Source organism: Pteronotus mesoamericanus, unplaced genomic scaffold (genome assembly GCF_021234165.1).
Source record: "Pteronotus mesoamericanus isolate MK-2021 breed Mesoamerican mustached bat unplaced genomic scaffold, CSHL_Meso_final contig_78, whole genome shotgun sequence".
In the NCBI taxonomy this organism is placed as follows: Eukaryota; Metazoa; Chordata; class Mammalia; order Chiroptera; family Mormoopidae; genus Pteronotus; species Pteronotus mesoamericanus.
The window spans coordinates 22228432-22372610 of record NW_026555258.1 but is presented as its reverse complement, the minus strand read 5'-3'; positions in this window follow the sequence as shown (position 1 = coordinate 22372610).

The following is a 144179-nucleotide window of genomic DNA, read 5'->3' as shown; positions in this document are numbered from 1 at the left end:
AATGGCTTAGACTAGAAGTGTTAGTGGCAGTGGAGGAAAGTGATGACATTAAGGCAAAGTTGACAAATTTTGCTGATGAGTTAGATGTAGGAAATCAAAGGGAAAGGGAAATCAAAAATGATTTCTAGATTTTGAAAAAAGATTTAAAAGGATCAGAGTACTTCAAGGGGGGAAGAGAGAATCAAGTATTCTGTTTTGGCCACATTTTACAAAGTACATAATAATAGACACTCTAGATATTTGATAGGTAGTTTGGTAACTCATATCTCATGGAAGAGGTTAGGACAAGAGGTGGAAATTTGGAAGTTATCAGACTATATGAGATTATCCAGAAGTAAATACAGGTGGAGAAGAAAAGATAACAGAGAACCATGCCTTGGGTTAGAGCAGGGATAGAGAAGAAAACAAAAATACTGAGAAGGAGAAGAAAATCCAGAACATGCTATTCCAGAAGCCAAGGAAACAGAGTGTTTAAAGAAAAAAGAAGTGAACACTTTTGTCACAGTTCCTAAGAGCTTAAAAGTAGTACCAAGAATTCATCACTGATTTGATAATATGTCATTTTTTTGGTGACATTGACAAGTATGATTTTCAAAAATTGTTTTTGAAGGAATGCGCACGAAAGCCTGATTAGCACAGTTTAAAAGGAGAGTTAGAGGTGAGAAAGGAGATAGTAAGACTGTAAGGACAATTCATTTTGGGAGTTCCGTTTTAAAAGAGAGAAAAATCATGGTAAGAACTGGGAGGGAAAGTGGGTTGAAGGCAAGTCCTGTTTTTGAAGACGGGAGATAGAGCATGTTTGTCTGCTGATGGCAATGGTCAGTAGAGAGAGGGAAAATAATGGTGAAGGCCGAGGGAAGGCACGTGCAGAAGAACAAAGTCCTAGAGAGGGAGAGGGGTGAGCACCAGTGCACCAGTAGAGGTGTTGGCCTTCAAAGAAGCATGAACCATTCTTCTAAATAAATATATAAATTGGGAGGCTGAGTCTCCAAATCGAGAGCAGAGCGGTTCATAACTATGGTCATGAGAATAGGTGTATTTATCTTCCGATTGTGACCATTGTCTTCAGCTCAATAAGAAATATACACTTCATCAGAAGGAGAATGGGACAGGGTAGGAAATTAGAGAAATGAGAATGCTGGACCGTGGTTGTCTTGAATAATGAAAGACTTGAGAGACTAAAAAAGTCAGATAAGGTTGCCCGTCAAGGCAGAAGGTCCCCCTGAGATTTGTGATAACAAATTTAAGGTGATGCGAGTGAGTGTGGCTGAGTGTCTTCTCCAGCTCACCATCAGTGACTCTGGTACAGGAATGAAGTGGGCAGAGCTGGGATCAAGGGTAGAATTTTGCTGGTGGAGACTGATGGAAGGAGCGAGGGGCTCGGAAGGTGTGGGTTTGCAAGACGATGATTTGAGCTGCAGAGTCTGGAATCTATGCTGCGTGCAGAGAGAAAGGAAGGCATAGAGGGCATGAGAACATGAGCAAAAATGGGATCAATGGACCAGAGGTATGGATGTGATCAGATAACGTATACAGTGGGGATTAGAAGAGTTCTGCCACTTCCTACTTTGATAACTTGGGCAAGATTCTTTGTTTCTCACTCTCATTTTCTTCATTTATGACACAAGGAAAATAAAATAGGACTGATGCCATAAAAATATGTTATTAAATAGCTAATATTTATAAAGAGATGTCATACCGGCACACAGTATTTGCCCCAAATCTTCTTTTATAGGTTTTACCCTTTCAACAGCCAAGGCACTGATATGACTAATTACATCTATGCAATGCCAAATATCTTTATAAACAGAGAAAATTCGGGTAATACCTAGATTGCCCCTATACCCAGTTTGGAAGAAATGTGGATTATGCCAATTCTTAAAGATTTACCTAAATATCTGGCATTGGATTAACATATTCTAAGTCATTAGGGATTACTCTCTTTGTCTCTGAGACTCTAAAGGGGAAGGAGCCCTGGAAGTGGCAGATCAGGTCATGCCCATTTCTTTGGTGAAAACAAAGAAAACTTTAGCAAAAACAATTATTTTTATGTGTTTGAAGTACAGATCTCAAAGCGGCATGTTCTCCCTCCTTTGTCTGGTGGGTCAAAGAGTTAAATTACACCTCCTGATATATGTTCTAAGCTTCATAAATAAAATAATAATACCATAATCACATTCCAAAGAGCACTCAGTATCAATACCAGTACTGAATTTATCCACAACCCCTACCCCAGTCCCAAGCTTATAGCCTCTCCTGGCAAGTTAACCCGTTTCCTAAGCTACAAAATCAAGAAACGTTGAAACTTCATCTTCCCTCTCTCTGACCTTCCACATCTGGTATACTGTCAATTTCAGTTATCATTCCTAGACTTTTTAAAAGCAGATAATGTGCTTCCCAGATAAGGTAAAGTTAAAGGAGTTCATCATCACCAAACCCTGATATATAAAATGTTAAAGGGACTTATCTAAGAAAAAGAAGACCAAAACTATGAACAGTAAAATGACAACAAACTTACAACTATCAACAGCTGAACCTAAAAACAGAAACAAAAGCACATTAAGCAAACGACTAGAACAGGAACAGGATTAAAGAAATGGAGATCACAAGGAAGGTTATCAGTGGGGGATGCGGGGTAGGGGGGTTGGGGCGGGGTGAGAATGGGGAAAAAAGTACAGGGAATAAGAAGCATAATTGGTAGGCACAAAATAGACAGGGGGAGGTTAAGAATAGGATAGGAAATTGAGAAGTCAAAGAATGTGTATGTGCAACTCATGGACATGAACTAAGGGGGGTGTAATGCTGGAGGAAAAGGGGTACAGGGCGGAGGGGGACAAAGGAGAGAAAAAAAATGGGAAAACTGTAATAGCATAATCATTAAAATATACTTAAACAATAAAAAAAGAATTTTAAAAAGAGTCTTTACATTTGCCCCATCCCCTCAGCCATTATTTCAGCTCACTCTCCTCTCTCAGTTGTGTTCTTCATTAACCTTCACCTATTCGCCTCTAATTTTTCTTCCTTTTGAGTCACCTCTAATGAATGATATTTGATCTTAACCATTTTGTGTCACTGACTCTCTGAGAATAAAGTATGGATACTAGTCAGAAAACAAACTCATATGCCCATAGGACATCACTTTTCACCTGTAAGTTTAGGGTGTTCATCTCACCATGTCTATGAACCTCTTGGTGGGTGACAAATTTGAGCATCATGAAATTGCAGTGTTTATAGCATCCCCCAAACTCCCAAATCATGACATATGTCAAGACATTGCTGAAGTCAGGACTCCTCAATGTAGTCTCAAAGCTCATCCAAATATTTACCCTGATTTTTACTCTAGACTTAGTTGTTGCACCTATAATTCAAACATGTTTATAAAATTTTGCCCCATGGTCCATATCTCTGTACTCTTCGTGCCTAGTGTGGTGCCCGGTGCTGAAAAATATTTAATAAGTGTTTCAGGAGAGAAGGAAGGAAAAAAAGATGTTTTCTGAGATCTTGTTTTCCAGAGATATATTCAGAAAGCAAAATTCCCAAGAACATGGGAGATGGCAAACATCTTTGGCAAATACTAATAACAACTTTACAAATCCTACTAATCTCCTTCTCCTCAGCTCTGCTCACCAGATCAATATTGGAATGTATTATTTTAGTGCATTTCCACCTCCACTCTCCAACCTCTATTTCCCCAGGGATTCTGCAGTTCACGGTTTTTTAGCTTATTAAAGTCATACCACTGACTTCTCATTCCACAATGCCCTTACAACAGAGTGGCAGAGAGAGTGGGCTCTGGTGTGAGGAAGTCCAAGATGTGAATCTTGGAGTTTCTCAGTGATTACTAGCATCATGTAAGGGAAGTTATTTAATCCCTCTAAACCTCACTTTCCTTATCTGAAAAATGAGTATAGTATTTGTATCTAGAGAAATAAAATACTACTATTCATTTGCTTAGCACATTACCTGGCACATAGTGACTCAAACTATGTTTCCATAGCTAGGCATCTTATCACCCCTCAGCGGGCATGTTTATTGAGCACTTACTATGTAGTAGGTTTTTACAATCCACTATCTCACTTCAATCTTCATAGCAACCCCAAATTAGTTTATTAGTAATCCCTTTTGAACATAAGCCTATCGTGGACCACAAGATTTATGTCTTATGCCTCAGCTATAGAGGGAGTGACTTGCAGAATTGGGACAAGCAACCTTTCTGTGCCAGAGTCTGAGTTCCACATAAGCCTTGGACTGTCCTTACTCAGTCTCCACATTGTTTATGAATGAAGTCTAGCATTATGCTTTTTGTTGAAGATATCACTTCTCTGTTGCTTTTCCTATTGCCAACATGGGGTTTCATATGGCTGCTCAAACCAGGACTGCAGACTGAATGTCTGTACAGAGCCCACAGAAGCCTGAACAAAAATACAGTTTGAAGGCCCATCTTTCCTTAGTGCTTTATAATTTTTCAGTTTCTAATAATCGATAGGGAAATGTTTCTAGAAAAATGGAAATATTGTACTGCGTCCTAGACTAATGATTTGGCTTTAATTATAGACTTACGAGATGAAATGATACAGGCCAAGTATTTGGAAAAACTTGGGTTTATAGAAGGTTTCATTAATTAGAGGATAGAAGACTGATGTGGGAACAACTGCTCACCACAAAACAAAAATTGTTTGATGAAGTTGAAATAGCCAGAACCCTAGAAGGAAGATGTCACCTCTTATAATAAGCAGGGAAGGAAAAGCTAGTCTGAACTTATGGGAGGCAGACTCCAAACATTCAAAGCATAGATCTGGAAGGAAAGAGCATACAAGAAGGCTTGGGTGCCTTCCAAAATGTTGTGATTTTTTTTTCCAATAATCAATGGTTCCAAGGAGGATCATGAAAGGGAGAACGCTGAGGTGAACAGTGAGAATGCATGGAAAGCTCTCTGATGTGCTCAGCTTGAAGGTGAGGTGGCAAGAAGGACATGTAACCACAGAATCAAATGGGAGAATGCTACAGAGCAGCCAAGAGAATCAACAGAGCAAAGATGTAAGGGGATCACTCTTGCCTGGTGTATTTCTTCACCCAATTGTTCAGCAACATCTACAGGGCATCTGGCCTTGCCAGTAACTGAACAGACTCCCTCAAGTCTGAGCTTGAGCATTAGGTGCTTCAACCCTTTCTGATTCCTTCTGATCCAGCTCATGCTACTGTCTTATTTTTGTGTCACACAACTACGGTCTCCTTTTCTCTCTGATAGCAAGGCCACTTGAGTCGTTCTTTCCTGAATGAAGTAAATGTCTGTGCCAGTCAATGCACAATTGTTGTTTGTGACCTTCCTGAGGTTTCCTGTTTCCTCCTAATGCATTAGAAGAACAAATCAATAAAGTCTGTGTCCCAGTACCTTGGGTAACTGCCATCTTCATGGTTACATCACTATTCAGGGAGACTGTGGAACATGGCGGGGTGCTGAACCTCTGGAGCAGTGGGAGAGTGGGATGGGACTTATCACAGCCTTACAGAGACAGTGGAATTGCTCCTGGCTCCCGTGGAGGCACAAAGCTTCCCCTACCACGTGGTGATTTGTATTCAGCAGCAGCCCCCTCCCTTGGCACAGTGGGTGGATGGGGCCTCAGGAGAGAACTAAGGAAGAAGGAAGGGGCTGTTGTCCTTGACAAGGAAACGATTGATGTCTCTGCTTTCTCACCCTCTTTAAATTGAGATGGGGACAAGATTAAAAGTTCAGGCAGGAAGCCAACTGGTGACTTACAACACTGATCAACCAGCCTAGTGCATGAACAAACTTGTGGCCTATCTCTTAAGCTCTCCGAATATTTAAAATTTTCTCTAGTCTTGCCAGAATTTAGGTATTAGAAGATTTTAATGGCAATGATGATGATGGTGATGATGATAATAATACTAATAATAATAATGACCCCTAGTTATGGAATACCATATGCAATATTCTGCATTTAATGTTCTTTATCTTGGTTAATTCTCACAATGACAATATAAAGTAGATATAATCATCCCCATTTTGGAGAGGAAGAAACTGAAGCTCAGAGAAGTTAAGAAGTTTGATTGAGATGACATAGGTACAAGGATTAGAATCAGGATTCAGATCCAAATATGTCTGATTCCAAAGCATTTGATGTTTCATTGCATCACATTGGCTGATGCACAAAGACATGATTGGCTTCTCTCAAGACACAGATACAGTTGAGATATAGTCTGAAATGAGTACAACTACCTCTTTAGCTAAGAGTTCTCTGGGGCGTATGGTACTGTGCTACCCCTCTTGTGACTTACTTGCCAAGGTGGTGGAATATTTTCCCTCTTGGCTATAGCCCTCTCCACTTCATTGGTGGGAGCCGTTTTAGTCCCCTGTCCTGCCTTTGGCTTTGTGTCATGGAATGGGACCTCTTAGAGTTATTAATGTTTCCACAGAAATAGCAAAGCCAAAAATGGGGCAGAGGATGGAATCAAGAATAGGCGTTGACCAACGTGACACCCACCTCTAGCACAAGCAGGGAAAGTAGAGTCAGTGTAAGTCAAAGTCAGGTTTCAAATCAGTAAGACTAGACATCATATTTAAGTTGAAAGAGTGCCTGTAATAAAAATAAATTGAAGATAGATCTGAGATCAGAGTTGTCAGGGAAATGAGGCAGGTGGTGATGAGACAAGTTAAGGAAACTTGAAAGTAGGTAGTTCTAGAAACATGATCAGTTCCATGAATAGTTTATGACCACGCAGGACTTCTCTTTAGAAGGTCCCACACCCAGCTTTGAAAGTAAACCTTAACTTGTCTTAAAGATACAGTCCTTGAAATCTGATCTCTGACAATCCCACCTTCCCTTTGTTAGACTGGCCAGACTTATTTGTAGGGAAGGCACACTCGCCCAGATAACTCAAATGCTTAGAACACTGGTGAAAGCTCTGGTCATGTGATCAATCCCCACGAGAGCCAGTTAGGTTAGCTCTGTCTCAGTGTCATAGCTCTGCCTTTAGCCTCGGGCAGCTCTCTGGGGAAATAAATGCCATTAATCAGAAGGGGTACCGGACAAGTTCATGTGGACTGAGCAACAAAAACCTATTCTTTCTCTTGGAAAAGATCTCAAAGTTCATAGTAAATCAGCAGCATGCTTTGTTGAGTATAGCACAGACTTTGGGAGTTTATCAAAGATTACCATCTTGTTTCTCTCCAAAGAGATAACAGCCTTAAGATATTATATGATTATTTGAGTCATGTTTATTCAATTCATGATATAATTATTTAATGATGTTGGTTTGATCTTCGAACTCCTCTAATTTAATAACTTTGAGTTGCTTCTTTTACCCTCAAGGACAAATCACTAGACATAAATACTTCCTAAACAGGGAGCGCATTTCCCATTCAATATCATAATATTTTATTAAATTTTTAAAAAGGCCTAACTTTCTGTGCTACCACAAAACATGCTTCCTGGGTCTTTTAGGCAAAGATGTGACATTTAGAATGTCAAATGAACTTGGCTTGATTTAACCTGGAGAGATTACATCTTGGGCATTTTTGGTGTCACCATGCCTTTCTTCTCATTTTGCTCATCCCTGTTTGGTGATGTGAGCTTCACCTGGTATTTTATGATTTGGGTGGTTAACTCTTCCGACTCTGAACAAAGGACCATACTTCATCTTGACAACTTGTACCCTCCAGGCTTTCCTCACGAGTGGTTCCTTCCCAGCCTCTTTGGAAAATGAGGGCGAAAGTCTATTTATTCAGACTCCTATTGGGTGAAGGCTCTTCCAATCTATAAATAAAGCAGATTTAACTTTTACATGGCTACTAAGGCCATGAAGAGATAAGCAAGTGGCCTGGCTGCCTGCTGGCAGCAGGGATGGCCCAAGCATTTTCATAATATACCCCAAGGCTCTTTAACGTAAGAGTCTTTTATTACAATACCAACTTAACCTAATAATACAAATAATTATAATTCCTTCTTTGTTGCAGACTTCCTTACTAAAGAAGAAGGAAAACTGAAATGGACCATACCCTTAGAATATGATGGTTGAAGGACTAATGGTAACTTAACACATTTGAAAAAGGGGCAAATTCTCCCAAGAATAAGGACTCTAGTGCAAGTTTTATTTATGCATTGATGCCATTTAACTGAAGTTTTATCATGTCCCCACTGGTATGTTTTAATTGCCATGCTAGGACTTTTAAGGTGATTGATACATACATACATACATATATACATAAATAAGTAAATACTATCCCTATCTTTTAATATAATTCATTAAGGGGCCAATCACAGTTCTTAATTGTCTTGACCTTTCATAAATGTAAGGATGTAATTATTACTATTATAGTGTCGATTATGGAAAGGAAGGCAGTATGAAATGAAAAAGGCATTTGGAATCAGATGGACCTGGGTTCCATTTTTTTTTTTTTCTTGTCTTTACTAGCTGAGCAAGCTTGGGAAAGTTCTGCTGAAAAATGAAGATAATAATTACTTCATACTGGGAAAAGTATATGTGACACAGGTATTGACACTCAACAAAGTGTGCTCAAAAATGCAGTTCCCTTTCCCCTTCCTACAGATAAAGTCTTGTAATAATGTAGTAGAAGTGACAGTATTAATTTGGGGGATTTGGAAGGGTTATGGGCAGAGGTGACATTTTATCTGGGGAATGGGTAGATCCAAGAAGTCAGATACATTTCTTACAAATAAGAATATTAATAATTCATGGAGAAGAGTTTCCATGATCAAAGAACCAGAGTCAGAAATAGAGACGAGTCTCAATAGTAAATTCAGAATTAGAGAGGAAACAACTTTAGGAGGAAGGATGACTTCAGCAAAGGCTAGGATGGTAGATAAAAATTTCATGTATTTGTGAAGATTTCCAAATAAAGGTAAAGTAGATAGAGTAGGAGAAATAAGGAAGATAAGGGGATAAAATAACATTTATTAAGTTCCTCTTATGTTCCAGGCATTGTGCTACCTGCTTTATACATCTTATTTCAATTAATGCTTACAACAATCCTGAGGTATAGATATTCATTCCTCAACAGACTTACAGAGTTTCATTTATGTGCTCAAAGTAGTACAGGTAGTAAAGGACAAACACAAAATTCAAATCTAAGCCTATGTTGCTCTACATCCTATTCATTCACTAGGCCTTTCAGGAAAATCAATTTACTGGATCTTGTAGTCATTTAAGCATGAGCTGATAGAGGGCTGAAATAGGGTAGTAGTATAAAATAAAATAAAATAAAATAAAATAAAATAAATAAAATAAGGATGGGTAAATAAATGGAAAGATGAATGGAAGGATGAACATATAGGTAGAGAATGGATGAATGGGTGGTTGCAAGAGATATTGTGGAGGCACTATCAATACAATGAAAGAATTAAAAAGAAAAAGGCATTAAATATAACATAAGTTATGTTTAACAAAATCTGACAGCATCAATGGAGACAAAACACAGGAAGAAAGAACAAGTTACTGCAAAAAGGGGAAACATTTGTTGCTGTGACTCAGAATAAAATTTTATGGGAATTTCTGCTAAAACATTACTCAAGGTGAATATGCTCATAGGACGTCCAGAACTATGTGGAGGGAGCAGCCGCCTTGTCCCAGGGGTGAGAGTTCACCTGCGGGGGTTGGACGGGCAGACTGAAGCTCAAACTTGACCTGAGTCTGTCGAAGCATTCAACGCCCTGCTCACATCTGGATTCTGATGAAAGTAGTTAATTAGTGAAAACATAGGAAAATAAATTCTTCAAATGTTTGGCAGGCAAAAGAACACATTGTTTCTTTTTTCCTTTTGAACCCTGTATGGGAATCACAAAGCAAACTGTCTGAGGATTCCGGGGATGCCCTCCAACTGGAAAATCTTCACCCAGCCCTAAGGTCCAGCTCCAATGGAACCTTCTCTCTGAAACTTTCTCGTCTGTGTGTACTCAATTGAATCACTTAGTTAGGAATGATATCTCTCAGGATTTCTTTCCCTACATTGGTCCAGGTTAGAGTGGGTCATAAGAGACATTTTGCATGAGCTTTAGATGGTTGAGTTGAAACAGACCCCATATTTATTCTACACTCAGAAGGTTAATGCAAGAACACTAGGCACCCTTGCTTGTCTATTTTCACTTATCTGCTATCTGCTGACTTACTGTGTTGCAATGGGTGGCAGCCAAACCAGCAGTAACTCCAGCTCCCACTGGATCCTCCTTCAGTTTTTCCAGTTCCTGGGTCATGTAATAGGATTAACTCCATGATGAAAGGCATCACTTCTCCTGCAGAACTCACATATTATTGAGTTGAGGCCTTGAAGGCAATGAGATTTTGACATGGGTTCAGACCTTCTCACGGGCAGCAGTTTGTCCCTGGTTTCCTCTACTTCACATCCATCGTCCTACTCAATGTCCATCCTACTGACTGCAGGCTCCACAACCAGTTGCAAAGACTACGGGTCACAACCTATGTATGGCCCACAGGACAAATCCAGCCCATTTCCTTTTTCTTTTCTTTCCTTTTTTTTTTTTTTTTTTTTTGGTAAATGAAATTTTATCATAACACAGCTGTGCCTATCTGTTTGTGAATGGTTTAGGGCTTCTGTGGTGCTAAATAAATACACATATGAGTATGTGTTACAGAGGCCATATATCTTGCAAAGCCTAAAATATTTATTATCTGGCCCTTTACAGAAAATGTTTGCCAAACTCGGGCAAAGACAATAACCATACATAGACTGTTAAACCAACTCCTACAACCATGTAAGGTCAAATCCCTAAATATATATATGTATGTATGTATATGTGTATATGGTATGGTATGTATATGTTATGTATGTATATATACAGACATTGATTTATCAGTTATTTTAGTTCTTTGCTCAAACCCTGTTTATTACACAATCTCTTCTTCATCTAATACTTGTAAAACAGGAAAATTGAATGCCTCCCTCTCTGGTGTTGCTACAGTATTTTGCTATTATAGCACTTGCCATATTGTATTGTAATTGGTTTGTATCTCTGTCCATGTAGTCTCTTTCTAAATAATGAAACCTTAGAGGCCCTATTTCCCCAAACACAGTGATCAGTAAAGAATAAGGAAATGAATGCATAAGTGAATGAGTAAGCAAGGAGCGAGTGAATAAATGTAGAAAAGAACAAATGTGTGTTTCCCTTCCCCTTGTTTGGCCCCTCTCGCTCCTGTAAATTCCCGTGGTCACGTACCAGCATGTGGAGCCAGGGCCTGGCAGACTGCGTTTGACTCTCAGTGCTGTGCTGGCCCAGCCTGGCCTGCATGATGGACCACGGGGCTCTTTCCCAGGACTGTGTTGTCCTCCATGCCCTAGAACTTGACAGGGACCAGGTCCAGTTCTGAGCAGGCAATGCTCTGCTTGGACAATGTTGCCACTGGTGGCAGACGGCCCTGCCATCGTGGCAGTGATGGCGGCCGTCTGCCACGGCTGCTGTAGGAGAGCTGGCAGGTGCAGAGGGAGGGGGTGCGGGCGTGTGGAAGGCACCTGGCCTTGGCCAAGCATTTTCATTTTCATGGCCTCCATTGAGTCTTATAACTAAGGACACAGGGGAGGACTTGATGAGAACTGGGGTTCCTCCATGACCTTGGTCAAGTCACTTAACCTCTATGTATTTCCATTGCTCACCTGCCAAGTTCTGAAGTGCTGTGATTTTATGATTAAGAACGAAGCATTAAATCAATGGCTTTTGACTCCTACCTATATAGGTTTTCTCTGGCCCATGTTGTCTCTAAAAAAAGGAGAGGAGTATGGGAAAAGAGCGATTGATAACTTGGGAATTCATGATCCTGAAAGATATTATTGTAAATAAAAATAATTGTAACTTGCACTTATTGAGCACTTGTGTGCCAAAATCTCACTAAGTATTTTAAATGAATACTGGTTACTACTGTCTTTCAAAATTGAATTCATGTATGTATGTATTCTTAAAAGATTCTTTATATGGAGCGAAAAAAGTCAGTTTAAATAGTGTTAATGTTTTTTTCACTGCCCTAGATCATAGGTGATAGTTCTGCATATATACATGCAGAAATAAATATAAGTATGTATTTCTAGACATAATATAGATATTTATATATAAATATATAATATAAATATAAGTATATAAACATGTATTAACATATTAACATAGATAAATATAAATATATAAAAATATGTAAGTACATAAAATACATAAATATATAAATATGTAAATATATTAATATATATCTCCATTGTTAACTTTTGATAGCAATAATAAAAATCATACTAATATTTGCTGATTCTCTACCATGTGTCAGGCACATATATTTTATATATTTCATTTAGTCTTGTAACATCTTTTTCTAATGGTTACTATCCCACTTTTACTATGGAAGAAGCTCAGGATCAGAGAGCCTAAGTGAGTTGTCTGAGGTCACACAGCCAGGAAGTGACAGAGCTTAAATTTAAACTCAAGTCCATCTGACTCCAAAGCCAATGCTATTTCTCCTGTGCTGAGCTGCCCCACTGCAGTTTACCTGGAAGGAATCAGACTGTCCTTCTGCTACAAGAACATGCCCAGGCCCTTTGATGTTAACCCTGTGAGCAAGGTCTTTGCTAGCATCTTAGTAGGTAGATCTGTGACTACAACCCACAGCCAGATGTTTCCAGATGATGTCTATTGCCTATAACACATGAGAAAGGCTATTTATTGAGTCAGTGTCAAAGCTGTGAGGGACTCGAGGATCAGCACCCACATTTTTTCAGGTGAGGATATAAAATATAGAGAATAGAGTTGCTTATTCAAGTTCACACAGAAGTGGAGCTTAAACTACATCTCTTTATCAGGTCATCTACTCTCCTCAGAAATTTTATGAGTTGTGTGTGTGTGTGTGTGTGTGTGTGTGTGTGTGTGTCACACACCACAATAAGAAGAGCACAGGAGAGTGCCGGCAGAGAATAGAACAAGTTGGGGAAGAAAGGCAGGAAAACTAGCACCATTTTAAGCCAGAGAAGCATTTTAAATGGCAGGACAAGACAGGCAGCATCCCATGAGGCTTTCCCACCCTGGACTGGAGCAGAAGCAGGCTTTGGAGTGCTTTTCTGAGGCTTTCTGCCACGAGCTTTGCAAACCCTAGAATGGAGAAAAACAGTAACTGAAGGCCCCAGTGCCTTGGAGGTAGCAAAACAAAGCAATCCTGTCATGGTGAGCTGGAGCTGGGGCTGCCACTTCGTTTCCTTCCCCATGGGAAATGAGAGTGTCACCAGCGTTGAGAAGTCCCTGCGATCCTCCATGTCTGTCTCTGGGCCCCTCTCTTCGAAATGCATTTAGAATCTAATGGTTCTTCTCCTCTACACACCCCCACCCCAGTCAGCAAGAATTTGTCAGTGTGAAACCCACAAAGGGTAGGCAGCGAGAGCAGAGGAAAAAGAAGGATACCAGGGTGCTCCGGACTCTTACCCTCCAATATAATAAATAACATGAGATGGGGCTGGGGATGGGCAAGGAAAAAAATGCATCATTCACTTTCATTGAGGTCACCCTGCCCTTCTCTTCTCTTTTCAGAGAAACGCTACCTTTTTTATTTGTTTTAATACATGCACCACCACACTCACACATGCATGCTGCCTGCAACAAATCAACAAAGCATTTTGGTCATCCAAAGGCCGCTCAGCTTCTTCAAAGTTGACTAAGATTTTTAAAAGCCCGACATCACCGAGATTCTTATAGACAGATGAACAGGAGGTTGGGGCAGGAATTAAAAACCATGTATGGATATATGATGGATAAGAGAGACAGCAAGGCTATGATTCAGACTCATGCCTCTCCCCGAATTTTCAGAATCTTTTGTTTCAGGCCAGAGTGGTGGTGCATTGGAAGGGTTCTGGAATTTCAGAACACAAAGTAGCAGTTTTAAATAATGAGAGAAGATTCCACATGGAACGCTCATCTGGCTGTGGCAGCCTGTGACTGAATGAGAGAAAAGTGCCCTAGAAGCTATTCATTACGAATTCACTGGAAGCTCTCAAACGAGGCTGGCAGAAGCTGAAATTGAAGTGGTCTCTGACCTAATTTTCTTCTGCATGAAACATCTGCATCAAGGCTCTCTTTGATGTATTCCACTTGGCTCTGTCTACGGGATTGTATCACATGGCCTCCGTGTTGCCTCCTTATTGAAAGACATTTCCAGCCTGTGCAAGGTAATGCGATGTTACTGTTACCCAAGCTAATCACTCAATGTGCTCCTAAAATAGAAACAATAGCAGTTCAGAGACAATGTTGTCTGCTGGCTGTTCTGCAGCCTGGGCTCCTGGTTTTCCAACTTAGATCTGTGGTATTTGCCGCCTGTAATTCCAAAACAAAGGAGAGGGAAAAGACAGGCAAAGACATGCAAGATAATGTTGAAGGGCCAGCAGCTTTACCTGTGAGAAGCTCCATCTTATCTGGTCCCTCAAACCATAGGCTGGGATTTGGGCATCTTTTAAAACCACACAGAGAATTACTGAAAGCCGCCTACCTTAAGAAAGGAAGGCTCTCTTGATGTGGGTGTTGCATTTACTCTAAATTCAGATTGACACCTTCAACTCAGAGAGAGAGGTGTACTGAATGTTGAGTGTTTTGTGATTCTTTAGTGATCTATGAACTGCTTTTCAAAATTGTCTTTCCCTTCTTAAACTCTCCCCACCTAGGTAGAATGCAGGAGTGAATTTTAAAAAGCAATAATGATAATAATCTTTTTTTCAAGCCACTGTAATGAGGCATCTTCTTTATCCTGGCAGAATAGCTCTTGCCGTTCTCCATAAAGGTTTGCTGCACAGATTTGTTAATGGTGTGCCGCTGTCCCCCACCATCCCAGAATTATGTGACTAACAGTGGTGCCGTTTGTGTCCCACCCCCTGAAGAAGAAACCTTTGAAATTCTAAATGACTGTGCTGCAGGTTTTAATGTCTGTTTCTGAAAAAGAATTGAGAAATGCATACTCACTGAGCAAGATGCAGCACACCTTTGAAAAGCCTTTCTGCCTGACTCCTCTGTCCCATGAATTTAGATGAATATACATTCTTGTAGGCGCTCTCTAGTTCTCCTTATGCCAGGAAGGAATTAACAGATGTGATCAACGGCCTCCTTTTGCCCAAATATTGATATTACTGCAGACAAATATGTAGTCGCTCCCTCCTCTTCTAGTGCTTCCTAATCCAACAAAGCAATCAGACGTGAAGCATTTGGAAGCCAAAAGACTCTCTGAGGTCAGGTGGTAATCTGATGGGGAGGACGTAATGAGAATAAATGGGACAGGTGGGTGTAAGTGGTCAACCTACCTGTTATGAAATTGCTGCAGAGAGCCCAGAGAAAGCATTAGAGTCGGGGTCTCAGGGTAGATATCTTCCATCATCTTCAAGAATCAAAGCAGATATCTTCCTCTACCAGGAAGCCTTCCTTCATTGCCTTCACTGCATTGAGGCCTTGCAGGTGTGCAATTTGCCAAAGCAACTGTGTTTTCTAACTGAGCATTAGAAGTCTATATTGTCTGTGTTCTTTCCCAGGTTGTGATGTCTTGAAGGCAAGCAACATATCTTATCTTTGTAGTCACATGGCCCCCAGTGTACAGGCTGACCAAATTTCCCTAATTTGTCTGGGACTTTCTTGGTCTTAGCATGGAAAGGCCAATGCCCTCATTCCTGGGCAAACTACTACGTACACAGTAAGTACTCAATGAACATGTTAAGTGAATTAATAAGAAGAATGTTATATCACTTTTACTTTGTGCATAATAAACTGTAGGAATAGTATTCATTATCCACAGCAATGATTAGTGCTCATTACATACAGCATCTCTCAGCCAGAAAGTGAAAAACGTCAGACAAGCCTAACTCTCCCATGTCCTGCCCACTTAACCAGCAGCACACCTGCCAGATCCTGTAGTCACAGAATCAGAGTTCTAAGGTAAGATGAGGACTTGACGCTGTCTGCAAAATGTCACTGTATGCTCTAGGTCCTCAAGAGCATTATCAGCAAATAGGAGACATCTATTTACAAAGACATGAGCCTGTTGCAAACACAGAGGTGTGGAGATAGGTAAAGGATGATAGATAGATAGATAGATAGATAGGTAGATAGATAGATAGATAGATAGATAGATATTGGAGAAGCAGAAAGAGGAGGGAAGGACAAAACTCCAAATTGCTGGTGCTCAGCTCTCATGTCAATACAAGATTTATCAAGACTGCAAGGGCTTGTATAGTCTGGCCCAGCCTCCCTTTCTAATTGCATCCCCAAATTACTGCCTCCTCTTTCACCCCATTCCAGCCAGAGAAGCCCCTCTGCTATTCTTCAAACACATGAACATGCTATCTTTTGGCCCCTACACTAAATGCTTCCCTCCTTGGGGCATCCTTCTCCCAGATATCCATGGGGCCTGCTCCCCTCTTGATTGAGGCTCCTGTTTAGAGACCTTACCTTACCACTCAATACGAATGAGCACTTCCCTGTCTGTCTCCTCTTGTCACCTAACCTGCCTTGATGGTCTTTACACCTTTACCTCCACCAGACACACTAGGTATGTGTTTACTGTCTGTCGAGAGCAACACTGACTAATTGAACTTCCTGCAATAATGGCGACAGTCTGTAATTGCGCTGTCTATATGTTAGCCACCAATCACATGTAGCAACTGAAGGGTTTGAAACTCAAATATTTGAGTACTTGAAATTCATGACCTAAAATTTTTAATTTTTTAAATTTTTATTAATTTAAATTAAATTCAGATAGCCACATGTAGCTAGTGGCTACCATCTTGGACAGAGGTTCTAGAAAAGTCCTTGAAAGCAGAATTTTTTTTATTTTGTTTCCCACCATGCTCCCTAGTTCCCAGAGCAATGCCAGGCACATAAGAAACCCTGAATAAATATTTTTAAAATAAATTAATAAATCTGGGCACGAAACAGGCATCTGTGATCAGAGAACAACCTAACGAACCAGAGTAATTCTAAATTGAATTCTAAGTTATTCTAAATGAGAATTATTCTAAATAGTTCTAAATTACCCCAAGTCGGGATTCAAAATGACAACACGCCTGAGAAGATCCTTCAGATGCAGATGTTATCTAAGGAACTTTCCCTGGCCAAATTATGTCACCTCCCTGAACCTCATTTTCCTTATCTGTTAAGTGGGAGTATTTATTTCTTAGTACTTAAGGGATCTGTCACTGAATAGGTAGGTGCTCAACATACCGAATTTCCATTGATGCAAAAAGCCTATGTATGAGCATATGGCTATACATGTGAAAAAACACTTTGAAGAATGCAAACTTGTGATGTTCTTTCCAGTTATTACTATTTTGGAGGAAGGTGATGGTTCATTTTCATTACAAAATGAGTCTTTGCTTAACAAAAGAATCCACAACAGAATTCTCTTAAAATAACTAACTCCCTGATGCTTTTTAAATAAGACTCCATAATGAAAAATCCAAGAACAATGCAATGTTTTGCACAAAGCAGGGCTCACCTTATTTTCAAACATGCTTTAAGTTGTCCCTTTGACTTGGTTGCTTTCTCCTAACATCCACTTTTCTAGGACTTTGCTTTGTTGCTGCAACCTTGGAAGGGCCTACCATTTACTCCTTCTATTGGTTCAACAAATACCTATTAAATTCCAGATGTGCCAACCATTCTCCTTGACACTGGGAATATAGTTTCACAAAATGAAAAATTAAATGAGATAATAACACCTGTGAAACTTTTAAAATACTACCTGACAAACATCAAACACTCCATAAATATTAGTTGTTGTTATAGGGAACTTAGAGGCTAATAAGGGAGAGAGACAAGAGAGAATTAAACCTATATCTAATCAGAATGATATCCAATGCAAAGTGCTATGACAAATATAAAACAGGATATAGCCTGTATGTAACCTTAAGGGACAGCACCTGAAGCTTGACCTCAAAAGTGGTCCAGTGTCCCATTAGGTAGTAGGATTTCTGATCTCAATTATAGAATAAGATCCTGCTTCTGGAATGTTTTTGGGTCTGCCTTGAGTGTATCATGAAGAGGGTGGTCAGACCACTTAAAAGGACAGAGAGCTATGATTTCATCTTCTGGATGAACTTTTTCTTTTGCCTACTGGTCAATAAATGTTGTTTAGTAAATATCTGTAGACATGACCAAAAAAAAATTTATAACAAGTCCAGCCCGATAAAATGTTAAAGAGTTTCTGGGGCCACTCTACATTAATCAGTCAAGCAAGGCTGCTTCTGGGAGGACACACTCTGAATGACAAGGAGGAACCAGACCCTAAGATCTAGGGGCACAGAATTAATTGCATTTACTTGACATTCACTGAGAACTGCTAGGGGCAAATATAATTCCAGGAGCAAAGGGAAGACAAGGAGGAGGGTAACACGAGGACTTTACAGTTTGTAGGAGAGTTGAAATGTATCCACTGAAACTGAGGGTAGTAAAGGTAGTTGGAGAAAACCTGAAAGGACTGAGCTGGAATGGAGAGAGGATCTCACTTCATCTCACTCCGCTGCCTCCTCTTGCTGCTGCTTCTCCCTTCCCCCTCCTGCACCACCAGCATTCACCAGCCCTGAGCCCTCCTGGAAGACAATAGGGAAGCAGCCCTGGGTAAGGCTGGGGCGGTTCTCCTGCCTGCCTCCCAGCCCACATTTCCCTTGCTTTGACTTTGCTGGATGGAAAATGAATGGCAGCCACTCCATTCCCAGTCTCCATCCCGAGGGAGCTGAGATCTCACCTCCTCCCTGGAACCTGTCTGTAACATGGGGCTCTTAGGTACAAAGAGAAAATCTTTAGAGACCCACATCCCATTTAGAGAGTGGAGAGGGTCAACAGGAATAATTGCTAGCAGTTGAATGCGAGCGGCTGTAGAGGGATTGGAAGGAAGGGGTTTCAGGAAGAAAAGAAAGAAAAGGAGTAAAAAAGCCCTGGCCTCCTCTGCCCCCCCCCTCCCCAACCTCCATAGTCTGTGCACAGAGAACCGCATGGTGGTCTGGGTCCTTGTAGAACATTTGTGTGCTGGACAATAGCACAGCCTGGCTTCAGATCATCAGCTGCTGTTTTCTGGTTAGCTCTCTCTTTATGTCACTGCACAATGCAGGCCTTCAGTCACAGTGACTCTTGAGGAATACATCTGGTTTTTTCTTTCAGACACTCTGAAAAGGTCATCCTGTTCGTTTCTTAGACGCAAGACACCACATATTTTTTTCTTCCTCTGAACTGGAAAGACAGACCTACACCTTTTCTTGCCTCCTGGTACATAATTAGACATGGTGCGGCTCTAGAAGACAGCCAGCCAGCCAGCCTGCCCATCCTCTGCGCTCCTTCTGAGACACACAGCCCAGCTGCCAAAACTCCTGGTCTGCTCGCAAAGCTATGAATGGTCCTTCTTTCCCAGCCCCAGCCCCAGCCCCAGCTCCTGCCCCTGGGGTTCTCTGCTTCCTGTTTTGTTAATTATGACAGTGATCGTCCCCATCCTGCTCCCCCAACACTGTCTATGACCAGTGCCATCTCTGGCAGATGGAAGGTTTGAAAATTTATCAAAAAAAAGAGAAAACTCCGAAAACCAACATTTTAATCATTTTCACTCCAGTGATGGTAAAGATTCTTCATGCGTATTGTAACATAATAATAAATGTGCCCATGAGGAAAGGATGATCAGCAGCTGGTGTCTGACAAATTATCTCATTCCAGACAGGCAAACAGTCCACAGTGGGGAGAGACTGGAGCCCGAAGAGGCAATTTGGCACACGATTGGGGTTTCACCTCTCAGATGATGGAGGTCCAAATGGCCCACCGCGTCTGGGTCTGGGCCTCGGAGGTTTTCTCTGGCTTTCCTATTCTCTCCTCGCCCCCCAGAGCTCCTGAGCTATGGAAAAGGGGATTACTCTCCGGGCTCGGCCGCCTCATCTCTTGCCCCTCCTCCGGGGCACTCATATTCCAACTATAAGAAGCAATTATAGTCCACTCCCCCGCCACGAGCCACGCTCTTTCATGCGAGGCACATGCTATTTCCTTGCGCCGTAATAGCTGTGCCCTGCCTCACAGTCCTATTTCGTGTTCGAAACCTGTCTAGCTCCCTTTTCTCTGCTGAAGAGTGTTAGTCATTCTCTTCTGGAAGCCTCTAGCACCTTTTCCTAGTATTTTAATTACACTATTATGCGGTTCTTTTCTGTGAACGTTCAGGCAGCAGTTCCCATGTGTTTTTAATAAACCCTGAGTGTAAGGTACCATTCTAAGTGCCTTTCTTCTGTCGCTTGTTTAATCCTCCTGACCCTAAGAGGCAGGAATTTCTCCCCTTTTCACAAAAAGCAAACTGAAGATTTATTTACTCTGTACCCGCGGCCCCAGCCTGCTCCCTCAGCTCCTGTCTCCCAGGGGCCTCCAGGGGCTCGCGGGCCTCTCAGGCCTCCTCTCCGCATAACTCGGTATGATCTGTCCTGCCTTGGTGGGTTGTCAAGATGAGGTTCCAAGTATGCGTTGCCTGTGTTGTTCTTATCGTAGATCCCGTCTGGGAGCTGATTTATTAAATGCCACTTTGCTTCCAGAGTGGCCACTGCCTTGAGGGCCAGGGCACACTGCCCACCTTTCTCACACCTTCGTTCCCAGGAACTATCACAGCACTGCACCCGTTAGGAGCACAATACATGTTTGATGAAGAGATGACTTGAGCAATACCAAGTTATGAAAACCTTATCTGTGTTTAACCCCAGGGTATGGTTGCAGCCTACGTCCTGTGAACTAAATCAGTACCTGATGATAACTGGGAACTTCCTAACAATTATTCCTTGGATTATGCAGTTAGATAGGTCAGCCCAAAGTCCTCTTCAGCATTGGCTCCCTCGCTCAAAGTGTTTACATCCCTTCCTGGTGGCATGACTGGCAATATCAGAATAGCACAGTGGATAACCTCTCTTCACCAACGGGGAAAGTTGAGGTTGCTCTCTCCCAGCTGTCTCTTAAAATAGCCTTTGAGAACTAAGTTTAAGAAGCAACTTTTCAGCAACTACAATTTTCCTCCCTACTGTGTGCTGAGCAGTTACAGACACAGAGAAAATTATCCCATGTGCGTGGAGAGCTGTCTCATTCACTCTCCATGGGAGATAATGCAGATAATGTCTCAGTCACTCTCCATGGGAGACAGCATCATGATCCCCCTTTTATAGATGAGGAAAACCAAGCCCCAATCTGATTTTATATAAGCTGCCCAAGATCTTAAAACTTTTAAGGAACAGAACACAAGCCTGACTGTCCATTATATAATTTGAAAACTAATGTGGAGATCAGAACATGGTATTAGTTCTGTGAAAAGCCATCAAATGGAAAAGTTGATAAGATTCAGCAATCCGTTCATGAGAGTAATTAAGAAACTGTATATTGGTATCTGTACCCTTGAAAACAGAAGAGAAACGATAGGTGCAGACATCATTAGTGGTCAAACATTGAACACTGGGTTGCTCATCAGCATGAAGCAGGAAGCTGGATACATGGGCTTATGGTAAATGTTTAGAGATGGGGACTAGCCTCTGCCTTGATTATCCGTCCTGTTACACCAAGAAGCAAAGGAGAGGACCTCTTGGATGGGATATCTCTAAAAGGAATCCGAAAGAGTTCAGTCTAGTATGTTGTACTTGAGGATTAGAGTCTGGCTTTTGGGTTTCATTCTGTAGCTGCTTTCTTTCAGTTTGTGTTTATATTGGGTTGAGCGAAATGTCCATTTAGTTTTTTTCCCATAAAATGAAAGACATAATTTTCATTTTCACCAATAACTTTATTGATTTGGATATTTGAGTGCGTCGGCTCTTCCACGTGGTATAATGTTGATTGTTCTCAATTAATTTCTCAGTTTGATTGACACCAACTTCAACTGGTCTACCTGACCATGGAGCATTGTCTAGTGAGAAATCTCCAGCACGAAACTTTACAAACGACTTGTGACACATTCGATCAGTCATAGCACTTTCTCCATACTTTGCATAAATCTTTTTTGTGATTCAGTTGTGTTTCTACCTTTTTAGAAATAATAAAACATAATATGCCAAAATGTTTTGTATCTTCTTCTATCTTCAATATTAAAACAGCTACACAAAAAATCACCAATTTTGATAAGTTTTTTTTATATGCATGCTGATATGACAGCTGTCACAATACAATTTAAAAACTCATTTCAAATGAAGTTAAAGACATCTAAGTGCTCCTAGAGCCATCTTACGGAAAAAAAAAAGCCAAACAAACTTTTTTGGCCAACCCAATATTAGATACATAAAAGACTCTCAGTCATTTATAACCTCTAAGATTTAAAAATAGTCACATCTCTTATTCTGTGTTGCCACTGAGAACCAAAAAAGACTAAAGACAAAGTTTCTGGTATTAGATTTCTGGATTGGTTTAAAAACCAATATTATATTTTTAACAGGAAACCCAAAAGGATTTGGTTCACAGCCACTGTCTCTGTGAATAGTAGCTCTAGGACACAGAAGGAACATTGAAATGTTCATTAAATACCCTCTGTGGGAGTAACCCACCCATACATGGTTAAGCTGATGGCTTACTATGTGCATTTCTTTTTGGAACTCTGGGTTGGCAAAGATCTAAACTTCTAGGACTCTTTTTTTTTAACACCAAGTTTTGAAAAACTGGAACTTAAGTGGACAGGAATGTTACCAGGCCTTGAAGCACCTCTTGCTTGGATGGACTTGGTTGAAGTCACATTCTGTAAGAGGGACAGCTTACCTTTTCCAGGCACTCTCATAACTGTAGTTGTGTCTAAGGTAGTTCAAAGTTGACATGGAGAACCACGAGAATACCTGAAGGGGTTCCTTAAATTGGGGCTTAATGAAATCTGCAAAAGGATTCACTGTGCATTATAAAATACAAATCTGTGCAGAACTAACTGCCACTTATTATTAAGTCTAACCAGTTGCATGCGAATATATGCCATGTCTTATATACTGATATATAGGTGACAATAGGTTTCTACTAAGAACTTTCCATTTCTCCTCACAAAACCAAAAACATCTTAGGCAAATATGTCAAAAAATAAAAATAAAAAAATAAAAATCTGCAGATCCAGTCTGGCTTCCCTGCCTTGAGTTATTCTAACTCCACTGGGCTCCATGAGTTACTGTCTTCTCCAAGAGGTAGTTTCTTCAACTACGTGCTGCTAACATTGGCCTGTTTTTCTCTAGTTCCATGCACAATTGTTCAACATTCACTTGGACTATCTAGATTTTATCAACAACAATACAAAGATAATTTTCTGCCTCAAATACTGTCCAGTGTTGCCTATACTGGGCATAGTGATTATTATTCTGGAAGGGATTTCCCTTTATGCTTGCTCCTAATCACAACTCTGAAACTCTAACCCAGAGTTTTCTATAGATATATAGTGAGAACTACAGATATGAGCCACATACATAATCACAAATTTTGTATTAGCCACATAAAAAAAAGTAAAATTAATTTTATACAAATCAAACATTTTTACAGAATGTTATTAATTTTTTAAATTTTATTTATTGATTTTAGAGAGAAAAAGAAAGGGGGACAGAGAGAGAGAGGGAGGAAGAGAAAAAGAGAGAAAGGCATCAATTTGTTGTTCCACTTACTTATTTATTCATTGGTTGGTTCTCATATGTGCCCTGACTGGGGAATTGAACCTACAACTTTGGTGTATCAGGACAATGCTCTAACAAAGTAAGCTACCCTGCCAGAGCAGTATGTTATCAATTTTTAAAAAATCATTAATGAGATTTTCTACATTTTTTATTTTTTCTGTCCTACTATGTTTCCAACATCCAGTGTGTATTTTACGCTTATAGCTCATCTGAACCTGGACCAGTCACATTGCTTGTGCTCAAAAGCCACATGTGACTAGTGGCTACCATATTGGGTAACACAGCACAAATCTAATCTAGGGGTTTTGTGTTCTGAGCGGCTGAGTATGATAACAGAAATTTTCATCCTGTTCACATTTTGGTGGGATATACAACTTCCTGATTCAGATCAACATGAAAATAACTTTCCATTCTCACACCAAAGAGCTACATCATGACAATTCTTGTGTATTAAAATCCAAGTCCTGATTCACTCCAACTATGTTGTACTATTATTGTTTAATCTCTGCATTCATAATTATCATGTTGAACACACAAAAAATTATTCCATTTCATAGCTTTCACTTAATAATGTTTCATTGTTTTTGGTAGTGTTTGTTTTCACGTAGGTAGAATAAGACTATCAGGGTAAGAAGTTCTTTTGCCTTACTCTTTCACTTGCTTGTTTTCTCTTCCTCCTTCTTTGTCTTTTGTGCATTGGGGATGCTGTCAATTTCCTGCTTCAGTGGTTGATGGAGCTTTATGCCTTCTCTCTTCCTGGAGATCCCCATGTACAGGACATCTAATAGGTCATTTCTTAAGTCTCTTCTAACTCTACACAAGCCTGCAGCATGTCTACAAGTACAGTAGGAGGAGAGAGCATACAGGGACTTAAAACTGAAGGCACTGGGTGTGAGGAATGACAGGAAGTAGAAAGCAGGGAAAGGAAACATAATAGGGATAAAGTAGGAAGAGAAGACAAACAACTGAGAGTGAAGGAGCGGTTGAGTATGTGAAAAGCATAGAAAATGGCTGGCAGTTACAGAGGGAACGGTACCCTAAAGCTGGTGAAACAATCAAAATATACGAATTGTAAAGGTTAAGTGAAATGTTTATTTTATTCTTTTTCTTCTTCCGTCAGCCCAACTGAATACGATTAGCAGGAACACTGCACTAGCTGCATGCTAAAATTAGATGTTGGTTCGACTTCTCACTCACTGCATTAATGCACAGATGCCTCTTACACATAAATGTCTTTCTTACCAGGCTTAGCCTCCTTACACATTCTCCCCAAAGCTGGGTGTTAGAAATGAGAAGTGGAGCCTGTGCAAGGCAGCACCTCCTGGTGGAGTGGAAAACACTTGATTTTCATCAGTGTTTTCCACTCGGGCCATCGGACCCAAGGTCAAGTCCTGGCTCTATACCATCCTAGCTTTGCAACTTTGGGCAAGTCCATCTATTTCACTTGGGCACAGTTTTCTTGCATACCAAACGGATATATGCATATCTTTCTTACCTACCATACAGGGATTTGAGAGAAAATAATAAAATAATGAACGGGGAAGCACTCAACATGTTTCAAGTCTTCGGTACAAGGATTAATGTAATTATGTCTATATTGGTCATCCATCTAAACATTTTGACAAGTTACTCCCAGTTTACATATAGGGAAAGCGAGGCCTAGACAAGGAACACTGGCCTACCTAGTATATCCCAGAGACCAATGATATGAGACGAAAACCTAGTCTACTGCCTCCCAGCCCCAGTCTCCACCCTACCAATCATTGTCTTTCTAGAAAAAAAATTCCTCATCTAACCTCAACTCCAGCATAATGGCTCTTCAGCCATCAAGAGAGAAAAGACCAGAGGTATTTTTCAGAATTAAAAAAAAGAATCTGTCTTTAAATAATAACTCTTTGAAAGATCAATATTAAAATGATTTTCTTCTCAAGTTTCTTTTCCTTCTCTATTACTTATGTATATGACTTTGTTACCACTTGTAAAAGCTGAGATACTTGGAATTTTTGTCTAAAAAAAAATGACTGAAACATGTGTCCTTGGGTTTTTTTCTTTATCAAGTATACTCATAACAAGGCTATGTGGATTCTTTACTTGTTGAATAGTCCCACAAATAAATTCTTATTTAATAAATTGGTTTTCAGTGAAATAATACACTAAATGAAATAATTCAGTTTCAGTTATGACTTACATATACAAAACCAATGACCAAGTTTATTTGCTAATTCACTGTGTACTAATGCTACTTAAGTATGTGTTCCTCAGACTTGACCCCACTTGATGATAAGCAATAATGCTAACAACATTGCAGAACCTCAGAGCTGGTTCAAGTTGCAGAAATTGCTTCAAGCTCTGAGACTGTGGACATACTCTCTTCCCACCCATGAACATTACTTTCATCAGCTGTAGAGACAAAATAATACCATCTGTGTTATATAATTCTTAGGAAAATTAAAATAAACAATTTTTATGTAATAGTTTTATAAAATTCAAAGTCTTATAGAAAATTATTTTTTATTATAATTCTTTGAGCCTATAGCTATACAAGGCAAGAATATTCAAGGATCATTTTTCCATTGTGTTGATCACTGATAAGGAAGGAGAAAACCTATGACACTAAAAAGGGTGGGAAACTGAAACAGTGCAAGAGTCATACTAAGAAATAAGAACTATAATTCTTAGAATTAAAGGACCGTGGGGATGCTCTTGTCTGTCTTTTCATTTCTCAGTTAAGGAAGCAGGGCAAGTGGTGTGGGAAGGAAGGTCTTACTTCAGCAGTGCAAGAATAAAACACCAAATCAAAACCAGAAACAATGCCTCATTTTCTTCCTCTAGGTGTTTCACTGCGCTGCCTCATTTTATGAGGGTCAAATACCAGATGGTGACAGCAGGGCACCTGTGGATGCTACAACCTCAGAGAGGTGACTCAGGAACTCTTTAGAGTTGGGAAGTTCACAGTAGGCTCTCCCGTGTTGACTATCCTCTCCAAAATTCCCACCGAGTGTCAACTATCCTCTTCACAGACCTCTGGTGATGGTCTACTCAGTGTGCATCGGAGCCATCCTGACAAAATGCTTTAAACATATTTTGTTCTGAGTAGAATGTGTCTCTGCTGTAAGCCTCTGTCTACCCTCTCTCCTTTGTGGCGAGGTCCCAGTGCCAGGGGAGAGCCATCCTGTCAACCTGTTCACAAACTTCAAACCAGTCATAGTGAAATTAGTTACGTCATTCAAGTTGTAATAAGAATTCTGGAAGAAAAGCAGCAGATGCCATGAATGAGTATAGCAGGGGACTGAACACGGGTTGGTGGCCAGGACAGATTTCCCCAAGGCTGCGGTGACTGACTGTGACCCAGAGGATGAGTAGACCTTGGACCAGTGAAGCTAGATGAATGTGAGAAGGAGGGTCCTGAAGAAAAAGGAGTACTGGAAAAGAAAGGAAGGACAGTGTGGGTGAAGCAAAGGATGGAAGAGTGAGAGGGAAAGAGATCAGGAAGGCTACCTCACACGTAGTGCAAATACTTCACAAGGCCTTGCTCCTTTGTCTTTCAAGTTTATCTAGAACTGCCTTGAAGTGGGCTGCCCAAGGAGAGCTCAAGAGTTATAAACTTTAATTCTATACCAGACTGCCTGAGTACAAAATTTTAGATATGAGATCTGAGAGTATTTATGTATTTTTCTTTAAACCATCTAAAACTGGTAATAATAGTAGTGCTCACTCATAGTGTCTTGAGGATTAAAATAATTAATGTACATATAGCTTCTAGAATAGCGTCTGCCATATAACATAAAATCTGGTCCCTATTATAATGGTCTGAGTCCTAGTTTGCCTTGACTTTTAGATTCTATGTTAATTCAGGTCTTCTAAGAAGGAGCTAGAATGAGCTGGCAGAACTTCAGACTGCAATGTCCATCTGACAAAGACTTGAGAAGTCACTGAGAAGCTCCAGAGCAAAGGTTGCCTGTTAAAGGAATCCTACCTTGGGCAAAAGTGGTCAGGCCGCAGTACTGCTATTGTGCTGGGTCACTGGCCAAGGAAGAGTGCCTAGGAAGAGTGCAGCATCAGTTCCAACACTGTACACCTCACAGCTGATTGGCAACTCTTTCCTTTAAAGGTTGTCTGAGGAGTTGCACATATGGCTGCCACAGCTTCTGGCTCATTGAATAGGCTCCCCTGCTCTTTGACTCCCCTTTGCATCTTCCAGATTCTCTGTTGCATTCCTCTGCTGACCCCTATTTGCATGATCTGACCTTCTTTTTGATGGGACTCCTAACTCCACTGTTTCCATGGGCACCACTTCAACTTAACCCTTTCTGCTCTCACGTGCACATGCTGCTGCCTTTACTCCTCTGGTTATGGGTACCTATAGGCCTTGTCTTTCCAACACTTGGCAATAGCCCTTTGGAGATCTTAAAAAAAGTCTATGATAGAAGGGCACCCACATCAAATAGAATTAGGTTTGAAAGCTGGTTCTACCAATTAATAATTGTGCAAATTACTAAACCTCACTCAACATCAATTCATCCATCTGCAAAATGAAACTAATACCTATCTTTCAGGGTTGTGTAAGGGCTAGATGAGATAATGTACAATATGTGATAGTTCCCAGCCCAGTGACTACCACATAATACATGCTCAATTAATATCTTTTTCTTTCCTTCCTTCTTCTGGCATTTTGTCTTCTCCAAATTAATCACCACCAGTTTCCTCCTGGACTTCAGGTGCTCTTTTCATCCTGCAATACTGCTTTTAAAAAGTTCTAATCTGTTTATAATAATCTTAAAGAGGTTACTTTCAAAATACAATGAAATATTCCATATCGTTGTGGTATGACCACCATGAAATAGATGTCTATCCACTAAAACCCCTCTTCAATGATTGCCCATTAAACCTGAAATAATATTCAAGCTCCTTAACATGGCCTTTGTTGTGCAGTTCCTCCTGCCTGGAATTCATTTCTTGACACACATCCCCTGGCTCTGCCCTTCAGTTCTCAATCACTTTCTCAGAGACGCCACCTCGCTCCTCCTAATCTAAATGAGCTCTCCATTATACTCCTTCCCTAAACGCTGTTTCTTTTCCCGTATGGAATTTATCACAACTTATAATTTATACTTATTTCTATGGCTACAATTGTTTAATATTCATTTTCTCTATAGACATTAAACTTCAAAAAGGCAGAGACTGTATCATGTCTGGAACGTCCAGCACAGACAATCGATAATACTGTTGAACGAATGCATGATTTACCTCCCTGCATTCAAACCAAGTTTGCAGTTGCTTTATTTGGCAAGCTCATCTCACTGGTGATTCATGTTCTGCTTCTTGTTCACCATAACTCCCAAGGCTTTTATACACCTGTTGCAACCAAGACATCATGATCTATATTGCCATGTATGTGTGTGCATAGACATGTGCATGCACATTTAACATGATCAGAGGCATATATTTGGGTAAAAAATGAGTTTTCAAAACAATTGAAAGGGATAATATGGGTATAAGAGTGTGTGTGTATAAGGACAAATAACGTATGAACAAAGGCACCTGGTTCCAGCCTTCAAATGCTTGAATAGCACGGTGAGGCAGTCACACTGTTAGTGTCATTCTAAAGAACCGGAAAGTGAAACGAGGCCTTAGAGTCAGGCTTCACCTTGTGAACAATGAGGAGTCCCTGAAGGTATTAAAGAGTGATGGTCATGTCTCTGAGGGAGAAAGATGTCACTGAGAACATACCTAGAGGAAATGGGGAAGGGAGGAGCTGTGTCTGAAACCAGCTTGACATTTATAGCAACAATGTATGCCAGAGGAGGATGATAATCTTTGAGAAAAGTAATGAGTTCATTATCGGACAAAATGTATGAGACTCTTAGAGTGTGAGTGAACTGTATGGCGTGCTGAAATCCTGAATTCAATGAATTGGTAGATGGAAACAGAGAAGGAGCAATCAGGGAGACAGGAGGAGAGCAAAGTGCCTAGCGAGGAGAGAATGTCAAAAAGGAAGAGTTGGTCGAACTCTTCAATACTATAGAGAAGATGAACAGAAGATGAAGCACACCATAAAAAGCCTACACGATTTAGAGTTTAATCAGCCCCTGGTCATCTTGGATATGGCAGTTTGAGACAAGGCAGAGTGGCCAGAACCACATGGTTTGTGGATGATGCGTAAGTGGGAGGTAAAGAAGTAAAAGGAGACATATGAAACATGATACGAAACATGCCTGGGCTTTGATTTCCTCTAGCTCTGTGTGTTTAGACTTTTCTGATCTGCTTCACACTTTGCAACAGTTTCAATGCAGTCTGGGGTTTCTCTACAATGCTTTCTCCTATTGTCCCGTGTTGCATGCTCCTTTTTCTATCTGTTATATACCTGTATATTCCTGGACTTTCCCCCAAGCAAGCTGCTCCATAGATTTATAGCTATACCTGCCTAGTTGAGAGTTTTTACATCTTCTTGCCACTTTCCCTGCTCAGAGAGGCAAGTTGTTGAATCCTAGCTGGTCTTCCTTTGAAATCAGCTCTTCCAAAGATCAGCAGTGCTATGTGTGTATCTTAAGCTCTTGTCAGTCACACGTACAACCTCCTGACTTTCAGAAGTCTGCCTCCAGCACTCCTGGGAATGTCTGTTATGCAGAACAGGTGGGGTCTTGCCCATGCCTCCTTGATAGTTAGTCTTCAGACAAGAGTATAGAAAGATAATTAATTAACAAAGATATGCTTGTTGTAATCATCATGTTGAATAAACATGTAAAACAGCATTAAATCTGGGAACTACATATGGATGCTAGGCCATCTGAGATTGTAAATGCCTATCTTGTTCAACCATGGATACTGAGGGAGGGAGAGGTATCCTCCTTTCTTGAGTCCTTATCATGTCTGAAATGTATACTGATCCCAGATTTGATATATATCCCCCCCACACAAAAAAACCCCCAAAACTTAAGCATTCTTTTTCATCAGAAATGTCAGCTCTGTATGATACTATCTGATCTCTCTAAGGTTTTTGCTGATTGCCAACCAGCCTGGAAAACACACTTAGTTTTAGAGAAGGGTGGAAAAAAATTAATTGGACCCATGCACAAAGGACTGCCATATATACATTGTTTATTACTTCTGGCTTAGTATTCTTCCTTCAAACTTACGACAACACAAAATTATCAGAGTTGTCCGAATGCCTAGACTCCTCTTATTCCCCTGCCTAGGATGACATTGTAGTTTTCTCTCAAGTCTCTGCTTGTGCTTATCTTGTGTTGATCAAGAAGTACAGTGAAGTTTTGACAAGGGTGGAAAGACTATTCAATGGAGAAAGAATAGTCTTTTCAACAGATGGTGTTGGCATAATCAAATATCTACAGGTAAAAAAAAAAAATGAAGTTGCACTTCTAACTCATACCACATGCAAAAATTAACTCAGAATGAATCAAAGACTTATATGTAAAAACTAAAACTATAAAATTCATAGGAGAAAACATCAGAGTAAATCTTAGTGAACTTGGGTTACACAAGTCTTTTTAGATCTGCCACTGAAAATACAACTAAAAAAAATTAGACAAATTGGACTTCATTGAAAGTAAAAACATTTATGCTTCAAAAGACATCATTAAAAGAGTGAAAAGACAACACAAGGAATTAAAGAAAATATTTGCAAATGATATACCTGAAAAGTGTATCTAGAATATATAAAGAACTCTTATGACTCAATAATACAATAAAAAGACACTTAACCCAATTTAAAAATGGGCAAAGGATACTTCTGCAAAGAAGATATACAAGTGGCTAAATGGCTCATGAAAGATTATTCAACATCATTAGTCATTAGGAAAATGCAAATCAATTAGCACAATGACTGCTGGCTGATGGCTCAGTTGGTTTGAGTGTCGTCCCATGCATGGAAATGTTGTGGGGCTGATTCTTGGTCAGGGCACATACTTAGGTTGCAGGTTCAGTCTCTGGTCATGGCATGTACAGGAGGCAACCGATCGATGTTTCTCTCTCACATTGGTGTTTCTCTTTCTCTCCCTTCTTCTCTTTCTCTAAAATCAATAAAAACATATCCTTGGGTGAGTATTGAAAAACTCACAACGAAATATTACTTTATACACACCAGAGTGGACGTAATCTAAATGACAGACAAGAACAAGTATTGACCAGGATGAAGAGAATTTAGAATACTCATATGTTGCTGAAAGGAATGAAAAATGGTGTAGCTGCTTTGAAAAAAATCTGGCAGCTCCTCAAAATATTAAACATCAAGTTATTACATGACCCAGTAATTCTGTTCCTATGTATACAATGAGAAAAAAACACATATCCACACACACACAAAATTGTATACAAATTTTATAGCCCCAAAGTGGAAACAACTATAAAATCTATAAGTTGGTGAATGGAACACTAAAATGTGGTATATTCATACAATGGAATATTATTCACCCACATGAAGAATACATGCTACAATGTGAATGAACCTTGAAAACATTATGCTAAAGATACAAGAAGGCAGATACAAAAGGTCATGTGTTGTATGATTCTATGGTATATGAAATATCTGGAATAGGCAAATCCACAGAGACAAAGCTGACTAGGGTTACCTAGCACTGGTGAAGGAGGGGGATGGAATGTGGAGTTTGTGGGAGGCAGGGCGTCGTGGCTGAAAGGTATGGGCTTCCTAATAAGAGTAATAAAATGCTCTAGACTTAGATAGTGGTGGTGGTTGCACAGCTTCATGAATGTACAAAAGTCACTGGATTTTACACTTTAAATGGTGAACTTTCCGATGTTTAATTTGTATCTAAATTCAAAAATGTGGAGGAAGAAAAGAGGCAGGAAGAAAAAATAGGAGGAGGAAGAATTAAAGGAGGAGGAGGAAGAGGAGGATTAAAAGGAAGAAGAGCAAGAGAGGGGAAAAAAAGTAGCAAATGTCAAACATACAGTGACCATACAGTAGTAAAGAAGGACACTAATTTCCAAGAATGCAGAAAAGTGACCAAAATGTAAGTTGATTACATTGTCAGTGAAGATTAGGTTCATTAAAAATCTAGATTTCACATACCTATTCGATCCATCACCTGGTGGTAGGGGCCATTTTAAGTTGCACTCACCAGCTATGGCATCATTCCTAATACACTCAACATTGAGTTTTTTAACCACAGATATTATGAATTTGGGTAGATTCTTGACATGCCCTAGACTAGGGGAAGTGTGCTGCACAATTATAAAAAGTGATAACATAATTTAAATCTAAAAAGAATTTTAAAGATAATAATAATAATAATGACTAGTTTTGATATGGTACAAAATAAACATTCAGCTGGGACAACCGCTCTCTCCTCTGAATTTCTCTAACCTTGAATTTCCTCTCTCTTTGTGGCCTTTATGGCACCCGGTCTTGTACTGGTATGTCACTTTCACATCTGCAATATCTCACTTGTAGGTTATAAATCTTTTAGGGCAGAATCACCGCTGTATCCCAGGGGCCTAGCACCGGGCCTCCCAGCAGTATCCTGGGCTCAGCTGATCTTTATGGGTGAACAAAATAATGAACTTCCAATTCCACTTGAAGCCAGACAGAATACATATATAAGGAATTTTTAAAAACAATAGAAGAATGTTACTGATCTTAGGAGAAAAGGAAGTTTGTAGCCTATGCTGACTCTGGTCTTTCCCAAACTAGCCTGTTTCCCCAGGGGCACAGCCCCAGCCCTACAGTCTATGTTGAAGCAGCTTCTACTTATGCTTTTGAACAGCCACAGCATGATTTACAGCTAGAACACAGTTCCCCTTACAACACTAGGTAGATTTTTGAAATTGCAGAAAATCCTGGTTGGGCTTAATGTTTATCTGGAAGCAGTTGCCTTCCTCGATATGTGTTCTTTGAAATATAGATCATTCCAGAATTCAGAATACAGATCAGTAATTTTTTTTCGGGATCTCCTGTGGCCTTCTCAAGAGCACTTCTTACAAGGCCACTACAAATCCCCGGGCAAAGCTCTTCATGGCTCCTGCAGGGCAGGCACATTCAAAGGGAGTCTTGTGAGGGGTGAGTTGTTCAAGGAGAAAGCAAAGCTTTGTGCAGGATTTAAATGGCCCCAGAGGTCTATGTAGACCTTTTGCTATTGTTGCTTATATTCATAGATTTTGGTATTCTTGGCCTTCTCATTCCATAGCAGATAGAATATATTTTCAGAAATTTTGTTTCAATACAAAAATTGTATTTAGATTTTGTTTGGGGGGAGGGGAAATCAGAATTCCCTGAAGGAATTAAAATGCATTCAATTCATTTTTAGGTATCTTTAGAAATCTAATGTCTATTAGGTTACAGCAAGATGCGTGGCTCTTCCAGGATTTTGTTTGTCCAGACCTTATCACATTTGATATTTTTCTTTATTACAATAACATATGTAACCACTTTCAGGTTTATAAAGTGCTTTTGTGGGCTGCCCTCATCTGTTGCTCACAAGATGACTATGAACTTCGTTTTAAAGATGAAGAAATTGAAGCTGAGAGAGGTGGAGTGACCTCACGATCAGCCACAGGTAACAGCAGAACCAGGATCCCAAAGTCTGTAGTCAGGCTCTGGATTTGATCCCGTCCTATTTAGACATATGAAGACCAGACCCCAGAAGGACACAAACATACAAGAGTCTGAGGGCGTATTTCCAAAATCAATATTGACAGGAAAAAATTAGCCTCAAGATGTGGAGAAGACGCACATTCTGGATTTTATTCTCTCTCTTTTTGGTTCATAGTCACATCTCCCTTGTTACCCCAAAATGCAGATGCTTCCTTTGCCCCAGGCTGAATTTACAGATAATAAGAACCTCAGCTCTTGGGCCTTGGATTCGGACAAACATTCTCCCAAGACAAAATTTCACTGCTTCACGTGCTGGCATCAAATGGAAATGCTATAACATCCCCATATGCAAACAACTTGCCAAAATAGTGTAGTGTTTCAAAAGCCATGTACTATATGGAGACAAGATCTCAATACAAGCTGAGGGAACAGGGTGAATTTATGAAGCAGAAAGTATGGGCTGAGGAAGAGATCGGCCCAGTAGCAGTTTACTGGCCTTGCTATTCTCTTAAGAGGCACTAATGGTAGTGGACTGGTGCAATGGAAGTAAACCTAGCTTCATTTAAGGCAGCAGCATGAAATTGGTTGCAATAAAATTATGCATTAAGTGTGCATTATGTTTAATAAGACTGGATTGCACTTCCCATGTTTACTCTGTGACTATTGAGGCTGATCCAATTTTCTAAAGTTCTCCAATTGGCTCACGATCGAGTTTCCGGCCAGAAGGTCAAATTTCCCTTGCTGTTATTATATGTCTCTATTACTTTACTATGGCATTTACACTTTATATTCATTACTTTTTTCCCCTATCTCTTGAACCTTCCTTATTCCAAAATGTTCCCTGTAGATAGCCCGTTTGACACAAATTAGAACAACCTTGATGGCTGTCAACTGGAGACTATCTGAGAACAAAAGGACATTATTGCACACCAGCACTGGAGGTAATTTCTTGTGCTTTCTCTGAAGGCTTCTTAATGGCCTTTGAGAAATAATACAATTCAGATTTGTGACCAGGAGACAAAGGAGTGGAGGACAGCATGGGAAACATGTGGCTTGGTCTTTAGATCCTACTGTCCTGGGGTTAGGAGTATTATCATTACAAAGTAGAGGTATCTATTTTCATTTCACCACGTATATATTTATTAATTCATCTAATTAGCAAATACTCATCGGGAACCTACTAAGTGCCAGATACGTGGATGTGATGGGAATACACCATTTAATAAGACATGATTCTGCTATAATTTTATAGTCTAATGGGGATGGGATGTAGAGAGACAGCTGCATAAAAAGGTAATTTCAATACACTGAGATAAGTGAAATATTAAAGGAAAGAATGCAATGTTGTAGTAGCATTAGGGAAAATAATTAGTTTTTCTGGTGGAGACTAGACAGCCTTTGCAGAAACGGCAAAGCACTCTTTTTTTAGAATGAAGAAGGAGAAGAAGAAGGAAGGAGAGGGAGGAGAAGAAAAAAAGGACATTCCAATAGAGAGAATGGCATATGCAAGGCAGGGAGATATGAAAGTGTATACTGTATTAGGGAAATCCCAAGTAGATTTCTAGGGGCCTTGAAGGGTACAGGGGCTGGGGTTGGGTATGAAATGACAGGGAATCATGCAAAGTGTGAGGAGGGCTCAGGTGCAGTGCCATTTGGGCTTTAGATATCATCCCATAGTCACGGAGGCATCACTGACAAACTCTCCCAAACTGGGACGTTTGGTCTTCTATTTCTACAAATTGGTTAAAATTGGGTGAAAAATAAACAGGAAATTTTAAAACATCTTTCTAAAAAATACATTGAGGGAAATGTGAAATAACACAAGGTATACACATATATTACTACATATATCTATATATTGATATGCAGTGATATACCTACAGTTGTGAGTATGCAAAACAGTTTATTTTTGTATTATTATTATATTATTTTCCATACAAACAACTGTAAACCTACTTTTGCCCCACTCTGTATAATATGTATGTGTATGCAATATGTACATGTAATATAACTTCTGTTACTTTATAACATGGGCTTGGCAATACTCCCCTGTGACCTTTTTATATTTATTTTTTATTTTTTTAAATCTACAAAAAAATTTATTTATTTTTTTAATTTTAAGTCATGTTGATTCTATTACAGTTGTCTCAATTTTTTCCCCTTTACCCCCCTCTACCCATCCCACCCCAACCCCCGCTCCCACAGTCAATTCCCACTCTGCTGTCCATGTCCATGGCACGTTCATACATGTTCTTTGTCTAGTCCCTTCCCCTTCTTTCCACCATTGTCCTCTTTCTCCATTCCCTCTGGTCACTTTCAGTTTGCTCCATGTTTCCATGCCCATGGTTTATTTTGTTCTTTAGTTTATTTTGCTGTATCGATTCCACTTATAGGTGAGATCATATGGTATTTGTCTTTCACCAACTGGCTTATTTCACTTAGCCTAATATTCTCCAGTTCCATCCATGTTGTCGCAGAAGGTACAAGTTCCATCTTCCTTCCTTCTTTCCTTCCTTCCTTCCTTCCTTCCTTCCTTTCCTTTCTTTCTTTCTTTCTTTCTTTCTTTCTTTCTTTCTTTCTTTCTTTCTTTCTTCCTTCCTTCCTTCCTTCCTTCCTTCCTTCCTTCCTTCCTTCCTTTCTTTCTTTCTTTCTTTCTTTCTTTCTTTCTTTCTTTCTTTCTTTCTTTCTTTCTTTCTTTCTTTCTTTCTTTCTTTCTGTCTTTCTTTCAATGCACATTGATTTTATTTACTTTTTTAAAATGTCAAAGTCAATTATAAAATATTTAAATTTTAAATCCATTATGAAGTCTCAGCAATTAAAACAACATGACACCAGCACAGAAATAATCAAGTAGATCAATGAAATATAATGAGCATTCTAGAAACAAATGTATATATCTGTCTAACAATATAATATATGATTAAATTGATTTTTCAAATCAATGGGGAAAATGAGGCTTATTCAACAAATAAGCTGCATGGATCACTATTACTTGAAATAAAACATATATAGAGCCCTATTTCACCCATTATACGAGAAATATTCAGGTGAGTTAAAAACCAATATGTAGAATCTAAGGAGTTTTAGGAAAAAACACAAACTAATGTTTTTCTTACCCTGAAGTAACATATTCAAACCCAGAAACTATAAAGTAAAATATTGACAATATGACTATATTAAAGACTTAAGACTATATAGTAATATACGTATAAAAAAATTAAAGGACAAGTAATAGAATGGGAAGGTATGTGCCACACATCTAAAAAAGGTTTAATAGTTGGTTTTTAAAAAAATTTTTTTAGGGAAAAAAATTCTACAAACCTTTAATCAATAAATGGATAAAGAATACCAAAAAGTCATTTCAAGCTTTTTAAAAATAATAGAAATAGGCAAGAAATATACAAAAACAGATTTGATTTTAACAAATAATAAAGGAACAATTAAAATAGCACATCATTGTCACAATTGCATTAATACATATTAAAAATATTGGTAATAGCAAGTATTGGTGACTGTGAAAGGAACTGGGTATTCACAGACTCTTTTTCTTCATCTTAAAGCAGTCCCTTTAGCATATTTTGCAGTACTGGTTTGGTGGAGATGTATTCTTTTAGTCTTCTTTTGTCTGGGAAACTCCTTATTTCGCATTCCATTTTAATTGAGAGCCTTGCTGGTTAGAGCAGTCTCGATTGCAGACCTTTGCTTTTCATGACTTGGAATATTTCTTGCCATTCCCTTCTGGCTTGCAGTGTTTCTGTTGAAAAGTCAGATGCTAGCCATTATCAGGGCTCCCTTATATGTTACTACTTTTTCCTCCCTTGCTTCCTTTAGGATTCTCCATTTGTCTTTGATATTTGCCATTTTCATGATGATGTGTCTTGGAGGGGGCCTCATTGGGTTCTTCTTGAATGGGATGCTCTGTGCTTCCTGGACTTGTGTGACTTTTTCTCTCCTTAAATTAGGGAAGTTTTCCATCATTACTTTCTCAAACAGGTTCTCTATCCCTTCCTCCTCCTCTTCTCCTTCTGGTATGCCTATTACACAGATATTATTACGTTTCAGGTTGTCCCACATCTCCCTGAATGCCTCTTAATTGTTTTTTTTTAGTCTTTTTTCATTTTCTTGCTCTTTCTGGGAGCTTTATTCTACCTTGTCTTCCAGCTCTCTGATTTGATACTCTGCTTCATCTAGCCTGCTTTAGATTCCTTCTACTGTGTTCTTCAATTCAGAAATTGTATTCTTCATTTCTTCTTGTCTCTTATTGATAGTTTCTATGTCCTTTTTCATGCTGATATAGTTTTCAGTAAGTTCCTCATAGTTTCCCTGTAGTATTTGGTAATTATCTTTGAGCTCACTGAGCTCATTGAGTTTCCTTAGAACCGTTGTTTGGAACTCAGTATCTGATAGTTTACTTGCCTCTATTTCATTTAGTTCTCTTTCTGGGGATTCCTCCTTTCCCTTCGAGTAGGGGATATTTCTTTGTCTTCCCATTGTTTGTGAGACTTTTTTTTTTTTTTTTTTTTTTTTGCTTCTGCTTCTTAAATTGATCTGTCTTGATTTCCTGACTTTGTGGTGTGAACCTCTATGGTAGGAGACTGCTGTTTTTACTTTCTGGATCTGACTCTGATGATGGCAGATGTTGACCCTATGTGACCTTAGGCAATCTCTTCGAGACTTCCAGGAATCTACTCTCCGTGGCTGTCTCCTTCAGCTGTTAATCTAGTCACTCTGGACTCAGCAAGCTGGCTTAGACAGCTCAGGGTGGGGTGGAGTCCCTCCTGGGGGTGGGGTTATTGGGTCCTCTGACGCTGCTGCCGCTCAGGGAAGTTGTCTTTGCATGAGCAAGATGGCGGCTACTGTATGGGGGAGGAGTCAGCACTGGGATCACGCCGGCCACTTTCTCCGTTCTCTCTCCAAAGCCTCCATCCTCAGTCTCTCCTCAAGTGTCTCCAGACCACTCTGCATCCCCTTTAGCCAGGGATCTACTATCTGTGGCTTCCACTCTGCACTCAGCAGGTGGCTTAGACAGCACAGGGTGGGATGGAATCCCCTCTAGGGACCAGGCTATTGGGTCCTCTGTTGCTGCTGCTGCTCAGGGGGAGTAGTCTCTGCCTGAGCAAGATGGCTGCTGCCGCATGGGGAATGAGTCAGCACCGAGATCCCACTGGCTACTCTCTTAGTTCTCTCTTCAAAGCCTCCTTCTCCAGCCTCTCCTCAGGAATCTCTAGCACGCTCTGCCCCCACCTTTGCCGAAGACCAGGGTAAGTGGCTGCAAATAAGAATTTATGCGTTGTCCCTTTAAATGGCTCTTTGAGTCTCCAGCCGCCGGTCTCTGGCAGAGAGCAACCTTGCCGCTTTTTATAGCTGGTTGTTATCTGTGTACATTTTGGGCTCTGGTGCTATAGGCTGGAGATTCCCACTATGGTTTAGACCCTACTCTTTCCAGGGGGATCCAACTGGCCATTTCAATATCCTTCTGGTGCTGCCGCCCATGGGCACCCCGCCCGTCTTCTTGAGTCTCTACTGCACTCCTTACCAGTTAGATTGTGATAAATCTGATTCTTCTGTCTCTGAGGTTAAAAGGCTCCTCTCTCGCTATTATACAGTTGTTTGTTCCAGGTGATTGCTCCACAGTTTAGGTGTAATTCCAGGTTGGTCCTTGGAGGAGGTCAGTGTGACTTCCACTCACTTTGCCATCTTGATTCTTCAACCCCTGTGACCTTTTAAATAGTCATGAAGTTCAACCAGGATGAATTAATGGGTATCATTCTTACTGTCCCATTATAAACAACTCTGACAGGACAAAATTAGTGAAGCAACTGTTTTTAGGCATTGGACAATAAAGAGTTCAGAACTCTAATCTTGAGAGCTGGGAAACCCATAAGGTGAGTTCCACATTCATCCTAGGTTTCTGCATAGAAATATTTTTTAAATTTCTACCCACAGAAGTATAACCTATATCAGAACTCAGGGATACTAGAGCAGCTAGAATTTGCAAGGCAAGGACTGGGAAGAGGGGAACCATATGGAGAAGACCTCCAGAAATTGCCACTGAATCTTAAGTTTTTTGTGAATGGGTACAACAAAAAATATCTAAAATAGGTATAAATAAAAAAGCAGTAGATAAATTCAAATGTAGTTCTATTTTTAGAAAAGCATTAGTTTTCCAATTTAACTTGCTCAAACTTTCCTAGCCAGAGTTGGATATTCCCATTTTTACTATCCCAAAACACTTTTCATGGCCCTTCCTCTTTCCTATAGGGTTGCGTTGTGGTCATTCATACAAATGTTTGTTTCCGCATTAGGCTGTAGGTGCCTCCATTTGGTATCCCAGAGCTCAGTGGTTAGAGTGAATGAATGATGCATAAATGGGTGAATGGATAAAAAATTTCTACCCACTCTTGCTACTATGGTCAGAACCATAAAGAGGAAAAAAAGATAAAAGGGAGACAGATCTACATTCCTCTCCGAAAGAGGGAGCAGTAGAGTTATTACCTAGTTAGTTCTCAATATTAGCAAATTCAGGAAATTCAAGTTATTGCCAGATAAATTGATGGCTAGCAGAATGCATTTTTATTTAAATCATTTATGAAAGTGCTCATATTATATAATAGACTCGTTTTCTTTATACACATTTTATTTTTATCATTCCACATTCATATAAATATCTGCAAAAACTTTCTTTTTGTGCTATGGATATTGTGCTGAGATTCTGTTGCTAAATTTGTGCTATTTAATTAAATCAGTTTGGCTGTCATCATCTTACTAAGCAATTTCTTTTTCATTTTTCTTCCAAACGTTCAGTATTAAATTTTCAAGCATACAGAAAATTTGAAAGAGTTGTACAATAAGCACAAATATACCCATCTTCTAGATTTAATAATTAATAATATCTTATCAGATTTATTTTATATCTCCATTACATATATATGCATTTATATTTTTGAGGAAACTAAATAATGGACATTATGACACTTCACCCCTAAATATTTCAAGCTTCATCCCCTAAAAATAAAAGCATTAGTCTATATAACTTCAATATGATTATTCTATCCAGAAAATTAATAACCATCATCTAATAATTGGTTCATATTCAAAATTTTCCCAACTGATCTCAAATTACATTTTATGGATTTTTTCAGAGTAAGATCCATTAAGGCTCATACATTTTGTTTGATTTTATGCCTCTTTTTGACTCTTTCACTCCACAATAGTCTCCCCACACAAACTTTCTTCATGACACACATTTTTTGGAGAGATCAGATCAGCTGCCTGCTGAACTATGTGCATTCTGGATTTGTCTCATGGTTTCTTGTTTCCTCTAATCTAGTGTAGTTAAGACTAGGAGCTTGATTAGATTCAAGTTAAGTATGGTTTTTGCAAGATGACTTTAATGGTGATGCTGAGTATTCCACATTTCTTCAGAAAGAACTCAGTGTCAGGCTGCACTATGATAAGTGATGCTAAATTTGATCACTGCATTATAAAGCTAAGATTTTCCCTTTACAATGAGTAATTAATCTCAATACCAGCATTCCACAGAACTACCATTTGTAAAATGCTTATGTGCTGGGCTCTGTTCTAATCTTCTCTCATGAAAATCCTGTAAGGTAAAGATAATTCCCTCCATTTAAAGAGGAAGAAACCAAGGCTCTGATAGGTGAACGCTTTGCACAAGGAGAGAATCTGCTTCCTAAGTTATATCTTCTACAACACTGATGGATATATAGGGATCGTGTCAGGAAGGGTAATTGTTTCTGGTGCCTAATCTGTTTTTTGGGTTATCCAAAGAAAATCATATAAAAATAATAACAACATTTTTCTAAAACCAGGAGTTGAAGCTTTCTGATTAAATAATCTTTAAGAGTAACTGAATTTCTAACTCATTTTATAACTCTCTACAGTTTTTTACTTCTAATCCTATATGCAATTGTTTGGTGATAGAAGTAAAACTTAACTTTTTATTTTACACAGTTATGAGAATTAAGTTGTAATTTTGGAAACTTGTTTTCCCAATGGAATTTGGTGGACATGAGAGCAGGAACACAGGTGATAATATGTTCCTTGCATACCTTTGAGAATTGCAGGAATGACAAGTCAATCTACTTCAGGTTTTAATAACAAATGCATTAATTGTTACTATTCTATAAGCAAGCTTCTCTTTCTTCTATTTTGGAAAGGAAAGAAAACACTCAACCTTTTAGGGACAACCTTTCTTTTACTTTCCCTCACATAGACTCTTCATCAAAAGACCAGTCCCATGAGTTGTAGCCTGTGAGTCAGGAATATATGGGGTTTGACAGAATACACAGTGAAGACAGAGGAGATGCAAGGATCAACTGTTGGCTAAAAAATAAAGGGATAATTACTATCATGTGGGAATTTACATACTTATTTTAAATTTAATAAAGATTCTTACACTCAGATAGGTTGGAAAATACCAGAATAGCCTACACTCCCTGTCTGCACCTCATACTTAACTCCCTACAGTCTGGCTTCTATCCCTATTCACTTCACTTAACATTGTTTAGTCCTTATATTACTTGTCTTCTCTGTAACATTTAATAATGTTGCACACTCCTTCTTTGGCTCTCTCTCTTCCTTGATATTCTATTATACTCCACTCCTCTGGCCTTTCTCCTATTTCTCTGATGATTTCTTTTTCTCTCTTCTGCCAAAATTCCCTTTCTCTGCTCACACTGCGCACACTGGTATTCCCCAGTATCATGTCCTTGGTCATCTTCTCAATTTGATTGCTCTTTCTGAATGATCTTACTGCTCTTGGGAGTTCAACCATGGCTTGTGCTTGGATGAATCCCAACTCTGTCCTGGGGATACAAATCCACACCTATCTCATGGGCAACAGACTCAAATGCATGACTTCCTATGATACATCTCCACTGGATGTCCCTGGGGAAGCTTAGCACACCCCAATCTAAACTTATCACATTTCCTTCCTTTATCCCCCAACCTGCTCCTTCTCCTTTATTCCTCATTTGCTTGAATGGACCACCTATCTCCTTCCCAAAGGCAGAATTGTAGGATTCATTCTTGACTCTTCTATTCCCTTCCCACCCCACATCCAGTAAATCAACAAGTCCTATGAGGCTATATATTATTTTTGTCCTTCTTTTTCTCTTTGTACACATAGCCCTTTGCTTACTCAATTTAGGGGGCTGGATTTCTGAAAGTTTCCTAACTGTTTTCCCTCTACCAATCTGTGTCCTCTCCCCACTTCCAACAATCTGTCTTCCATGGCCAGGGTGTCTACCTAAACTACAAATATAATTATGTTAGTCTTTTATTTAAAATATTCCATTGACCTCTTCTTGTCCTTGGATAAAGTTAGAATTCTTTAGCATAAAAGATCCTTCATGATATGGCTCCTTTTCTAGAATCAGATCTCAGCATGACCTTCTTTAGTCATACTGAACTACATATTTTTGAAATGGGGAGTGCCTTCTCTTTGTTTCTATACTTTTGCACATACATGTCACTTTTATAAAAGTGTCCTTTCCAAACTTGCATGACTTACTCACCCATGTTTTTCTAGATGCTCTTCTAGATTAAGCTCAAACATCACCATATACAAGAAGTTTAGCAGGTAATTCTGTCCAGGTGCCCATCTCATCCAGACACCTATTACACTCAGAGCACAAAAGAGTAAAAATGATATTGATTCAAAATTCTCTGGTTATATACCCTGGGTTTAAAGAAGAGCAGCTTCAGTTAAAATCATTGCCATTTATATTTCTTGGTTTTGCTGAGATCTACTCTTACTAGTGTTTACCTGTTTATTTACTATTTTTCTTGTGTGAATTCTTAAAAAATATTGTATTTCTCTTTTTTAATTGCCACTGTTTCTTTCACTGCAAATTCTGCTAAGAACAGTGGGATTAATGTATTGGAGAAATGAGGGACTCTAGGACTTTTCTGTCTGCAGTACTTCAAATTATTTGAATAAAAAAAATCACAAAGCAGCAGAGGGTGGAGATTCTTGAAGACACAGTGTCCACAGGACCAAAGATAGCATTTGGGAACAATGAGGAACAATGTTTTTCTGGGATTACCTCTCCTTACTCATCCCCCCATAATTTTATGTATTTGCATATTTATGTACTTTATGTATGTACATATGTATGTATGTATGCATGTATGTATTGAAAAGGCTGGTGGTGGAGATGGAAACATGTTTCAGTGATAAATGGAATCTTTTTCCCCTGTGGAGGGAAGAGCAGCTAGCATTCCTTTGGATTTTTGTTCTGGGATTAAGTTATGGGAAATTCCATAGACTTGTACTTGGGAAGATACAACAAGGCTTATAATTAGTTAAACTTTCTTAGAGAAACCTAGTACAATGTCTCCCAACCAGACCACACTATCATATAAGAAAGGGAAACAGAAACCAATAGACAAAGCTGAGAAGCAAGGAAGCAAGGTCGAATTTTTCCAGCAAGCTAAACTGCTTATGTCAACTTCAGTCTTGATTCCATGCTCAGCATGAGAGGCAATGTACTCAGTGGAAAGGGCTTGGATTTGCTGGGACAGAGGAAATGAATAGAAATCTCACCCTTAGCACTTTGGCAGTCACTAGGACTGTTTACAAATAGTCCAGTTCTTTTTCCTGGGCACATGGTTGGATTGAATTTTCCATCCACTTGAAGTTAGCTGTGGTTTAAGTTTGGTCAATGAAATATGAGCACAAGTCAGGTGCATCGCTTCCGAATGGCAGATTTAGGAGTTGTTGAATTCTCTTTACCCTTTGCCATGGTGATGGGCAATACACCAATCTAGCTGCCTTGTCATCTTGGGTCCCAGAGTGTGGACCATAATGATGCATAGCAAGACACCCAGTGGACCCTCAATTCCACACTTAGCATGAGAGAAAATTAAACTTTTATTACTTGATGTCCCAGAGATTTAGGGGTTGGTATGTAACCCCCTCTATCCTTACTGATACAAGTTTTTTCCATAGATTATTGAACAAAAATATTGCTTCTTTGGACACCAGGTTTCTCATCTCTAAAGTGGAGATAACTATAATAATAGCTATTCTCATCACATTTTCCAAAGATCTAAAATTAGCACATAAACAGTAAATGCTCTTAGTAATGGCAAATATTATCCTTGCCAGGTATTCGTTACTAAGGAGAGAGGAATTTACCTTCCCAAAAATGACTTCAGAAACATTTCTTTCAGGGTTTGGCCTTGGGTTTACCAGGGCACTCTCAGGGATAACAAAAATCTACAATGAACTTTATCACCGGATTTTCATTACGAAGCAGAATCCACTGCTTAAACATTACCTCATAAAATCAGTGGCTTAAAACTGAAATATTTCATAGTTGAAAGGTTCCAGATCCAAGAGATTTGCACACCACTGACTACCTGATGAGAAACAAACAGGGAAACAGAATGCCCATCAGACTGTTTTTCTGTTTCCAAACCTGAAAGGGTATCCTTTACTGCCAGAGCTCTGAGACGGCATGTTGAATAATGAAGTACATGCCACTGGTGATTCAGGGTACAACCAGGAAGCCTGAGCTTCCTGTGTTGCACAACTAACCATCCCATTCACCTCTCCCACTCTTGGGTCTACTTCCTTGCATTATGTCTGTATATCTGTGCCCCTTAATATACTCCAAATTTGCAGCTCACCTTCTGTCCCTTTGTGCAGCTCCTACTACAGTATCTATATTGGATGGACACCAGATCAAATTTCACACATTTCTTATGAAAGAGGACCTTACTGTATCCCAAAATTCTTCTACCATTAAAGCAACTCTCTTATTTTTTTTACCCAAACAGTCCTCTTCAGAACTCTTATGGCCTGCTTCAACTACCACCTCCTGAAATAAAACAGAACACGCCTGCACTTTCTCCTACAGAGATTAGAAAGGCAATCGCCATGTTGACCTTTAATCTTCAACTCTCTTCATGGTCTCTGATGTCTAGATTCTTCGTGATTTTTGGCAGGCCTAGGCTCAAGTTTTCATTGTTCCTCTTAAAATGCAGTACATAGACCTATTCAGCCAAGTAGAATGTAAGTCCCTTGGTGGCAGAAATAGCCTCTATTGTGGTAATGGTTGATTCTTCACTGCCTATCAAGGTTTTTGGATCATTACAGGAGCTCAATAAATGTGATTGAATAAATGCATAAATATAAACAGTACCCCCAGGCATGGTCTACACCAGTTCATCTGAGACCACATCTTTTTATCGTGACCACAGACCTCCTGTGTCCCACCAGCTCTTGCTGCCACTTCCTTTCCTCTGTGTGACCACACAGGAAGACATCTGACTGTTCTCCGTGTCTTATCAGAGCAGTAGATACTGTATGTGAGCCTACCCTCAGGCTCATCTTCCTGAGCCCTCTGTGCAGCTGCTTTGCAGGACTCTGCCACACAGCAGTACCCAGGGGCTATTTCAGGGTGTGCCACCTCCCAAAGCAACTGAGTGGGAAGTAGGGCCTTACCTCAGTCTAACAACTTTTATGAGGTCTGTTCCTTGCTTCCTCCAGACTTATCTCATGTCACCCATCCCCCACCTCCACTCTGCGCACCTGTGCTCCAACCTCCTGGTTCTTTCAGAATGTCATGTTTCTTCCTGCCTGAAGGCCTTTGCACATGCTGTCCCTTCTGCCCTTAAGGTTCTCTCTTATCCTTCCTATCTCCTTCATCAATGAATGCTTCACACATGTGCACTCAAACATCATTTCCTCAGAGGAGTCATTCCTGTCCCCCAGATTAGAATGGGTGTTATCTGGTTTTCCTAGTACTGAACACTTTTTCTTCAGAGAACAAATCGTAGTTTGCAATTAAGCATTTATTGATATGTGTCTCTAAGTTCCATAAGGGGATGGACTTAATTTATTTTGATCACTGTGGTGTCTCACCATCTAAAATAGTGCCAAACACATAATAGGCACCCAAGAACTATTTGTTGAAAGAATGAGTTGGTATCTTTCTACTTCACTAAACTTGAAAGCTCCATGAGGACATGGAGTGTTATTTTTGCAGATCATTGTATGGCTAGGGACCTCCACAGTGGCTGGCACAAAGTAGGTACTCAACAATAATGTGAATAAAAATGGAAGGAAAGCAAGATGAAGAGGAGGAAGCATGGGAAGAACAGACATATCTAGCAGTATCACTCCCCTTTACTATCCAAAATGTTGCAGTGTGGACAAAAATTCCATGGTCACCATAACTATGCCTCATTGATGTTTCAAAGATACTTTTAGGTCAAAAAGCACAGGATATGTGAGATTAGGACTTGGAAATTTGCCATGTCTTTAAAGAAGTCACAAGGCAGTCAAAATGCCAGATTGAACAATTTAATTTCTTAGAGTTTCAGATGAGTCTTAAGGAGTCTCTGGAGTGTTAAGTCTCTGATGGCCTGCATCTACTCAGTTGCTAGTAGGAGGCTCAGATCTGGACTTTGTTTCCTTACTATATTAGTAGGAAATCAAAATATTGCCTAAACATTTCCCTACCTCACTATACACTGCATGCACACACACACACACGCTCACACACTCACAGTTAGCTGGTGAGAGGGATCGCAGAGAAGAGAGCTATGTGGCTTTTTACATTTTCTCAAATCTCCAAAAGTCAAGCTTTCTGACTTCAAACTTCCCTTGCAGCTTATATTTCCCGGGCTGAACCTGATGGAAATCTTGAAGGAGAGGCTTGTGTAAGCCCAGATCTAAAGGAGTAAAAACAGTTCTGCTTCATCCTATCTCACCTTAGAGCAGTTTCCAAAGTTAAATTCTGTGTTAGTTTGTTATTAAGTTTAGTAGAAAACAGCATTAACTCCTGACTTTTAGGTTCTGGGGACCAACATAGTTCTTGGAGTCCAAAATCTATCTCCCAGTGTCCAATAAGTTTGTTTTCTAGAACTTCTTGTCACCCTGAACTTACCTTTCTATGGACTGTAATGATAGGTTCCTGTGGTTGGGGTATAAGAGAGTCACTGAGACCCAACTCCTTCCACATCCTAATGTAAATTGCTGAGCACATCAGCAAGAGCAAATACTTTCAGCACGCGCGCACGCGCGCGCACACACACACACACACACACACACACACTTTTACCAATGTGTCTCAGTTTCTTTGAATATTTGTATGTTTTCAGAGAGGTAAATAGGTAGATAGATCTGTAGATGATAGATGGGTAGATAGATAGATGATAGATAGATAGATAGATTGATTCAGATTACACCAAGATGAATGTTTATAGGATGGATGTTGTCATTCTTGGTAGGTGAATATGTTCCAGCCAATATAATGGATATGTACTTATTTATATATATCTGTTCATTATTTCATTCATTCAAAAATATATACCAAATATCTTCTCTGAGTCAGGCTCTGTTTTAGATGCTTGGAACATATCTGTGAACATACAAGACAAATATTCCTGCCCTCGCTAGAGATTACATTCCAGTTGAGGAGTATGATGATAAAAAGTAAACATAATCAATAAGTTAATTATATATCTTAGAAGGTGATAAGCACTACAATGAATTAGGACAGATCAGAAATATGGCTGGAGTGGGTGGGTTGCAATTTTAAACAGAATGATAGAGTGGCTGTGGAGATTTCATTGAGAAGCTGATCTAATGATGTCTGGACCAAGACTTGGAGGGAGTAAGAGAATAATCGATGTGACATTTCCTGGGAAGGGTTTCCCAGTAACAGGGAACAACCAGTGCAAAAATCCTGACGTGAAAACATACCTGGCTATTATGGATCATCAAGGTAGCCTGGGATATAATGATGGAGGGAGAAAGTATTAAAGGAAATATAGTCAGAGAAGTGATGGGGACCAGATCATGATGTCTATGGATATTATACATATGTGCTATGCATATATGTAGAGTATACACATGGACATGTCCATATTTTTTGTCTTAAATGCCATTTTAATCTTACATGTATTTTATTGTCTGAATATCTGTTATATGCATATAGAGATATAAATATTATGTATATGTTTGTGTGATGCAGTTTATTTAATTATGCCTTTATATAGTCTACTTATGGCAATAGATGTTCATTCATGTATCCATTGTGCAACTGAATGCACATGTGACTAGATAAAATATGTGTGCCATCCCATATGCATGTGTGCATGTGTACTTATATACTACATTAATGCTCATGTTGACAATAGCCATGCATCACTTCAAATGACAGGAAAATCTCACAGGTGTGTAATTATGTGAACCATCCTCAAACTTATGGGGTTCCTCTGCCTGACCATTTCTCATCACGGGAGAACCCCACCCCAAGGCAGAAAGCATTGGTGTTGAAGGGTCAGGCAAATACAGACAAGTTTCCAAGACTGTGAGTCTTAAGTTATAAAACTGAAGAAGACACCAATGTTACAACCATCTCAGGAAAATGCCAGGGCTCTCGGACAGCAATTAATTATTGACCTGATGCTGGTACTCAGCATTTACCATGGGAATTAGAAGTGCCAGCCTGTTCTGTTAGATCATAACAGAGAATTTCCTTCTTTTCCTTTCTTATTCTTTTTCTTCAACTTGCTACGGGCAAATAAATTGCTGATACATAAGGATTTTAATTTGAGATTTTATTCTTTAAAAACTTAGTGGGCTGGGTGAGATATAATGTTGGTTTTTTTGTTTTTGTCATTTTCCATTCTTGCCAGAGTTGTAAACCTAAGGCCAAGTTAATTAAAGTCAATGTAGAATGTATTTTTTTATTAAACTTTCTCTTTCTATTGATTTTCCCCTCTCATACAAATAGTATGGACTTAGTCCTCAAAATCAAAAATGTTGTAGAGCAAAGAAAATGAATAATCAGGCTCCCAAGATGACTTATAAACTCCAACAAAGGATTTCAGATGTGGCTAGTATTTCAGAGGTGGCTAAACTGGCAATATGCTGAGAATCTAGGTCAGCTAAGGACAGAGAGACCCAGCTGTGTGCCAGCTAAAATATGTGAGGCCAAACTCCCAGGTACACTTGGCTCAGAAAAGAAATGCTGGTTTCCTCATGGTAGGAACATCTGGATCATTGCAACAACCTACTAATTTTTATTCCCACTTTAAGTCTAGTCCCTCTAATGATTGAATCCATTCTCTACCCAGGAACTGGGTACATCTTCCCAAGGCACAATTTTGATCATATCATTTTCTACACTCAGAAATTTCAATGGCTTTCTCTAACCAAGGACCTGTGAACTATAGCCCACAAACCAGATCCACACCATCACCTATTTTTGTAGATAAAGTTTTATTGGCACACAGCCATGCTATTTTAGTGATGTATTGTCTAAGGCTACTTTCACACTACAGTAGCAGAGTTGAGTAGTAGTGATAGAGATCGTATGATCTGTGCAGCCTAAAACATTTACTGTCTGGTCTTCCATAGAAAGAGTTTGCTGATCCCTGCCCCAGTACATCAAATAAGAACTATGGTCTCAGGCCAGCATTTAAGATCTTCCAAACAATTACCTCAAGTCAATTTCCCACTTTAATTCCTATTCTCTTCCCTAGCATTGCCCATGTTAAAATCATTTTGGACTACTTGGTGTTTCCCAAATGCTCACTGGCAGAAGTAGATCACTCTATGTCCATTTCTTCTCTTTCTGGCACTCAAATTTCCCTTGGCACACTGCCCCCCTCCCATCAACCTCAGTCTTTCTGGTTCTCAGGGTGGCTAATCCCACCCTAGCCCCAGTAAACAATCCATGACAAGTCCTGGCAATTGGAGCATTTCACTTTCTTTATCACAATTGATTCTGAAATAGGCATGTAACTGAAGCTACATCCATGGGGGGTAAGCTGGACTTCTGTTGGAACTGTTGGGAATGAGAAATTCCTTTTTTGCCACCAGAGTTCTTCAGCCTGTCAAATGTAACTGGCCCTGGGGAGAGATGACCTGAGAACTCAATACAAAGGAAAGCAGAGCAAAGAGATGGAGACTCTGGTCCTAATGGCATATTTAGGCACCTGGTTTTTACTCTATCTGAAGCTAGACCACTCATATGCTTTTCACTTGTAGGAACCAATAAAGTCTATTTTTGTTGTTGAAATATTTGAATGGGTTTCTGTCACTTGTAATCTAAGCAGTACTGCAGTAAATACTCCCCCTGTTTCCCTACCTATATGTCATTGCTCTGTCTCTGTCTCCTCCCTCTACCTTCAATTCCTTCTTCCCACTTCTCCCTGACCATGTTTTATCCTGCTTTAAAGACACATGTCAAACCTCACCTTCTCTATCAAATCTCTGCTGACCTCCCAGTGAAATACAGTCTCTCACTTTTGAGCTTCATGGTTTAATTCTACCTTTCTTTTCATATAGTACCATGCTTTGGAACTTGATTGATTCTTTTTATCATTGTATTTGGTTTAGAATCTGGGGGGATGGGAAAATGCTTCAGACTGGAGCATACTTTCATGTGACATCATAAAATTAGCTTTGATTTCTTAAATAGTAAAAAATTTCAGGAAAGTTGCAAGAGTGATACAAAGAGCTCCTGTATCTTTTCACCCACATTTGGCTATATTTATGCCACTCCATACACACTAATAATTCCTGTTCATTTTTTAGTCTCTTGAGAAATGTGTGTGTGTGTTTGTGTATCCCCCAAACAGACACAAACCCTTTCAAAAATAAGCCAGTGTGCCCATCCAACTCAGGTAATCCACATCAGTACAACACCTCCATTTTTAGTTCTCATTCAATTGTTGCTCTCTCAACAATATCTCTGTTTTACTACATGGTCTAGGGTCCAATTCATTGCCAATCTTTGTACTTAGTTGCCATGTCTCTTGAGTTCCTCCATCCTTTCCAGTCTTTATTGAAACTGACAGTAAGGAATGACAAGCATTTCATTCCATCAGATGTCCCCTAACCTGGGTCCAACCAATGCTTCCCAATGACCAGGCCCAGGGCATCTATTCTTGGCAGAAATATCATAGATTTGATGTACCATTCCTCTTAGCACATTCTGTGGGGCGGAACCTAAAATCACTCCATGAGACCCCTAGAGATGCCAAACCTTGGAACCAGGATGAACACCTGGTCAAATTGCCCTCTGCCGGCTTTCTCCACTCTGGAGTCCCCACTTTTACCTTTGTGACTGATAAAATATTTTATAGCACATCCTGTACTTTAACAAACCTCCACACACCTACGTTAGCATCCATCAATAATTCCTGTCTGAAACAGCCACCACCATGATGGTTGTCAAATGATGGCTTTCTTTCCTGCCCTTTCTTTCTTGCTGTCACAATTTCTCTCCCTCTTTCTTCACTGCATACCTAAAAATTGCTATTTTATGCCATGGGTGGTCTTCTGTTACAATCATTTATTTTAGTGCTTAAATTGTCCTAGATTTGATCAGAAGGAGTCCCTGTCTCTGATTTCCTTTTGACTTATTGCCATATTCTTTGAGCACTTGCCTATCTTCTGTTCTCAAATATTTGGCAGTGGGGCTCATCTCACCTTTTTCCTGCTCCAGCCCTGGAGTCAACCCTTTTCCCAAGGGAACTTGGTTCTTTTTAGTGGAAAATTCTGTTTGGAAAACAAGATATAAGAGCCAGGTGTGCCCATTGCTGTTGGAATGACATCACTTCTAAGCACTCGTAGGCCCTTTCAGGAGACAGAGGTGAGAAATACGTGCATGTAGATACATACACTAACACACATTCACATACATAGATATATGCATCTGCATCTATTTCTATATCTATGTAGATAGATATTTTAAAATGAAGCTATGTGCTTACTCTTGTATCTCCAACTTCAATCTAACACCTCAAATGGCTCTCTAGACTTCCCTTTTCCATATTTATAAATCTTCGCAGAGAAATGCTCCGTATTGACTCTGATATTTTTTAAAAACTTGAGAGCAAGAACTTTTCTTGCCTTTGCATTTCACCAGAGAGTCGCTGTGGTCAAGATACAGGGATTCAATAAACCAGCACTGTCCTTCGGTGCTGGGGTCATGTACAACCTTGGCTTTAGTAATGAAAGGATTGGCTGGAGAACTTTTCAGGAAATCAGTGGGTTGGTTGTATGCCTCACTGTCTAACTCTTTGCCTGGCAGTAGACTGTCTTTAACCAGCCTCACAGGCTTCTGAAAAGTAAGAAATGAAAGAATATTCTCAAAGTCTCTCTGAGCTCTCCAGAGACAGCTGCTATATAAATACAATGTGTAATCATTGCTGCTGTGTGGAAATTTTTTTTCCATCCATCTTGTTCTACAATAGATAGCAAATGTTTTCTAAGATCACTGCCCTTCTTGGGCTTCCAAACAGAAGCCATTAAAGATTGCATTAGGTGCCATGGCATAGGTCAAAATGAACTACAGATGCCCATATTTTTTTAAACTTTATTTTTACTTAAAAAACACAGTGCAATACAGTAAATGCACATGGACCTATCTTTTTACTTAAAGGGGGTAAAGCTTTCAACTCTGGGGTCAGGTAGGGCATGCTGTTTGGGGTGAAACAATAGACAAGCCAAAAATGTCCAGGTGGCCTCATCCCAATGTTCTGCTCTCTCTTGTATTCAGCTTTCATAGCAAATAGTGATCTCTTGCTAAGGTCCTTCTTTTGGAAGGAAGAAAACAATTAATTAGGTCCTGGAGCTTTCCATAAATGGATCAAGTGATTTTCTCAGCATCAAGTGAAGGCAGTCAGTGAAGAATCGGGACTCAAAAGAAAAATGCTGTTCCCTACATCTATCAAACACCTCTCCTGTTGCCCCGAGATGTGGGTTTCTCAGATCACACTTCTCCATTGCTGGTTATATTTCAATCCATCAAACCTTGAAATATACACAGACACAACCTCTGTTTCTGGCCCTATCTAGGAATATACAGAATAGCCAAGATGGAAAAACCTTTAGAGATTTCTCCTTGTCAAATTCCTCCATTTTATAGAATAAAAAACAAAGATGAGCAGATTTGTCCAAAATGAGTTGTACTCTGCTATGTTTTACTTCCTCTCCCCTGTATTTGTTCTCTTGCATTTAAAAGCTATATCTTGGGGGGCGAAAGACAAATATCATATGATCTCACCTATAAGTGGAACCTAAGCAACAAAACAAACAAGCAAGGAAAATATAACCAGCAACATTGAAAGAAAAAAGAAACCAACAGAATCAAGAAGGAAGGGAGGGGGGAGAGAAGGGAAGGATCCAGTCAAGGAACATGTATAAAGGACCCATGGACAAAGCCAAAATGGGAAAGGTTTGAGGGAGAGAGGTGGGGGAGGGGGGCAGGGGAAAGTGGTGGTGGGAATGTGGAGACAAATGTATTTGAACAATAAAAAAATAAAATAAAATAAAATAAAATAAAATAATGAAAATAAATAAATAAATAAATAAAAGCTGTATCTTGGTTAGGCATCAGCTCCTACCTGGCTTTCAGGACCCGGTCCAAACACCCTCCCAGAAAGCCCTCTAACTATTTCCCTGAAGCACTCACCCACAGTACTGCGACATCACAGCCTCTTTTGAATACCATGTGCACTATCTTTCCCTCTAGTCTCCCTAAGGGCAGGGTTTCTATCTGATTCATCTTTGAACCCAAATGTCTAGCACAGCCTAGCAACTTGTAGGGAATTTGTAAATATTTCTTGAATGGATGAAGTAAAAAATTGCTTAAATACAGATCTACATTTGTTGTATAAACAGTGGTGCTGATTTTACAGTAATACAACCAAGAGAGATTTTTTTTCTTAAGTGTTGTTAAATCTGCATTAGTGATACCAATTGCATTACTAATCGGTTCAATCCAGATTATCTTTGGAGTTCTTTAAATTTAGGAAAGCTGGTTGCCGCATCTCCTAAACATTCTGACTCAGGACATCTTGGTGGAAGTACAGGAAACCCCAAAATCTTTCTTTTTAAAAGGCTTCACAAGTGTTAAGAATGTACATCCAAACTAGGGATGCTCAAATGCATATTATGTCTTAACAAGTTTCTCAAGGTTTCTTCCCCAAACGACTGTTCAACTTAAATACACAGCCATATAGCCTGAAAGTTATTTTGCTCTTTTCATGTTCATTACAATCAATATTTTCTTACCACACTGAGGATCCTCAATGAATGATACTGGCTATTAAGAGGGAGCATATTGGAAAGAGCAATGTTCTAAATGTCAAGAAACATAGATTCTAGAATATACTTGGCCAAATATGCGTGAACTTGAATAACCTACTTTGCCTTTCTGGGTTTTAATTTTCCCATTTTAAAAATGGGAGCCATTATAACAACAGCATGAAACTAGTTTGAAGATCTTGGGGTCAGCTTGGCTACTTAGACTTGTTTTTTGACATAACTGAATGTCTTTTCTTTTTCTTTTTTTTTCTTTTTCCTTTTTCAATTAAAGTTTACTTTCAATATTATTCTTTATTGGTTTCATTGCAATAACTATGTATGGTGTTGGCTGGGTGCTGGCAAAATTGGGGGGAACACTTTGTAAAGTAGAAGACTGTCTAACACACTACGTTGTACACTTGGCTGCTCAGCATTCCCAGCTGCTTAATTTTGCTAGATACAGCTCTGTCACAATGAAGACATCTTGAAGGGATCTTAGAAGCAGGCTGGGAAACACTGGTTTTGGCAGTGCCTTAAAAGGGCAGGAGATTTCTGCATTGCTTGGAGGCAGAATCAACAGCTTTGTGTCCACTGTGTCCTAAACCATGGGATTAAAGCCCACTCTGGCATCTCTTTATGGTTTAGGGCAGTGATTTTCAACCTGTGCTGCTAGAATTTTTAAAACAGGCAATACCTGACTATTTAGTTAGGGGCACTGACCTCTTTTCCCTTAGACTGTCAAATTAAAAAATGACAATAGCCAACACAATAGCTGTCTGGTGTGAATGAATCAAAATTATATTCATTTTTTGTCAGTGTGTCAAAAAATAATATATTTTTTGGTGTACCACAGAATTTTAGTAATTAGTTTATGTGTGCCATGAGATGAAAAATGTTGAAAATCACTGGTTTAGGTGTTGAGAAAATGCTAACGATCATTCAGCTCAAACCATCTCCATGAGCTGCAACCCTTTTGGTTGCTAGTGACAGAAACACAGCTCAAATTATTTCAGGGTAAAATGATTAAGCAGACTTGCAGGTGAGCTTTGAGAATCACTGAAATGATAAACTCAAATGTGGCAAGAGCTTTCTCATCTCTCTTCTCTGTTGCTCTCCGCACATTACCTTTGTGTGCTCAGTCAGGCTTCCCCCACACAGCAGGTAATATGGCTGATACTTATAATTTCATCTTGTCCCCAAAAAGGGACTGCCTTTTTCTTTGTTCCAATTTGGAATTTCTTGAGGAAGGACTCTGGCCTGGTTTGGGCCACGTGTCCACACGCTGAAACAATCATCCAAGACCACGGAGAACAAGTACTCTGATTGGCAACTACCATTAATATCACAAAGGTTAAGTAAGGGGGAGCAATTTCCCTTACTTAAGCTAGTGCTCCACCTAGAAAAAAAGACAGATGCTGAGAAGGCCACACAACCAGGCCCACTACAGTGTCCCATAGACATTTAGGTAGGTATGTGTAAGAAAATGGTGGCCAGCTGGCCAACTGCATGGGAGATGATGCAATAAAATACATCTTAGTTCTGCCACCAGCGAGCTCCGTGACCTTGGGCCACATTCATCATTCATCTCCCTGCATTGTGATTACTTATATAAATGACTATCTCCTGCACCTGACTACGGTTTTTTGAGATCAGACAGCAGGTATGATTCATATTAACATCCACAGGACCTACTACAAAATCTGGCCTTCAATAATTACATAATGTGCTGTGTCTTTTAAAAAATCATATCTAAGCAAAGTTTTCGATTTGGCCTACTGAGATACTTAAAACCATTTGATTTTTTAATTAAAAAAGAAGGTGATGGGAATATAAATGAACAGGAAAGATAAAGCTAAGTATGTACCACAAAGTTGTATTAGAAAGCAATAATTATAATTGGCTTTCAAGCTTCTGAGCAGAGTAAGGATGGAAGATGGAAAGACATTCCATAATTATGGTTGCTTTTTTTCCCTTTTTATTGAATTTATTGGGAGGACACTGGTTAACAAAATTATACAGGTTTCAGGTGCACAATTCTACAACATATCATCTCTACACTGTATTGTATGATCACCACCCTCAAGTCAAGTCTCTGTCCATCACCATTTATCCCCCCATACTCTCCTTTACCTCCTTCCACCCCCTTCCTCTCGCAACTCAGCCCCTGCTCCAGCAGTTGTCAGCCTGCTCTTTATCCATGAATCTGTCGCTATTTTGCTTGTTAGTTCATTAGATACCACATATAAGGGAAATCATATGATACTTGTCTTTCTCTGACTGGCTTATTTCATTCAGCATAATGTCCTCCATGTCTATTCATGCTGTTGCAAAGGGTAAGATTTCCTTCTTTTTAATGGCCAAATAGCATTCCATTGTGTAAATAAATGTACCATAGCTTTTTTATAAACTCATCTACTGATGGACACTTGGACTGCTTCCAAATCTTAGTTATTGTAAAGAATGCTGCAATGAGCATAGGGGTTGCTAGATTTAGGAAGGAGAAAGAAAAGGAGAAGGAGAAGAAGGGGGGAGGGGAGGAGGAAGAGGAAGAGGAAGAAGAGGAGAAGAACTGAGTTAAATTTGAATTTCTGTTTTAACAAAATACATAATTTTATTATCAGTTGTCCTGTGAAATATTTGGGACATACCTATACTAAAAAGAAATAATTATTGTTTACTGAATATACCTGAGCTTTACCTGGGTTTCCTTTATCTTACCTGGCACTACTATATATAATTAGCTTTCCCATGCCCAAAAGAGAAGGACCAAACCTTTTGCTCAGTGAAGAAGGTTTTTTTTTCTAATACCAGGTTTCCCATACTGAAGTTCCTAATAAAGGGGATTAATGAGGTGCTTAAGGATGCTTGATCAGCTGAGCTCCCCTGGGCATTCCAGGTCTCAGTTTCCCCCTCTGTACCATAGAGTATGACTCAATGATCTCCAAGTTTCCTCCTTGCACGAAGGTCCCATGATTCTTCCAGCCTGCGATTTTCCATGCCTGGGACTGTGCCTGTTGACTAGAATGGCCCTGTTGCAGCCAGTCTATAGACTGGAGCACTTTGATTTTGGTGACTTCTCACTTCACCCAAGAAGCTGACTAGGCATGCTCTGATTCCCCTAAATCTTTCATTGCAACTCTGGCTGTTTGCTCTGGCACCCACCCCTGAGGGGACCGAAGAGAGTCAACTTCTCTGCTTCTCATTGCTCGTGTGCATTTCACTGTGGAACCGCTGGGTCCAGCAGCAGCAGTGGTTACAGCTTTCCAGAAGGAAGTTTTATTTTTTTAGGAAGTTAAAGAAGGCTCAGGGAAACTGAGCAACTTATGCCAGGTGACAGTGCTGGGGGTCACTGAACAGTCAGTCATATCCAAATTCTACAGCCTTTTACCATATAATGCTGTCTTATAAGAAAAGTAATACTCAATGAGTCTTGAAGAATTCTGCTCAGTTTTCCACAGTGAGACCCCCAAAATTTAAACACTGTGATTAGAACATGTTGCCCTAGTAAAGTTTTCTGAGTTTACATTCATTTCTTAACCCACAGTCTTATTGGGATGTTTTTCAAGACCGAATGATTGAGAAACGAGAGTTTGGAAAATCCTTTCTCTTCCTTGGAATCAAAAGTTTTCTGGTGTCATTTAAAAAAAATGGTGATTTTAGTGACAAAATGTCAGACTTGCAAGATTAAACCAGACTTGCAAGGCTTTTTCCAACCTCCTCACTTGACTTCTCTCTGCCCTGAAATGGCCGAACTTAGCAGTCACACAATTGTTTACATTTCTCCAAAGAAGTTACCACACTCCAGGACTTTGAGTCCTTCCATATCTCCTTCAAGAATCTAGCTCAAGAGTCACAGCTTCTGGGAAGTCTTACCTAATTCCTTCAATCAGAGCAGGCATTGCTGATCAGCTTGGAGTGTCTGTAGCTTTTACTACATTAAATTATGATAATCGATTTATACATCTTTCCTCCAGAAAATCATAAGCTCCTTATACAAAGGTTTATTTATTTGTTTGTTTTCTATGTACCCCCAGCATTTAGTGTAGCACTAAGCATGAAGTTGGACTCAGTAATTATTTATTGAAGAGAGGAAAGAAGAGAAGGAGAAAGGATGGATGGAGAAAGGGAAAAAGAATGTTCTTTGCTGTCTCTAAAAGGAAGGAGTCCACTGACTTTAAAAAAAAAATTCTTGCTCTTAATAACTTCTTTTAAGAAGTTAGGCTTTATACATAACCAATTTTAATAAGTTCCCATTGTTCTTTAATACTGAGACATTGAAAGTATGACTTCTCATTGTCTGGACTATGCCATGATGTCTGAATCAGGGCTAGAGACACTTTGGGAGGAAATCTATTACTGTCTGGACCAGCTTCTTCTTTGGTTTCTCTCTTCTCTCTCTGTGCTTTTAGTCAGAGGCTCAGTTAGTCACACACCATATAAAGATAAATGCAATTTAAGCAATTAGGCATTGTAACTCACTCACACATTCAGCCAAGTCTCCAAGTCCTGCCAATTTTTCTTTCTAGATATTTTTAATCTTTGGTTCATATTCTCCAACCGCCCTCCCATTTGAACTGTTGCTATCAGGGCTTTTACGTAGTCAGTCATTTCTCCATCTCTGACCCATCCTCTACTTAGCCCCCCAAAATGAGCTTTCTAAAACTCAGTCCTAAATTGCTTAATTGTCTTTGCTGCTTCCCATCACCTATAAAATTAATTTTAAAACTTTAATCAGAAAAGGAAACCTCGGTATACTGTGTAAGACTTCCTGTAATTTGTTCAACTCTGGCCATTCTTATCATCTTCAAACACAAACAAATTACTATCTGTACCAGTTGCCTAAGGCCTCTGTAACAAAGTACCACAGATTGGATGGCATAAACAGTGGACATTTATTGTCTCACAAATTCTTGAGGCTAATCTGAGATCAAGGTGTCAATATCTTCTGAGGGCTGTGGGGGCAGAATCTCTTTCAGGTCTTTTTCCTTGGCTTTTAGATGGTTGTCTTCCCCTATGTCTATAGGGGTATCCCTCTCTACCTGTCTGTGTCCAAATTTCCTCATCTTAGAGGGGCACTGATCAATATGGATTAGAGTCCACTCTAATGACCTCAGTTTAACTTGATTATCATATTTTGCCATGTATAATGTGCAATTTTTTGCCCAAAATTTTGAGGGAAAAAATAAGGATGTGCATAATACATGGGTAGTGTTAAGTCTGTATCTATTTAAATGCTTTTAATTATTTTATTTATGCTTCTGCATTAAAAGTATAACTCTAGAAAGCAATAATGATATATGGATGTAAAATAATACCCTGGTATATAAAAATTGGTTTTGTTTCTAAATATAAATAAATAAATAATTGAATTAAAAAATTAAATCAAGATTTTTTTTCCTGAAAGTCTGGACCAAAAATGTGAGCGTGTATTATACACAGGAGCACATAATACACAGCAAAATATGGTACCTCTATAAAGACCTTGTTTCCAAATAACTTCACATTCTGAAGTACTGGGGATTAGGACCTCAACCTATAATTTGGGGGGACACAATTCAACCCACAACATCATCCTCCCAGTCCCTTTCATATTTCCATGTCTTTGTAAATGTTGGTCCATTTGCTTGCAATATTTTGTCACCAATTCTTTAACTTCAGTAAGTAGACTTGATGATCTAAACTTTGTACTTCTTTTGCTTCCTGTTTTCTTGCATTCCTCCTACTCCTTTTTTCAGTGAATGAATGCTATTTATTTGTTTCCATGTCTCTTTCCCCACATGTCTGTTACCTCCTCTTGAAGGCAGGGAGTCTAACTTGCCATTTTGTTCCCAGCACCTAATGCAGTTCCTGGTCCATAGTAGGATAATTACGTGCTTGAGGAAAACTGAATTAGAAATGATGAGCCAGAGGAAATGACACATAAGATGAGTCCTGAGGGAAGTCTAAAACTTATCCAAATGAAGAAAATAAGGAAGAGTTTTCTAGGCCTGTCCAGAGAAGTGAGGCAATATGGTATATTTGTGGAACTATTAGTGTGTACAGTAATGGGTTAGAAATTACAGGAAGTATGGCTAGACATATAGGCAGAAGCAGTTTGTGAAGGGTCTTGTGAGTTAAGGAGTTCTGTCAGTATCTAATACTTGTTCAATAAACACACAGATATATGTGTATCGTTTATTGACTTTTTAGCATATCATGTTAAATCCCTGAGAAGTTTTAAAGTGACATGTCACATTTACTTATTAGAATATTAATTTTGGCAGCAAAGTAAAGGTATATTGAAGACAGTCAACACTGGTAACAGTGAAGCCATTGAAGAAACTGCTGCCCTGGCCCAGGCCAGGGATGCTAAAGAAATGAACCAAGACAGACATCACAGACATTGAGAAGAGGCGGTGAGTCCCAGTAAACTTAGAAAGTAAAGGTGGATAAATCTGATTATTGTTTAAACAGGGACATAAGAGGGAGGAAGGACAGAAAATAAATTCCTGGTCTGAGTGGGTCACCGTGTGGATGACAGAATGGTTCGCAGAAACTTCAAGTACAGAGGAGAAGCACGTTGGAATGCAATATGGGGTTTGGTGAGGCTGGGATAAGACATGGGGGAGGATAAAAGGTTTAGGTGAAGTACCAGTGCTCAAAGTATATCCAGTTAGAGATAGCAGGCAGATAGCCATCTCTACCAGTCTGGGACTGGAGGAAGATCTTAGTGGGAAATGTGGATTCTGGAGTCACTTATATAGAGAGCATAGCTGAGGTCATGGGAATAGATCCCATAATCCAAGAAAAGTGCACTGGGTGAGGAGAGGCAGGAACTAGGGAAGGAACCCTGGGCCTGGTAGCAGCAGTTCAGCAGCTTTGGTTCTGTCCTATTTCTTGGTAACCACATATTTGGAAGACTACAGACTCTCCATGTTCACATTGAATACCGCCACCTAGGAACACTTGCATTTATGAAAGCAAATACAGTCAAATCCACAGCTGTAAGGGGTGAAGGCAAAAAACCAGACTTGGATGACCTGATTTTACTCTTTTCCTTTATTCTGCTAATTTTATTCTGTTTATTATTTGCCATTCCATTACATTAAAAGTGTAGTCATTATTCATACACCAAATATTCCCTAGGAGCTCATTCAATATTATAATTGCAATAATTAAGTTAAACAAAATCCAGCAGGTAAAGTTTAAAATCTGCTCCCTCTCTCTGCCTCCATGAAAGAAAAAAATGGAAGTTATATCTGTACCTGGCAGGGATCCCATCTAACCGTCACATGAAATGGAAACCCTGGGTTCCTTCACTTTTAGAGATAAAAACCTGGGGATCATTAACAGATTATGTCACAGTGGCCTTCATTATGAGTCAGCCAGTTACAGATTCTATTCCACCAAACGACATAACAGTGTTCACTCCTCTCTCACATCTTTGTCCCTCCTCCACTGTTATGTTCAGCCATCCAGCCCAGAACATGCAAGAATATTGTTGACAAGCCTACTTTTCCTACATCTACAGCAGGCAAAGGCCATTAGTCTATTTCTTAAGTGTTCTTGTGTCTATTCTTATATATCCTCTCTAAATTTTAAGTTTTTCGCCTATAAATTAGAAACTGTACCAATTTTTCTACTTAACACTCTTACATTACGAACTAACTCTGGCTTTGACTGTTATTCCTCTAGGTCATTCGTACGGTTTCCCTGCCAGGTTACTCCAGGCACTTCCGGTGCCTATGATCTCACAATACCTTTGACCCTGCTCATCGCAACCAGGCTTCACATTATATTGAAAAGATAATGCAAAAGAAAGAATAATTTGTGTGCCGGAAACATTCATTGAAGTATTATCTATCATAGAAAGATATCTCACAACAGGAGAATTTTATGCAGCTCTTACAATGGCATATTCATGAAGAAAGAACTAGAGGAAAAAAGTAGAAGAAATATCAAATGATATTTCTGTAATAATCATAGCTATATAGAATGATACAGTCATATAAATAAAAACTTTAAGAGCATTCCCATAAATTTTGAAAAGTCAAATTCTCTAGTTATATGCTGAGCCCCATATATATAGTATATATACACATATATGTTTTCTATTATTATATAAATATTTAAATTTTTCATAAAAGCCCTATGTGCTAGATCTTGTCATCACTGCCTTTTCCATTTAACAGAGGAGGAAAATGAGCTCAGGAATTGCCTAAGACCAGTTTTAATATGTTGGAGCAGTGAGATTATGAATGGAGAGTCTTCTTTTTATTGTCTTTCATGAATAATATTGAATGATTTTACACAATTTTTGTTTTAATATTTGCCAGAAATAAGAATAGAATAATGGGTGTGTCTTACAATAAAGAGTGGAACCAGTTGGTTTTGAGTTCTGTGGCTTGAAGTGCCAACTTTGGAATTGGGCAGGTTCCTTATTCCATTGCCACTGTGGAAAATGCTTTCCAATTTATTTGGGTGGCGAGCATCTCTACTCTGTGTCTCCTGAGTTCTCAGGTGGACTTCCCTGTTGTGACTTTTCTCATAGTCGCTGATGACAATGGCTGTGAAGCTCTGCTGATCATTAGTTGAATACAAGAAATCCGGCTGAGCAGTTGTTTCCACCGAAATTGTGTCACTATGTGGTTGCAAATTGCAGGAAAGAAGGAGCCCCGTGGCTCTATCTGTCTCTGTTGGCTCCAGCCCCTTTAAGACAGGCTAATGCAGGGCAGCTCAGTGCATCACAGAGAGAAGACTTGAAGACTCACTTAAATGATTGACCTATTTCTGAGCTCTCTGTTGTTGCAAATTACAAGAATATACTGTGTGCATTTTCAGGTAATTTGATACTATTACCTTAAAATTCACAGGTTCCACCTCCCTCTTCCCTCCCCTGTTCAAATGGAATATCTGACCTTTTCCCTTGGCAGCCTGCTTCTCTTTTCCAGGTAACCGATGATGATTTTATACCCTGGATGATAATCAATATGTAGAAGCTGTCTTTATTGATTTGGATAAAACCACCAATTATGGCTATTTTGAGCAGAGCTCAATGAGATTAGCTGTGATTACACGGCAATGGGGTGTGAGCCCGTCGGCAACCAGAGGCTGCGGTGAGCCTGTTTAATTGTTACAGATGAAATGCAAATGGGCACCCTCTCCACCCTTCACAGGGCAAAACCTCCAGGCTGGACCACCTGGTCATGTACATTTCAGATGACAAGCACTAAGAACCACATGAGCCTGTCTCAGAGGCAGCAACTATAGAATGGCTCAAAGAGAAACAATGGCCCACATGAATCCTGTTCAGTCTCTGCTCTGTCATTTAGAAATCAGAGGCTGCGGCTTTCCCAGAATATCAGTAAAGCACATCAGGAAGGATGTCAGGAGGCAAGAAGAGAGAACACAGCAGGCTTTGTCCTTGGCTTGGAAGGCCCTTCCCTCAATTCTCACACTTCTTGATAGTCCCAGATTTACTGTCACCTCCTCAGAGACTCTTCTTTATCTTGCCTGAAAGGTGCCCTCATAATTCAGTGATTAGAAGCATGGACTTTGGAACTAGCCTTCTACTTTTTAACTAAGTGACTTTATGCAAATTATCAAATCTTTCTGCACCCAATTTGTAAAATAAGGTCAATAGCAGATATACTTAAAACTACTTGACCTGTTCTTCCTAGTCTCCTGTGTGCATGGAAAAGCAGTGGTCAAAACCCAAGTGTAAGCCTCCGCTCTCCTCACTTACTGATCATATAGCCTATGTCTATATTTTTTCACCTGCAGCAGCTACATGATTTCACACTTTGGCAATGACCTGGTTATTGTTTTCTCCCTCTCAATCAGTTTCTGAGTAGCTAAACTGAGCCTCAGCCATATGGAAACACACACGTCCTCCTGCCATTAAAGGTGTGGTGGTACAAAAAGGTTATAGTAATGATAATGACAGGCCATATTCCACTCATTGATTTATTAATTCTTTCATTAATCAATAAGTATTTATTGAACATTTACTAAATGACATGCTGTTCCATGTGTGGAGTTCTGCTTTGAGCAAAACAAATGTTTCTGAAGCCCTGGCTGGAGAGCTCAGTTGGTTAGACCATCATCCCTACATGCCAAGGTTGTGGGTTTGATTCCCTGGTCAGGGCACAACCAATAGATGCATAACACACAACACAATCAATGTTTCTCTCTCCCTCTCTCTAAAATCAATAAATAAAAATTTTAAGAAGTGTCTGAAACAGTGGAGCCTCCATTCCCAGGATGAGAAAGAGATACTAAACATATATGAACAAATACACAGAACAAGATAATTTAAGTGCTGTGGGACTGCAAAGCAGGAGCATGTAGCTGAGAGTGTCTAATGCATGGGCACTGGGGAAAGGCTGCTGGTTTGATTAGACAATGCCTCCCCAAAGAGATGACATTGGAACTAAGACCTGAAGGCCAAAATGGATCTCCCCAGGTGAACTTCTGGGCAGAGTTGCAACAAGGAGGTAAGGTGGGATCACACTGGTATGTTTGAGGACCACTAAAACCAATCTGTAGAGTCTGTACTGAGCAAGGGGAAAGAATATCCTGGAGCAAAAGCCCCAGTGCCTCAGCCCCCACTTAAGTCATGAACTCCTGTTTCAGGGTTTCCACAATGACTCAGGAATAGTCATGACTCAATTTCTGTCTCTCTTATGGTGACTCTTCCCAGAGTCACACTGGATGTGGGGCCCTGTATTGCTGTTCTTGAAGGTTCTGCACATTATACAATATCACCAATGCTGACAGAGTTCTAGCTACTGCCCTGGTTCAAAAACAAGAATAGGGATGCATGTCTGGATTGCAGAAATATTCCTCTTTCTTGTGATGTACTCAGCTCTCAGCCCAGGGAGTACTGTTGGTGGTCAGTTCACCTGCCAGCCCTGATAGAATAAAGCCTATTTATATGATGATGTCTTCAGTTCATTCAGCCTACCTTAAGAGTGGCACCTAGAACCCTCTTACCAAGTTTGGAGTCCAATCCATTTAAAAACGGTGGGCTCACATAGAAAATCCTATAGACTCCACCAAAAAACTACTCGACCTGATAAGTGAATTTAGCAAAACAGCAGGATACAGAGTCAATATTCAGAAACTGAAGGCATTTTTGTATATCAACAATGAAATATCAGAATCAGAAATCAGAAAAAAAAATCCCATTTGCTATAGCAATAAGAAAAATAAAATACCTAGGAAAAAACTTGACCAAGGTGGTCAAAGACCTGTACTCAGAAAACTACACAACACTGAAGAAAGAAATTAAGGAATACACAAATAAATGGAAGCATATACCTTGTTCATGGATTGGAAGAATTAACATCATCAAAACATCCATACTATCCAAAGCAATTTATAGATTCAATGCAATCCCTATTAAAATACCAATGACATATTTCACAGATATAGAACAAACATTTCAAAAATTTATATGGAACTATAAACGACCCTGCATAGCTGAAGCAATTTTGAGAAAGAAGAACAAAGTAGGAGGGATCACAATACCTGACATCAAACTATATTACATGGCCACTGTAATCAAAACAGTTGGTACTGGCATAAGAACAGACACATGGATCAATGGAACAGAATAGAGAGCCCAGAAATAAACCCATGTCTCTATGGTCAATTAATATTTGACCAAGGAGGCAGAAGCATAAAATGGAATAAAAATGGCCTCTTCAACAAATGGTGTTGGGAGATCTGGACAGCAACATGCATAAAAATGAAATTTGACCACCAGCTTACATCATCCACAAAAATAAACTCAAGATGGATAAAGGACTTAAATATAAGTCATGACACGATAAAACTCCTAGAGGAGAACACAGACAAGAAACTCTCAGATATTCCATGCAGCAATATTTTCACCAATATGTCCCCTAAAGCAAAGGACATAAAAGAAAGAATAAACAAATGAGACTTCATCAAAATAAGAAGCTTATGCACAGCTAAAGAAAACATCAGCAAAATGAAAAGAGAACCAACAATATGGGAAAATATATTTGCCAATGATACCTCGGACAAGGGTCCGATGTCCAAAATATATAAAGAACTCACATGACTCCACTCCAGAAAGACAAACAATCAATTAAAAATGGGCAAAGGACCTGAACAGACACTTCTCCAAGGAGGACATACACAGGGCCCAAGACATATGAAAAGATGCTCAGCATCACTAGCCTTCAGAGAGATGCACACTAAAACCACAAAGAGATACCACTTCACACCAGTCAGAGTGGCCATCATAAACAAATCAACAAATAACAAGTGCTGGTGAGGTTGTGGAGAAAAGGGAACCCTAGTACACTGTTGGTGGGAATGCAGACTGCTACATCCACTGTGGAAAACAGTTTGGAATTTCCTCAAAAAACTAAAAATGGAACTGCCTTTTGACCCAGAAGTTCCACTGCTGGGATTATACCCTAAGAATCCTGAAACACCAGTTCAAAAGAACCTATGCACCCCAATGTTCATAGCAGCACAATTTACAACATCCAAGTGCTAGACGCAACCTAAGTGCCCATTAATAAATGAGTGGATCAAAAAACTATGGTACACTTATACAATGTAATACTTTGCAGCAGAAAGAAAGAAGGAACTCCTACCCTTCACAACAGCATGGATGGAACTGGAGAGCATTATGCTAAGTGAAACAAGCCAGGGGGTGAAACACAAATACCATATGATCTCACCTATAAGTGTAACCTAATCAACAAAACAAGCAAGCAAGAAAAATATAACCAGCAACACTGAAAGAAAAAAGCAAACTGACAGTAACCAGAGGGGAAGAGGGAGGCAAGTAACAGCGAATCAAGGAACATGTATAAAAGACTTGAGGTGTCTGGAAGCCAAAGTGCAGAAGGATTGAGGGTGGGAGGTGGGGGTGGGTTGGGCAGGGGAAAGTGGTAGCCTGAAAATGAAAACAAATGTATTTGAACAATAAAAAAATAATTTAAAAAACATAAATAAATAAATAGGGTAGCATCACACTCCATTCTGTAGCACCTCTTTCTTTCTAGTATAATATGAAGGTAGGAATACAGGCGTTAAGAGGCAGATGAACCCAGGTTCCAGTTACTGCTGGTTCACTGAATAGATGTATGAACTTGAGCAATGGACATAATTTTTCTTCACCTCACCTTCCTCATCAGTAAAATGAGAATTATAATAGTGCAACATAAGTTATAAAGTACCAGCACAGGGCCTATCACATAAAGAGACACTAACACTGTTTTTGTCATTATTTTTACTTCTGGACCAAGACGTACACCTTGATTTTCTTCTTTTAATAATAGTTCCTTCCCTACTTCCTAGGATGCGAGGATATGATTTTCATTCCCCATGGTCTTGATGAGACTAAGCCTGGGAACCAGCCATCAGCTCAATTTTTGAGGTGCTGATTCCTCCAGTGAGGAGCCCCACACTCCCATATAAGCAGAAATCTGAGCATCTACCTACCCAACAGCATCTGAATTTGCCCGAGATACACAGCCTCATTTCTTTGTCTGAGCCCCTTACTACTGCAGAGAAATTAGAGCTCAAACAACAAACAGTCACTCTGGTTGTACACACATCTGGGTGTGTGTTAAATTCATGGTGTCAGAAAACAAGCATGAAAAACCTGGGGAAGACGCCTTACCTTTTTTCCTCTTACTTTTCTTGTGCCTTTGAGTTGCCAAAGACCATTCTTGTTAAGTCAGAAAAAAAACAAAACAAACCAAGCATAGTTTGCTTTTGGAGAGAGTTTCTTACAAAAGCTGCAAGCATTTTCAGGGCTGAAAGACAGAACTATTGGAAACTCCAAGTGTGACTTCTGGCCCCATCATTTAAAGTTGAATTCTCCTCTCTGAGACCCTGTGATGGTCTCCATTGCATCACTTAGACACCTGGCATGCACTTAAATCCTATTCATGTGAAGAGTAGCTCAGCTTTCAGCGAAGGTGGAAAACGCAAGAGGCTCTGTGGTGTTGTTGGAACAGGGTTGATGAGAGAGAATTTCCCTGCTAATCTTCTTTCCATTCTGACACCAGCCTGGCATTTGGGAGGTAGGAGGATGATAGAGATTAGGACTACATAGGGTGAGCAAAGATAGGTAGCAGTACATAATAAAGGCAATTTTCACTTCTCAGATACAAGACTGAGAAATGGATCACATTTTACACTAAAATTTTGTACTGCTTCTCAGCATCTTGTCAAGAGCTCTTCAAAAGACTGAACATATTAGGATTAAGGGTTCCCAGGACTGAGAAGAATGGGCCCAGCCATGGAGTAGGCCAGCACTTCTGAGAAAGTTGTTCTCACTTTTTGTGCCCATGTTGTCTCCACATAATTTCAGAGGCAGGAAATCAACCTTAAAAAAAAAAAAAAAGCTGGTTTTGGTTGTTTGACCATTAAAGTATACAATCACTGAGACCCAACATGCTAAAACTTAGCTGCAAAAATAGCAAAAGGCAGGATCTTTAAAAGCGTACCAATCTTGAATTGCATATGTCTGTCTGTGGTTTCCCAAAGCATTTTGCCGTCTTTACCTGATACAACCGGACCCATTATCCCTCACTAGGTGATACATATGATTACTGAGAAAGCAAACAAGGGCCATCCCATACCTGGTTCTCTTTTCCCCCACCTTGCTCCTTGGATGGCAACCCTGCTTCTTCATCTCACCTCCAAATGTGTATTACTAGCTACTGGGTTGTCTTCCAGACACCTCAAGTCTAAAGCCTTACTCCTCCTCTTCCCTCCTCTTCCTGACTTTCTAGCTGATGGAATGCTATCATCACATTTTGCTCAAGCCAGAAAATGGGGGTAATTATTGATTCTTCCAGCTCCCTCTCTAACCTCATAAAATGGAACTTAATCATTCTGCCTGTTAATATCTCTTAATTCTATATCCTTTTTCTGTTGTCAGTTTAGCTCAAATCAGTGTTGTGTCTTAGCCTGAGTCACTGTGTCAGCCCTCCATCAGTACTCCCTGCCTCAATTCTTGTCCAATTCCAATTGATTCTGAGCACATAAGAGTGATCTTTCTGAAATGCTTATCTGATTGTCTCATTCACTGCTAAATCCTTCAGTGGCTCTCCGGGGTTCTCAGTCCGAGCTCCTGTATTTAGCTTCAAAAGCCTTGCATAACCTGAACCTTTCCTGTCTATATAGACCCATTTTTTATCACTATCTACGTCTGTTTCTTCTCTCTTTCTCTTCCACCTCTCACTCCTCCATGCACATGTGCATGGCACTTTCACTTCAGAAACCACCCTCTTCTTCTCCATTTATTTGTCTTTCTCCAGGACTGAGCTGGTAAAATATCCTCAAGTGAGAGTTCAATGATCATTCTCCTTCTTTATTAGACTGTGGTCTCCTTAAAGTTAGGGCCCATGTCTCCCTCATTTCAGAATCTACAGTTCCTAGCATAGGGCCCACCACCCAGTGCCAAGTTGGAATGAGAATCTCTATCTCAATGGACTGTAGTTAGGAAAACTTTAAAGGTAGCTCGCCATATTGCCCAAAAGGCCTCAGAACTTCTTCGAGCCAAGCCAACCTCCCTCATCCTTCTGGAAATTCTCAATTGCCCTGTTTTCACATTGTAGGTAGGCTTATAAAGGCTAAAAGGCTGATGGCAAAAAAAGTACCCTCATATTCTTGGGAAAGTCCATCTTCTTATATTAAAAACTAGAACTTAATTGGAATATAGGAACCAAGCAAATTGATTTATGAGGGAAAAGAAAATGTCAGTATATTTTATCAGAATTTGGAGAGGAAAGACAAAAAAACATAAAATGCCAATGCCTACCCCAAACAAAAATTTAAAAAAGAAATTGTAATAAAGTTACTGTTGATAAAAATGTCTCATGTTTATCTCATTAATACTCATAACAGCCCTTTAAAATAAGTACTATTTCTACCCCATTTGTCATAGGAGGAAATTGAAGCTCACAAAAGTTCAACACCTTGCCCAGAATGTGAGCCAGAGTTAACATTTGAACATGTCTTCCTGATCATAGTCTATATTCTCCATCATCAAGCTTACATCTCTAAAAGAAAATGGAGATGGCCAGTAGACATATGAAAAGATGTTCAATATCACTAATCATCAGAGAAATACAAAATAAAACCACAAGGAGATATCATGTCATATCTGACAGAATGGCTATCACCAATAAACAACAGGCAAGAGATGGCAAGGATATGGAGAAAAGGGGACCCTTGTGCACTGTTAGTGGGAACACAGATTGGTGCAGCCACTGTGGAAAGCAGTACGCAGTTTTCTCAAAAAATTGAAAATGGAACTGCCTTATCACGAGTGATTCTAATTCTGAGTATACATCCAGAGAAACCCAAAACACTAATTCAAAAGAAGCACCTCTATGATCATTGTAGTGTTATTTAAAATAGGCAAGATATGGAAGCAACCCAAGTGCCCATCAGTAGGTGAATGGATAAAAAAACTGTGGTACATATATACAATGGAATATTACTCAGCCATAAAAAAGAATGAAACCTTAACTCTTGGTTAAGGATTACATGGATGAACCTAGAGGGTATTATGCCAAATGAAATAAGTCAGAAAAAGACAAATATCATATTATTTCACTTATATGTACTCTAAAGAACAAAGTAAACAAATAAACAAAGCTGATACAGACTCATAGAAACAGAGAGCAGACTGATGGTTGCCAGATGGAAGGGGAGGTTGGGAGACTGAGTGAAAGAGGTAAACGGATTAAGAAATACAGATTAGTAGTTACAGAATAGTCACAGGGATGTAAAGTACAGTACAAGGAACATAGTTAATAATATTGTAATAACTAGGTATAGTGACAGGTGGGTACTGAAAATATCAGGGGAACACTTTTTAAAGTATATGATTATCTAACCATTATGCTGTATAGCTGAAACTAATACAAAATAATATTGAATGTAAAATACATATACTTTTGATTATGTGAAGAAATAAAAAATAAAAAGAAACTCAACCTGGAAAAACAAAAGAAAGTTGAAAAATTCAGGAAGATTGTTTCTTCACATGTGTAGTATATAGTAACTCTTGGTTGAATGAAAACGAGTAAGTGAAAAATCCATCTAGAATTCTCAGCTGGTTCATTTCCAGATTTCTTTTGTTCACAGAATAGACTCACTAGTGGTCCTTGGGCTAAACTGGACAGCATCTCTTGAGATTTTTTTAAATAAAAAGCTAACCATTGCCTATACTGGACATGAACATGATGCAAGTACCTTGTATTTATCACCTCTGCAAACACCTGAGGCAGTACTGTAAGTAAAAGTTTATGCAGACAGCCCACATAAGAATTCCTAGAAGTGAGTGTTTCCCTCCACACCACCTCTGTGGTCACTGTGGTCACTGTCACTGAAGAGAGGCAGCCCTGAGGTGCACTGTGAGACAACACAAAGGCCTCTGGGAAAAGAAGTGCAAGAAATGTAGCTGGCAGCTAGAAAAGGTACAGGAAACGAAAAATTAAGTAATGAGTTTCCACCCTGTGCTTGGGAGGAGGTAAAAATTGTACATTCTTTCAATCCTCACAACCTATACAGTAAGTATGAGGAGACTGATATGATTTGTCAGGAAACTAAGTCTCAAAGAAGACAGCAATGCCCCCAAAATAGCCCTGCTAAGAAGTGGCAGGACAGGATAGTATGAACTCTTTCCATCTTACCCATCTGCTTCTGTAACGCCAGGTGAAATTGTGTGGGGTCATGGAAGAAGGGGCAGAGCACTGTGCTCCTCATCGACTAATGAGAGAGCACACATTTGGAGAAGAATTATGTTCACTCTGCTGGCATCAGAATGAGGAAGTGGAAGTTATTCTGGTTTTGCTCTGTTTTTTTTTTTTTTTCCATGGGGGGGAAGTTTGGAATGAAAACCCAAGGCACCACATATTCTACCAAAATCGCATAGCTCTTCCTTTGATAAGGAAACCCACCAAACCAAGCCACTGCAGTAACAAAATGCATTAAATAGTCAAATTTTTTTAATTTTGCCTGATTGTATAAATTACTAAATATTTCTGACTTCTCTGGCAAGTGTCATGTAATGCTCTTACCTCACTGTCATTTGATGAGCCTTATCTTAAATATTATCTAGCCTTTATAACAAAAAATCTAAATAAAAAACCTGAGGTCAAACAGTATTGTGCTGCAAGCAAACTGCTAGCTTGAATGGTCCTAGCCTTGGGGTTGCTCGGTGACTCCACGGCTACTTTTTTGAGTAGAAGAAAACAGTTTTGTAAATCTTTATTTGAATCTTAAAATAACAGTAACAGAGAGGCAAATCTCAAAGGCCTGATGTTTTTGAACCCATAGTTTTTATATTTTTCCTTCAGCCTATCAGCTGGATAAAGTAATAACAAATATCCCTTTAAAATCTCACTGAGAGGATCCCATGGAGCTGACCAGCGGCGGAGGCGACAGCGAACACAGGTTACTCAGCCATGTTATCTCGTTTATAAAGATCGACGACCAGACGTCCTCAGGACACATCTCAAGCCCTCTTCCCTCTTCTTCCCACTCCAAATGGAGGCTTCATGTTTGGACCCACCAATCCATCTCTCATTCCTTATAACCACAAGAGCCTGCAAAGACTATTGTGGGCTCCTTCAGAGCTGTGTGGGCGGATGTCCTAGGACACGGACTCTGGCGTCCTTTCCAGAAGCCCCTGGGTTTGGTGGTCATCCCATAATACAGGCTATGGGCTCACGGTCCAATGACTTACAGGATCTGTGAAACAGGAAGGGAGGCTCAGCTCACCTGCGGCTGCTTTACAGAGCCCACAAAATATGGAGAGTGGAGCTCTCCCGGCCCACGGGGAGGAGAGAAGACATACAAGCCCTCCTGGCCCACTCACTAACATACAAGAGCATCTCCGAAGGCAGAGCGATTTTAATTCTGGTTCGCATCAGAAGTAACAGCTCCTGGCATCATGTAAATGAAAATACAAAAGGAGTCTTCCTTACAGGGAAATGTGGCATTGCCTTCTTTTCAGAGTAGCTAAGTAATAAAAAATTTTTAACTAGGTTAGAGGATAGTTAGTTTAAAAAGAAGAAAAACTATTTGGGTTTCTAAAATTACTTTTTTTTTAAAGAAATATTCAGCTGTGTCTAAAAAATGATAAAGGACAGAAGGTAATGATTTAGCCCTAAATCACTACAGGGATAAAAATAAGTAAAGATACTTCTGGCTGAGTGTGACAATTGCTGAAGTTATGAATAGGAATGCGTATGTGAGTGTGTGTGTTTGAATGTATATCAACCTCGGCCTCCCAACTAGACTGTAAAAAAGAGACTGTTACATCTGGGCTGTGTTGGAATCAAACAAATTTCTATTGATTAATTAAGATTTACTCCTCTCCCAGTCTTCCTTTACTTTCAAATGGCACTATTTTTCCTTAGTCTAGCTATTAGAAACTTTTACTGAATATGAACTTCAGGAGTATAGAGACCACTTTACTTATTTATCTTTTTGGTTCCCTAATTCAATAACACCCACTCAGACTCAGTCTCTCTCTCTCTCTCTCTCTCTCTCTCTCTCTCTCTCACACACACACCCACACACACACACACACACACACATTCACACACTCACACAGTCTCACACACACAAATCTTTTATAAAGAAATCTTGGCACAGCTAATCAATACATATTTGCTGAAACACTAATGAATGTAGACTATGTGCATGGAAGTAATGAGAAATCCAAGGAGTTGCATCAAGAAATGGAATGGTTCGAGTTTCTGATCATGGATCCCTACTTCCTAGAAAATAGTCCTGAAAATTAAAATGTAACAGGCTTAGTGGAATAAAAAACGAAGTATACAGGGGTAAGCAAAAGTTAGTTTACAGTTGTTCCTATGGAAAATAATACAATATTTAATAAATAACGATATAAGAATAAACGGTGTTTTGTGGACTCACAACTGTAAATCTACTTTTGCCCACCCCTATAATTTAGGTCGGCTGTTTTTCTACTGTAAGGATGTCTATGTATTTTCTTTTCTTCTTTCATACAAATAAAGTTACACTGGACACTTATTTACAAGACACCAATGTGAGGATGATAGCAAAGAATTAGGCGTTTACCCTTAACACATGCAGGAAGAAAGGGATAAGGCAGCATGGTTGGCAGAAAGGGGCTGAGAGAGTCAAGACTAGAGAATGTGTCCTGGTTCTACCACACTCACCATGCGATCCTAGGTAAGTCACCTAACAATCCTGAATTTCAGTGTCTTTCTCTGTCAAATAAGGTTAACAGTAACTACAGGGTTTTCACAGGACTCAACATCACAAAAGTGACTACAACCTGTAGAGCACTATACAACATAAACTAAAATACGATTTCACAGCCAATAAGCATACCGACGGTATTCATTGAATGGTTAATGCTGGCCATCTGGAGGTCAAATCTGGCCTGTACTCTGTCTTTAAAACTTTGAAAGAGTTGTCAAATTTTAAAACTCAGATTTAGGTTTCATTTTTTAAAAATCTGGAAAGTCTGGAAACATTAAATACACACTGTAGCATAGCAATAATGGACTAAACTAAGTAGCAATGCCATTTTTAGATGAAACAGCTACCTTCTAGTATTCACAGTCTCCACTACTCCCTTTTGACTTATGCAAGTTACAAACCACTACAATAAAAGAAAGACAGGTGAGTACAACAGAAGAGAGGTGTGCTGGGGGTGGACTCTGGATATTAAGAACATTTGCAGCTTGGAGGCCTAGGACAGCTGCCTGCCTGGGGCAGGTGGCATTTGAACCACACCTTGAAAAAGAACCCTTAGTTCTTAGACCACGTGGAAATTAGCTGTTAGACCTCCTGGAAATGAAAGGAGGAAACATACATTCCAGGCAGAGGAAACAGTGTGAAAGACGGTGTTGTGGCCAGAACACAAGGCAGGGAAATGGGGAATAGTAACCACCATCTGAATTAAGGAGAAGGTTTGTGAAGGATATTCATTTATTTATTGAATATTTATTAAGAATCTATGTGTCAGGTTCTGGGGATACAGAAATGAATAAAGCAGACATGTGAACCTGCCTCCTCAGAGCTTACAGACTAGTTAGGGAGACAGAAGAGTAGGGAGATTGGACCTATGATTCTGCAGCAGTCTGGAGGTCTTTTGCTATCAACCAGGAGATCACAGAATCCCTGAAGCCTTGTGGAATAGACTTGCCTTTCAGAAGAAGTTTGGCAAGTCATGAGTTGTTTGACATCATGAACTGTGCATGTGAATCCAGTTTTTCCACTAGTCCCCTGTGCGTGCATCAGCAGTTGACTGTGCCTCTCGACACTTCCCATCCCCAACCTTTATAAATAGAGATAAGATCAACATTAGCTATTTCCCAGCATCGCTGGAACAATGACAGTGTTTTGAAGTGTGAAATATCTCATGCAGATGCATGTTGTTGGAGTTACTACTTCTCTGTTCTCCAGGGATCACATCATAAGCAGTACTGATCACCTCCTTTCAGGGAGACAGCAGAAGTGATTGCTCAGAAGAATGTGTGGATATTGGAGGATGGGAGTAGAAGAAATGTGAACACAGGTCTTATAACCACACACACCTGAATTCAATCCCTGTCTGCACCATTTGCTCCCTGTATAACTATGAACACAACATAACCTCTCTAGGCCTGCTTTCTCACCTATAAATTATATCTAACCATATCTATTTCTTCAGTCTTCTATGAAAATAAAATTAGAGAGCTCACCACAGTGCCTAGGACATAGTAGTCATTCAAAATCTGTAATGATGCGATAGTAGAAGTTTATTTTATAATGAGCCTGTATTCAGAGATACATACAAAGATGTATATTGAAACATTTTGAAATAGCAGAAGAATAGGCATATACTAAATGTTCATCATTTAGAAAGCATTAGTAAATGTTATATGTCTCCCCAAGTGTACATGTTGAAATCCTAACCTCCAATCTGATGGTATCAGGAGGTGAGGTCTTTGGGAGTTAATAAGGCCATCAGGGTGGGTCAATGATGCATGGGAGTAATGTCCTTATAAGAAGAGATACAAGAGAGCTTGTTTCCTCTCTCCTTCTGCTTTCTGTCATGCAAGGCTACAAAGAGAAAACAGTCCTCTTTAAACCAGGAAGAGACCCTTCACCAGGAACCTGACTGTGCTGGCACCTTAATTAACTTGAACTTTCCAGCCTCTAGAATCGTAAGAAATGCATGTTGTTTAAGCCACCCAGTCTATGGTAATTTGTTAAAGTAGCTGCAACTAAGACAGGTACATAAAGAGATGCAGTGATGGAACACTATACAGCTACTATAAAGAATAAGATTTATATGCAGTGATATGGAAATTTTGAAACTAAATTTTTAACTAAAAAAAGCTCGTGACAAAGGGTATATGTAGTATACTCCCATTTGTAAAATATGGGGACTATATAGATTCTGATATAAGTAGCAATATATACCACATTCAAACGTGCTTTTGTACAATCAGAAAACGCTGAGAAGGCACATGAGAATCTGTTATATGGTACCTTTTGGAAAGAAGAATTTGTGGTGGGGGTAAGAGGGAGACTCCTTTCTATTGTATACCCTTTTATACTCAATTTTTAATCCATTCCAAAGGGTATTAAAATAACAACTAAAGTCAGCTTCTACGTTACATTTACTTGGAGCCACTAACAGAAACCATTTTTAAGTACTAAGTACCCAAGATGCCTTGTTCTATTCTTCTTTCTTTATTCCTCCCCATGTACCCCTGATTAGTAGCAAATATCACCCTACAGTTATTACCCATGGGTGGTCTGCTTCCCCCAGCCATCTGTGATCTCTAAAGGATAAATTGGTGGTTTTTCCTGCAGTGGGATGGGGTGCTAACCTGGCTTCTAGCTCTGCCACTTACATATCATGGTTCCCGTTTTACAGATGAGGAGCCTAAAGTTCGGAGGAGGACAAAGGAATTTTTGTCTAAAGTAACATAGCCAGTTAAGTGTCACACAGTTGAGTCACGACTAGAATATGAGACTCCTTCCTCCAGTCCTGTTTATACTTTGGAGTGACTAAGGAAATACCTGAGGTTTTAGAAGAAACATTAACTTGACCTTCAACTTGGTACAAGAATAGAAATTCCACTCTTCATTTTTACAGAGTAATCACCTCATAACCCTTCCTCATTCCAAGGACAGGCTTCCACAGATCAATGGTTGAAGTGGTGATGTTTCCTTCACATGACCTCCAGAGGTGCTAAATAGGGTTACTAAGGTCTTGTGTTATGGGATGAAGCAGAATGTTTGGCAGAAGTACTGAGGAGTCCAAGACTAGAGAATGAATGCAGATTCTCCCATTTTCTTGCTCTGGAACTGTGGACAAGTTACCTAACACTCCTGAACTTAAGATTCCACCTCTGAAAAACAGGGATAACAGCAGCACATGAGGTTTTCATGAGACTTTGACAAAAATCATGCAGGTGGCCTGGTACTATGTCTTTAAATTTTTTGAAAGAGGTCAGTGTTTAAAACTCAAATTTCAGATTTTTAAAAAAAAAGTCTGAAAGATTTGGCAACGTTAGACCCACATTCTAGTGTGATAATAATGGATGAAAGTGAGTAGCGGTGCCTCTGTCAAATGAGACTTAAACCCTCTAGTCGACCACAGTTCCCACTGCTCCCTTTTGTCTCATACCTCACTCATTTACACTTCCTGTCTGTATGCCTTGGAGCTCTCACCCTGTAGCTAGTTTAACAACCATGATTTGCTGAAGAATCATTTCAACTCCAGATAGTACAGTGCCTTGACCACCATCACGCAGCAAGCACTCAAACCTGCCAACTTCTGCCTTAGAGCCCTTTAGTCTGCATTTGAGGTGTGCCTCACACACTACAGCAACCGTGGAGCTCCATGCCTGTAATCAAGCCCATTTATTGTCTCCCAAACAAGGGAGAAAAGGCTCACTTTGCTCCGCAGCTGATCTGGGCTTCCCTTTACTGAGAAAAAGCCAGGTTTCAAAAGAAAGTCCTCAAATGAAAGCCTGTTTTGATTTCCCTCTTTGGCTCAGCCACTCTTGCCCTCCGAAGTTTCCATTACCGAGTTCCCATGCTATAGTTTCCATTACTATATGCTCAGAGGCCCAAACAGTTTATCAGACACTTCACTTTACTAGGGAGGTAATATCACATGGCAATAAATCCTGCAGGAGCCTTGCTGCTGTCAATAGAAACCTGGTTAAGGCTCTGAGGGACCTTCTAGAAGTTGCCCTTGGACTGGACTTCTCTATCCCCCAGGAGCCAACAGACCAACATGATAAGGGGTTTATGTGTATGTGTGTGTGATTTATGAGTAAGTGTATTAGAATTACTCACACAATAAATAAGAAAACTGGATAAAAATATATCTCTGCAATTCCTTCACCCAAAGAATATAATGTTAAGAGATAAATGGGTTGACTCAGCACTAAAAATGTAAGGTGGTGATCTATGGAAGCACATAAATTACTATGGCACAAACGTATTTTTAAGAAAATTTTATAACTTCAATAATAAATGATTTCCTTTGTTATTCTATGCATTTTACTTTTTACATTTAAAAATATTAATTTCTTCTCCAGATGGCCAAAGGGGTCCATTGCCACAAAATTTTTGAGAATTCTTGCTTTTAAAGCCGTGGTTCTCAACTGGGGACAGTTTTACCTCTGTCTCTTGGTGACATCTGACAATGCCTGGGAACAGTTGCTGCTGGCTAGTAGAGAACAGGGTAGGAGACAGGGATACTGCTAAACATTTCACAATGCACAGGAAAGCACCTATGCCAAAAGAATTGTGCCTAAATGTAAACTGTGCTGAGTTTGAAAAGCCCTATGCAACAAAAGGGTGAAAGGTTGCTCGTCTTTCCTTTCCCACCTAACAACCATTTATATTCATCTGTTTTCATCCTCCTGCTCACCCTTTGTATAATCACACAGATAAAGTAGGTTTATGTTTTTGTTTTTAATTCTTGCACCCACTCCAACTCCAAGTATTACAAGTAGCTCTATGTCTGTGAGCCAGAAGCTCCAGCCAAGGCAGAGTAAGGAAGTGTTGATGAATTTACTGGAAATGTAAGCAAGGAGTCAGTGTCCCAGAGACAAAAGCAAGATGGTCGATGAGCCCTCCAACTAGCTATCCAGGCCTTGTATTAACTGTATGGTTAACTCATGGCTTTCCAAGAGGGTAGCTTCTCTTAAAATGAAGGGCTCCTTTTCAGGGCTGGGAAGGTTGCAAGAGGGAAGGAGGAGATAAGAGGATCAAACATCTTCTCCACCTGTGGACCAGTAATAAACACAGGGCACATATAACCCAGCCATCTTCTTCTTCCTCCTTTCCCCTCAGCAATATCATCTTCAAAGGAAAATCCTTCTGTGTTGATTTTTTAAAATAACTTTCTCAAATGGCAGAACAAAAATGGAAAGCTCCAGGAATTTTTTTTTTTAATAGTACAAAGAGCATAAGTCAGAATAGTGTTTTTAAACTCTTGTAGGAAAAGGCTTGACAAATAACTTATCTTCACTTTGGCACATTTTATGCTATGTATCCAGGCCTTTGAGTGACATTCCTCTCTGCTTGGAGATTCTGAAAAACATCTGGCCTGGTCTGGCACAGACCTGCCTTGCTGGTGAATCTGTCTTGCTATGCAATACCAAAAAGAGGACAAGTAACGGTCCAGGATGGGATAAGTACAGAAGATTGATCAGGGACCTCTCATAAGTAAACAACTGATCTCCAGGTGTGCTGGTATGATAGTTAATTTTATCTGTCAGTTTGACTGGATAACAGGGTACCCAGATATCTGGCTAAATATTATTTCTGGGCGTGTCTTTGATGGTGTTGCTGGATGAAATTAAGATTTGACTCACTGGACTCGGTGAAACAATTTGCCCTCCCCAATGTGGGAGGCCATCATCCAATTTTTGGGGGGGCTGAATAGAATAAAAAGGCAGAGGATATTCAGTAAATATTTGTTAAATAAATAAATTCTCTAATGAAGTCATGAAATCACAAAATCATGGATTCATAATGAATGAACAAATCACAGGAAAGATTCATTTTATCATTCTACAGATGAGGGAACTCAAGGCATGTAATTACGTTTGTCCCAAGTTACAGAATCTCTTGGTCTAACCTAGTACTTGAGCCCTAAGTCATCTGACTGTAAACACCTTACCCTAGACAAAATGTTTTCTCCTAATGCTTTATTTTAAGAGGGATTTAGCCTTAAACACCTTCAGTGGGCCAAAAAATGATCTGGCTAGGGCATCGGTTACACAATGAATCATTAATATTGACAGCAGTAGTTCAGGAAAGAGTATGTTCAGAAAAATTAAGCAAGTTTCTTGACTATAGGACTTATCAGAGCTTTTTATGTGCCAATATGTGGCAGGAATAAAAGGCAACATTTCCAAAAACTAACTGAGGAGCACACTTCAGGTAGAATGTAAACTGATGTTGGGCGGTCCACCTTTTGAGAAATTAGAGTAATCATGTTGCCTCTCTTTTCCTTGCCACCTGATTGGAGGGTGGCCACAACAGAGAAGTCCTCTCACTTCATCTTCAGAGCCAACCCGGTGAAGCAGCTGTTCACCATCATCTGGGTATGAGATACCAATGCAGAGCATTTATTCAACTAACCAATAGCACAGGATTAACATTTTTTAAATTTTTTAAATTGTCTGCGGTTGTTTAACGTGGGGAACGAACAGCTTTCTGGAAGGCTGCGCAGTGCCAGAATGCATGCTCATCGTCACTCTCACGCCAGCAGTCAGGAAGCTTGATTGGGTCCATGTGAACAAATGAAGCTGAAACAGTCTCTCTCCTACCTCGCCCTCTATGAAGAAATGTGATGCGAAGGATATTCAAGATGCTGCCAAGATGATCACCCATAGGATCTTGCCAGGGTAAATGGGATGGTTGGTGGCCTAATTCATTCATCTTTGTTATGTGCAGGGGCATCTTTTAAGAGACAGAAAAATGAAACTGATATAATGTTTATATGTCCACCTTCCTACCTGGTTCAGGGCTTTCGAGATAATGAGAACTTTAAACTTAGAAGAGAAGAATGTTTTGCAATAAATAGGTAAACATAGACCAAATTATTTCATAGGCTTTGCCTTTTCTTTTTAAATTTTGATTTAAAGTTTTGTCACTTTGAGGTATAGTCTCTTTTCAGATGTCACATCATGATGCTGTGTAGTCTTTGGAGGAAAATATTTAAGGAATGAACATCTGGCTACCTAAAGTGAAATTGAAAGTGCCCCCAGATACATAAATCATCACAAGTGCACTGAGGAGGCATTTCAGAATAATAAGGAGGTAAATAGTAAAAGGTTGAGAGATTCAGAATCCTAATTCAATCATACTTCACATAGCATGGTGGTTAAGAACACAAACAGGGGGCCGGATGTGAAGCCCAGTTCTGTTAGTTCCAGTGGTAAATAATATACGCATAGCTGTATAACCTTGAACAAGTTATTTAAACTTTCTATGGCTCAATATCCCCTCTGAAAATGGAGTAAGGGCAATATCTATCTTATGAGATAGTGAAGACTCAACATATGTAAAGTGCATGGAACAGTGTGCTTGGGACAAAGTAAACTTTCAATTCATGTTAGCAATAACTAGTATTCCTACCTGTGTGACTGTGAAATGTATGTCTTATTTTGTCCACCTATAAAATTGAGATAATCACAATTATATCACAATACTATCTTGAGGATCAAAATAGACAAAGAACAGAAGCTAGAGGGTAATTTATCTACACCTCACAACTGTAAAGAAATTTTCCTACTATTAACTGGTTGTTCTTTTTTCCACTCAGTGGAAGGGATTTCCCCTCCCTTCCTGAGCCTCAGGTTTCCTCTCTGGGTACCTCTCTAGTGTACAAAGGGGTACACTCTTGCTTAGTGTCCTAAGGGAGGAACCCCCACTTCATCATCAGTCCTTTCCATCTCAGTGAGTGGTACCCTTCACCACCAGCCAGTGGCCAGAGTCAAAAACCAGGGTGCCAGCTATTGTGCTTTGCCACCTTATTGACCCAGGTGATTGGCACTTCCTCTTGTTTTTGTCTGCAAGAAAGGATAAGGATATCAACAAAGGATATCTAAACCTTCCACTTCTCCATGTTCGCAGCTGCCATGCTAATTCACACTATCCTCATTTCTTTCCAGTAATAACCTCCTATACTCCCACTTCCACACTTGTCGGATCCAGTCCCTTCCTTTCTCCCTCATACAGATGGAGAAATCTTTCAAAAATGGCATTCCAATCGCGTCTCTTCCTGACTCTAAATACAAAAATGGCGACTCATTCTCGTATCCTTCCCTGGACACAGTCCTCAGCAAGGGCTCTGCCTCTTTCTCCAAGTTTATCCCAACCCATTCCAAAGTCCCCGGTTCCCATCCCTGTCACCAACTTATTTCTGCACTCGATCCCATAGGTCTTGCTCAGCAACCTGGATATACTTAAGAGCGTCCCTCCATCAGGACCTTTTCACTTGTTGTTCGCTCCCCCTCACTCCTTTATAGTCTTCATATCTCAACTCATATTTAATCTCCTTAAAGAGGCCTTCCCTGACCACCCCCAAGTGCCCACTTTCATAGTATTTGCTTCATAGTGTTATCCTGAGAGTTAAATGGGAACAGTGCTTGGCACAGGGGAAGGACTCCTTAAAAGCTGTAAATAATCATTGTTGTCATCACCACCATCAGTGCCGCTCCTGGCAGCCTATCAAATTGCACGGACAGCACTAAGCAGAATGTGTGATTGTGAGATGTGTTTGCTTACTTGCGTTTGGCCTACCCGATTGCTAGCTCCAGGAGGCGTAGACCCTCGCCCGTTTCGTTGCCTGGTGTGTCCTGCCGCCCCAGCAAACCAGCAATCACAGAGCAAGCTCTCAAATAGCTGTTGAAGGAATGAATGGAAGTGAAAGGAGCTCACATTGCTGAACCCCCACGTGGGCCTGCAGGGCAGCCCACATCTGGCTCCAGGGACAGCGCTGTCAGGGCTCCGAGGGGACGCTCCCTCCCTCCCCTCACTGACCCCTTGGTCTCTCCTACTTATCCCTGTTTGTATTCCACGCGTCCCTGCTCCTGTGAAAACAGCAGAAGATCCCACAAAACTCTTTTCTTTATTCTCTCTCCAGAAAAATGGGCCAATTCACAGCTGGGAGAATTTCCTGTCTGGGAGTCTGGAAACTGCCAAACGTGGAAAGCAGCCGCCAGCCAGCGAGGCCTCTGTTGTCATCGGCCCAAACAACAACAAAAACAGCCCCAACAACAACAACAACAAAACACGCCACGTGGGCGCAGGCACACACCAACAGGCCCAGAGAACCAAACCAGAGGGACAAGGCTTCAAGGAGGGGCCTCCGGGCTGCACAGGCCGGCGGCGAGGCAGCTCCTTTGGCCCCGTGCCCGCAGCCCCCGCCCCGGCACCCCCGCCATCTGTCGTCAGCGCTCTGCCTACTGTAAGTGCCGACACAGGACACGCAGGCCGACAAGGAGCCAATGGAGGGGAGGAGAAACAAAGCCACCACAGCGCGTGGGGGAAGGTGGCTGCGGCTTTAACATCAACTGACAAAAAGCCGGGAAATTTGAACTGAAAAGTTTGCTCTGAAGACGGTCAGCTGTGAGGGCTGGGCTGGAGGGAGGGTAGTGGGAGAGGGAGGCTGGCACAGGAAGGTCACCGGGCAGGCCGGCTTTTTTCAGACTCTATGGACGTGAAGTGAAATTTATCATTCATTCTGACTGCGCATGGATTGCCCAGGAAGGCTCTTTTATAAGAAAAAAAGAAAAGAACTTTTTCCAATAAAATTTCTGAAGGAAACATTTCATCGAGGCCTCACATGTAACAGAATGCAAAGTGCTGATTTCGCCATCAAATAGTCATTCAAATGAACAGGTTTCAAAAGAATCAATTGAATAATTCTTTATAATTTCTTAAAATTATTAATAGTCTATCAAATTGGGATCAATTGCCATTTCCTTGTTGTCCAGAAGTTGTGGGGTGAGTTTTATGTTCTCACTGGAGAAAACTTTCTGGGGGAAACAAAATTAATGCATTTGTCATTTTTCACTGTGGGTAACAAAAATATTTTTATGAACCTATGTGTCTACAACAGCAAAAGAATTCCAATCAGCTAAGGTTCCTGCTAAAATGTGTCTAAATTTTGGCTTGAGTGGTAGGAATTGTGTTCATGCTTAGATGCATTTCTTGGGCTTTCATTTCTTGTCATTTAATGTGTGAATTCTTTCTCCTAAAAATTAAAAATATGGACCCAGGTTGCCAGGCATCTGATGACCATTTCATAAACTTGACATTGTTTCACATATGTTTGAGATAAAGAAACTGAGGCTAAGAGAGTTTTAAAATCACCCAAAGTTGCCATGGTAGAATGTCAAAATCTGGACTTGAAGCCCTAGCGTCCTTTTGTTTTAAACAATGAGATTCTGCAATGTTGCTGTGATTTCACTTTGCCCTTTTAGTCCTCACTGCAAAGCCACCAATACCACAAATCCTAATCCCTGCTTTTTAAAAATATTAATTAAGCAAACACAGTTGGGGTAAATTTTAACCGAGATGACCAGAAACAAAAGAGCCTTCATTCTGTTTGCTCATCAGTTAAATGTTGTTATTTGATCACTCTTTAATAGTCGATGACTGAAAAACAAACTCAGGAAAAAGAAGTCTCATACCCTAAATAATTCTGATTGACGGCATAATAGCTTGGCTCATTACCCTTAATCGACAGACTATACATATATTTACAAATAAAAACACACACCAGATGTATTTTCATCCACAAGGTGATGCTGTCAACTAAAATAGGGAATGTGCACCAATGTACAACATCCATCATTTTTAATACAGATTCACTATAAAATCTCCCACTTCATGATCCATGGATGAAAGCATGCATGTGTGCAGGTGGCTGTGATATTGTCACCTTTGTGATGTTTACAAAGGAGGAGTGAGGTGCATGCAAAAACACTAACTCTAACGTCAGGAGAATTAGCTTTGAGTGCAAGTGTATAGACTCATGCCTCAGTAACTTCATCTGTAAAAGGGGAATAATAGTGGTATCTACAAAATTGTTTTAAGAATAGAATGAGATAGTGGATAGGAAAATGTTTTGTAAATAGTAACATATTTAACATAGTTTTCCTTTTCTCCATATTTCTCTCTTACCTTCAAATGTCCTTCTGTTTCTTCCAAACTGATCAGTATTTAAAAGGAAACAGTACCCGCCCCCCCCGCCCCCCACCCATCTCCTACCTTCTCTGCAAAAGGTAAAAGTCACCTGGAAGGTGGTCTTGTATTGTAATATTTTTGAGACCAGCCTGACACTCTACATCAAAAACCCATTTTGAGTTTCACCTGTGGAGAGAGAGGTACACAGAAATATCTTCATTTCTGCTTCCTGTGGAATTTAACAGATTTTTTCAAAAATCCTGCACATAGCTCTTCTAGGAACATAATGAGCAAAGTAAATTCCCAAACTGTGCTTCATTCATGTTCGTGAGGGATGAGAGTCAGTTAATAACTTATATCAGTGTTCATTCATTCACTCACTCATTCATTCATTCAGCAAGTATAAGGAGGGGCCTACATTGTCCACAGCAATTTCCTGAGTCCTAGGGTGATAGCAGGAAACAAATAGACTCAACAGAGGCAAGAGATGTGGTCCTGCCAGTAGATTTTCCTCTTGTGCCAAAAAATAAGTTTTCAGGAGTGTTTTAGAATTTTTAAAATGCTTTTGCATTTTTAGAAGATTCGATTCTTGTAAAAGAGTAATAAAGTAAGAGCTGCGGAATCTGATTCCCTTTCTGATTTTACCAGTACTTGAGGCCTCAAACAAGTCATTTTCTTGTTTAGGGCAGTTCCCATACTTTCCAGACATTAAAGGCTTTTCAATCTCCTCTTGCTTTGTTTCCTTAGTTAGTAGACCTGCTTCACCAAGAACTAAGGGCTAGCTTTGGGGAAAGCATGTGTTTCACTCTTCTGAATTCAAATTTCATGAAATAGAGTGTGGTGATTGGGAGCTGGACAGGGATGTGGTCCACCTGGGGGCTTTGGATGAGAGCAATGCAGTGGAATTTAAACAAAAACAGATCTCCAAGTCCTTCACTGGGATGAAGTCTCTGTAAGGGCAAGGACTGGGGACCCTCATTCACCATCACGACCCTCCCTCAGGTCCCTAAAATGGTACTGGCCTGTGGCAGACATTCATAAGAATTTATGACATAAACATGTGAACAAACAACTTATTATGAAAAATAAGATCATAGCATAAAAGAGCTGCTATGAAATGCAGTACCAGCTTATTATAAAGATTCCCCGACTGCTTTCTCCCAGCTTTTTGAAACCCCCTGGAAACAAAGACCATGAATCTACAAGGCTGCATGTGTACACAGGGGCACAGCCATGGTCAACACAAGAGTAAGCCCGATTGCTCCCTGATGCTGAGCAATATCTCAAAACCCTTATGTTGTATCCATCCATGAGTTGAAAGATTAGGATAGGGTTAAAAAGGTACTTTCTAGAAGTCTGAAGTCTTGAATTCTGATCCTGGTTTTTCCCTAGCCAGCCATGTGGCCTGGAGCAAATCCTCTACTTCTCATGGCCTAAGTTTTGTCATCTGTAAACAAGAGGTTTAGATTTCTAAGGCTCCTTCCAGGAATTGGAATTTAGGAAGAAAGTGGAAAATTAAACAGATGTGGGCATTTTGAAAGTAGAGCTTCGCCATCCAAAATGCCTCTGTTACTTTATTAACTCCATTCCTGGTTTGAGCTTGGAAAATTGGCAAAATAAATGCAACTGTTTCAGAAGTTAATGTTGTATTAGATTAACATAGCAAATAGACACTTGCCTAGAGAGTAGTACCTTTTGCCAGAAGTGGGCTGGCTCTGAAAAACATTGCCCTGAAAAGCCTTTTCCAGCACACAACTCTGCCTCCTCACACCCCTTCATCCCCGCAACTCAACTTGCCCCTAGAACCAACCTGAACTGGTGTTAGAAGTACAAACATTTCATTATAGGACCCAATGTTGAGTCACCTCACTAATGGTTTAACCATGACCTGGTATGTCAGTTGGATAATTCTCTTTAGGTTTATTTCTTCATCCTGAGCCTGGGAAAAACTGGAAAGAGTGGATTATTCACACATCCATTCCTAAGTACTTATGAAGTGCTCAGGAAGAGCCATCTCCCCTAACTCCTTCTTGACTTGTGTACTGGAATCACTCCCTCTCTCTCCCCATTTCACCTTGCTGTACTCACTCACCTATTGCTCAGCTCATTTCCCTCAATGACAACCCTACTGTTGGCTGTTTCACAAGAGGAAATATTGACTGCATGGAATTGACCTGACCCAGAAAATCTGAAAACATAGAAATTTCCAAGACCCAGTTAAACATGATTTATTTGGACCAGGTAAGTTAAGCTTGCCACCTTCAGGGAAAGATAGAAACAGCAGAGCCCCCATCTGCACCAAGCCACAGACTAAGGGCCATGCGTGCATTCCTTTAAACATTACAGATTGCATGCAGAATACCTCACAATTGTCCTGTAAATCAAGATGCTGCTGTGTTAAGTTTTTCTAATCAGTTTTACTATTATAAGCCTGTAGGATCCCTGGACTCATTGGAACCTTGATTCTCTTAGAACCCTCACCATCATCACCATCAGGACCTGGAACCCAAACCCTGAAGGCAAGTCCAGTAGCTAAGATCCTACTATCCATTCCCGATTCCCACTATACACCTACATTTTGGATTATCATTTGCTTTGTGTTCCCTGCTCATCCACCAGAATCCTGTTAAAATCTTAGATCTTGACTCTGTTTGCTCCTATTTCATCTCTTGTCTGTTACCATGTTCAAGAGCTGCTCAAGAAATCAGCTGAAACTGCTGAGTGTTCTGCCCATGGTGTAGAGGTCGAGGCCTGGTTCAACCAAGGAGGCCTGGAGTAGTGTATCTGGGTGAATGAAGTCTTACAGAAGGAAATATAGCTGGGGCCATAATATCCACCATCAAGTTCAAAAACAAAAGAATAGGCACCAAAGTTAGTATCAGGGGGTATTCACAGCAAGACAGCATCAATGAACAATTGAGAGTAAGTGGTTGAGAGCTAAAACTGTGGATATAGTGAATGACATCCTCTTAATGAACTATTCAGTACATGGAGCAGTCAAGGAAGCTTTCATGAGGCCATGAGAGCTAGACATGCATATTCTGTGAGTGTGGGGTTTTGCTGGACTAAACTTTCTTGCAGCATCTGTGGATGTGGCCCAGCCTCAGAGAGGGACTTCTCTGCCCCATCTCACTGCACTTTATTAAGCTGAGCCAGGCTAAAACTTGACTGATTTCATGCTGATAATTCATTTGGTTCTAAATTTGTTTCAGTTTCTACAAAACAAAATTTAAAATAATGGTTGGAAGCCTCAATTAAGTTTTGATAAGACTGTATGTGTGTATTTGTTTTTCAGATGGTAAGGAAAAATGTTTTCATCTACTAATAATACACTTTAGAGAAAGTAAGACTTGGTGTCACAGGCTCATTCCAAGTCAGCAATAAGAAAACTGAGAAATCATTTGCTTCTGTCCATTCTTTTACAAATGAGGGATTGGGTGGGCAGAGAAGCTTACAACTTTCCCTAGATCACATGGGTACCTAGTATTGGAATTAAGAAAGTTCACTTCTTATGATTCCAAGATGGGCAGAAAAAATGGTCTTAGTAGAAAGACCTGTTTCTTTGGTTCACTTGGGCAAGCTTAGTCAATGGTCTTTGTTTCCAGATGTGTTTGTGCAAAATGTGTCCTCCAATCCTAAACATAGCCAGATTCCACAAGATCAAAGGCAGAGTTAAAGGAAGTCATGCCACACTGAAAATAAAGTCATCCCAGAGGATTTGACCTCTGCAGAGATTCATCAGAGCCCCAGCTGCCTCTTGGTCATCCAGAGTGCCCAGACCTCACTGTCAGGAGACCCCACCTGGAAGAGACAGCCACACTGTTACACGTGTATAGACCTGTGACTTAAAGTGGGTGGGATAAGACTGGTTGGTTGAGTGGCTTTGCCAGTTTGTGTCTTAACTTTCTTCATGCTTTGGTTTCTTCCAGTCCCTCAGCTGCCTAGGACCCTAATGCGACTTTGTAGAAACTAAGCAAAAAGGAATACATTAGCCTAGTTTCTTGGAACTGCTGCCAAAGGAACAGTATCTTCAACTGATTGCCAGCCAAGTCCCTCATGAGATTGTGTAGACTCTTACAATATTGCTCAGGGAGTGAAACAAAGAGGAAGAGAAAAAGAAGGTCGTGCTTATCATAATTTATAGTACATGGTTATGGGAAGTTTCTGATGTTACCAGAAGGCTAGTGTCTGGGGTTTTCCTCTTCCCCAGAGGAGCTGGAAATGGGAAGGGGGAAGGGAGGGTTATCTTACCAACCCTCTGCAGCCAAAATCATGAGGGCCAAAATTCCTTCCTAGAACTGTCAGTAAGATTCAGACAATTACCACCAGTTCAACAACTCCCAGCCCTGGGTCATTAACATCATCTCTGCCATTCAACAATCATATCACTCCACCACCCATCCCCAAAGAACAGAAAAGTCTTCGAACCTCTTACCTTACAGCCATCTGATGAGAGGCACCAAAGAAAGAAACCCAAGTGTTAAATATTTGCTCAGGGGATTACAGCACCTCAGCTGCTGTGATTTCTAAGTAGTTTTATTGTCCTTGTTCTTCATCTTAGAGAATGATGAAATTTCAAGTATTCCAGTGAAAATTCTGTCCTGTGATGAAGGAAAACATATGGCATAGGGTGTTAACCAATCTTCTCCAAAGGTTATGACTTCCACTAACCTTCATTGATCACATTCTGTTATTGCATCAGTGTCTCAGTCAAACAAAATGCAATGCCAGGAGTCCTGATGCTCATCAATAGTGGCTCCTTCCCCTCCCTCCTCTCTGTATGGGTTCCTGACACAGAAGCCTGAGGCAGGCTAATGGCTCTTCCTGAATGGATTGCCTTGACAGCAGGAACCCTGTCTTATTCATCTTTGACTCCTTATTCCACAGCCTAGTTGATGGGACAAAAGAATGTTAAATGGATGTCACTATGACGTACAAAAGGAAGGCTAACCACTTCTCTGTGCAAGTTAGCTCAAAGACTCACAAACTGGAAAGCAACATGGTGACTAGCGCATGCCCTGGCACATTCAATATGCAGGTTGTTTCTACCAAACTAATCAGTAGAAATGAACATACTTATGCAACAAAATTGCTCTGGAGAAAAGAAAGTAAAGGAAATAAGGTGTGACTTCCTGCACAGTCAAATATTGTCACAATTAAGATTCACTAATCAGTATTATCTTAATACTATGTGGTGGACCTTAAAGTGACCTGAACAACTCAGCCAATTGTCTGCTTCCCAACAATGACCTTGCCAGTCAGGCCCACCCATAGGCTCTTTGCCGAGTGCCAGCCCAAGACCTTCACACATGTGGTTCTCATTTACCTAAGTGAAGCACCTTCAAAAGCAAATACAAGTTTATCCCAATCCCACCCCTAAGGAAGGATAAGGGCCTAAAAGTGATATAATCTTATTATTATGAAGATACCCTTAAAGCCATCCTTAGGTCCATTTATAAATTTATGGATGCTCACTTTGGTTAATGACACATTTTTTAAATTTTTTTTAAATTAAAAACATTTTTTTTTAATTTTTAAAATTTTTTAAAAAAATGTTAGAGGGGAAGGAAGGGAGAAAGAGAAGGAGAGGAACATCAATATACGAGAAAAACATTGATTAGTTGTCTCTTGCATGTCCCCTACTGAGGACCTGGCCTGAACCCAGGCATGGGTCCTGACTGGGATTCGAACTGGCAACCTTTAATCGCAGACCAGCACTCAATTCACTGACCCACACCATCCAGGTACTAACACATTTTTTATGCATTATTTTTGTTCATTCATTCACTTCCTTCTCAACTCCTTTGACACACCTGTGGTGAGACTATTCCTCTCATGGGTCCCATAAGTAAAAATTCTGCTCCTATTCTTCTCCTTTTTCATCTTCCTTCTGCCCAGGTTGGGAGCCTTGGCTCTGCTCTCCATTCTGGCATGGTTCCTACCCCTTGAAATATTTGTTAGATTACTGTCATTTCCTTCACTCAAATTTCAGCACTTCCTAAAAATTTTGGCTCAAACTCCCTTTCCGGTCTTTTTATTCCTGTTGTTTTCAATGTGATCCTTTTCTCCCCAATATCCCCCTTCCCCCGCCCACACACACCATGACATCTGTACACTCAGGACCCAAACCTAGTCCCTAGTGGAAGACAGGTACCTAAGGGGCTTCCGGTGACCTAAACAATGCAGGGTTTGGATATTGCAGATGTCACAAGACAACTGCTATTTCATTCTACTGCCAGATTTCATATTCCAATCTCAGGAGTGAAAGGGACTTGAAAGCTCCCCTATGCCTCCGCCTCTGATTACACCAAAATATTAGCCATTAAGGAAAGATTAGCATTCCAGGGCGTCCTCGGAGATCTCAGAAGTGGATTCTTTCACCTCCCTTCGTAATGCATTCCAGAGGCCTGTCGCACTCAGAGAGATTTTCCTCGTGCCGAACCTAAATCCTGCTGGAAGCAATTTAAACCATTCCCCTTTGGCCTGTCTTTGTGTGAAGAAAGAGGAGAGCTCTTTGCCACTGTCTTTGCAGGGTTCCTTCATAGATTCCTAGGCTCCCATAGGCACTTCACTTACTGATTAAAAGAAGAGCCAAGTGGGGGCTGGGAGAGCAGGAGGAGGAGAGAGAGGCCATGGAGAAAAATGTGCCTTCCCCTGCTGGTTACCTTTGCAGAAGAAACACCGAGGGCTGAAGGGCGCAGGTTTAACCCAGCTATCGCTTCTCATTTTCCTCGGTTAAGTCTCATTCCCCTTTCACCCCCTAGTGACCTACTTTCACCGTAAGCAAAGGAAGTTCTCCCCTTGAAGCATGTAGATAACGTGCAGCCTGCCACAGGATGATGCAGCTGAGCAGCACAGCTACCTTGACCTTTTCCTTCATCTCCCGAGTAACATGAAAGAAGGAATAAGGACGATCAGGTTTTCTACTGGCCAAACCTGCTTTTCTCTCCTGGCAAAAGGACACTAGGAGACAAAGTAGATTCTCCCACCCAAGACAGTAAATAAAAGAAAGAATGCTATGCGTGGGTGTAGAGGACGCTTGGAACATTTCATTGTTCTAACTGTGCTTTTTGCGTGAAGAGCCACCACAAAAGACCAGTCTTTGGAAACTGAGGGGGTTTGTGGTTGTCTTTGGGGGCTTGCTGGCCAGCCAGGATTCTGTTTCCATCTTTCCCATTAGGTGTCAAGTTCTAGATGAGGTCCCCAAGATCCTGGGCCATCTGACTGGGGGCAGCTGCCAACATTTTCCCCTGATGAGCTTTGGAATGTGTATTGGCTGGGCACAAGGTGTTTGTAAACTTTTTGATCCTTTTTTCCAGCTGGCTTGCTTTCTGGACCCAGAAGTTTATGGACTGCAATGTGCCACCCAGAACAAAGACACAGAGCATACACTCTGCTCTCTTACTGGGAGCTCCTTCCGTCAAAGTTTTTATTTTTAAAATTCTCTGGCTCCCTTCACTTTTGTTTCCTTTTTTCCTCTTTTTCCCCCCCCCTCTGCTGTCTCTGTTTACACAGTGTAGAGATTGGAAAGATTTTGGTCATTTTCCAGCTGCTTATGCACAAGTGTAATTGAGTCATTTATTTTTAGTGATGTCAAGACTTTGAGAACAGAAATAAAAGGAACATTGCACACTGACTAACTGAAATGTAAGAGAGTCCTCATTTGGGGAATGAAGATACAGTAGATGTGATTATTTTCAAATTGGAGGCTTTTCACTTCTCATGTCAAAACCAGATTTTGAACATAATTTGTTTTGTTTTATGCTGGTGGGGTCTCCAATCTCAAATGAAGCTATTCTATGCCCTTCCAGGGTAGACAGCTAACTGGCTGCTCCTTCATAGAAATGCCTTCCACTATGTCTCCCATTCTCTTTCCCTTTAAAGAAGAGAGGATCACTTCCTGGAAGGAAAAGGTGAGGCTTAACCTGAAGAGCAGTGGGGCATCCTGAGATCCTCATAGGGGAAGGTCACTAAAATATCTCTCACTTAAAACAATTAAATAGAAGCAATAATGTGTTTGAGGACTGACACATTCCAAATATATCAAGTTACCTTCCTCTACGCACCCAAATTTATTTGTAAGTCAAACCTGGAATTGGAGAAGTATCATCTGTTCTTTACAAAGCTGACACAAAGTGCTAATGGTATTGATGTTGGCATTCTTTACTTTCTCTTGATTCTCCCACCCACCAAGAGATGTAAGACAACTATTAAGTTGGCACAATGTAAAACAGGATATTTGCAAATAAATTCTAATTAATAAAACTTGTTAGTATTAATTGAGTGTACATCATACTCCAGACATTGCTCCAAGTATTGTATGTATCAGGGAGAGGGCACTATTATCCCAATTGATAGATAAGGAAAAAGATGAACAAAGACATGGAGTCCTTTCCGAGTTATACTGTGAACCCAGAGAGTCCCCCTGTGGTATTCTTATTTGTCATCCCTGTTCTATGTGCCTCTCACAGGAATGGAAAAAAACTGACAAATGGAAGAGACATATGTAAGATAGATAACAAAGGGATATTGTTCTAAACACATAAAGAACTTTTGCAAAACAATAAGGAAAAAAAAACCAGATGGCTCAATAGAGAGATGGGCAGAGGACAAGAAAGGATAACACAGGAACCTCTAATGTGTTAATAAACATTTTAAATATATTAAATCATATTAAAATCAAAGAAACATAAATTCGAACAATTATACATATTTCTATTAAATGAAATAATATAAGAAAATATGCTGCTTATTGTTGGCAACAATATGAAAAATCAACCACCGTCAAACACTACTGGTATGGAGTATAAATTGTTGCAAGATTTATGGAAAGCAAATTTTCAGTATTAATAAAAAGCTTTAAAATAAGTTTAGTAATTCTACTTCTGGATACTTATTCTAAGTAAATTTTTAAAAGTTCAAAATTCATGCATAAAGATGTCAACCTTAGCATTATTTAAAATAATGGTAAATCTTTATTATAGAATGGCAAACCATCATAAAAAGTTATGCTCTTGTAGAAAACTAATAGAAACGAAAAATGCTCTTAATATATCATGAAGTTAAAAGGGAGTTTATATAATGCACTGTATAATTTTATCACAACAATATGAAAAGAGTGCTTATGTATGAAAGAAACACTGGAAGGCAAGAAAGTTAACAAATGTTAGTCCTAATGACAATACTACTTATGGTTCTTATTTCTGTACATTCTTCTTCAATGAAAATGAATTCCAAACAAGTGTATAGATTGTAACATCAGAGTAAATATAGGAAAATATAGATATATACAAACAAAACTTTTCAGATAAGGCAAAAAGGGAAACACATTACATATGTCATTTTTTAATAGGAAGAATACAAATTCATCTCAAAAACTTTTTTCATATTAAATTTTAAAAGGATCATATTGGCTATATTTATATAAGAAATTGGGTGACATTGAGCAATGTCTTCACTATGCTTCTGAGAAAGACACTGGAACTTTGTTCAAATGCATAGCCTCAGAGTGGCCAACTGAAAAGGTAAACACTGAGGAAATAGAATACATAACTCAGAAAAGACATTTTTTAGGGAAGTAAAGTAATATAATGAACAAAATATCCCCTAGAATACCTAACCTTTTTATGCAGGCACAGACCTTAGAGAACCCTGAGGAAACACTCTTAGGTTGAGGAAACAGTGTTCTCTCCCCAAAGTCATTTAGAGTAGGCAGTGTTAATAATGCAATAAAAAAAAACATGTTGGCCTATGAACAGCGCCAACTGTAACAAAACAAAAATTATAAGATTTTGGGCCCCCTAGTAAAAAATGTTCCTCTGTAATATAAAATTGGCCTCACATTGAAATGAAGTGTGATTTAAAGGAATATGTGCCAATCCTTCCTATAAAATATTTATACTCTAAGTCTTACAACAAAAAAGTACAAAGAAAGCCAAAGAATGATAACATTTTCAAACTTAAAAAGCCTTTAGAGTTCCTATCATCCAGAGGTGATTGATTTGTGGGGAGTCATGAACTTCTTTGGAAATCTAATGAAGCTGTAGAGTCTCTCCCCCAAAATGTACTCTAATGCACCCAATTTTGCATAAAATTGAAAAAGTTTAGGACTGACCTCACATTCATTCATAGTTCCCTAGAATAAGAACACCTGAGGTAGTTCCACCTTATTTATCTGAGAGGACTTTTGAGCAATGTGCAGCATTCTAATTAAACAACATTTCTTATTTTTGCAAAAACTATTTTCTCAGAGTGAAGTAACTTGCCCAGGATTATAAAGCAAGTTAAATAGGAGATCCAGGATGGACATCAGATCTTCTAACTATCAGAGCCACCTTCATTCTCCCACATCCCTTGTTCACTTAGATTTTAAACCCTCTTTGGTTTCCCACAACTCTGGTTAAAAAAGGAATCTCTAGAACACACAACTATGCAAACCCTATGGAGGAGTGAGGTGTCACCTGAGCATGAGACACAGAAAATACTGGGAGTAAAGTTAGGCTCAAATATGCATCTGACAGATCATGAACTCCATGGTTTTTTAATAGACCAGAGTTTATGACAGCATCATATCCATTTACACAGTTCTTTTTAAATAAATTGGGGGCTATTTTCTGATTATGCTCAAAATATCTAAAAGTCAACATAATGTCTAGCTCTGGTTTTGGAAGCAGCAATAAATCATAATTCCCTACTACCCTTGATAATGACAGTGAGGATATACCTGAAAGTAGAAGAGACATGAACATCAACAATATCAAAATCCTGCAACTTATCTTCATGATAGTAAGTAATTATTTTTTTCCATTTGTCAGGAGGAATCTGTGACTTATGAGCAAAAGAGAATTGTAGGATACTTTGGTACCTGAGAATACAGGCAGACAATTTAGACCTTTCCTATTATTTAACCAAACACCTTGATTAAATGTTCCTATCAATTGGCTGCACGGTTATGTCTGTACACTGGTTTGGGCTAGAGTGTCCCCCTGAAGTACTCTGTTTATTGGAGTCCTACTTATATTCTTCTAGCTCCAGTCACATCTCACCCTCCCCAGAGAGACCTCTTTGGTGATTGCAGCCCACACTCATCTCACTTTTTTTTTACCAGTCCCTATAGCAATTTTATGTAAGTAAGGCGTATTTCAACAAGAGTTAACTTACATACCACTTAGTAGATCTTACTGCTTCACGAATCTTGTTATTCTAACCAGAGTATAAGTTATTCAAAAACAGGAATCGTGTTTCCCCTGCTGCTTCAAGCTGAGCATACTGCAGATATTAAAAAATTGTTTGTTGATTGAATGATTAAAATGAGAAAACAGCCACTCCCATCTGAACCCAGTCCAGCAGCATTCTGCTCAGAACAGAAATAGGCTTTTCCTGCCTGATGAACCTCTGCTGATGCTTCCAGGTCTAGCTGCAAATGCCACTCCTCTGCCATAGCTCCAGTAACAGAGAAGTTCTCAGAACTGCTGGTCAAGCTAAAAAGCATGGTTCTTCTGTGGAGATGAGAAACTCCCAGATACCCGGAAGGACAGTTTCCCCTACAACTAACAGAATCGTTTAAAACCAAAAGTGCATTTCAAATGGTTCTCAACATTATCCCACTACCATCTTTACGTATTACCTAACAAAATCAGTGGAAATTCTCAGAGTAATAAGCTGAGAGGAACCTTAAACATCTTTTGAGTCAAATTGTGGTCCACCTTTGGAATACCGTATAGCCATTCAAAATAATATATTAACTGATATGAAATTATGTCTAAAATTTGACATGGAAAATGAAACAAGTTATGTATAAACATTAATTCCATTTGTATAAAATGTGTATATGAATCCATATACACATCCACACATATGTGTTAAATAAGCAAGGAAAATATATGGAAGCATCCATTAAAAAAAAAAAAACCCAACCCAAAACCCTGTCAATCATGGTTGTCTCTGGAAGTGGGACTTGGAGCCTGGAAGAATAGAACTAAAAGTTTAGCATTTCACTTCTGGCATTTAGTGCTATTTTTTAGATTTGGCACTATGCATTACTTTGATTACTTATGTCATTTTACAGTCAGCATTTATTCATTTTCGAAAAAAGTTATGAGTCCAAGTCTTCCGCGATGTACCCTCACCTGCCTCTCACTGTCAGCCATGTGTTTTTGGCTCCCACCATTCCCGGGATGGATGCCTCCTCTCCAGGCTGCTTCAGCCAGTTCTCTTTTCTCTCTCAGGAAGGGCCGCCCCTCTCTTAGGGGGTCCTAACAGCACTTGTAACAACCCATCTGAAAACCTCATGTGAACACAGCCCAGGCATCTTCTCCCAGGTCCTAGGATTCATTCAGTGCCCAGAGATCCTGGCAAGAGAAAGGAGAGGAGGAGACAAGGTAACGGATAATGGAAGGAGGGGGAAAAAGAGGGTTAATGATAGAGACAAGTGGAAACATGCTTGCCTAACTATTGGCCTTAGTTCTTGGGAGACACTTCTATCCTTCAGAAATGCACAAAACCACAGAAGACAATATGTAAATTTGGTCCTGATTGTTTCTTATTCTCCAGACAGAACAAGATAAAGAGACGTCCTATCATCTCTTTGTACCCTTTAGGTGTTCTGGTCAGCGATCGGATGACAACGAGGGGTACTAGTAAAACAAATGGAGAAGGCCCCATCACCCCAATAAGTAAGTAGATTCCGATAAAAAAAACTTACCAGCCTTTTATGTTAAACATTTTTATTGTTTTCAGTTTTGAGCAATTATAAATAATATTGAAATGAACATGTTTTATAGTTGCATATTGTACACTTGTGACTATTTCCTAGAAAAGACCCCAGAATAGAATTGCTGATTCAAAGAGTATCTTCTTCTTTTAAACTCTTTATCTATATAGCAAAAACACTTTGAAAAAATGTGGTAACAAATTATATCCCACTTATTTGAGAATGCTTATCCAATCACACTTTGCCCAGCATTACTATCCTTTTCAAACGTCATTATTTTCTTAGAAAAAAAAAATGTTTTAATTTTAATTTGTAGAATACCAATGAGAGGTTGAATATATTTGATAAGTTTATTAATAATCAGTATTAAGTTTATGTGTGTAAACCTAGTAGGTCCTCAATAAGGAGAGATCATTGAATTCTTTCTTTAATCATGAGTTTGAACATTATTCCATCGTTACTGGTTACATACATATTTTCTTAGAATTTTAAATTCATTCACTTTTTTCATTTCTCTGTTGAAGTTTCTATGATTTATTATTAGAGAGTTCAATGGGATTTTTATATATTAAGTATATTAACCCTTTGTTTTGAAGAAATGTTCATGTTTTGAAGAATTGTTGTCATTTATGGAGCAATGCTACCTAAAGGCGTTATACTTACAAATATGACTCCATATTTGGTTTCAACAGAAGCTTAATATTCAGTATGTTTTCCCTTTTTTTTGTTAAAATGTATATATGGTACAATGTACAAATCCTAAGTGTATCATTTGATGAACTTTGACAAATGCATACAGTTATGTAACATAAGTCTTTAGAAAGATATAAAATAGTGTAATCATCCAGAGAGTTTTCTTGTACTTTCCCCAGTCAATTCTGCACTTACCCAGCTTACCCCCTAGAAAAAGCCTTTGTCCTGTTTTATTTCCATCTTAGGTTAATTTTATTTGTTCCAGAATTTCACATGAATGGAATCATATTAATATGTGCCTTTTAAAGAAAAATCATTCAGCATCATGCTTTTGAGATTTATCTGTGTTGTTGCATACATCAATAGTTCGTTCTTTGTTATTACTGTAGTTTATCCATTCACCTATTAATGGATATATGAGCTACTTCCAGTTTTTTACTATTGTGAATAAAGTTGCAATGAACATACTTGTTCAAGTAATTTTATAAACAAGTGCTTTATTTCCTCTTGGATATAAAATGTAGGATGGAATTGTTGAGCCAAAAGGTATGTTTAATAAGTAACTCCAGGGTCTTTTTCCAAAGTGGTTGTACCCATTATCTCTTTGTTAACAACTCAGGAAAATGTCCATGACATACTATCATGTACCATATATGTTCATAGGGGGAAAAAATGGAGGGCAATCTTTTCAAATGTTAATAGAGATGACCTCTGCATAATGGGTTACAAATAATTTTCACTTTTTTTGGTATTTTTCTACTTTGCAACATCATGTATGTATTACTTTAAAACAACATAAATTTGCATTTTAAAAAAGGAAAATAAATATCAATTGACCAAAAATACTCTCTTCTATTCATAAAGGTTAAGAGATACAAAGAATTAATCATGAACCCAGTTGTCCAGAGGAGAAAAAAAATGTGTTTGCAGGAGTCTGAAAAAGCAAGAAGTTACATGGTAAGGTCCACCCACAGCTCACAAGACTATTCATTCGTGCAGGTCTTTTACTGAATACATGAGTTTGTGGTTAGGTAGGACTTCCCTTCCCCAACCTTATTTATTCTCTGTGTTTGCAGAGCATTTTCATACTGTAAGCTTGTTTACATTGTGATCTGGAGTTTTTGCCTAGACCATAAGCTCTGTGTTGTACTACACAGAGACAAGAACATAATAGATGCTTGATGTGCTTGTGGAAACACTGGGCACCTCGCAGACAGTGCATTTGACATGGTGGCCATGTCTAAAACACAATCATATCATTAATACCAATAATGGGGTAACTCAAGATACACTGGAATGTTTGTGTACAGCATGAAAAATCCCTAGTTACACATCACACTGGAATGCACCCCACCACTGTGGGCACACAGGAAGCTACTAAACATGAGGAACTACTTGGAAGTCACTTTCAATGTGATATTCCTTTATCTTCAAACAGAAACTCAGATTACAAGGAGTAACTTGTCCTTCAACCAGCAGTATCAAAAATTTAAAGGGCAATATATAGCATTTATCAAAAGAAAACAAAAAGAATTCCCACTTCTAGAATACTTATTTTATGTGTCAGGTCCTTTCAGGGGGGTTTATATATAATATCTCATTCATTCTTAACAAAAACTCTGCAAAGTAGGTATTAGAATGTCCATTTCACAAGGAGGAAGCTGTCATTTGCCCCAATCCACACACCTAGTAAGAGGCAGAGTTAGGATCTGAGTTCAGGGCTAATGAAGTCAAATTTCAGAAGATAGATGCAGCTCAGATGAGGTCTAAACTACAAAATATTAGAATCAAAGCACATAAAAAACTCATGCTGCAGAAGCAACATCCTTTGGGGATGACTTAGAATGAAACACCAACTCATTTCTACATCACATAGGTGTTCAACCTGCCTACCTGTCTCCATGAAAGAATGAGATGAGGCAATGAAACCATTTGCTCCCAAGAAGGTTAGATATTTTTTACGGGGCTATACTAGGGTAGGATATCCCTGACCACATGCAGGGATTCCAAGGATTACATCTACTTCTAAGTGGAATGTTATAAAGTCAAAAAGGTACTAAATGGAAATAATGTGGTAATAAGAATGTAGACTCGAGCCAGAATCCTAGCTTTGCTTCTTACTGAAATATAGCCTGGGACAAACCATTTAACCTCTCTGTGGCTTAGGTTCTTCATTTGTAAAAATGGGAGTAATAATTGTAGCTACTTCATATCATTGCCAAGAAAATTAAGGGAGTAAATCCATGTAAATGAGTGAATTCATGCTTAAAACCTTGCCCAGCACTTAGTAAGCACTTTCAACCAAGGTAAACTGCTGTTATTATTATTTTTTCTTTAGTACATGTCATTCATATGCTCAGAACAGTGTGACCCATTCAGGATAATTCAGGAAAAATCTGCTTGGATTGGTGAAAAATTGTGGATTACAGAAGTTTTTTTTAGAATCCATTTTGTTACTCTCAAAAAGTTATAGTTGTTGAAACTAAAGTAACTAAAAAGTATTAATGGAGGAAGTTTTGTAGGGAACATATTTCAAAAAATGGATACTAATGGCCTGCTTATAAATAAATGCATCTTTTGAAAAGTGTCTTTTATAAGATAGTGTAAGTATTCCATCACATCACCCTATTTCATTAGCTAACAATCACTTTCCCTACAAAATAGCAATTTTGTAGATCCAAAAAACATTGGAAATCATCTTTAAGATAATTGATATCAACCATATTCTTACCAGGAAACCCAAATCACCCAGCACTTTGTATCACATGAATTCCATGAAGAAAACGTATATTCTCATTTCAATCCATCTTTAGAAAGTGCTTCCTTAGATTGTGCTGAACTCTTTCTCTTTTAAAACATTCACTCAATGTTGCTACTTCTTAGAGTCACACAGAATGAGTATCTTTCCTCATCTGGCTGATAGCAGTTTGAGAATCTGAAGACAGCTGTGGTATTCTTTCCTGGAATCTTTTCCCTCAGAGAACATCCACAGATCTTTGAAATCTATTTCATTGGCATGACTTTAGATGCATTAGCCACCTTGGCCATTTCCTTCTGGACTTTCTCCTGTTTGATCTTTCTCCTTCTCTATTGTTATGGATTACCAGAACTGAGCATAATGCTCTAGGTATAACCTGATCAGACCACAGTAGTAAGTAATGTATTGCCTTACTTGTTTTGAACCCAACATTAATCCTGATGAGTTGATAGTCATTGACTCTCTAGACGTATATCAAGTTTAGGTAGATAGAGAAAATACAATGAATTAGCTTACACAGTTATGGAGAGTGAGAAAACCAGACAGTAGAACTGATGGTATAGTTCTTAGTTCTACCACAAGTCCAAAGGCTTGAGAACCAGCAGAGTCATTGGTGTACCTTCCAGTCTGAATCTGAAGGCTGAAGAAGACCAACATCCCAGCTCAAAGACAATCAAACAGACAGAGAAAATTCTTTCTTACTCAGCCTTTTATCACATTTAGGCCTTCAATGGACTGGATGAGTCCCACCCTCACTGAAGAAGGTAATCTGCTTTACTCAGTCTACTGATTCAAATGTTAATCTCAATCACAGACATACCCAGACATAATACTTAGCCAAACACATGGGTGTCCCATTGCCTAGTCAAGTTGGCATGCATAAGTAGCCATCACCGAGTACAATGTGCTACATCAGCCATGTCTTTCTCACCTTCCACCTTCAACATTTTCCCCAGAATTTTGCATCTATCTCTACTACATTTCTTTCAATATTTTCCCCATAGTTTCAGATTTGAGGAATCTCAGAAACTGATTCTCTTATCACCATATTAAATACCACTCTCAAATTGCCATGTACAATATTGCTCAACAAATCTTTTTATTATTCTTATTTTTTTAATTATACTTTATTGATTATGCTATTACAGTTGTCCTGATTTTCCACCTTTGTCCCCCTCTACCCAGCACCTGCCACTCCCTCAGTCAATCCCCCCACCATTGTTCATGTTCATGGGTCATACATACAAGTTCTTTGGCTACTCCATTTCCTATATTGTACTTTACATCTCCATGGCTATTCTGTAACTACCTATTTGTACATCTTAATCCCCTCACCTCTTCACCTATTTTCCTATACCCCCTCCAATTTGGCAACCATCAAAACACTCTCTGTATCCATGATTCTGTCTCTGTTCTTATTTGCTTAGTTTGTTTTTTAGATTCAATTGTTGATAGATATATTTTTTGCCATTTCATTGTTCATAATTTTGACCTTCTTTTTCTTCATGAGTCCCTTTAACATTTCATATGATAATGGTTTGGTGATCATGAACTCCTATAATTTTTTTCTTTCCTAGGAAGTTCTTTATCTGCCCTTTTATTCTAAATGATATCTTTGTTGGGTATAACTATTTTGGCTGTAGGTGTCTGCTTTTCCTGACTTTGAATATGTCTTGCCAATCCCTTCTGGCCTGAAAAGTTTCTTTTGAGGAATCAGCTGACAGTCTTTTGGGAACTTCCCTGTAGGTAACCAACTGCTCTTCTCTTGCTGCTTTTAAGATCCTCTCTTTATCTTTAACCTTTGGCATTTTAATTTATGATGTGTTGGAGTGGGCCTCTTTGTATCCACCATGTTGGGGACTCTCTGTGCTTCCTGAACTTATAAGTCTATTTCTTTCACCAAATTAAGGCAGTTTTCTTTCATTATTTTTTCAAATAGATTTCCAATTCCTTGCTCTTTCTCTGTTCCTTCTGGCACCCCTATGATGTGAATGTTGGAACCCCTGAAGTTGCCCCAGAGGCTGCTTATACTACCCTCATTTTTTTTAACTCTTTTTTTCTTCTTTTTGTTTGATTTGTTGTTTTTTTTGTTCCTTATGTTCCAAATTGTTGATCTGATTCTTGGCTTCATTCACTTTACTGTTGTTTCCCTGTGTGTTGTTCTTTATTTAATTAGAGTACACGTTGTTTCTGACTGGATCTTTTTTATGCTGTTGAGGTGTGCACTAAGTTCCTTGTCCATCCTTATAACCAGTGTTCTGAACTCAGCTTCTGATACATTACTTATCTCTGTTTCATTTAACTCTTTTTCTAGAATTTTGATCTGTTGTTTCATTTGGACCATGTTTCTTTGTATCCTCATTTTGACAGTCTCCTTGTGTTTGTTTCTATGTATTAGGTAGAGCTGCTTTGACTCCATGTCTTGGTAGTATGGTCTAATGTAGTAGGTGTCCTATAGGGTCCCGTGGCACAGCCTCTCCTATCACTCAAGCTGGGTACTCAAGGTTCATTGTTATTGTGGGCTGAGTACAGTCTCCTTTTGTAATAGAGCTTGGGTTGCTGTTGACAGCCCAATGGGAGGGATTTTCCCAAGCCAGTCAGCTGCAAAGATTGGCTTTGACCACTGACCACCAATCTCCACCCTCCGTGGAGGATCAGCTGTGCAGGGGCAGGATGGAGTGCTCCAACATGGCCTGTAGCTGTCCACTGGGTGTTCTGGCCCTGGGGTTTCTTGGGTGGTGCAGGTCAAGGTCAGCTGCCACCTGTGTTTTGCCCAGGGCCACCCTGCCTGAGCTATAAAGAAATCCGAGATTGCTTTTCCTTGTGCTGGGCTTAGAGATTCCCAGGCAAAGCCAAGTGTGAATCTAGGCTGGCTGCTGCTAGTGCCAGGCCTGGGGCTCACTGAAGCCAGCTGTTGCTTGTTTGAGAGGATTTAGGAAGTTGTGCACCATGAGTCAAGACCAGCCATTCATATGGAAAAGCAGCTTGAGTGGGCCCATAAATTGGGTGAAATGGAGTCTTTGGGGATCTCCAAGATGGGTCAAACAGTGTTAGCTAAGTTGATGGAGTCTCAGATATGACACCAGCTTGCCACTCTGTGAGGAAAGGGATTAGAAAAGAGACAATGGCTTCTGCTCGCCTTAATGCCAGATACTTTAGTTCCTCCTTTTGTGCCCCTGTTGCCTTTCAAGCTGTTATCCCAGTGCTGAAGCTCAGAGGGAGTGAGTCTGAGTAGGTGAGTCCATGTGTAGGTTCTTTAAGAGGAAATGCTTGGGGCTCCATAATTTTCTCCCACCAACTCAATCCCTGCTGGTTTTTGCAGCCAGAAGTTATGGGGACTTATCTTTCTGGCACTGGAACCCTGGGCGGGTATGCATGGTGTGGGGCTGGGAACCCTCATTCCTGAGATATCCCTTCCGAATCTTTATGGCTGAGGGATCAGCCTGTTCCATCCTCCAGTCTGGATGGATGTTGTTTCTTTAATTCCGTAGTTGTCAGGCTTCCATTCAGCTTGATTTCTGATGGTTCTGAGTGATGGTTATTCTATGTTTTAGTTGTAATTTTGGTGTAGTTATGTGAAGAGATGAGCCATGTATGCCTACACCACCATTTTGACCAGAAATAACAAGTCTTCTAATATGAAATATTAGACTGGAGACTACCAAGAAAAGCATCATATGAAGTACTAGATTTTCACCCATCTATTAAGTGGTTTTCTCTGAGTATGGTCATTGATTAGTTATTTTCTATTTTAATTGTGGCATCAGTTGCCATCATCTTCATAAGATCACAAAAGTTTGGAATGAAATCATGTCCAGCCTTCCTTCCATCTGTGGGTCTCTATCATTCCTTAGTGAAGTACAGACATCATTCAAAATTGAAATCTTGATATGCTATGTCTAACATTTCCCTTTTAACCAGTTTTGCGATCTTATTAAAGAGGAAGTTACTCCAGGATGACCAGGACCCATCTGGCCCCATCTGGTCCCTAAGGTTCACAATCCATCTCTTTCATAAACTATAGGAAACTTCTAAAAGTATAATTAGTAAAATTTGCTCTTTTTTCTCATTAATTTGTATCCACTTATTAATCAATTTGTAAGTGGATTAATTAATTTACAATTTTTCCTCCCAGTTAGATCAAATAGTTCACCAGAAGCTTGATTGTTGATCAAGGAATATACTGGTCCATGTCTTTGGATAAGTTAACTTCTCTGTCCACAGTTTCATATTTGAGACTCTCGGGTACTGCATCAATCACCCCATAGACTGGATATCATTCCCAAATAGGGAAAAAAAGCAGGGGTACGTGGGGGAAGAGAGGTAAAATTGCTTCACTTACCTGAGGACAAAGAACTAACTAAATAATCTTAATTTCCTTCTTGTGCAAGGTATAGTTAAGAAGACTTCACCTTGGGTGGAGTTCAAAACACTCATCTGGGGATTTTTAATTTTGCTCCTCTTCCTCTGTGACCCCATCATGATAGACTTTAACCTCACTCATATTCCTATGTGTAAATCTGATTTTTCAGGATAGTAAGATTTTAAAGATACACTGCATTAATAAATTAGAAAACTGAGTTTCAAAAACATAAAATTTCTTCCATCAGGAGACTTCTGAAATTATTGGAAACCAAAAATGAAAAGCAAGGAGTTTCAAAATATGACCATCACCATAGGATTATGTGTGGAAACAGCTTGCCTTTTGGGACCCTCTAACCAGCTTTCTTATCTGAAATCCTCTTCTAGCTTTGGGACTGATCTCAAACTAACTTTCCTGCCCTTGCTTGGTTAAAGGTTCTTAGCAGCGTGGGCCATTTATTTCCTGAATGTTTAGGCCTCTGGCTGGTGGCACATGAGTCCCTAAATTGGATTATGGTTAAACTGGCTCTTCTCCTCAACCTTTGGTAGCCATCTTCCACCATGAAAGTAATATTTCCTCTCCTGGCTCAGATCACTTAATAATGTTCTCTCCCAGCCAATGAGTGCCAGCAATAACCATCTTATTACTCCCTACTGATGGCTCCTATCATTATTAATCCATCCCATCTTTTAAATTCTCTTTCTACAGATGAATCAACAAAATAAAGTCCCTTTAAATACAAATGAGAATTGCAGTGAAACAGCCTCAGTCTGATCTCAGCCCATTGAATCCATCCAGATCTGTTATAGTAGAACTGATTGGGCAATGATTTAGAATAACCATGTTGACTAAATGTCAGGACTCTGGAATGAATCCCAGTTCTACTCTCAGCCATGTCTTCTTGCCAAGCCTCAGTTCTATAATCTGTATAAAAAGACGGTTTGACCAGAAGGCCCCCTAGGTCCACTTTAGCTCTCAAGATCTGTGGATCTATGGATCTATTGTAAAGTTGCCCATTATTAACTCATAACATATTTCTGTGTCATAGACTGACCCAGCTATTAGCTATATAATCACAACTTTGGAGGCAATGAAAGAATGAGAGTTCTTAAGGACATCAAACCAACTTTCTTTTTTTTCTCTGTCTACTGTTATTCTTCCAATTCCCCAAATTTTAATATATTATGGTAAAGGAAGTGCTCCTTCATAGCTTGAATGGCAGTGAGGAGTATTCGAAATGTCATGAGAATGCTTGTCCTTAATTGATCCAACCCGAATTTGCAGATTCAAGAGCTTCAGATAGTCATCTCAACTTCTGGGTGTTTGTCTTGGGACTTGGGCCCTTCTTTTAAGCAGGAATAAATTGAGACTTGCACTTTCTTTCTGTCTCAAAAGATCTTGGAAACTTTGGGATAAAACCAACCCATAAATTCAAATGCACATGCTCTCTCACACGATACACACTTGTATGGATGTTCATACATATACTAATGACCATTGGAACTACATTGTGGGATCCTGCACTCTTCCAAAACATCAGGAGGAGGCCAGTTTTCCAGAATATGACAATGTAAACTTAAAAGTAGCTAAAAGGATAAAGTCTCCAGGAGGATGCTATTTCCAGTGATGGCTTTGGCTAGAGTGGCCCACCGCATGGTTTTGTTCATGATGTGATTACAAAGTTTTGTCTTTATTTATAAATACATATTATATTTGAATGGTGGAAAAACTTAGGCAGAATTAGGGAGAAGAGATTTACTTATCACATATCTTCTAACACTAACAGTTTTAAAAATTTTTTCCTATACAACATGCTATATTTATGAGACAGTGAAGGAGTAGAGGTCTGATGAAATGAAATGATAAAAGGCTTAGGCAAGAGAACAGTAGGGAGTTCTGGCCTTGATGACACTAAAAAATTTAAAGTTCTCAATTCTATCATACTCTGAAGGCACCAGTTCATTTTCCAGAAGTTTCCATTCATTATATTCCAGGGTATGATGTAATCCAAAAATCTAAACAACATGCTGGTTCAATCTCTATTTACACATCCATTCATTCAGTAAATATACTTATTGACAGTGTATTTTGTACAAGCCATTATCTGAAGCATTGTAGAAAGTATAAAGATATGAAAGACATAGCTCTGTCCTTTATGATCTAATTGTCTAGTGGGCAGACAAAATAGATGAACATATGATTATAATACACCACTCTGCACTGATTATTAAAGAATTAATTACAGAAAAGGCATTTAAAAGTACACATTAAGACGTAAAGGAATGGAATCTCAGGAAGAGAGAATAGCATGGACATAGATGTAGAGGTAAAACATACTAAGCTATTGTTAAAGAGAAAACCACAGGCCTAAAATGGCATCACTCATGCTGAAAAGCCCATGATACCAAACCTAGATTTAATACCTGATCTAACTGAAGTTTCAACCTCTCCCAGAAATGGAATCTTAATCAACCAGTCAGGAATTTCCTGGTCAAGCACCAGTAATCTGTCCTGTGGACCCGCTCCATCCCCTTCCCCAAACCCAAAGAAAGAAAAGACAATCTGCATAATAAAAAACATTTGTCATTCACTCTGGTCCCACCCCCACCCCCCAAAAAAGATGTCCAGGTCTAAAAACAATCTTGCTCCACCTTTCTGCAGGGGGGGGGGCACTAGTGTGGTTCAGTTGGTTGGGCAGTCTTACTACAAAGGCAAAGAGAAAGGTCATGGGTTCGATTCCCTTCCTGGTCAGGGCTTGGGGTTGGTGAGGTGCTGTATGAGAGGCAATTGATAGATGTTTCTTTCTCTGTCTTGCTCCTTCCCTTCCCCTTTGTCTAAATATAAATAAATAAAATCTTAAAACAAAAACTTTGCATTTTGTATAACCTCCTCCAGTGCTCTCCTACTTGCTAGATGGGAGGCTGGCCAATTCATGAATCACTTAATAAAGCCAATTATGTCTTCAAAATAAGTTGAATTTTGTTTTTTAACCTTATTTTAGAGGATGACAGAATTGATGTAGTTAATCATTAGAAAAATGGAGGGAGAAAGCATTGGAAAAGTGCAAATATGTAGAGGCAGGTTACCAATGATTTTCAATCTCACACTGACAAATCTGGCTTTTACTTCCTAGAAATGTGAAGTTAGTGATGATTTTAAGCAGGGAATGATTTGGGCAGAGTGTTGCTTTCAGAACAATGATCGCAAAGTTGGGGGCAGGACTGATTGGAGTTAAGAGAGCTTGGGGCCATGGTGATCAATTTGGCTCTTTCAGTCAATTCAATGCAAGATAATAATGACTTCACCTTGGTTGGCGGAGATACGAAGGCAAATTAATTAATAACTGCAAAAACAGATGCAGAAGGATTAGACAGCATATATAAGGAATGAGAAAGGAGGAAGTAGAGAAGACTGGCATTTTAAACTGGAATGGGAGAAATAAAATGGCTCCACTGAGGGACAACCAGTGTATGAAGGATGATAATAATTTGATTTTAAACATTTGAGGAGTTTAAAAATATTTCTCACTGAGCCTGTGAGAAATCCCCCTTTGCAAACCTAGACTTGAATTGTGAAGTAGTAAAATCTGGTGATACCTTCTCATTGTTTGTTTATAAATCTATTCTAAATTCCAAACAAAAAGGAAAACAGAAGCACTTCATGTTTTCTTTGTCTAATCACCAATAAAACTGATTATCCAACACCCATTCACTTCTATTGCCTTATCCACATTATTGACAATAATCGAAACAGAGCACAAAATGGGTTCATCAAGCATCTTTATCCTTGCTTCCACAAGACTGCAAGTCATAGCTTCAGAATAACCAACAATTGGAGAAAATGCACCCAGTCTGGATTGAAAAGTCATTAGCATCAAGCCCAGAAAAGGACTTTCTATTATCAGTGATCATGGGAATAAATGACTCCCCAAGGAAATGGTGTTTTCTTAATAGCTCACGTATTATCCAGGTTAGTTTGATCAAGTGGAGCAGAGCTTGCAGGGATACAAATTACTGCAATGGTAGCAAAGACAAAGCTTCCATAAAAAAGAAAATTTGAGGTGCTAAGGAAATGAAAGATTAATTTTTTAAATATGAATAAGGAGGGGGCTTACAGCTTGAAGTGTGTTCGCTTATGCTCTTATTCCATTCCAATGCCCAATTTCCTAAAGGTGATAAATGGTGGTGGGGAGGGTGACTTAAAAGTCAGCCTCTAACCTTGCCCTGTAGTAACCCTTGGAGCAGAGTTCTTAACCCCTGTGTCCTCTCAGAGAGAAAGGTTTTAGAACAAACACGAGGAAGATGAAAGTTCCTCCTCACTTTCTGGCTGTCTTTCAGCAAATAGGCTTCTGTTAGTATCAGAAGCATCCAGTTCACCTTCTGTTTGGAGTCAGCTGGAGAGAAGAATCTGCACACCTAGGCAAACTGTGACTCAAGGACAGTCCTGGTTTGGCTTCAATGAAGTCAGTTGTCCCATACCCTCTGATCAAAATACATTGTGGGGAAAACCTCAGAAGTCTTCACTCAGATGCTGTCAGCCAATGATGCTCCCCAATAACCACTAGGGCCCCAGAGGATGAGTAGGAACCACATTTTCTCTGGCCTTCCAACAACATTCAGGGAGGTTTTGCTCCAGCTTTGTTGGGTGACATACCTGAGGAAAAACTCATACCGCTTCTAATTAATTAATATTCATGATAATAAAGTCTGTAATTAAAAAGTTGCTTATCCATTTCACTCATTGAACATGGATGAAGATCCTGGTGACTAATTACATGAATCGCAACTCACACTTGCATCTCATTTGATGATGAACATAGAAATTCCACAGTCATTGTCAGCTCATACTCGCCAACCAACACCGGAGTTCTCTGTTGACGTTATCTCCACTTACAGAGGAGGAAACTGATGCTTGGACAGATTAAATGATTGGTTCATGTTCTCACAATTAGTGGGAAGCAGAACAAAGCCTTTAACCCAACTCTTCTGAGTCTGAATCCCTTGGATTTTTTTCTTATTATCTTACATAGTAACTTGAGGTCATGTGCATTTAATTGGCACATGCACCAAATATAATCCCACATAATCTCTAATTGTCCCAAATGCACACTCTACAATGGGCAAGTTCCACTGGGGGAAAAATTGGGGAGGCTGTATTTTTACATAATGTGATCAAAATGCCAAGGTGAGCCACTAAGTTTTTCCACCTTGAGTGGATTTCTTGGCAGTAAGCAATTTATTTAATTCATTCCATATAAAACCAAAATTTACTGAGTGTCTACTCTGTTCTAGACATGATGTTAATTATGCCTAGGCATGAATTAAGTTCACATTTGCACCCCAGTTGATGGTGGATACATTTTTTTCTTCTGTATATAACTTAAGTAAGGTAATTAATGTAAGTTGTAGGTATCTTGAGAATGGTGCTTCACAAACGGAACTGAAAACAGGCAAATTGATAACCATTATGAAGCCCTTGCTTGAAGGCTGTCCTTGAAGGTGTGCTGTGGATTTCCAGCATGCCTAATGAGTGATGCTTCTGCCGGCATGGAGCCCTTTTGAAAGAAGGGTAAATATTGCCTTTAGACATGGCACAAGAACCAAACAACTGTCAGGAAATCGATAATGTGGCATCACTCAGGACTTGTTGTGTGGAGGAGAAAAGCTGAGCGCAGATAGGGACATAGACCTTTCCCTGGACTTGAAGTCAGAAGATCTGGATTCCAGCTCTGGCTGTTTCTTTTATCAGTAAAGAAACCTTGAAAAAGTTTACTTAACCTGCCTGAGCTTCAGTTTTCTCCTCTCTAGATTGGAGATACTAGTAGTACCCATGCAACATAGAGATTACAGAAGGTAGACACAATTCTTTCTTTTCCAGGAAGCGCTAATAGGAAACTTTCAGATAGGCTTAAGTCATACTCCAGTTTTTGCTCCCAGTCTCCTTTTTGCACATGAGCTAGGAGTTTGGTGAGGGCAGGAGGTCATGGAAAATGTTCTGTCCTTTAGCACTGCAACTGACACACTGCTGGTGATGAATATGTTTTTGTTAAAAAGCAATGTGCATCTTCCTTCCTCTTTGTTCTATTTGCTTGTCACTTCACCTCCTCTTGATCATCCCCAGAACTCATAGCTGCTTTATTAGGAAGAAGCAGGAAGGTTGCTTTGGAAGGAATCACTATTACATCCCTTTTCTATATTGCTTTCTCTCTGGGCTGGCCAGAGAACTCCCTTGAGCTAGTTGGATAAGACCATTAAGTCAACTGAGAATGTTGACTACCAACCAGGTAGCTACATCCCAGCCCTCTGACTTAAAGGTGGCTATTGCAATTCCGTAAGTAAGTGAAAATCCTGACCAAGAGAGAGCAAAAAGTTTAGCTGGACTGCATTTGGAACCAACTGCAAACTAAGAAAAGGAGGAAGAGGAAAACTCTCCATGAGACTATATCAATAGTCCCAGTGTGAGACGGCTCAAAGAGTCTGGTCTAAAGCTTGAGCTGCCACAGCAGTGAAACTGTTTCTAATTTTAGAAATATTAAATAACTGATAATGACATGACCTTGTTAAAGAACCATGTTGGGAAAGGAAAAAAAAAAAAAGGACACTGTTAAAAATAGCATGCAATCTTTCAGCTGAACGTTCCAGGTAAAATATGGGTTCACATCCATAATATAGGCTCCAAATGCTGAGACACCCACATTGCTGCCAAATGTGTCAAGTCCAAGGCTCTTGTGTATTCTGGAAGATATCCATTTTCAGCACCCAGGAAGGTGTCTTTTAGCATCCTTAAGGTGCGAGAGAAGATATAAGCACTGGGAAAACAAAGAGAAATAGGACAAAGTCCTTGTTCTTAAGGGGAGGAAAGTCTAGTCATCAGTCCAGTGGCAATTCCAAAACATCATAATTTTAATATGTGAGGCTGGTACTGCAGCTCACAAAACCCAGCTCGGGAAAAGCAGCCCGGTGCATTGCCTGGGAACGTCTGAAATGTCGCTGCTGGCATCATATCAAACAGCAATCTGAAATGCAAAACCTAAATAAAGCCAGCAGGCAGGCCCCGCTCTGGGAGGACAGAGAAATGGAAGATGTGGCAGGCCTGGAAGGTGGACAGAACCCCAGACAGCGTCCCCAGCCTGCCCAACCCCGCAGATAATGCACCTCTATGGCTTGGCTACCTCGAGGATCATTAAATGCTTTTAGCAAAGCTGTCTCCTAGGAGGAACCAGCTTTGAAAGCCAAATTGAAAAAGGTCCATCTGATCATGTAATTGGAGAGAAAGTAGGATTCGTGCCATGATAACACATTAGAGGCATTTGGAGATGAAAGAAAGTAAGAGGTGGTCTAATAATTAGCAGGGGTTGGTGAGTAGGGAGATGTGGTGCTTCTGGAGGTAACGCTGGAATTCATTTCACTTCAGATGCCACCAGTCCCTCCCGATGTGACTCTAAACACAGGAGGAGTTTGCCGAGCATAACTTGGCGAAATCTCATCTCAATTTCTATTATCTACAAAACTTCCAGACGTACAGTTAAAAGGAATGCTTCTCAACAGAGGGCAGTTTTGCCCCCCAGGGAACATTTGGCAAAGTCTGAGGACATTTTGATTATCCCAATTGGGAAGGGATTCCCCTGGCATCCAGTGAGTAAATACCAGGGATGCTGCTAAACATCCCATAACGTAAGACACAACAAAGAATTATTCAGCCCAAATGTCAATAGCGCTGAGGTTGAGAAATCCTGGTTTAGAATAATGCGTGTGTTCTGACATTTCATGATTTGCAGGCTTATTTTATTTTGTTTTATTTTATTTTTTTATACCTTGAAAGGCAATAGCCATTTAAAACAAAAGGAAATGGTTTACTTTATCATCATTACAGTAATGAAGAAGTTCCAGCAATTAAGAAGATGCTCCAGTCGTGTGTACTCATTTCCAGCAGGGGGTCTTACAGAATGGAGAGCTTGGGGAAGGGGAAGAGGAAGGGGCTACTGTAAGAGACAGTCATATTATGTTTTCATTTTGTTCCTGTGTTTGAGGACAACAAAGGACATTTCTGGGACCACACAGCCTGAAACAATGTTTTGGAGGCCAAATGTGAGGATGCATGATTTCCTGTTTCCTGGGAGTGGGCAGGACCACGCTGCTGCCTGCAAAGATCTTCCCCAATGTTAGAGCGGATCATATGATTCTCTTCTTGAAGGCTTCGATGTTTCGCCATGGCACACAACACAAAATACTATGCCATTCGCCTCAGTCTGGCTCCTACCCATCTTTCCAACCCTACCATCTCCTGAATTTTCCCAACTCATGTCCTTTACCGCAGTCACACTGATTTTCTTGTCTTTCCCAGAATATAACAATCCTATCATATCTCCTTCTTGTTTTTAAATGTGGGAGTTTTCAAACACTTTCCTCTGCCTGCAAAGTCCTCCTCTCTGCTTTTCATCTAATTCCTAGCATTTTCAAAGACTTACCTCAAATATTTTCTCACCCGACACCTGTCCCTCACCAATACCTGAGCCTAAGTCAGGTGCCCCTCTTGTGGACTCCCCGAAGCACCTGTATCTACCTCCAATATAACACTTGTCATTCTGAATTTCAACTAACTGTGCATTGTCTCTGGGCACTATTCATCTCTGAGTGCACATCAACACCTGTACCCTTTGCCAGGCCTAGTGCAGGGCTTGGGTCCCTAACAAAATTTCAGCAACTATTTGAGGAAGAAATAGAAAAACATTAGAGATGGAGGAAGAGTACCAAAGAGAGAGAGAGGGGAAGAGAAAGGATGGATAAGGAGGGAGGGAAAGAGGAATAGAGAAGGGAGGAAGAAAAAAGAAGGAAGGAAGGAGGAAAGCAGATTAGGAGGAGGGAGCTAGGAGGCAGGAAGGAAAATGGATAGATGGAAGAGGGAGGGAGAGAAGGAGGAGGAGAAGAAGGAGAAGGCAAAAGAGAGAAGGAAAAGCTCTGCTTCGTCTCTTGCTCAGAAAAGATTTCTCTGATCTCTGACACTTAAGTCAAATCCATGCCTTAACTCTGTTGAAGAACCACATAACTCCCTTTCCTAAAACTTCCCACATTTGTCACCGTAGATGCATTTGCATGAGTATTGTTACTATGTTGTAAGCTCCATGAGGTCAGTCTCTATGTTTCCATGCACCATCGTGCCTTCAGTACATAGTGTGTCTATAAAAATTATTTGCTAAATAAATAAAAAGTGGTGGTAGACTGGTTGGGCAGAGCCAGGAGCTAATTTTATTAATAAAAAATCAGCTTCTCTTTTTTTTTTTCTTTAATTTTAGAAATACATCTGGGAGGTCAGATTTGGTCTTTTTCCTCCACCTCAATTTGTCCATATTTTTAAAAAAAAAAAGTCTTCTGGTTCTGGGTAGAACTGTTCTAAAGCATTCAAGACAGTGGCATATACACCCTCACTTTAAAAGTCAATCCCAGGAGCGATTTATTACAGGGAAATTTCCTGGACTCCAAGAAGCACCTTGAAGTCAGGAGATGATTAATTTGATATAACTGAAGAGCTGCAAACATCTGCTCCCCGTTGACATCTGCCTCTCATTAAGTTACAGCCCTCTGTCTCCTTCTGCACTGGGAGGCTGGCTTGTGTGTTGATCTGGTAACTCTAATTATATGGTAAGCCCCGTGCTCAAGGCACTTGTGCCAGCCACCTGGTGGGGGCTCAATAAAAACTTGTTCTAGTGCATTGTACTCCAGATCCACCCGAGCACTTTGTAAGTCCTCTGTCACTCCTAAGTAAGAGAAATAAAAAATAGTAATGAGGTTGGTGAACACATTTTCATCTTGAGGACTTGGTTAAGGCTGTGCCTGGATAAAAATCAAACCCTTGGTTGATTCAAATAAACAGATCAATTCCACGAAAGAGCTTCTAAATCTATTATTTTGGAATCAGGTTTTGTAATAGCTCTTTTAATTGATATCTCTTACTCCATTATCCCTTTTCCACCAATTCTATCAATGTAATTGTCCTAAAACATCTCTGACACTGAGTCATCCTGTTCAGAAACCTCAGAGGCTCTGCCTCTGTAAGCACATACCACCTTCCTAACCTTGACTTCTAAGCCCTCCACTGCCTGCAATAAACCTAACCTCTGTCCCAGGACTCTCCTTCAGACAGCCTTGTTTTCCATCATTTGGGATGACTTCTCGCTTCCAAATTCTGCTTGTGCTCTACTACCTTCATACCATAGCTTATGTGTAATAACTCACATAAAGCCCATGCGTCATATAGTGCGTTCTTGATACAGTGCTATGTCAAAGGAATATCAACCCAGACCACAGGACGTACAGTTAATTAAATCTTTACAGCTGTCTTTCATAAAAACACTAACAGGGAGAACATGCCCATAACACATAGAAAAACATCCTAAAACCTGTCTTTCCCCTTCCTTTCTCTCATTGTCCCCATGGGTCAAGGCTGACCCAGTCTGCCTTCTCCCTGGCTCTAAGCTCCTACTCCGAGCTTTCCTTTGAACCCACAGTCAGGCCTTTTGTCTTCCAGCCTAACTAAGCTCTTCTACAGTAGCCTCCCACATGTAGGAGATACGTTTCAAGACCCCCAGGGGAAGCCTGAAAGCATGGATAGTTCCAAACTTGATAAGTACTTTTTTCCTATGCTTGTATACCTTTTCACTTAAGAAATACTTATGGTTTCTTTTTGGTGTATTAAAGTTGCCAGCATCACCACTCTTGTGCTTTGGGACCATTATTAAGTAAAATAAGGGTGACTTGAGCACAAGCACTGTGACACTGTAACAGTCCATCTGATAACCGAGAAGGCCACTAAGTGACAGTGACAGGCAGGGAGCACATACAGCCTGGATACGCTGGACAGAAGGGTGACCCACAGAAAGGGAGGGACAGGGCAGAAATCATGAGATTTCATCACGCGACTTAGAATGATGCACAATTTAAAACTTATGAAGTGTTTATTTCTGGAATTTTCCACTTAATATTTTCAGATTGCTGTTGGTCATGGGTAACTAAAACCCCAGAAATGGAAAACTTGGACAAGGGGGAGTTACCATATATTATTTCAGCCTCCCTGGCTTCTTTGAATGTTTCTGTAAGAGTCCAAGAATTGACCCACCAAGCAAAAAACTCTTCCTCATTAGAAGATAGGGTAAGGGCAAAAGACCAGGAAAAAAAGGGGGGGATATTTAATATAATTTGTCTTAGTCCCATCACATTAACAATGTATATTCTGCATAAAAGCCTGTTGATCATTCTAATTATCAATACCCAATTCAATCACCGAAGCCCAGAACAAAAGATTCTTCCCCCTTGAATTATTCCATGAAACCCCCCTAGAGAATTTTGTACCCTTTGTTTTGTCTATTAGCTTTTGGTGTAAATGTCTTATTTCTACTTTTGAAAATTGGGACTCAAGATCATCAGTCAAATCCTCATTTACCCTTCAATACTCACCTAAAATTACTTCCTCAGAAATGACTTTTCTAACTGTCTTTCCGTCCTTAGTTTGGCCATCTCTTTGATACCACATAAACCAATACTAACTTGATACATCACGATGAAATTCAGTAGATATCTTTGCCCATTCAGGCTCCTATAGCAAAATACAATGAAGAAGGTAGTTTATATACAAGAGAAATGTATTTTTTACAGTTCTGGAGGCTGACCTGTCCAACATCAAGGTTCTAGCAGCATTGGTGTCTTGTGGGGGCCCTCATCCTGGTTCATAGAGAGCTATCTTCTCCCTGTGTCCTCATGTGGTAGGAGAAGTAAGCAAGCTCTCTGAGGTCTCTTTTATAAGGCCACTAATCCCATTCATGAGAGCTCCACCTATGTGACCTAGTCACCCCCCAGAACTCCACCTCCACATACCAACACATTGAAGATTAGGTTTCAACATGTGAATTAGGGGTAGGGAGGTTCAAATATTCAGTCTATGACAGTAGACTCTTCACTTATCTATATTGTCTCCTATCATTCCAAACACACGTACACCTTGAAAATAGAGGAACCTAGTATTCATCTTACAACTCCAAATTTATCCAAGTACTTGGCCAAAAGCATGTTCTCAGAAAATGTGCGATAACATGTTTGCGAGTTTGCGTATTCCCCGACAGTATTTAGTCCTGTGCTTTACTCATACTAGATGCTCAAAAAGTATATTTAGAATTGAATTAAACATCTATAAAACATTCAACTTGATTGAATTTCTTTTTCTTGAAGTAACTCTTCATGGTGGTCTAAACATGTTTTCCAAGTTAAAATGGGGGAGAGAAAACAAAAGATTAAAAGTAAACTGGTCTGACTAGTTTTTTGCCCTCCGGATACAAAGCCAAGCTTGGAGCTCTGTCACGGGAAGAAACCACACACTCGGGCAAAGCTAATAGGCTGAGTGTGGGTCCTTCTGCCACAACCTGCAAGGCTGAGAGACCTTTCATTTCTATATTAGAATATTTTGTTATACTAGGCTCATGTGGCTCCTTTGGTTAATGGTGATAGGAAATGTGACTCCAGGGCTGCATAACTGTGAATACTACTGGCCTAGGAGCTGGAACAGATTGATACAATTGGCAATCTCCACCTAGCCTGCTCTTTGCAAGAGGTGCGAGAAAATACAGTGAATAAACTTAATCACTTTTATGAATTATACAGTTAATCGCCAGCACCCCTGGGCTGCTCTCCAGGCTCTATAACTTATACCCAACCCACAGAGATGGGCTCATTGACTATGCTTCCAATGTATAATAGAAAAAATTCACACACAAAAGTTCATTAATTCTTTTGAAATTCAGTTCTCCTCCTGTGCAGTGGGGGCTTGGAGGAAAGAGGACATATTTTCTTAGGCAAAGCTTTTGGTCAAAAGTTCAGGGTAGAGGCAGTTCTGGGGAAAGCAGATACTGCTGGTTGCCTATGCATGCTCTTAGCTTCAGCCCCAAGGATGGGTCATGAACCTATTCCCCTTGACAGTAATTGGTTTAGATGGTGGCATGGATGTAATTCAAGCCAATAAGGTGGGAAAGGAAATCGGCTGGAGGATCTGGGGAAGATTTCCTTTAATAAAAAAGAAAAGTACATAGGAAAAGCTGGTCTTTTTTCTTCTCTGGACATTGTCCTGCCTGGCTGTGGCAACCACAACTGCAGTAACCATCTTGCAGCCAAGAGAGAATGGAGGCTGAGGACAAAGACAAGGATGGCAGAGGCAAAAGATAAAAAGACCCTTATTTCTTGATACTAGCACTGTGTTGTTGAGTAACCAATGCAGGAGGAGCCCCCTTATCTCTAGATTTTTTTATCATATGAAATAATACATTTCATTATTGGATAAGACACTTAGAATTTCCTTCTGTTACTTGAAGCTAAAATAATCTTAATACATTTGGTTTATTGAATTGGCCAAAACATTTGAAGACTTTCTTAAAAGTATAGCTCTTATACATCATAACAAACAGGTGAGACCCAGTACCTGTTTTGGTCACTTCCTTTTCACGTCCCTGGTCTTACTTCCTTACTCTGGACAGAGTTCCTGGCCTTCATCCTCAACTGGGTGACCCATTGATTTAATGTTAGGGGCTATACTGAACCATTGAATTGATATAGCCCCTTAATTTTATGCCCAAGTCACACACCTCTTCTTTCCCACTCCCCTTAGATTTATGGAACACTCGCTTGCTAAGTCAACCTTCTGACATCTCTTCCATGTCCATCTATTCCATTTATTAAGTTCGTGAACACAGTCAGTCCTTGGTTAGGCTCTTTGAGAATTAAAGGGACAAGTTATCTAACCTACAAGTGACTTCAAGCTCTGAAGAGCCATTCTTCAAACAACTACATAGGTATTCCTAAAGAATGCATCAGTTACTGGTTTAGTTTATTCAGCATTTAGTCAGCATTTTAATCTAGTCCATGCATTCTGCTAGGCTTTGAGAATACAAAAAAATGAATAAGCCTAGCATTCTGCTAAGCTTTGAGGATACAAAAAAATGAATGACATTATATGTCAAAAAACATATAATGAGTGTCTATTTTGTGCCAGCTAAGCACTAGGGATAAAACTGTGATGGGGAAAAAATATGTGTAATTTGCTCACAGGACCATCGGTGAAAAAAGACATTTATCATACATTCACTCAGACACTAGGTGAAAGGGAGGAATAGGGCAAGAAAGAACATTCTAGGCAAAGGGAACTGCACATACAAAAGCACTGAGGCAGAAGGGGAACGGTGCAATTCAGAAGCTGAAAGGCCAGTGTGATAGGAGCACCTGCACGCATGCTCACAGCACCAGTGTGAGCACGGCGGGACTGTGGCTGGAGATAGGAGGCAAGGGCCAGGTCACGTGGTGCCCTTTATGCCATATTAAGAACTTTGAACCTTTTCCTAAACATCCGGATGTGACATTGGAAAATTTTAAGCAGGAGAGTAAACTGACCAGACTTTTGCAGGAAGTGCCAAGCCTGGAGTCAGAAAGACTAATAGAAGAATAAACATAAAATAAGGAAGGACTTAACAGTGTTTGTGGCAATGGGAATGGAGAATAGAAGATGGGCAAGAGAAGTCCAGTTGGTATGATCAGCAGAAGATGACGACCAACAAACTGCTGGAGGAGGAGGAGGTGAAAAAAAAAGACGGGGAGATGGAGATGGTTCCCAGGTTCCAGGGGGTGGCAGTTCGAGGAGGAGTGGAATTAGAGTGCATTTAGTTAGTGACATTTTGTGTCTGAGATGGAGCATCCAAATTAGCCATCAAGATATACAAGTCTGAGGCTCAAGAGGGAATCTGGGCAGGAGAAATAAATTTGGGTTCCACAGCAAGTAGGTGGTATGAAGACATGGGAATGGATATTACCGAGAGAAAGGCTATAAAGTGAAAAGAGAGGGATCCCGGGGTGCAGTCTATATCTCTGGGTCCTTTGGCAAGAGGCCAGTGGAAGTCTCCATGCATGTGGTTACATATTTGAAAGTGAACTAACAGGTTAAATACAATGTTGAGCCTTCCTACCTTTAAAATTATATTTTTGTAATAATAAAATTTCAAATGTGCAAACTGATGGTTTTAAATGAAATTTGGCAAAAAAAATTAATAAGATGACTTAGTTTAATTATCATTTTGAATGTCTGCATATTCTGCTGGTTGGCCAGTAATGTACAAATAAGGGATTAAAGAACATTATGCACTTCATGAGTTATAAATTTATCCCATGAAATTTTTTTTTTGCCTTTATTTCAACACATCACCAATTATGTTGTTACAATCAAGATTCTGATGCAACTCACATCCTTTTCACAGTAGCGCCAAAATAGAAAACTGAGGCAGTAGCTATTGGAAATGTCAAAAAAAGTTAGAGTAATACTTCAATTCAGAAATGAATCATTAATTTGACATATCATGTTCAAACATTGTTATATACAGGATGTATAGAAAATACTACAAAATATTTTAACTTCATTATCTATTAGAGTAGTATCTAGATCTATAGAGCAACATACTATAGAGCAACAACCTCAGTATCATACTTCATATTTATTACATTTAAGCCTGCATATATACAAATTTAAGGACAATACAAGTTGTTTAATATTACAAAATGTTTCCCTGCTTCTATGTTATGCTACTGTAAATTCCACATTAATTCATAAATACCTCTAGAACTCCCAACCAGAGAAGCAAGGAAATGGACAGCTGGCACTTTGGAGAAATGATACTTCATTAATAAGAATGTATTGCATTTATTTTATCTGAGAGGAAAGTTTTGACACATTAATTAATTTGTCTTTTCTCTTATCTAAGCACTTTTGCCACTCAGATCTTCCTTGTACTCCAAAGCAGTACCCATCTTTGGCTCCTGCAGCAGCATAAACTACACACTATTATGGGACTTGGACTTAGAGATATTTTGTTTAGAAGTCATGGACAAATGAGATAGAAAAGGACTTCCCTGGGGATTGAACAGTATTAGCCATGGCAGTAATAGTTTAAGGTCATGAGACAAGGTAGGCCTGTGCTGAGCACTTGGATCCCCAATGGTAGAGATCCTCTTGTGTCCCTTCATAAATTTGTTGGGAAGGTATAATATGTTTGGCCTTCTAAAGGATGTTGTTTAGGGAAGGACTCCTATTGCTGAGTCTAAAGGGCAGAACTGTCTGGGGAGCATCAACAAAAATGATTGGAAGGAAAGAATCCTGTGAAGGAGTTTGAGGTGGCATGACCATAGAAATGAGGGGAAAATCAAATGTGGCATTGCAGAAATCAAGACAAGAAGGATTCCCAAGGAATTGTCCCCAGGATCAAGTATAGGACATTGGCTAAACAAAAATGTGGCTTATCTATGCAATAAAATATTATTCAGCAATCAAAAAGAGTCAAGTATTGTTATATGTTATGACACAGATGAACCCCCAAAACATAATGCTAATGAAAAAAAAATCACAGAAGACCACATATATTGTATGAAAAAAATGTATATGTATTGCCTAGTATAGACAAATCCATAAAGACAGGAAGTAGTTTAGTGGTTGAAAGGTGCTTGCAGAATTGGAGGAAATGGAAATGGCAACTAATGGGTATAGGGTTCCTTTTTGAGGTGTTGAAAATGTCCTAAATTTAGATTATGGCAACGGCTGCACAACTCTGTAAATACACTAAAAGCCAGCGAATTGCACATTTTCTACAGTTGAGTGCTATGGCATGTAAATTATATCTCAATAAAGCTGTTTTTAAGAAAGAAAAGGGAAGGGAAAAGATATTCACCACGTTTAAGATCACACCATCCTTTGTCTGATCCACCAAACACTGTCCACCTAACTGTGTAAAATCAAATCTTGGGAACTGAGGAAAATCAAATCTTAGTCTTAAACAATCTTGTTTAAGACTAAACAATCTATCACGGTGATTTGTCCTTTGCCCCAACAAAAAAATAAATCTTCTATTCTTTGAGAAACAAAGGATAAGATAGAGGGACCCATTCATAATAAAGTTCTTTCACACTAAGCTAAACTTGAAAACAGAGAACATTTATGCAAAAATCCATTTACTGTGTCAGTAATTTTCAACATTTCCCCTGCTGTTATTGTAGATAATTGAGTAAAAGCTTTTTCTTCCCTACATCAAGCATCAGTTTCCAACTGATCCTCTTAGAAATTCAGTTTTGAGATTTCACTTCAAGATCATGACTGCAGAGTTTATGGGAAATGCATATGTGTTTGGGTAAATGGAACTATTTCCTTTTCTTGAGGCAAACACTTAGAAAAACTAGAAGAAAACAGAGTGAGGGGGAGTATAATCTTCCACCAAATTTATCAATACAAAGTCTTGTATAAAGAATACAAAGTCTTGTATTGATAAATTTGTATTTTTTATAACCTTCCAGTTGACTAAATTATGAATCCACAATTCATATCCTTCCCACCTAACCAATTATTCAGTATTTATGTGAATTCAAGGTACTAAATGCTAATATATTTCTGTTGCTCATGTTTTTAATGCAGTCATTAGTTCTAAAGTCCATACCAACTAACGTCTACATTCTAACAAACGTGCTTCATTGAAATTATACCTCCTAAAAATTTATTTCTTAAAACTGCAAGTTGGAAGTATGATTCTTACTGACAATAATATCTAATGGGAAGATTAATAACTCACAGGGCATCTTATCAATCTCACAATAACAATTCTGGGTAATAGGACAATTAACATTTACATTTTTTACAGTTTACATGATACAGTCATATACAATAATATGTGTGCTTTTTTATAAAATGAGAGGGCAGGTATTACCATATCTCTGTTCTTTAGATAGGTAAGCAAAGGTTGGTCAAACCATTTAATGACTATAGTTGAACTCCTTGCTAACTGTTTCCAAAGTACTATATCCTGAACACCCACTCAGGTCTAATTACTTGACACCTGTCTTCCACTCGAAGCTTCATGGAAGCAGGGACCTAGCACAGCATCTGACATGCAGTATATGTTCAATAACCATTAGTTGAATTAAACTGATCAAGTCCCCACAGCTACTAAAGCACAGATGAGATGTCAGACTCTACTTCACATGTTCTTTTAAATGCTGAATAGTGTTTTATTTACCCATTATTGATGTCAGCTCATTAGAAAAGGAAAGAAAAAAGATACCAAGTAAGACAACTAGACCAGGATGTGTTTGCTTTATGCCCCAAATCACCTGTGTGGAGCAGCATTTTGGCATACAACTCAGGATCATATAGCTCTATGGTCCTACACTCAGCAGTTACATACCTCAGCGGTTAAGAGTCAGAGGGCTGTGGAATCAGGTCTCTACCCCAGACATTTCTCTGTTATACTACTCCAGTAACCTTCCCAGACCTCAGTTTTCTCATTTGCAAAATGGAGATAAAAATAAAAATCTCTCAGAATTATTGTAATGATTAAATGGAATCAAATCTGTAAACCATGCAGCCCAATGCCTAGCACTGAGAGAGAATTAAAAAAAAAATCCATTGTTATTATCATCACTATCATTACTATTACCATTCTTATGTGTCCCTAATAAGAAGAGCAAAAGCTTCTTGGGTTAAACACACAACTGTCAACAAAAAATGGCCATTCGTTGATGACTGATACTTGATTTGCAGATGGAAAAGCTTTTACTCAATTTTCTGCAACGATAGTTGAATAAGTGTTATTTCTGTCATGTCTTTCATAGCACACTGAAGCACATGGAAGCCACCAGAGGCAAGAATAGCATCTCCAAATTCCTGGAGAGAAGTTCATGGACTTGCCAGTTAAAGAATCTGGGGAGAACTAGAATATTCTTCTCTAATTCCCTTTACCAGCCCTGGGCTATTTAATTTCCTCATCCCACCTCTATTGCTGGGTGCAGTATTTTTTCTAGGCAACCACAATCTGACTTGATCATTTTGAGAAAGGGAATTCTTGAATTCCTTTGCAACTCAGAGAAGTGTGTTCTATCATTTGCACATCCATCTTTCCCTTTCATGCTAGGTGTTTTGACTTCTGATTTCAACTGCTTTTTATGAACACAAAGATTCCCAAGAGTTGCGCCATGAAGGACTGTGTTGCCTTCCTCTCTGACCCTCCTCATCAGAGCCTTCTCTTCCTCACCCATCTCTGCTCCTCCTTGCACCTTCCTCAGCCTCTGAGACAGCTAGCAATTCAGAATATAGTTACATCATGTTGTACAGACATTGACACCTCATGCTTGTCTTTGTAGATATTAGAAAGATAGGGCATTAGGAGCCAGAGACTTGGATGTGAATTCTGATTTAATCATAGACAAGGTGGCTGAGTTTTTGGCAAGCTATTTCATGTCTCTCTATCTTGGTTTATACATTTATAAAATGGGAATAATAATAACACCCACTTCATTCATTTGTAATAAGATCACATAAATAAAAATATGTTTTGCAAAATATGAAATTCTTCAAAAAATATTCTAACTACCTGGAATGATAGTAGAGGAAAAGAAAGATAAAAAATTCATATGAATTAGGGCCCACTGGGTGACAGGTAATTTATAACTCAAAATGCACCTTTGTTAATTTCCGGGTTAATGCATTACATTGAGCTGCTCCTCTATTTCTTTTTGTTCAGGAGTTTTGCCTCTCTTCCACTAGTGTAGATGTGATGGTCAGTGCTCTATGTTCCCCTCCTACTTTTACACTCTTTCTCCTGTGAAGCTCAACAATCAACTGGAGACAGATGTCTCACAACTCTACCCTGCAGGATAGGAAGTCAAGAGACCATTAAAATCCCTTCACCTTTACCATATAATGTAATCTAACCACAGGAGTGACATCCATCATAGTAATAGATAGGTGACATCCAACATATTAATAGTTCCCACCCACATACAAGGAGAAGAGATTATACAGGGCATGGACACCAGGGGGCTAGATTCTTAGGGACCATCTTAGAATTCTGCCTACTACAGCCATCTATCATCTGCTTGGCAGAAGGGATGCAAAAAGAATTTGACATGTTCTTTACCTTCAAAGAGTTATAAATTGGATGATACTCATCCCTAAATCATAGGGCTAGATGAATAAAAATTACACGGGAAAATATACACGTGCAGTGTTTACCACAGTGCCTGACACATGAAAATTAGTGTTCAGAAGAGTTACTTATTATTATCAGATAATTGGAACACAGTCTCTTAAGTGATGTATGGAGGCTCTGCACGAGGCCTAGGCTGAGAGGAGGAGTGCTCAGTTGTGGTGGAGATAAGAAAGGGCTTCAAAAAAAGAGAAGCCACTTGACCTCAATCCTCTCAAAAATCTTATCAGATCTGCTATATTAACCCCTCTCTTAAAAGTATTTGAAAACTGAGACTCAGTTAAGGAACTTATACAAGGCCATTTCACTGGTAAGAGATGAAGGCAAACCCCTCCCCCGCCCATCCAGGTCATCTGATTGGAATGCCTGAGTTCCACCTTATGTGTATATGAGTCCATTTCAGCCACAGTGAGAAATGTGGCAGTACTAGTAGAAAATAAGCTTATGCAGATAGCATGGGTTTACATCCTTGAGACTCAGGGAAAGGTTTTAAATCAGGAAAAAAAAAAATGGCCCTGACCAATGTAGTTGGTTGGGCATCATCCCTCAAAGCAAAAGGTCATCAGTTGAATTCCCAGTCAGTACACATGCCTGGATTGAGGGTTCAGTCCCTGGTCAGAGCACATTAAGTCCCCACATCCAAGAGGCGAATGATGGGTATTTCTCTCTAACATCAATGTCTCTCACCCTCTCTTTCTCCCTCCCTTCCCCTCTCTAAAAATAAATAAATACAATCTTTTTAAAAAGAAAGGCAGTTTCCTTGGACAGAAGAACTACCTAATAGCTAATCAGAACGTTATTTTAGGAAGAGTTTCCTGGCCTTGATGGGCAAGATACATTATGAGGGAACAAGAAAGTGCATGATGAGGAATGAGCCAAGGAAGCTGCACTTGTACTTCAGATGGGAAGCACCTGAAACTTGAAACAGGGGCAGTGGAGAAGTGAGTTGGGAGAAATGCTGAACATGGAAGTGAGCAATAAGTAGGAGTTGGGAGACAGGCCTGGTGTAGGTAAACCCTTCCTTAGACCTTTCCAATCCTTCTCCCTACAGGCTCTCTTCCATTTTCTCTCTCCTGTTCATATGCCATACATCGGCCCACACAAGCTGTTAGCAGAGCACCCCAAAATGACCATGCCAATGTGGTTGTTCTTGCTGTTTTCTTCCTTCAGAATAGCCTTCCTCATATCCCCTTCTGGCAAAATCCTAACCTTCCCTCGATACTCATTCTAAGTGTCTCTGATTTCAAAGAACTGTCAATGATCCTTTCCCCTTTCCAAAGTGTTTGCTCTTCCAAACACTTAAAAATCAGTACCATACTACTCAGCACTTTGATACATGACTTAGAGGGATCTCAGATTGATTTCAACTCAATACAAGGAAGACCATTCCAACAATTAGAGCTCTCTGAATAGAGGAGCTGCCTGTGAAAGCAAGGTTCTCACTGAAGTTCACAATCGCAGTAACTGTCAGGGAATTGAAATGAATCCCCAAACCTGCTGTAGAGACTTGAACACCTAACGGGAATGTGAGACTGGGAAATCTCTGAGATCCTGTATTGCTGAGAGATTCTGAATTTCATATAGCAATGTACTGTTTATTCAATAAACATCTTCTGAGTATCTACTTTGGACTTCAATAGGAAGCACAAGCTCAAATGCCTATGTGAGGTAGGTGACTTGCATGAGGAAGTGGGCTGAGTATTGGGGATCAGTGGGGAGAGAAGCACATTAGAGCAGGCATAATCTGTTTTAAGCTAGTGCTTACTCCTCAGCCCCCATTAGGGTTTGCCCTTGGGACCCATTTTGAAAACCCACACTAAATATGATACTAGATGCTTGGTATAACAAAGATAAACCTGATCTTGGGAAACCCCACACTCTTATGGAGGAGACAGACATTGTACCAGGTAAATGCACATTTAGAATATTTCAGGGTTTTTTTTTTCTTCATAAAGAACTGAAGTCTCTGATGACAAAATGAAGAAAGAAGGAATTAATGTAAAAGTAAGAAAGCAAGAAGAAAATTGGCTCTCCAAGAGGAGTGAATATAAACCTGAGTCTTTGTCTTTGGGTAACTGGACAAAAGAGCAGTTACATGTTACATTCAGTTGGGGACAAGTTTCACTTGATGTAGCTACAAAACATCTAGAAAACAATGTTTATCCAATTTCATATAGGGAGTAGGAAGATTGAAAGAAAAGTGAAAATGAGAGACAAGGATTTGGGGGTCATTTACAGAGATATAATCTTTGAAGTCCTTATGTGAATGAGTTCAAGAGTACAGAATGGAAGTATATTTTAGGAAAGAAGTATTTAGGACAGGTGCAGAGGAGGAAAGTCCAGCAAAGTGAACTAAAAAGAATATTGAGAAAGCAAAGAAAGACCCAAGTCCCCAAGGCCAAGGCAGAAACATTTGCTGAGAAGTCATTCTCCTTCCATTTCTCTTAAACTAGATCATCCCCAAAGTACAGCTGGGTGGTCGGGGAGGAGGGGGGTGTGTGGAAAGGAAAACTGTAAACTCTAAAACCAACAAGATAGTGATAATTTCCAACCTGGGCAGGAATTATTGTTACCAAGTAAAGAGCTGATAGTAAGTCTTGAAGAGAATATTGCTGGGTGGCCAAATGAGCCTTTCATTTTGGATTGTCACCCAGAGAATATTCTTTCCATGGCTGATAGAAAGAAGGTTTCTTTTTAATTGAGAAGAAACAGATTTTGGGTGCTGACTCTGCAAGGGCAATGTAAGCCATAAGGAAGGGATTCATTATTTTCAACTGCAATCTTTCCACATTCCCAACACAAACATCATTCCACACCCAGAGACATTCAAATCAACTTCAGAGCAGATGAGCACATCCATGTTCATAGGTTGCAACTATTCACCACAGTCAACTTTCTTTTTTCTTAAGAAAACTAAATTTAGGTCTCCTGGGAAAAGAAGGAAAATGAATCAGGCCAAATTAGAAGTTTAGTGGATTTGAGAGGTGAATTTTCAGAAACTCCCTTTTCCCCTATTAATCCTTCTTTTTTTTTTTTTTTTTTTTTTTTTGTCCCTTATCCATTATGTGGGATTAGTCCTTTGTAAATTTGGATTTGTACTGATGAATTAAATTCTTGGCAACTGCTGTTCCTGCTGACTGGGTGTTTCTTTGTGTTCTTTGTAAGATCTATAACTCATTGCACCTGTTGCCGCTGAATAGTCCTCTGCAGTCAAGTGTGTGTGTGTGTATGTGTGTGTATTCTTTAAAGCATTCTACAACATTCAATGTGAAAAGAACTCCAGTAGGTGGGAGGGGTTGCTAAACAGTGGACTGAGTTAGGAAGGCAAGTTGTAGAATCTCTTTCCTTGGCGATCTTTTAAGAAAAGCACCAAAAAACTCTACACAGCACAATGGGCATTTGGTGCTCATCTGGGGCAGAAGGTAATAAAAGATGAACTCTGAAGACCTTTCCAAGCCTTGGGGGCTATTATATGTTTTCACCAGAGTTGAAGAAAGGAACTTCGTCATCCTCTCGTCAAAATAGCATAGTTTTCAAATGGGGTAAGCCTAGGTCAGAGAGGTTTAGTAGTAACTTATTCAAGGTAATGCAGTCAGTTAGTAAAAGACAGGAAACTAGAATCCATACCTCCTGATTCCATTCTAACCCAAACACACACAGTCCCACTTTACTCCTTTCTTTTTCATCTTTTTTCTTCCCAGATAAACATTAACCAACTCATTTGTAAGATCTTTATAAAGAAGCTCTCTATTTTCATTGAGTTTCACATTTCTGAAAAATTACATCAGAATTTATGTCAGAATCATGTTGTAGTTTTTTCAATGAAATAGATTTTTTTAATGGGAAAAAGAGAAAGTAGCCTAGGAGAATGAATATATATATATATATATATATATCTTAGCAGCTGAGTAAACAGGTCTACAGAACAAGCATTTTTGGCTTTATGTTATATATTATTTATAATGCAATCATTCTATTTATTAAAGATTGGACCATTAGTTTCATAATATAATACATTCTCTCCCTTTATTTTCCATCTAGAGCTCTTTCTGAGATGGAAGTTGGCCAAATGGAGTACAAGTATCTTTCTTGGAGATTCTGCTAGGTTTCCTCCTTTCTTATTTTCCCCTATTCCCCACTGCTACTCACCACCACAATCATGTATGAATCTTTTGCCACATGTACTTGAACCCATCTATATGTTATCCATTAGATATTTGGGCCTCCAGAAATTTTGAATGGGTCTAGTCCTAGAGATGAGGATATCCTCAATATCACAATTTTAAAAAAATTCAATGGAGTCATTTCTCATCTCTGTCTTCTAAACCCATTTCCACATCTCTTATGGGCAAATATAAAATATTAGTGGATAACAAGGATAAGAACTTGAAAGATTTCATTATCGATTATATTACCTGAGGGTCACAGTTAAGCTCTAAGAAAATGCTGGTTGAAACTTTCTAGCTTTCATTTCTTCTCTGAACATAGTCTGACTCAAGAACTGCAAATCCCTCTAAAAGTTACTCTTAAACATAAAAGTTCAAAGTACAAGTGGTCAGATCCACTACACGTAAATCAGATTACATCTAAAGCCATGAAGTATTAAATATTTGGTCCATTTTTGGTGGTAGTGGCAAATGGGGTATCTATCTGAAGGCTTATCTCATTCAAGAAGCTGTCCTTGATAAAGGGCAAGCTTTCCCCCGCAGTGACTGCCTAGAGCACAGTATGTTAAAACCAACACTTTGTCATTCATCAGACTCACTTAAACACTTTATTGCCTTCTAGTTGGCCTCACAGGTACTGCATTCGGAAATCATCACATCTTCATTATCTAAATAAACAGGTGCTCTACTCACCCTGAGTACGCAGTGTGGAGTTGCCCACATGAGAAGCAGCTCCATTTCTATTCTACACTAGCATTTCAAAGCATCTTCCCTTGTGATTTTTATTTGGGGCTTATACTTAAAATCACTGGTATTTTCTATATCCATGCAAATTTCTCTAGGCTACAGTTTAATCCATACCATCCCAAATATGCCCTCCAAGTTTGGTGCACATTTATGTAGATATTTTGCTTAACAGGACAAGCAATAAATAATTTTATTTGCATTAATTCAACAATGAGTTCATTCCATCAGAAAATGTTATTGAATGCTTAGTCTTAAATTGGGCCCTGTGTTAGAACTTGGGAGAGGATGAGACAGACGTAGTCTATGCTGTGAAAATGCTTACTTACAGCCTCCTTGGAGAGTCAGTCAAACAATGAACTCACCTCAATATATTCTGTGTTGTCAGAACTGTAACCAAGTGTGTGCAGAATAAGGGGGAAACAGAGCAGAGAGGGTGATGGGTTTTGTCTGGAAAAGTATGATCCAGAGCTTCATAAAGAAGGTGGTGTTTGCATTGTGCTTAAAGGATAAGCCAAAGTTTTCTGGACTGGGGCACAAAACATGGGCTTTGTAGGCAGAGGAACACTGTGGAGAAGGGGCATGGAGACATGAGGCAACTATTGAGAACAGGAGTGTATCATGCATGGCTGGGCAGAACTGTTAGACAGGGATCTGGCAAGGGAGGCTGGGCTCAGATAAAAGGCCTCGACTGTGTCCTCCAAAGACGGTTGAGTTTGCCCAGTAAACAATGGAAACATGGAAAGATTTCCTTGAAAAATGCTTCTGTTGGCAAGGTTAATGAAAGGTCCAAGGAGAGAAGTGATTAGTGAAAATAAAACAACCAGTCAGATATTTATCAAGATCCAGAAATGTGGTCTGCTCTAGAGAGAAAGAAGTGGATTCAAAAAACATGTTTGGATTAGAATTGCCAGCCCACATGGAAACAACTGAAGTGTCCTTTGATAAATGATTGGATAAAGAAGAGGTGGTATATATATACACAATAGAATACTGCTCAGCTATAAAAAAGGATGAAATATTGCCATTTGTGAAAACATGGATGGATCTTGAGAATATTAGGCTAAGCAAAATAAGTGATGCAGCAGCAGTTAAGGATCATATGATTTTTACACATATGTGGAATATAAAACTGAAAGCAACAAATGAACAAACAAGACAAACAAACAAGCAAAAACTTGTAGACGCAGACCACAGTATGGTGGTTATGAGAGAGAAGGGGAGCAGGGAGAAGTAGACCAAAGTCAAATATATGGTGACAAAAGGAGTTTTGACTCTGGGTGGTGATCATGACACAATATACAGATGATGTATTACAGCTTTGTATGCTTGAAACCTATGTAATTTTATTAACACATGTCACCACAATAAATTTTTAAAAAATAATAGTAATTGTCGGCCCTCATTGGCAGGATAGATATATACTTCTTGGTGTTCACCATATATATTTTGAGTGTACAGAAGTCTGTAAACTCCTTAAACGCTTAAGTAAAGACACATAATTCAATAAACAGACACTCCAAGATTACAAATAAACATTAAGGTGCTGGGAGAAAATAACTCTCTGGACTCTGAGCCAGCAGTGCTTGGAATGGCATTCTGGCACAGACACTTGGTAGCGGGCTGGCTGTTAGAAAAGTCCCTTTGCCTCTCTAAGCCTGTCTTCTGTCCTAAATGGAGCAGCTGGCAGAGCTGATTTATCTCCAAGGCTTCCTCCAGCTCTCACACTCTGTGAGTCAAACCCTTGTGATAAGGGGCCACCAGTTCTGGCCTTTCCCAAGCTGAGTCACCTCTGAAGCAGAAATTATTCTGGAAATGTGAGCCCAGGCACTGCAGTAACATCCTTAGGTCCATTCTCAGCAACTGGGGACCAGCAGGTCTGGTCTAAGGTTGGGTCAGATGTCAGAGGCGGCTCCCTGATTACACAACCCTCTCTGAGCTTCTCCCCTCAAAGGCAAAGCCAGACTGGGTCCAGGAGACCTGTCAGGGTGCCACAGAAGAAAGAGCCCTCTCTTTCAGATCTCAGCATTTCCCAGAGTCTGTTTTTCCTGCTTGGGTAAATTCCCATAGCCTGTTATCTTATTTACATTGTTTTAACGCTGCTGCTCGTAGGACTTGCCACAAGAATGCAGACTTCTCAGGTAGCTTTTCCTCACTTCCTCATCCCCAGGACAGCTGGGAGTCCACTTCCCTCTTAGCAGCAACCCTTCCCTGTGGCCCCGCCAGTAGAGGGCGCCACCTCTGCCTACATCCAGTTGCCTCTTAGTGAGCACCTACTGTATGCCAAAAGCACTTTTACAAATCAAGGATTCCACACAGCAACCCCATGAGGTGGATAATGTAACTTCCCTATTTGGCAAAAGAAAGATGGCTCACCAAACAATCCCTGAACTTCTAGGATGTCCCAAACCAGGATTTAAACTGAGTTCTGTCTGGTTTCCAGTCTGCTGCATTCTCTATCCTGCAACCAGATTTAAATTCTAAATAACATTACACCCAAGAGTGAACTATCTACAAAGCCTCTAAGCACATCTCCACCTGGTGTCTTTGTTACCCAAGGAAGGCAAAGTCAAGATTACTTCAGGCCAAGATACCAAAAGAGGGAAACAGGTCATAATGCACCTAACCAAAGACACCAATGTTAAAATCCAGGTTCCTTCCAATATTTCCCAATAAGGTTGTGATTTGCTGCTAGGAGTCAGTTCTGCATAGTCATTAAAATGAAGAAACCCTGTGAATCAGACTGCCTGGTTTTGAATCCCCATTATCAAGTAGTAGCCAAGTAACTTTGGCCAAATTACTAAAGCTCTCTAAGCCTCATCTTCCGGTGCATAAATGGCAATGAGAGTAATACTCCCCTCATAGTGTTGTTATGAGGAGTAAATAAGATGATGCATGTAAGGCACTTAACACAGAGTCTGGCATATGGCATGAGCTCAATAAATCCCAGCCATTATTATTATCATAATATCTTTGTACATAAATCTATCCGCAGCTCTGATTGTTTTCTTAGGACAGATTCCAATGTGTAACATCACTGTATCAAAGGGTGGCTCTTCACACATAGTGCTTAATTATCTCCCAGAAATTTTGGAGCAATTTATACACCCAACAGAAGTGCCTGCAGGAGTAAATGCAACATCCTTCACAGCGGTACACTCAGCAAATATATCAAATGCAGGTGATGGTAATACAATAAAAGATGTTTGACCATCTTACAGATCTCAAATATAAAGACAAAAACTTGTAGTTTTTCCATGTGTCTTCAGACATGGGAATAACCGGGGCCTGAACTGATCATTGCAAAGGCTTTTGATTTAAGAGTTAGAGAACTTGGGTTCAATTCCAAGCTCTGCCACTTACTAGCTATGAGATTTCAGAGCTGGTTTATTTTCCTCTCTGTACTTCAGTTACTTCAACAGTTTAAAAAAAATATGTGTTATACCTGAGCAGCATCTTCCTCTTATATATGTTGCAGCTACAGATGCAGAATAAATGTGACTCTGCCAGATGATGATAGCTGCCAATATCTTTTGCACATTTTTCTATAAATACAATGCATTTATAAAAGTTTTTCACTTTATTATTATATAGATATTCCATGTGTCTAATATCAAGTGGAGTCTAGATCCAGCCCTATCAAAATTTTGCTGTACAACCAAGAGTAAGTGGCTTTACCATTCTGGGCCACTATTTCCTGTCTGTAACAATGAGGGCTGGGCCGCAGAGTCATCTCCAAAAGCTATGTTTCTATGATCTTGCCTTCTCATACATCAGCTTCCTTAACTGGCACTACTAACATTTTGGGCCAGATCATTCTTTGTTGTGATGAAGAGGGGTGACGATTTTAGGGTACTTAGAAGCATCCTTGGCCTCTGCTACCCACTGGCACCCCCACCAAAGCTGTGACAACTAAAAATTTCTCTAGACATTGCCAAATGTCCCCTGAGGCTCAAAATCATCCCCAGTTGGGAACAACTTGGATATACTTAAGGGTTTCAGGCACTGGGTATTACTTAACGAGCTGAATTAGATGGCTTTTAATATCCCTTCCAATGATAATGTCCCAAGGGCCAATAATGCTGTGACTGATGTGTCTCAGACCCATCCATATGACACTTACTTGAGAGAGGCCCTTGTCATCTCTAATGTCTTTTCTACCTGGTGAATTCCATGGAGGAGATTGGCTTAGTCACCCCTCTCTTTGCTACAGGTGACAGGTAAACTATCCAACCACAAGTGTGCAGTCCATCTGACCCAGTCATGAGTCAAATGTCTTTGTGCAAATATTTTTTTATCCTCATCTGAAGATATGTCTTACTAATTTCTGAGAGGAAGAGAGGAGAGAGACAGAAACATCAATGTGAGAGAGAAACATAGATTGGCTGCCTCCCATACACACCCCAAATGGGGATTGAACTCATGACTTACATATGTGTCCTGACCCAGAATCGAACCCGCAACTTTGTGGCGATGCTCCAACAAACTGAGCCATCTGACCAGAGCAAATCCTTTATTTTTTCTGAGTTCTTTCATATGTCTCATGTGGAGGACACTGCAAAGCAATTTGGAAAGGACTAACTATGGCAAGAATGGATATGCCTGGCACCAAGAAGGAGGAGGAGGGGGAACTCCAAATGGGAAGCTCTTACCTTCACATTTCCCTGCAGAAAATGATGACCACTCAATCATTTCCCTGACCTAGCCTGGGGATTTGGACCAGATTTTCCCTTGATTTAGGTGCATCCAACCAGAATCAAGGAGCAGCTCCTGAGGAGTGGGGTGGACAAATGATGCACTTAGCGGTTAGAGGAACACTGCAGACCAAGAGAGGGAATCTAGTTCCAGCTGAAAACGTCAGCAGAGTGCTGGGAGAAAGGAATCTCTTTAGCAGGTGTGTTTGGAATCTGGCACAGCGCACTGGGCCAGGGCCAGGACCACTGGGCTGGTCTGAATGCCTTCTATGTTGCCTCCCTGGTACTGAGACCCAGAATTTAAAGAGGAGAACGTCTAGGGTAAACACACAACAGCCAGACAGTGGCTAGAATTTTTCCTTAGGGCTTCCATGTCTCCTGCAGAACACCAAGAGGCCAGCAACAGGAGTGGCCTAAGTTCTTCACCCACCCTCTTCCACATCACCTGATCTGAAAAGAGCTCCGAAAATAGCTCAGAATCTGGGCCTGCCTGGGAGAGACATAAAGATCCATTTACATGGGAAGGTGAGTGCTCTGAATACCCACAGCAGACCAATCTATGCTAATGGCTCCGTCCCCCTCAAATCTGGGATTTATGTAACTGGCTCCTGTGCTCTGTCATTGCCAGCAGAAATGCCTGAATTATCTTAATTCCAGAATGTAAATTATTCCAATTTTGAGGCCATCATTTTAAAGCTGTCAAAGTCAATATTTTTAACAGCCTAGAAAAAATCTACAACTGGAAAATGTCTAAACAAGTTGTGCTTGAGGTCTTGAGACAACTTCTGGCAAAAACTGAGTTGAGATAGAGAAATAATCCTACACTAGGAAAAAACATCAATTCATCCCATCACCAATTTGTCTGCAGGAGAGCCAATGAGTCAGTCTTCGTGCATTGATCGCTTTCAATCTGTTACCTTCCATTTATGGATTAATCATTTGTCTTTTGGTCCTAAGATATTTTTAAAGAAATTAATTCTCAAAAGAATAGCATTCAATACAAGGTCATGAAGAGATGGGGGTGAAGAATATTCCCCTAACCTTCACCCATCCCAAGTTTTCAGATCATATATGTTTTAATTCACATCATCCATAATTCTCAGAGCCCCTGTGTGCTGGGCACAACCTTGGGAATGCTGGGGTAGGTGAGAACAGGTGAGGGAAGAAGACTTCAAACAAACCACCTTGTCAGGAAAGAAAAAAAGCAGGAAGGAGGGTTTGTGTGTCTGTTTGGGTTTTGTTTTTGTTTTTGTTTTTTGCACATCAGTTCCCATCCAGGTAAACAATCATCTCTACCTTATTAACTCTTCAGTCAGAAATCTGGGAACAAAGGAAGTGCACACATGAGGAGAAAAACATGCAAAGCAAAATCACCATTATGGTTCACCTTTGAGGCAGAGGCCATTCATTTGTACCTCAGGTGCTGACCAGGTTACAAGAATACAGCCCTGCCCAAGTGGGCGCCTCTGCTCACCGCTGCCACAGACACCAGGTTCAAGGTGGTCCTCCTCGGACAGCCCTGGGAAAATCTCTGTTATGGGCCTATATCCTATTCAGAGGCTAAAACACACCCCATTCTTGCAGCTCTGAAGCAGGATTAATTGATTGGTCTCATATGAACCTAAAAGCCGTTAAGAGCAAGGAGGATGAAAAGCAATTCAAATTGCTTTATTACCATTTTCTAGTAAAGTACCAGTTTAGTCTTCAGTCCTACTGTGAAGCAGCAGGTTTCCAGATATCAACTGTGCTGGCATGTGCTCCTAGAAGAGAGGAAACGCCTGGGTCTGAAAAGCAGGAACATCTGCTCAGATCTCCAGCAGGCCTGTTGCTGGAACTGTGGGGGGGGGGGGGGGGGGTCCCCTCCAGGTGGTGTCACTACAAGCTAGAGATAGGGAAGCACTCCCCATAGGGGAATTTCAGGCTGTGAATAGGGCTCTTTCTCACTCCTTTTTTTAAAAGACCTCATTCACCTAATGTAGATGGGAGAGTTTTATAAGGTAGTCTGTAGACTTTCTGACAAAGGGAAGTCTGGATGATTATGGTAGTTGTAATGCTAATGTTAATAGTCATCATGTAGTACTTTTATATATCAGCCACTGAGTGCTTTACTTATCTTAACTCATTTAAATCTCAAACGACAGGATGAGGTAGGTACTACTATAATCTCTTCTTTACAGGTGAGGAAAGGGAGGCATGTGGGTTAAGTGACTTGCCCGAGTTCACCACCTCCTAAGTGCAGGAGTCATGCTTTGAACCAGCTCTTCATCACCACCTATGATCATAATTACTGCATTGTGCTACATACCATCATGCTCGCTTTTTCTTTGATCTTTACACGAAACTAAGAATTGGATACTACTGCCCTCAGTTTTCAGATGGGCAACTACAACTGAGAGTTATGAAGTGATTTATTCAAGGCCATGAAGATTAGAAACGTCAGAGCCTGGGTTAACTCCAGGTCAAGCTCTTTTTACAATGGCCTGGTCGCTCAGCATGCTCTGAAAGTTTGAACGTGAACAATGTATTCTCAGTGGGATCTAGCCCAGAATGTGAACAAGTAAATCAGTAATAATAATAATATTATTAACAATAATTACGACTTATTGAGCACCTGCAATTTGATAAGCTCTCCCCTAGATATGAGTTTACTCTTCACAAATCTCTGCAAGTCAGGTATTTAAATATTTTCCCCATAAATAAAAAAGGGAAGCACAGAGCTGTAAAGTGACTTGACCAAGGTCATGCAGCTGCTAAATGATTAAATATGCACTTAAATAAAACTCAAAATTATTTTGGTTCATAAATACAAGTGTTTACTAATTGTCCTTTTTTCTTAAAACATGTGAACGGGGATTTTTGGCTTTTTCATCCTCTCTTCTATCCCCAGTGTCTGTTGAATGAATGACTGAATTTACTATGGGGTGTGAAAGAAATATCTTAGGAAGCTTCAGTAATTTGCAGGGGGAGAGTTTCATGACATTTCTAAGAACAAATCCAATACTGGTCTACAACTAATCCAAAGTCACAGGAGGTAGCTTTTCTAGGAATGATTATCCCAAATTTGTCCATCTGACCTAAATATTTATTTATGAGAAGAGAACTCAGTGGGTCACCATCTCTGCAATTCCTCAAACCAGAAAACCTTAACTCCACATCTCAGACCAAGCTACCATCATTTCTTCCCTGAACTAACACAAGTTCCTCCCATCTTAACTCTCTACTTCCACTTGACCTCTTGAGTCCATCCTAAATTCAAAAACCAAAGTATGCTTCCAGAAATATAAATCACATCATATTACACATCCTACCCAGAAAAACTTTACTGACTCCCTATTAAACTTAAAGTAGAATCCAGACTTCTTTCCCTGGCCACTGTCTTCCACTATCAGAATTTTGAGCTACTGCCTCTGTAACTTAGAATACTCTGTCCACATTGTCTCAGTACCTCTAACAAACTATGTCCTCCTTCCTCTTGAACCTTGTACAAACTTTTTCTCTGGATGGATTCTCTTTCTCCCATCTCCCACTCTCCCCATCCTTGCTCCTTCTCCTTTCTCTAACCTTAGTTTTATGTCACCTTCTGACAGATATTTTCTCCAACCATCAAGTCAACCCCTCCCTTTCCATTGTTCTCTTCTATGGTACTCTATTTCTTCCATAGCTCTTACTAAGCAGTATTCAAAATTATATATTTACTTTTTAAAATTCTCTCTCTCCTCCACTAGGTTGTAAGCTCATGAAGGCAAATACCATATCTGTTTTGTGTATGTTTGTTGGAGGTGGCGAAGGGGTGTTATCATTGTCTGTTCAGCACCTAACTTTGTGCCTAGCTCTGTGTCTGGTCTAAAGTAGACATTCCAAAATATTTATGGAGGAAGTTAATGAATGAGAAAAGATTTTTGAAATTGGAAAATATTACAGAGACCCGTAAACTATAAGTATCTTGAGAACAAGTTCTATGTCTTGGTTAGCTCTGTATTCCTAACAACTTGTCCAAAGACTGGCAAAAGGTAGAAAAATGAATGATTTTTGAATAACAAAACAGAATAGACAAGTAAAGTAACATTTATTAAACAACTATCATGTTCTAAGGAATTGACATACATCACCTCAGTTAATCTTCCCATAGTCATGTGTAGTAATTAAGCAAGAAAAAGAAATAAAAGACATCCAAGTAAAAAAAGGAAAAAATAAAGTAATCTGTTTGCAGACAATATGATCTTATTGTACAAAATCCTAAAGATCACACACATGCACACACACACTCACAAGCTGTTGAAACTAATTAACAAATTCAGCAAAGTTGCAGAATACAAAATCAGTTGCGTTTCTACACATAAACAGTAAATGCAAAAGCTTAACCAAGGAGGTCAAAAACTTACAAACTGAAAACTGCAAAACGTTGCTAAAAAAATTAAAAGGCAAGAAAATCAAGATGGCAGAGGAGTGAATGGAAGTCATACTGACCTCTTCCCAGGACAAATCTGGAATTACAACTAAATGGTGGAGAAATAACCTGGAACAAATAACTGAACAATAGTGAAAAAGAAACCTTATAACCTCGGACAGACAGAAGAATCAGCTTTAGCACAACCTATCTGTCACTTACCCTGGTCTCTGGCAAAGGCGTGGGCAGAGTGGGCTGAAGTGAAGACACCTGAGGAGAGACTGGAGAAGGAGGCTTTGGGGAGAGAATTGAGAAGGTAGCTGGCAGGATCCTGGTGCTGACTCATCCCCCATACAGCAGCCATCTTGCTCAGGCAGACCACTACCCTGAGCAGCAACAGCATGAGAAGACACAATAGCCCCACCCCCAGGAGGGATCCTGCCCTAGCCCAGTGGTGCTAAAGCCTGACAGCTTAGTATAGAGTGGCAGCCACAGATAATAGATCCCTGGCTAAAGGGGGCACAGAGTGGTCTAGAGTCACTTGAGGAGAGACTGGAGACAGAGGCTTTGGGGAGAGAAAAGAGAGAGACTGGGAGCCAGCGGGATCCCAGTACTGACTCCTCCCCATACAGCAGCAGCCATCTGGCTCAGCCAGACCACTCCCCTGAGCGGCAGCAGTATGAGAGGACCCAATAACTCTGCCTCCAGGAGGAACTCTGCCCTCCTCTGCAGCATCTAAGCCTGACTACTGAATGCACAGTGACATTAGATTAACAACGGAAGGAGATAGCCACAGACAGTAGATTCCTGGAAGTCTCAAACAGACTGCCTATGGTCAGACAGGGTCAACATCTGACATCATAGAGGCAGATCCAGAAAGAAAAAACAGTGGTCTCCTACCATAGAAGTTCACACCACAAAGTCAGGAAATCAAGACAGATCAATTTAAGAAGCAGAAACCAAAAAGAGGAGTCTCACAAATAATGGGAAGACAAAAAAACACCCCCCAATCGAAGGGAGAAGAAGAATCCCTGGAAAGAGAAATAAATGAAGTAGAGGCAAGTAAACTATCAGATATTGAGTTCAAAATAATGGTTCTAAGGAAGCTCAATGAGTTCAGTGACCTCAGAGAGAATTACAAAAAACTACAGGGAAACTATGAGGAACTTACTACAAACTATATCAGCATGAAAATAGAATAGAAACTATCAACATGAGGCAAGGGGAAATGAAAAATACAATTTCTGAATTGAAGAACACAGTAGAAGGAATCAAAAGCAGGTTAGATGAAGTAGACGACCAAATCAGAGAGCTAGAGGACAAGGTAGGAAAAAGCTCCCAGAAAGAGCAAGAAAACGAAAAAGACCAGAAAAGAATGAAGAAGCATTTAGGGAAATGCAGGTCAACCTGAAATGTAATAATATCCGTACAATAAGTATACTAGAAAGAAAAGAAGAGGAGAAAGGGATAGAGAACCTGTTTGAAAAAGTAATGATGGAAAGCTTCCCTAATTGGAGGAGAGAAAAAGTCACACAAGTCCAGGAAGCGCTGAGCGTCCCATTCAAGAAGAACCCAATGAGGCTCCCTCCAAGACACATCATCATGAAAATGGCAAATATCAAAGACAAACAGAGAGCTACAGGAAGCTAGGGAGAAAGAGGTAGTAATATCAGGTAGTAATATATCAGTAACACTCAGGGAACCCCAGTACTGCTAACATCTGACTTCTCAACAGAAACACTGCAAGCTGGAAGGGAATGGCAAGAAATATTCCAAGTCATGAAAAGCAAAGGCCTGCAATCAAGACTGCTCTGTCCAGCAAGGCTCTCAATTAAAATGGAAGGCGAAATAAGGAGTTTCCCAGACAGAAGGCTAAAAAAATATACTTCTACCAAACCAACATTGCAAAATATGCTAAAGAGCCTGCTTTAAGAAGATGAAGAAAGAGTCTATGAATACCCAGTTCTTTTCACAGTCACCAATACTTGCTTTTACCAATATTTTTAATACTTATTAATCTGATTGTAACAATGAAGTGTTGTTTTAATTGTTATTTTATTATTTGTTGAAACTAAACCTGTTTTTGTTTATTTCTTGCCTATTTCTATTATTTTTAAAAAGCTTTAAATGACTTTTTTGTATTCTTTATCCATTTTTTGACTAAATGTTTGTAGAATTTTTTCCCTTAAGAAAAAAAGATTAACCTTTTTAGATGTGTTGCAAATACTTTCCTATTCTATTACTTGTCCTTTAACTTTTTTATACATATATTACTGTATAGTTTTAAATGTTTAATATAGTTGTATTGCTAATATTTTACTTTTTAGCTTCTGGGTTAGAATATTTTACTTCAGGGTAAGAAAAATGTTATTTTGTATTTTCTCCTAAAACTCCTTAGATTTTTACATACTAATTTTTAACTCACTTGAATATTTTTTGTATAATGTGTGAAATAGGGCTTTATATTCATTTCATTTCAAGTAATAGTGGTTCATGCACCTTATTTGTTGAATATGCCTTATTTTTCCCCATTGATTTGATATTACATTGTTAGATATATACATTTGTTTCTAGAATGCTCATTTTATTTCATTGATTTACTTGATTATTTCTGTGCTGGTGTTATGTTGTTTTAATTGCTGAGACTTTATAATGGATTTAAATTTTTTAATATTTTATAATGGATTTTGACATTTAAAAAAATAAATAAATACAATCGATCTACATTTTTAAAAAAGAAGGAAAGAAAGAACTCCTATCTTTTGCGACATGATGGAACTAGAGAATATTATGCTAAGTGAAATAAGCCAGTTAGTGAAAGACAAATATCATGTGATCTCACCTATAAGTGGAATTTATTCAATAAAATAAACTAATGAACAAAATAAACTACAGGCATGGAAACATGGAGCAGACTGAAAGTGACCAGAGGAGAGGGGGAAGGACAGTGGTGAAAAGAAGAAGGGACTAGACAAAGAACACGTATGAATGACCCATGGACACGGACAACAGAGTGGGAATTGACTGTGGGAGTGGGATGGGTGGAGGAGGGCCAAGGGAGAAAAACTGAGACAACTCTAATAGAATAGAAAGTATTTTTAAATATTTAAAAAATTAAAAGGCACAAATAAATAGAAACACATCTGTGTCCA